The sequence below is a fragment of the Bolinopsis microptera genome, chromosome 9 (genome assembly GCF_026151205.1).
Source record: "Bolinopsis microptera isolate Bmic1 chromosome 9, MBARI_Bmic_1.0, whole genome shotgun sequence".
Lineage (NCBI taxonomy): Eukaryota > Metazoa > Ctenophora > Tentaculata > Lobata > Bolinopsidae > Bolinopsis > Bolinopsis microptera.
The window spans coordinates 6399905-6521800 of NC_087080.1; the positions used below are offsets into that span (position 1 = coordinate 6399905).

General features: G+C 38.3%; 4 protein-coding genes, 2 long non-coding RNA genes and 3 other non-coding genes across 11 annotated transcripts; 5 read left to right on the forward strand and 4 right to left on the reverse strand.

The window, feature by feature from the left end:
• The first annotated feature begins 35239 nt into the window (after positions 1-35239).
• Positions 35240-81305, forward strand: LOC134820576 (titin-like). Of its 2 annotated transcripts, none has more exons than XM_063831031.1 (81): positions 35240-35358; positions 35546-35642; positions 35798-35876; positions 36038-36123; positions 36877-37062; positions 37299-37592; positions 39169-39323; positions 39437-39533; positions 39813-39981; positions 40448-40635; positions 40886-41093; positions 41390-41493; positions 42071-42237; positions 42347-42497; positions 42598-42793; positions 42925-43052; positions 43434-43545; positions 43693-44780; positions 44965-45276; positions 45499-45642; positions 45805-45954; positions 46065-46376; positions 46565-46885; positions 47012-47308; positions 47475-47765; positions 47924-48034; positions 48264-48449; positions 48590-48741; positions 48913-49081; positions 49474-49752; positions 49932-50035; positions 51083-51251; positions 51463-51762; positions 52028-52189; positions 52338-52466; positions 52878-53033; positions 53172-53336; positions 53547-53846; positions 54030-54323; positions 54522-54677; positions 54796-54942; positions 60585-60890; positions 61005-61118; positions 61266-61442; positions 64004-64279; positions 64403-64506; positions 64813-64978; positions 65146-65424; positions 65527-65675; positions 65933-66092; positions 66224-66538; positions 66733-66888; positions 67012-67155; positions 67340-67645; positions 67846-67959; positions 68199-68372; positions 69207-69482; positions 69643-69746; positions 69960-70122; positions 70306-70584; positions 70714-70850; positions 71103-71247; positions 71401-71703; positions 71911-72021; positions 72196-72374; positions 72627-72782; positions 72972-73125; positions 73271-73395; positions 73511-73712; positions 73864-74654; positions 75646-75760; positions 75955-76060; positions 76205-77218; positions 77472-77913; positions 78069-78171; positions 78302-78406; positions 78759-78922; positions 79130-79250; positions 79511-79798; positions 80015-80126; positions 80329-81305. In XM_063831031.1, the coding sequence occupies exons 1-81, from the start codon at positions 35317-35319 to the stop codon at positions 80399-80401; spliced, it is 17061 nt and encodes a 5686-aa protein (XP_063687101.1). In that variant the 5' UTR covers positions 35240-35316; the 3' UTR covers positions 80402-81305. The 2 variants fall into 2 exon arrangements, with proteins under 2 accessions (XP_063687101.1, XP_063687102.1); XM_063831032.1 differs by having other exon boundaries at positions 65539-65675.
• Positions 81306-88061: 6756 nt separating this feature from the next.
• LOC134820577 (uncharacterized) lies at positions 88062-101847 on the forward strand. 2 transcript variants are annotated; one of them, XM_063831034.1, is made up of 16 exons: positions 88062-88195; positions 95063-95138; positions 96087-96187; positions 96425-96598; positions 96773-96913; positions 97504-97554; positions 97840-97950; positions 98127-98267; positions 98463-98660; positions 98859-99100; positions 99283-100277; positions 100432-100526; positions 100713-100844; positions 101065-101223; positions 101507-101597; positions 101737-101847. In XM_063831034.1, exons 1-16 carry the CDS (start codon positions 88157-88159, stop codon positions 101751-101753), a joined length of 2763 nt encoding a protein of 920 aa, XP_063687104.1. In that variant the 5' UTR covers positions 88062-88156; the 3' UTR covers positions 101754-101847. The 2 variants fall into 2 exon arrangements, with proteins under 2 accessions (XP_063687104.1, XP_063687103.1); XM_063831033.1 differs by lacking the exon at positions 101737-101847 and having other exon boundaries at positions 101507-101730.
• On the reverse strand, positions 88382-91370 carry LOC134820580 (uncharacterized). Its single transcript, XM_063831036.1, has 5 exons — positions 91201-91370; positions 89663-89783; positions 88976-89071; positions 88768-88867; positions 88382-88598 (listed from the first exon to the last, which is right to left on the reverse strand). The coding sequence occupies exons 1-5, from the start codon at positions 91271-91273 to the stop codon at positions 88470-88472; spliced, it is 519 nt and encodes a 172-aa protein (XP_063687106.1). The 5' UTR covers positions 91274-91370; the 3' UTR covers positions 88382-88469.
• Positions 96976-97049, forward strand: Trnan-guu (transfer RNA asparagine (anticodon GUU)). Its single transcript has one exon. It is a non-coding gene; the product is annotated as a tRNA-Asn (tRNA).
• Trnan-guu (transfer RNA asparagine (anticodon GUU)) lies at positions 97126-97199 on the forward strand. The gene has a single exon. It is a non-coding gene; the product is annotated as a tRNA-Asn (tRNA).
• On the forward strand, positions 97283-97356 carry Trnan-guu (transfer RNA asparagine (anticodon GUU)). Its single transcript has one exon. It is a non-coding gene; the product is annotated as a tRNA-Asn (tRNA).
• An 881-nt stretch (positions 101848-102728) lies between the features above and the next one.
• Positions 102729-116337, reverse strand: LOC134820579 (multidrug resistance protein MdtL-like). Its single transcript, XM_063831035.1, has 3 exons — positions 116114-116337; positions 114768-114891; positions 102729-103959 (listed from the first exon to the last, which is right to left on the reverse strand). The coding sequence occupies exons 1-3, from the start codon at positions 116268-116270 to the stop codon at positions 102969-102971; spliced, it is 1272 nt and encodes a 423-aa protein (XP_063687105.1). The 5' UTR covers positions 116271-116337; the 3' UTR covers positions 102729-102968.
• LOC134820581 (uncharacterized) lies at positions 107644-108190 on the reverse strand. Its single transcript, XR_010160904.1, has 3 exons — positions 108114-108190; positions 107899-107968; positions 107644-107746 (listed from the first exon to the last, which is right to left on the reverse strand). It is a non-coding gene; the product is annotated as an uncharacterized LOC134820581 (long non-coding RNA).
• Positions 112936-113482, reverse strand: LOC134820582 (uncharacterized). The gene is made up of 3 exons (XR_010160905.1): positions 113406-113482; positions 113191-113260; positions 112936-113038 (listed from the first exon to the last, which is right to left on the reverse strand). It is a non-coding gene; the product is annotated as an uncharacterized LOC134820582 (long non-coding RNA).
• Positions 116338-121896: the final 5559 nt, after the last annotated feature.

The window sequence follows — 121896 nt, forward strand, 5'->3', positions numbered from 1 at the left end:
GCCACCTACCCCTGACCATAAATTGCATACGGGGGTAAAGATTCTCAGTCTGAATTTGTATGGGATTTGACCAGGATTTCAGCTATTTTGTGATGGGCGTGGCCCCTGGGAGTGGCCTGAGTGGTTTGAGAGGTTGAAACTTCGTTTTTATGATGGTTTGGGATAGGCAATACCCATTTTTATACTAAAACATGGGCCACCTACCCCGGAACATAAATCGCATACGGGGGTAAAGATTTTCAGTTTGAATTTGTATGGGATTTCAGCTGGATTTCAGCTATTTTGGGATGGGTGTGGCTCCTGGGAGTGGCCTGAGTGGTTTGAGAGGTTGAAACTTCGTTTTTATGATGGTTTGGAATAGGCAGTACCCATTTTTATACTAAAACATGGGCCACCTACCCCGGAACATAAATCGCATACGGGGGTAAAGATTTTAAAATCTGGATTTTAGCTGGATTTCAGTCCTTTTGGGATGGGCGTGGCTCCTCGGAGTGGCCTGAGTGGGTTTTGAGGTCGAAACTTGGTTTTTATGATGGTTTGGGATAGGCAGTACCCATTTTTATACCAAAATATGGGCCACCTACCCCGGAACATAAATTGCATACGGGGGTAAAGATTCTCAGTCTGAATTTGTATGGGATTTTACCAGGATTTCAGCTATTTTGTGATGGGCGTGGCCCCTGGGAGTGGCGTGAGTGGTTTTAAAGGTCGAAACTTGGTTTTTATGATGGTTTGGGATAGGTTGTACCCATTTTTATACCAAAATATGGGCCACCTACCCCGGAACATAAATTGCATACGGGGGTAAAGATTCTCAGTCTGAATTTGTATGGGGTTTGACCAGGATTTCAGCTATTTTGTGATGGGCGTGGCCTCTGGGAGTGGCCTGAGTGGTTTGAGAGGTTGAAACTTCGTTTTTATGATGGTTTGGGATAGGCAGAACCCATTTTTATACTAAAACATGGGCCACCTACCCCGGAACATAAATCGCATACGGGGGTAAAGATTCTCAGTTTGAATTTGTATGGGATTTCAGCTGGATTTCAGCTATTTTGGGATGGGCGTGGCCCCTGGGAGTGGCCTGAGTGGTTTGAGAGGTCGAAACTTGGTTTTCATGATGGTTTGGGATAGGTAGTACCCATTTTTATACTAAAACATGGGCCACCTACCCTGGAACATAAATCGCATACGGGGGTAAAGATTCTTAGTCTGGATTTTTATGTATGGGATTTGACCTGGATTTCAGCTATTTTGGGTTATGTGTGGCCCCTGGGAGTGGCCTGAGTGTGTTGAGAGAATATAACTTGGTTTTTATGATGGTTTGGGATAGGTACTAGCTATTCAACCACTAAAACATCTGTCCACTACCCCGGAACACAAATCACATACAGGGCCGAGTAAAGATTTTTGACTTGAATTATAGCTTTTCTGGGGTCGATGCGTCCCTTGGATGTGGTTCCAAGTTGGGGTCAAGGTGTTATTTAGTTATTGATATCATAGTGTCTATAAATATACGAGCAGTTTATTCTGACTTTTGAAGGGTTACCGTCATAAATTCTACAAATATAAATATTTTAACGTACGTGCGGCGCGCAAATCGCATACAAAATCGCATACACATTTCAGGGAAACGTCTTCTGATAATGTACAGCGAAAAGGCCATCGACAATTTTAAACTAGAATTCCGACGCGCGCGCGCCGCGCAGCATGCAGCGCATGGCACACAGTACACGCGCGTTCTGCATGTCACGCGATCGAATCGATCAAAGTATGAGAGCGATCGACTGTATATAGTCAATAGTTGATAGTAGAGTGATTTAGTACGCTCGTCAAAGTATCGTTCCATTCGGCGGCCAATGAAGTCCAAAAAGCCAAAAATTTGACTAGTATCTTACTTCTTAGTATGAAAAAGCTACTCAAATTCAGAAATGAATAATAAAAACCAAACCTCTGTGTTCGGATATCAGGATATGTTTGCCAAGTTAAGAATGCTGTTGAGCATCTGAAATCCCTCCCAACTCAGTTCGTTCTCAAATCTCCGATACCATAAGTGCAATCTGCGGTCACAATAATAATATGGCATCTTTGATCTTTCATCAACCAACTTGTAGCCAACATTAAACCAATGTTTACATCATCCAATATTGGTTACACAACGAGATCCACAGTAACGGTGAACGGGGGAGGGCCAAGGGGGGTTCAGCTCTGAAATGGCAAAAAATGGCTTTAAAAATGTGTGAACGATCCCTTGCTGTTCTCTGTATTCAAACCAACATAATATATAAAGGATCAGTGTTGTAGCGCGATGCACTACTGGGTCGCGCGCGCATTAAATAATGCTTCTCGCAAATCTTCGGTAGATCGGCGAGATGCACCACTGTGCCTCACCGAGCTGCGAAGGATTGACATCGTGAATCAAGGATCAGTGTTATCAAATAAAATTGTTACGTTGTGACTTACAAATACAATGTAGCCACAAATTAGCGGGTAATATAAGCCCAGACTGAACATCCCCGTATGGTACTATACGTATAAACCTTTCGTTTCCTCATCCGGAAGAAGGTACTTTCAAGTTTTAATGAATGTCTTATGTATCCTTCCGAATGTAAAATTGACATTTGATATGCGATCTGTCGCAAAATACCAAACTGAACGCCGCGCGCACGTGCAAATTTGTGTGTAAGAGGGCAGTGTGTATTATAATATTGACAAGAAGTTCTTCTTGACTAATAACGTTTGTACATATTTGCATACTGTTCCCGTGTTTCGTAGTTCAATCCCTTTCCCAAAATTCGTAATTAAATACTTTAAAAGTGTTTTATTTAAACACTTTAAAAGTGTTTTATTTATTTTGTACAGTCCAAATTCCAAAATGCATGAGAATTATACAATTATTATGGTCAAAACAATAAACATATTACATACGTAGTACATAGGCATAATTTGCGGTCATAAAAGCATCTAACAAACGGAAAAATAATGCAACGTAATATAAATTTAATCAGCATTAAAGTTTTAAAATAACTATTCTTGCAAAAATCCTGGAAATAACAACAATGTGGGGTCCTTAACAATTCACATATTACGTACCTTACTCGGGATTATTATGACCGGGATAAAGTGGCGGGTTTAGGGTAATTTCGCCATATTTTTCCCGAACCACATTTTCACCGGTCGTTAATAAACCCGCCGACTCAGCTTTTAGGGTTCCCAAGGGGTATGGGTGCTCATATTTTAATGGTTGTCTTATATTCACTAAAGAAGACTATTGGGACACTTGTTGTAGGTTTTTCGACTTCATTTGGCTAAAATTGCAAAAAATTCACCTTTTTGCCCAATTCTTGTCATATATCCTTATTGTCAAAGTTGATTTAAATAGGCCAATTTTTAATTTCTTATGTATTGACTATCTCTACATAATGAAATTGGACTCAAAGTAAAAGTAACAGTTAAATTAAAACTCGAATTAATTAAAACGGTCAATAACATGAATCAGTTTCATCAGTCATTTATTCATAATTCTAAACAATGTGAACGATGCATTCTTTCGAAGATTTTCTACAAATTGAGTCATAATGGTTATTTGATACACGTAAACATGTAATGCTAATTCAAAACAACGAATTTGCTAGAGTCTACTTTCAACAATTATTGATATTTCGACTTGTTTCACAAGTTTTAGCAATGCGAAAATTTCTGAACCTGCTTATCTCTAATAAGGAAATTTACATCTGAGACAAAATTTTTGAATCTAAAATTGAAAGGTTGGACACCGGTAAAATGGCGACCGGGAAAATGTGGTGGGTTTTGAGCAATTTCGCCATATTTTTCCCGAACCATATTTTAACCGGTCGTTAATAAACCCGTCGTAATAATCCCGAGTAAGGTAATCAGCCGAGGGGCGAGGGAGGGTTTTTAAATGATTACGCTTATAGTGTAAAGTGTAATTTTGACACTGTGTCTATAGCTATGCGTAAAACTGATTACGGAGGGGTAGAAGGTCAAAACCATGGGCCAAAAGTGATTACTTAATATGCGAACCACCCCAATTATTGTTCCTATATAATAACTTACACAACGACTGTTCGGTATCTTTTTTTATTTTATTTAATTTATTTTTGAATATGCTACTTATTGCTACCTTCCAAAAACCGTCGTCTTGGCCGATAGAATTTAAGAGTGTTTTCACAAAAGAAAGCAGTCTAAATTACTAAGAAATAAGTGAAAACGTCCGCAACCAAAGTCCAAACCTCCTCGTGATACTGTTATTGACCTCTTTTATCACGTACTCCTCAAAAAGTTGGAAAGACAGGTTAGAAACACCAACAATTCCACGGTCACATAACTGTTAGAGCTACTCGAATCAAGCTGTACTGTACTGGAGCAATTCTGTGCCCTTGGCAAACCTGCATCTTCTGGCATTGCTGAGCACACTACCGGGATCCTGGACGCAGAGCAAGTTATGGTGAATTCCTGACGAAATACACCCTGGGTGACTTGCATTCCAAAATCTTTGTTACAAGAAACTGTGATGGTTTCTCCGGGTAGGAAAAATGGTACCGTCTCCTCAAGCAGAATCCTCCCATCTCTTACACTGATATTTTTGCATGGGATATCTTGTAGCAGTTTGAGCTTGTTGCCAGTCACAAGAGTAAGGAGGGACAGTGATAGTCTTTTGATCTTGTGGGAGGAATTATCGACTGGAATAATGATAGGGCGAAAGATAGGAGTATGCTGGTAGAGTGACCAAGTACCATTATCAGGGCACAGCAGAAGATTGTAATTTTCATGACAAGGGGATAAGTAGGCTATAGGGGAGGCAAAATCGCTCCCAGACATGGCCCAGACACACATGTTTCCAAACTTTTCCTTCACTGTAACCAGGTTACATCCGTAAACCCTGTCCAGATGCGAGGGGACAATTTCCCATTGCGAAGCTCTCTCACAGGCTGAACTAAAAAACAACTTATATTGCAGGGACGAGGAACTTGTGGTTTCTGTGTAATCCACCTCGGCACACATCTTCGAATCAGTCCTCAGAAAAATAACGGCATCCTTCTGGCCCATCTTGAAGGATTGTGTTGGGTTATACTGGCCCTGCGTGTTTATAGCGAGCCGTTCAACATTACAGTCTTTCATTCCGAAAATAAAACGTGATGCATTACTGACTTCGTAAACCAGAGTGCTCCCATTTTCTCGGTACAAAAAACATTCGGACAGCCAATCTAGGTTGAAGGAGAACGTCTCACATTCGGCTTCATAATTGCAGTATTCCCGGCATTCGTTTCCGGGAGTTACAATAAACTGCAGAAAGGGCTCCGACTTTATGACAACGTCGTGTTTATAACAGCTGTGGTTTCCCGCGAATACGATCAAGAGCCAAGAGGATTATAAATGCTGTTGCAATCATTGTTAGTTTCTTAAAAGACATTTTCAATCCGCAATCATAAAGCTAATCTTGAACTGAAAAATGCGCACTGAAAAGGCACAATTGTCGTTGCCCCTTTTATTATGTGCCTGGCCTTATATTATGCCCATATATTACTATCATGTCTTCATGTTATATCATGTGCGCTTTGTTAATTTCCACGTGACATAGCCTGTTCCATTATTTTATGATTTTATCTGTCACCGAGTTGTTTTTTGTTTAACATTCTAAAAATATGCGCTATTGTTCATCACACACAACACCAACACGCACGCAGGGATTATATTTCGAAATTCGTAAGGCATAAATGGAGAATTACTCTAGGGTTTTTCCATAAAAAAGTCTTCATTTTATGCCATTTAAAAACTTAAACATTTTAAAAACGCCATTTTTTACAAAATTTTGACCTTAAAGGACGAAATAATTTAAATACAATTCATTTCAAACACCAAAAAGACAATTTTTGCCCATTTATCGTATTTCGACCTTCAACAATTTTCCAGCTCGAATTAATTTCCAGCTGCATAAATTTTGTAAAAATTGTAAAATAATTTGTTTTTCAAATATTATAATTTTGGTACTAAACGTTTTGCCTTTCCAAGCTGAAAACAATCCTGTAAAAATATTTCCGAGATTTATATGTTAACATTTTTTCTATATCCCGATTTCGAAGTCCCCACATCACCCTCGATATACGATTTTGGAGTCGAGGCTTCCCTTTGAAATACGATCTCGAAGGGCAGGTCTCCCCTTTGCAATACGAGCTCGGAAGCGGGGAGTCTGCCTTTAGAGGTACGTATCGAGGATGTTCACGATTCATGCTACCCTGATCATTATTAGCCGAAAATATTTTTTCGATTTTCGAAGTCCAGACCTACTCTAAGTAAACAATTTTATAAGTTTTGAGGTCATAAAAGCATCTTACAGACGAAAAATTAATGCAACCTTAGGGCCAATAAATTTGGTTCACAATAAATTTGGTTACCATATTTTTGGTTACCATAATTTTAGTCACAAATTTCGCAAATTTTTAGTCTACAACTATTTTAGTCACATTTTTCGACTTTTCGAGACCATTTTCCATTCCATTTATTGATTTTTCCATTATTTAGCTAGTTTTTTTCCCCCGATTTCGTATATAAAGTCATACTTCATAGTTGAACGTTAGGCATGTTGATTTAAAAATGATTAGTTACATTAAAGAAATAAAACATAATTTGTAATAATTTATAAAATAAAATGCTATCTATCAATTCGGCAATGATCACCCTGCACCCGTCTGAGCATTAAAGTCAGTACCCATACGTTGGCTTAATAGCTCAGTCACTGAGTGCCCAATTGAAATAATTCTTTCTGGTATGACTTACTACTACCACTGGTTCGAGAAATTTTTCAAATCGAAAAATATTCGTGTTCATTTTTTAAATGAAGGTTCATTTTCAGATTTATCTGATAGTTTGGATAGTCGGATCGGACCAAATTTTATTGAATTGTGTTGGGTCATTTAAATTACGTTTGTCCTGAAACAATGAGAGTTGTAGCTTCTCAGATGACCGAGATATGAAGCATAACGAGTTTGTTCATTGCGTGTGATCAGGTGATTGGGTTGATGCTAGATCCGCATTATGGGAATCTTGCAGACAGCCCAATTACGGTGTCGTAATTAGGTAATCATTGATTACCCAATCAGTTTTGATAATGAGATAAACAAATTGCTTGATAACTTCGTCATTTTAAATCCGTTTCGCATCATCTTTTCAGATTATATTCCGGATTAAATGACCTATTGCAATATGTTACAACGGAGTCTCTAACATGTTCACAAACACATGTATAAGCAATTCAATGTTGATTGGGTGTGGCCCCCAAAAATCTAATAAAAAAAATTTTGGTGACGAAATCCTCGAACAAGTAGGTACAGTATTCCATCTGCAAAGCAACAACTCTCAAATATAAAACACGGCGGTGGTATAAGACCAAACGTATGGGTACCGACTTTTGGCCAGTGTATATAATGTAATCAGCCGAGGGGGCCGGACGGAGGGTTTTTAAATGATTACGGTAGTGTAATTTTATAGCTATTTGTAAAACTGATTACGGAGGGGGGGGGGGGGGGGGGACTGGGGAGGGGGTTCAAGCTGGGCCAAAAAGTGATTACTTAATATGTGAACGACCTCAATTATTGTTCCTATATAATAGCCTACACAACGACTGTTCGGTATCTTTTTTAATTTAATTTACTTTTTTTGCATATGCTACCAAACCTCCTCGTGATACTGTTATTGACCTCTTTTATCACGTACTCCTCAAAAAGTTGGAAAGACAGGTTAGAAACACCAACAATTCCACGGTCACATAACTGTTAGAGCTACTCGAATCAAGCTGTACTGTACTGGAGCAATTCTGTGCCCTTGGCAAACCTGCATCTTCTGGCATTGCTGAGCACACTACCGGGATCCTGGACGCAGAGCAAGTTATGGTGAATTCCTGACGAAATACACCCTGGGTGACTTGCATTCCAAAATCTTTGTTACAAGAAACTGTGATGGTTTCTCCGGGTAGGAAAAATGGTACCGTCTCCTCAAGCAGAATCCTCCCATCTCTTACACTGATATTTTTGCATGGGATATCTTGTAGCAGTTTGAGCTTGTTGCCAGTCACAAGAGTAAGGAGGGACAGTGATAGTCTTTTGATCTTGTGGGAGGAATTATCGACTGGAATAATGATAGGGCGAAAGATAGGAGTATGCTGGTAGAGTGACCAAGTACCACTCTCAGGGCACAGCAGAAGATTGTAATTTTCATGACAAGGGGATAAGTAGGCTTCAGGGGAGGCAAAATCGGTCCCAAAATCGTTCTCAGACATGGCCAAGACACACATCTTTCCAAACTTTTCCTTCACTGTAACCAGGTTACATCCGTAAACCCTGTCCAGATGCGAGGGGACAATTTCCCATTGCGGAGCTCTCTCACAGGCTGAACTAAAAAACAACTTATATTGCAGGAACGAGGAACTTGGGGTTTCTGTGTAATCCACCTCGGCACACATCTTCGAATCAGTCCTCAGAAAAATAACGGCATCCTTCTGGCCCATCTTGAAGGATTTATACTGGTCCTGCATGTTTATAGCGAGCCGTTCAACATTACAGTCTTTCATTCCGAAAATAAAACGTGATGCATTACTGACTTCGTAAACCAGAGTGCTCCCATTTTCTCGGTACAAAAAACATTCGGACAGCCAATTTATGTTGAAGGAGAACGTCTCACATTCGGCTTCATAATTGCAATATTCCCGGCATTCGTTTCCAGGAGTTACAATAAACTGCAGAAAGGGCTCCGACTTTATGACAACGTCATGTTTATAACAGCTGTGGTTTCCCGCGAATACGACCAAGAGGATTATAAATGCTGTTACAATCATTGTTAGTTTCTTAAAAGACATTTTCAATCCGCAATCATAAAGCTAATCTTGAACTGAAAAATGTGCACTGAAAAGGCACAATCGTTGTTGCCCCTTTTATTATGTGCCCGGCCTTGTAGTTGTATTATACCTCAAATGTTATATCATGTGCGCTTTGTTACTTTCCACGTGACATAGCCTGTTCCATTGTTTTATGATATCAAGATTTTCTGTCACACTAGCCCCTATTCTGTGACTCGCCGAGCTGTTTTTTGTTTCAAATTCTTGATATAGGGGCTATTTTTATCATACACATAACGCCAACACTCATGCAGGGATTATATTTTGAAATTCGTAAGCATCATAAATATTAGCACCTAATTCATATAATAACATGGTTACTGCTATGATTTTGTAAGTTCGATAAATCAACACAATTCATACAGCACCCTGGATATACAAGGTAAATTGATTTTGCTTGATATTAATATCATTAAAACTCGAACTTGCATAATGAGATGCACATTATTAATGAACTAAGGGGAATATTATTACTGACGCTTCATCGTGATCACAGTGATCATCAAACATTCTTTAGTAGTTTAGTGTAACTAGCAGGAACCCGTCTAAAGTGGTTTCAAGACTCAAGAGACTAAAATAATTATTACCTATTTAAATCGCGTTTTTGACACCACTTGGGGGTCCAAATTTTGGGCACTAAAATTATTATTCCTTGGCCAATTTTTTATTTTTTCATTCTGATTTGAAGGCCATCAGAGCATTTGAACCAGTCAACAAAGTTTAAGTTGTATATTTTTTACGGTTTTTGCGGAAAGTCGTGTGAAAGTTGATGTCAGTAATGAGTAAAATGGTACGGATATATTTAACGCTACTTTCCGCAAAAACCGTAAAAGATATACAACTGAAACTTTTTTGACTGGGCCAAATGCTTTAATGGCCTCCAAATCAGCGTGAAAAAATAAAAAATTTGCCAAGAAATAGAAGTTTTAGAGCCTCAAATTTGGACCCCCAAGTGGTGTCAAAAACGCGAATTAAATAGATAATAATTATTTTAGTCTCTTGAGTCTTGACACCATTTTAGGGTTATACGGGTTCCTGCTAGTATATATAAGATATAAGATATCAGATGATAAAGTTATCCCCTGAGACCGGATATATTTTTGCCAATTCAGATATAAGCACAAATTAAGAGAAATTCGTTACATTACTGAATTATGCCTTTATTTGATACGTTTATGCCTCGATCACTAGGCTGTTGAATCAAAAGAATCTGGCGAACCGTGATTTAATGAATCGATACGCAACTTGTAGGGACCAGCCAGGAAGCGATCATTGGGCCATTTGCTGCTCTATTTTGATACAGACGATTTTTTTGCCAATATTCCAAATTCCGGAGATATTAGTATTCATTAATTGACTATGAAAAAATATATATTACTTTCATGAAAATATGCCTCAACACGCAAGATCATTGGTTGTTTCGGTTTTCGATATGCATCAGTAGTTATCTCCAGTATCGTTATTTTTCTGCCATTTCAAGATTCTTCGTACCAATGCTTGTTTACAAAAACTGGCACGTGAAGCTACAAAATTCAAATGTGTCTAACTGTCTATGTTCTTCCGTTCATATTAACATTCTTCCACGGTCGAGTTATGTATCTAGTAACTAGTATAACAAAGATTCTGGGCAAGTTTCCATAAACGATATTTTATGATCGTCGCCGATAATCGCTTATTGAGCGCTTTTTCGGCGCTTTTAAAAAAAAACCGTTTACAATCGCTTTTTTTACGATTATAAACGGTTCAAAAAAAATCGCTTATAATCGACTATAATTTATAAATTGGTGTCATAATTCAAAAAAGCGCTTTTTTGAATTTAAAAGCGCTTATAAGCGCTTTTAAGCGCTTACTAGCGTCGCTGAGCGATTTGAAAGCGGTTTTCCAGTAGGATTAGCGCCAAAAACGGGTGGATAAGCGGTTGGCCGGATAAGCGATTCGTAGGCGCTTTTTTGAACCATTTATAAGCGATTATAAGCGCTTATAATTGGGGTGCAATTTAGCTGTTTGTAAAGCGCAAATAAAGCGCTTATAAGCGCTTTTAAAATTGAGTCAGGAAAACGCTATATTACATCTTATAACCGCTTATAATCGATTATAAGCGTTTTTTAGAAATCGCTTATAACGGCTAATTCATCGCTATTTCACCGCTTTTACCGCTTTTCCTATCATCCATGACCAGGTGAGCAGGAATTAAAAAGCGCTTATAAGCGCTTTTTCGATGCTGCCCCTAGCCTGGTCGGAACGGGGTAGTGCCCGGAATTTAAAAGCGCTTATAAGCGATTTCTCAATTCCCCTTAACCTGGTTGGAACTTTCATGTGCTTTTCTGAGCAACCTGGGGTGCACCGGCAGAGTCAGGATTTAAAAGCGCTTATAGGCGCTTATGATCGCTTTTCTACCACTTTTCCTATCACCCATGGCATGGGTTGGCAAGAATTATAAAGCGCTTATAAGCGTTTTTCAATGCTGCCCCTTACCTGGTCGGAACGGGGGAGTGCCCGGAATAAAAAAGCGCTTTTTAAATGCTGCCCCTAACCTGGTCGGAACTGGAAATCAGAGTGCCCGCTTATAAGTGCTTTTCTGAGCAACCTGGGGTGCACCGGCAGAGTCAGGATTAAAAAGCATTATGATCGCTTTTCTACCGCTTTTTCTATCACCCATGGCCTGGTTGGCAAGAATTATAAAGCGCTTATAAGCGTTTTTTCAATGCTGCCCCTAACCTGTTTGGAACGGGGGTGTGCCCGGAATTAAAAAGCGCTTATAAACGATTTCTCAATTCTCTTCAACCTGGTCGGAACTGGAGAGTGCCCACTTGCATGTGCTTTTTTGAGCAACCTGGGGTGCACCGGCAGAGTCAGGATTTAAAAGCGCTTATAGGCGCTTATGATTGCTTTTCTACCGCTTTTCCCATCACCCAAGGCCTGGTTGGCAAGAATTATAAAGCGCTTATAAGCTTTTTTTCAATGCTGCCCCTAACCTGGTCGGAACGGGGGAGTGCCTGGAATTAATAAGCGCTTATAAGCGATTTCTCAATTCCCCTTAACCTGGTCGGAACTAGAAATCAGAGTGCCCGCTTATAAGTGCTTTTCTGTGCAACCTGGGGTGCACCGGCAGAGTCAGGATTTAAAAGCGCTTATAGGCGCTTATGATCGCTTTTCTACCGCTTTTCCCATTACCTAACCATGTGCTTTCGCGCCACTTCGGGCGCGCTTGTTTCACAAGTACCTCAAGAAGTGAGTGGGCGCGCGCTACTGCAAGCGCAAGGGCTCTGGATAGAGCAAATGGCACCCAGCTAGTGAGGCGAAACTCACTGATCTTTCCAAAAAGGTATGACAAATTTGGTATTGTGAAAATTCTCACAGTCTCTAGAAAACAGTGTTACAAAAAAATTTTAAAATCTGAGCAAGTTTATTTTATCGTCCACCCCTAATCCAAAGCCGTTGAGCTTTGATCTAGCCGCCAACCCTCCATCGATTTTGGCAACCATATATTGGTTCCCAAAATTTCCCGCACTTTGCAGTTTCTGCAGTAGGGGTAATTAGGTATAAACTACAGTACAGCTGTACTTACAATCACATTCACAAGCATGCAAGCTCACCTGGTCCAATGAGCCTAGCGGGAAACAAAAAACGTTTTAATTAGTTTGTTAAACGAAGTGTCGTACGTCACCTTAAGATCGGGTGACAGGGTGCTTACAATTCGCGTTACTGGGCGGCGCTCAGCCTGTCATTATCTGCATTCCGCCAAATCTTTATTCGGGCTGAGTGAATTACGACTTTCATCGCCCTAAAAAAGTGCGAATGCTCATTGGACTAGCATTCACGTGATCGTTCAGAACCAATTAGAGCCGCGCAAAAGATCACGTGCACGCCAACTACCAATAAAAAAGAAGTGACGTATGCACTACAAGAGCCGCGCGCTGAGTTAGATTGTAAAATCTGATTATTTGATTGTAAAATCGCATAAACACGCCTATTTGCGCGTTTTAGAGGGTTTAATTACGCCAGGCTATGCTTATGAACATACTAGCTTGGGGTCACCTGGTAAAATTCGCGCCATTTGTTTCACAAGTAAAGAAAAGCATCAACTCGCCTTCGTGCGCGCGCCCGCAGTATTCATGTTGCCACGCGCGACGTCAGATTGCAGATATGAGGACAAAATTTTGACACCCAATATAAAATTGCTTAGATCCGTGCCCAGGCTGCAAGCATTTTTTCGCACAAGTACCGCCTCTGTGTCACCGGGAGGTGGGGCGCCACTGCAAGCGTAAAAACCCGGGTACTTAAACATTAAAGCAATCCGATTATTTTAAGAGTCAATGTTAGCGCGCGCCGTATTTGTGCGAAGCGCAATGTTGAACGTGATTGCGAGAATTGACGGGTGACACTCGTAAAATATTTGTTCCATATATTGGAGTCCAACTCGGCTTTTACTAATTCGCTCGCCCAAAAATTTCACGTGACTTTGGTTTTTATGGTTTTGCAGCCGTACAAAACGGTTTTACATAAATCCTAATCCCAACCCTAACCCTAACCATAACCCCGAAGTTAACCATAACCCGTTCCACAAGCCTAACCCTAACCCGGGCCCTAAACAATCGAATTCGTATTTTACTAGCCTAGCCTGTCACGTGACCAAAACGGATTTTTGCCCATAACTCTCCAGGGAAGCATTTTAACCCTACGTCATGGGGGGTGATTCGGAATCAGCGTCCAAAAATACACATATATAGATCATTTTCATGCCCCAAAGGGCCTTTTCACAAGAATTTCCTTAAAATTTGGGCAAGCGATTTAGTAGAAGCGGTAGAAAAGCGATCATAAGCGCCTATAAGCGCTTTTAAATCCTGATTCTGCCGGTGACCCCAGGTTGCACAGAAAAGCACTTATAACTATAAGCGGGCACACTGATTTCCAGTTCTGACCAGGTTAAGGGGAATTGAGAAATCGCTTATAAGCGCAGCATTAAAAAAGCGCTAATGAGCGCTTTTTAATTCCGGGCACTCCCCCGTTCCGACCAGGTTAGTGGCAGCATTGAAAAAGCGCTTATAAGCGCTTTCTAATTCTTGCCAACCAGGCCATGGGTGATAGGAAAAGCGGTAGAAAAGCGATCATATGCGCTTTCAATTCCGGGCACACCCCTGTTCCGAACAGGTTAGGGGCAGCATTGAAAAAACGCTTATAAGCGCTTTATAATTCTTGCCAACCAGGCCATGGGTGATAGAAAAAGCGGTAGAAAAGCGATCATAAGCGCCTATAAGCGCTTTTAAATCCTGACTCTGCCGGTGCACCCCAGGTTGCTCAGAAAATCACATGCAAGTTCCGACCAGGTTAAGGGGAATTGAGAAATCGCTTATAAGCGCTTTTTAATTCCGGGCACTCCCCCGTTCCGACCAGGTTAGTGGCAGCATTGAAAAAGCGCTTATAAGCGCTTTTTAATTCCGGGCACACTCCTGTTCCGAACAGGTTAGGGGCAGCATTGAAAAAACGCTTATAAGCGCTTTATAATTCTTGCCAACCAGGCCATGGGTGATAGAAAAAGCGGTAGAAAAGCGATCATAAGCGCCTATAAGCGCTTTTAAATCCTGACTCTGCCGGTGCACCCCAGGTTGCTCATAAAAGCACATGAAAGTTCCAACCAGGTTAAGGGGAATTGAGAAATCGCTTATAAGCGCTTTTAAATTCCGGGCACTACCCCGTTCCGACCAGGCTAGGGGCAGCATCGAAAAAGCGCTTATAAGCGCTTTTTAATTCCTGCTCACCTGGCCATGGATGATAGGAAAAGCGGTAAAAGCGGTGAAATAGCGATGAATTAGCTGTTATAAGCGATTTCTGAAAAAACGCTTATAATCGATTATAAGCGGTTGTAAGATGTAATATAGCGTTTTCCTGACTCAATTTTAAAAGCGCTTATAAGCGCTTTATTTGCGCTTTACAAACAGCTAAATTGCACCCCAATTATAAGCGCTTATAATCGCTTATAAATGGTTCAAAAAAGCGCCTACGAATCGCTTATCCGGCCAACCGCTTATCCACCCGTTTTTGGCGCTAATCCTACTGGAAAACCGCTTTCAAATCGCTCAGCGACGCTAGTAAGCGCTTAAAAGCGCTTATAAGCGCTTTTAAATTCAAAAAAGCGCTTTTTTGAATTATGACACCAATTATAGTCGATTATAAGCGATTTTTTTTGAACCGTTTATAATCGTAAAAAAAGCGATTGTAAACGGTTTTTTTTTTAAAAAAGCGCCGAAAAAGCGCTCAATAAGCGATTATCGGCGACGATCATAAAATATCGTTTATGGAAACTTGCCAGATTCTGATCCGATATTGTTCACGACCTCATTAAGTCGAGAGCTGATAGACGATCAATCGGTGTTTGTGGATGATCCTTTGCCCGCTAAAGCTTATTCGGATTTAATAAAAATTTGTTCGGACTTAATCGTATTTACAAATAGTTTTCATTTTTCAACATAGTATGAACTGTTAATTGTGCATTATAAACGCGTCAGTACTCAGTTTGTAATTTCCCTAATCTTACAACCTTTTATCAGATTTTCACTGATACCCTTGATCTGATTTTCATTGACATTTTGCTTGCTATTCATTACAGAAAACGTGCCCTAATCCTCTTTCGTTCTCCTCATCGTATTACTGATTATAAATACAATTAGATAAATCGAATCTTTGTTCCGTGGTAACGAGAGTATTTACGAAATAGTCTATTATAATATAATCATTGACTGCACGGGTGCACGTGTTCGAAATGTGGATGCAAAATGCAGATGATAACGTCTCGTGCATATCTCCCAGAGTCAATATTTAGAAACCTCTGTCTCCCTTGACCCTTTAAATGCCACCAATCAGAAGGCATACCCACGAAGTTTTCTATTATTAATCCTGGCTCTACTCTGTGCGGGTTGAACAATCGTCAATCCGGGCGTATTCTAACTCCGGATCGGACAAACGAGGTTCGGACAAACGAGCTGATACTCCCGTTCAGTTGAACATCATACCCCGCTAATCTTAAAATAGAATCAACTAAACTCTTTCGATATGTTTCCTTGTACTGTTCTACCGGGAGTTAAAAGTATCATATCAGTGATCCTTGTCACTAGTCTGGTTTAGTTTACGGTATTCATGGGACGTTCGTTCATCGTTGTTCAGGATTTCATGAGTGTAGTTAGACTAACTCACTGTGTTCACGTTTACATTTCAAATTGGAATGATCACATCTACATCCAGAACATTCTTCAAAAATTTCACAAAATCCAACGTTTAACTACTTTATCCCTGGTTTATGATCATCTGATTTCTGATCATTAGTATCAATTTCAGGCAACATTCAGCAGGTATTTTCTGCATTCCAAGACCGTGATCCGATTCCGGATTCCCGGAAAGACGGAGAAAGAAAGCTCCTTGATTCGATCTCGCATATAATATCGAGTACTAGACTTGAAGGAAGTACTTTGTGTGTCTGCACTAGCTTCACTAGCTTACATTCCCGGACTAGCTTACATTCCCGGACCCTTACTACGAGATCCTGTTATCTCTGATCTCATGCATCCAGTGTGTTGGAGGGTGTGATCGCGTAAGCAAGTGTGATTTAGTGTGATTGTGAGTGTAATCACAGCTACATTCCAGCTCATTCGGTACGAGCCAGCGTTCTGTGCGAGCCAGGCCCTCCTCTACAGCCGATTTCACATTTTTTGCAGCTCCTTGTAATCCTCTATACTTTACTTTTCGCATGCTTCCGTTTTCTCTTTTTATCAGTGATTTAATCGCACACGTACACTCCGGAGTACTGTGTTTTCTATCAACATTCAGAGGACGCCCTTATTTACGCAACTTTTCAGATTTTAGTGTGCACTGTGGTGTTATGCTATTTCAGGAATAAAATATCCGTATTTTAAACTTAAAGCGAATGACTAAGGACATGGATTAGCAGAATTTATATTTGGTACAGTTATAAATAATAGTTATGCTAAAATAGTTTGTAACATTTTGGAATTTTATACTTGCTGAATATTCCACCGTTTTTATTTAATTTGTTAGTAAATAGTTATAATACTAGCAACAACAGTCAACATCCCTCTACCCATGCAATCATATGCTATGATGTGATGATGCGTTTAAACTTCTTAGTAATGTTGTTTTTCTCTATATTTTCCGAATATGAAATCATTTGCCAGGAACAATCATAAACGGTTTTGGTGTATATCCCCTTATTAATGACAATAACCTAAACATATAATTATACGAAAGTATCTCACTTTCTAGTTTATATCGGCATTAAACCGTTCAACACGTATTGTATGTGAGTCTATGTATGATACCGTAACTTTAATTACACTGCAACTGTTGAGCTTGTTTCTATAGAAACATATCTAAATAGTGGCATTCAGGAGCCATCTTACGGTTACATTTGTTTATCCATGCTTTATTTGTTTACTTGGTTTTGATCTCAATTAAATTATTTGCTATTTCCAACTATGATCGGTCAGTTCATAAAGTGAAAATGTTAACCGGTTTTCAATGTTTGTTAACCTGTAAATTACCTGCAACTGCATTTACAGTATAAAGCTATTCTTACGAGAATTTACAGAAAATATTTTATCAAAGTTTGAGTTCAGTTGAATCTGTACGAGTTTATTCAACTGTGGCGATATTTAAGAAACATTATATGCCCTTTTAAAACGTAATGACTAAGGACATATATATCACAGTGCTGGCAAGCACGAGCGGTGTCTTTATTGGGGGAATACTATGTACCCCCTTTACTATTGTACCCCCTTTACTATTACATCCCCTTTGGTACACGTCGGAAGCCTCTTTCGTGCACGCGAAGCGTGCACTCCGGCCGAAGGCCGACGCCTCCGGCAGGAGTTTTTCAGGCATTAAGACTCATCGGAAGTCGTTCAGCAGATTTATTTTTAGTTCAAAACATTCTAATTTGATGTCAAAGATGACAGAAATAAGAAATAGTTATGTTGAGATTTTTAAGAAATTTGCATAAAATACGCGCCAGCACTGTTATACGAAATTCGGTAAAAAACCCAAAATCGCCATATTCAGGTGCCTTAAAAACCATGTTAAGATTGAGTTAGAGATCTGAAACTTTGCAGGGCGTCTAGACGTTGACCTAATTGACTGTAAAAAAAGTTTCAAGTTTCAGGAGCACCGGGAAATGGGTTTTCTAGAACCCCTGTTTTACGACAGATTGTCGTGATATATACATACATCACAATGCTGGCAAGCATTACCGTCGCCCTTATATTCACAATACTATTTACCCCCTATACTATTATATCCCCTTTATTGATTTCCAGGCATTAAGACTCATCGAAAGTAGATCAGCAGGTACATTTACGTTCAAAACATTCTAATTCAATGTTAAAGATGACAGGAATAAGAAATAGTTATATGGAGGTTTTTAAGAAATTTGCGCAAAATACGCGCCAGCATGTTATACGAAATTAGGTAAAAAACCCAAAATCGCCATATTCAGGTGCCTTAAAAACCATGTTAAAATTAAGTTAGAGATCTGAAACTTTGCAGGGCGTCTAGACCTTGTCCAAATCGACTGTAAAAAAAATTTCATGTTTCAGGAGTATCGTGAAGTGGGTTTTCTGGAACCCCTGTTTTACAACAGATTGTCGTGAAGATATATAATATATAATATAGACGCTTTTTGCAGTCAATTGTAGCCTACATTTAAGTGTCCGTAGATTCGAAAGTATAAACGATACAGTCATCTCGAACCACAGGTTTTAAAGATAATCGTTTAAGCTTTAGTTTACATTGTATTGAAAAATAATTTAACGTCATCATCATCACTTGATGACGTCATCAAATTAAGTGTTTTAAAAACTTGATTTTTGACAAAGTAACAACTTTTCAAATCGATTTTACGCTATTAAGGAGTAATTTTATTCAAAATCTGAGGACATTTTCACCTTAGATAATTGTTCAAGCATTCCGAAAATCTACCGGAATAGTTTCCTACCTTGCTCCTTCATAAAGATATTTGCTATTGAAGTTAGTGCTTTTTTGAAGAATAATTTTATAAAAACACAAAAGTTGTGAATTAGTATTCTCTGGTGTTGGGTCATCCCTTGGGTTGTGGAGCTCAATTTTGCTTCTTAAAGGTGTAAATTGTGTTATAGGCTAGTTTTAAAGTTAAAAATCGAAAAGTTGCACACGTGGGGACACGCCCAAATTTATTTAAAATAGCTAAAATCACTAAAAATTTTGATTTTCACGATTTTTATCAACTTTGGAGTCCCGTTGTGATTTAAGTTCTTTTTGAAATCTTCTGAAACTTTGCATGCTTATCAAACTATATATTAAATACCACTATGCAAAAATTTACGGTGATTCAATATTGTATGCGCACGCAACGTCCGCTCAAAGTTTGCACGTGCGAAAGGTGAGAATTTTGCTCATTCGTGATTTCGAATATATTCTGCTTTCCACGATATTTAAATGGCATTATATATGAATTTAATGCCAACTTGAATGAGTAAAAAGTGCCATATTCAGTCGGTTATCGACAGATATACCTAACTAAACACAAGGAAACGTTTTCAAAGGCAGAATTTCGAAATCGTCGGAATTACCTCCTTGTTAATGAAGTTTCGATTGTGTAAATTATCCTGACATTATAATCAAAAAGAGATGATATTTGACCAAAACCCATAATCATGGGTAGAGTGTACCGCTGCCAGTGTCTCTCTTTTCCAAACAAAAGGAAATGATATTAATTTGAGGAACCGTCCGCTAATGCAAATTGATACCGAGAATGAAATCGGTCGCTCGCTTTTTCCATTCGATCACGGCTTACGAATTGTAATAAAGCTTATTGATTTGAAAAAGCGAGCGACCGATTTCATTCTCGGTATCAATTTGCATTAGCGGACGGTTCCTCAAATTAATATCATTTCCTTTTGTTTGGAAAAGAGAGACACTGGCAGCGGTACACTCTACCCATGATTATGGGTTTTGGTCAAATATATATATACATACATATATATTCAGGGATAGACGCTTTGCCAGTCAATTCTAGGCTATATTTAGGTGTCCGTAGATTCAGAAGCTTTAAAGATACAGCCATTTCGGACCTCAGGTCTTGAAGATAATTGTTTAGACTTTAGTTTACATTATGTTAAAAAGTAATTCAACGTCATCATCACCACTTGATGACGTCATCAAGTTAACCATTTTTAAAACTTGATTTTTCACAAAGTAATCATTTTTTAAATCGATTTTACGCCATTAAGGAGTAATTTTATTCAAAATTTGAGGGCATATTGAAGTTAGATAATTGTTTAAGCATTCTGAAAATCTACCGGAAAGTTTTTCTAGCTTGCTCCTTCATAAAGATATTCGCTATTGAAGTTAGTGCTTTTTTAAAGAATAATTTTATAAAAACGCTAATTTTACGTTCTAGTATTCTCTGGTGTTGCACCATCCCTTGGGTTGTGGAGCTCAATTTTGCTTCCTAAAGGTCTAAATTGTGTCATAGGCTAGTTTTAAAGTTGAAAATTGAAAAGTTGCACACGTGGGGCCACGCCCAAATTGATAGAAAATTGCTAAAATCACTGAAAATTGCTGTTTTCACCAATTTCCGTCAACTTTGGAGTGCCGTTGTGATTATAGTTCTTCTTGAAATACTTTGAAACTTTTCATGCTTATCAAACTATATACAATACACCATCATGCAAAAATTTACGGTGATTCAATATTGGATGCACACGCAACTTCCGCTCAAGGTTTGCACGTGCGAAAGGTTCAAATTTTGCTTATTCGTGATTTTGAACAAATTCTGCTTTGCCACGACAGTTCAATGTCATTATATATGAATGTAATGCCAACTTGAATGAGTATAAAGTGGCATATTCAGTCAGTGATCGACCGATATGCTTACCTAAACACAAGGAAATGTTTTTAAAGGAAAAATTTCGAAATCGTTGAAATCACCTCCTTATTAATATTATTATTAATGAAGTTATGAGTTTACATTTTAGCTTTGTAAAGTACCCTGACATTATAATCAAAAAGAGATGATATTTGACCAAAACCCATAATCATGGGTAGAGTGGACCGCTGCCAGTGTCTCTCTTTCCCAAACAAAAGGCAATGATATCAATTTGAATGACCGTTATCAAATGCAAAATGATACCGAGAATGAAATCGGTCGCTCGCTTTTCCCATTCATTTACAATTGAAATAGATTACATGTTATAAATCGAAACTTATTACAATTCGTAAGCCATGAATGAGTGGGAAAAGCGAGCGACCGATTTCATTCTCGGTATCATTTTGCATTTGATAACGGTCATTCAAATTGATATCATTGCCTTTTGTTTGGGAAAGAGAGACACTGGCAGCGGTCCACTCTACCCATGATTATGGGTTTTGGTCAAATATATATAATACTAAAATACATTGGCTGTTGAATGCTACGGGCGTTAATAATAAGTCCGGCACGATAACTAAGCCAAGGTATTATTTGTTATAATGTCTTCCGGTTCTGGATGAAACAATGTGTAATCAGTAATGTGATACGTGCGCTGATACAATATAGTGTGTAATATATCTGACCAAAACCCATAATCATGGGTAGAGTGGACCGCTGCCAGTGTCTCTCTTTCCCAAACAAAAGGAAATGATATTAATTTGATTGACCGTTCTCAAATGCAAAATGATACCGAGAATGAAATCGGTCGCTCGCTTTTCCCATTCATTCACGGCTTTCGAATTGTAATAAGTTTCGATTGATTACATCAATCAGATGCTGTAAAAATCTCTTTGGGTTGCGTTCGGGTCGATACCTAGTATTTCGGGGTAAGGGTGGTAGTTACTACTGCTGAAGTTTATTGAATCTTTATTGCCGAGTACAGCTGCCTTTGGGTAGTTTTTCATAGTCTATTACAATTGTAAATGAATGGGAAAAGCGAGCGACCGATTTCATTCTCGGTATCATTTTGCATTTGAGAACGGTCAATCAAATTAATATCATTTCCTTTTGTTTGGGAAAGAGAGACACTGGCAGCGGTCCACTCTACCCATGATTATGGGTTTTGGTCAAATATCATCTATTTTTGATTATAATGTCAGGGTACTTTATAAAGTCGAAATATAAACTGATATCTTCATTAATAAGGAGGAAGTTTCAACGATTTCGAAATTTTTCCTTTAAAAACATTTCCTTGTGTTTAGGTAAGCATATCGGTCGATCACTGACTGAATATGCCACTTAATACTCATTCAAGTTGGCATTAAATTCATATATAATGACATTAAACTGTCGTGGCAAAGCAGAATTTGTTGGAAATCACGAATGAGCAAAATTCTCACCTTTCGCGCGTGCAAACTTTGAGCGGACGTTGCGTGCGCATTCAATATTGAATCGCCGTAAATTTTTGCATGTAATTGTTTTATATATAGTTTGATAAGCATGCAAAGTTTCAAAGTATTTCAAGAAGAATTGTAATCACAACGGCACTCTAAAGTTGACAGAAAATGACGAAAACAGCAATTTTCAGTGATTTTAGCAATTTTCTATCAATTTGGGCGTGTCCCCACGTGTGCAACTTTTCTATTTTCAACTTTAAAACTAGCCTAATGCACAATTTAGACCTATAGGAAGCAGAACTGAGCTCCACATCCCAAGGCATGGCCCAACACCAGAGAATACTAAATCGCAAAATTGACGTTTTTATAAAATAATTCTTCAAAAAAGCACAAACTTCAATGACGAATATCTTTATGAAGGAGCAAGCTAGAAAAACTTTCCGGTAGATTTTCAGAATGCTTGAACAATTATCTAAGCTGAAAATTTCCTCAGATTTTGAATACAATTACTTTTTAATGGTGTAAAATCATTTTTAAAAGTTATTACTTTGTCAAAAATCAAGTTTTAAAAACGGTTAACTTGATGACGTCATCAAAGGGTGTTCATGACGTCAAATAATTTGTTTGTACAATGTAAACTAAAGTGTAAACAATTATTTTCAAGACCTGTGGTCGGAAATGGCTGTATCTTTTATACTTTTGAATCTATGGACAATTAAATACAGGCTACAATTGACTGGCAAAGCGTCTATCCCTGAATACCTATGTATATAATATGTATATATCACGACAATCTGTCATAAAACAGGGGTTCTAGAAAACCCACTTCCCGATGTTCCTGAAACCTGAAACTTTTTTTGCAGTCGATTTGGTCAACGTCTAGACGCCCTGAAAAATTTCAGATCTCTAACTTAATTTTAACATGGTTTTTAAGGCACCTGAATATGGCGATTTTGGGTTTTTTACCGAATTTCGTATAACAGTGCTGGCGAGTATTTTATGCAAATTTCTTAAAAATCTCAACATAACTATTTTTTATTCCTGTCATCTTTGACATCAAATTAGAATGTTTTGAACTAAAATAAATCTGCTGAACGACTTCCGATGAGTCTTAATGTCTGAAAAACTCCTGCCGGAGGCGGCGGCCTTCGGCCGCCGCCTCCGGCCGGAGTGCACGCTTCGCGTGCACGAAAGAGGCTTGTAAAACGTGTAACAAAGAGGGTATAATAGTAAAGGGGGTATAATAGTAAAGGGGGTATAATAGTAAAGGGGGTATAATAGTAAAGGGGGTATAATAGTAAATGGGGTACATAGTATACCCACAATAAATGCAACGGTCGTGCTTGCCAGCACTGTGATAGTGCGCGACTGTTAGTTGTCTATGCAAATTTTCGTTAATCACCTAAGCACATAATTGCCCGACCCTATCTTACTCTATTGGAATGACGTGTAACCGTTATACGGTCTATATGATAACATTAGCGTACAGTAGTAGAGTTTGTTTCTATAGCAACTTAGCTACCTGTAGCGTCGTTTAGCAGTTATTTCATCCCCCTTATAGTTTGTTAGCACATGTTGTTTATTTGTCACATGTTGTAGAGCTCAATTACAGTTTTGGCAGTTTCCCACTAATTTGCAGTTTATAGTAAACATTATAACTAGTTCACTCTTTACAGTGTTAGTTTAGCAAGTGTTCAGTCACTTTTCTTTAGCTTTAGTGATTGATATTCAATAATATTGTATTATCAGAAAAATAATAATAATACGTTGAAGTTCTTTGTTACATAACTAGCCCATAATTTCGGTTCCTGTCTGTTTAGGGCAGTGTAAAGATGTGGATACTGGTAGGGAATTGAACCGTATTTGTTTTGACACGTGACCGTGACTCTATATTTTAATTGGCCAATGCTGATTGGTGATACAATGTCACGTGATACGTGCGTGTCCCTCAGTCCCTCCCCAGTCCCAACCAGTCCCCACCAGTATTATTATTATTATTATCAAACTGTACACAAATCTGAAGTAATCCTAAAGATCTGATAAGTCTACAAAGAAGATCGGTAAAAACATATTAAATGGCAATAAACTTAAGAACTAAAACATAAAACGTGTTTGAACATATCTTTGATGCCTGCCAATTCTACCCTTCTTATTCATCATACTACTACTAACAGCCAAGGCAGTATACTGACTTAAAGTTTAATAGAACGGTGAGCACAGTGTGTGAAGTTCTGTTGAGTAGCTCCTACTCTGTTACTAGACTAGGTTAACTTGTTCTTATCTTACCAATTGTATTGTGTACTGTGTAGTGTTTTATATCTTTTATAAGCTGTGTCCCAACTGTGCTTTATGTTGCAAAGTCAGAAAACTACATTCTGTGCCTTACGCACGCCATGTCTTGACACAGACTGCAGGAATGAGGAATGCTGAATTTTAGCGTGCACTATGTAATGATTTAATGATTCAATTCGTCAAATTATCGTCTATATTATCGTCTATATATCAGTCATATCAGTCATACTTCCGACTAAGTACTAGCACACTTCCATCACTGAATTGATAATGATAAATTTCCAACATTGTTCACTAAAGTCGGCTCCCGTCTTTCAAAGGATAGTAGCTTACTTTCGTTAAATAAACAAATATATTACCCTGAACCCTGTACCCTGTACCCTGTACCCTGTACCCTGTACCCTGTACCGTGTACCCTGTACCCTGTACCCTGTACCCTGTACCCTGTACCCTGTACCCTGTACCCTGTACCGTGTACCCTGTACCCTGTACCCTGTACCCTGTACCCTGTACCCTGTACCCTGTACCCTGTACCCTGTACCGTGTACCCTGTACCCTGTACCCTGTACCCTGTACCCTGTACCCTGTACCCTGTACCCTGTACCGTGTACCGTGTACCCTGTACCCTGTACCCTGTACCCTGTACCCTGTACCCTGTACTACTGTAGAATATACCATGTGATATATAAAGATCTGCTGTTAACGTTTTAATAGAGAATTGAGGTCATTAAGTTGTTAGCCAGTTCATAGTTTAGTGTAGTGTTGTCATAACAATGTCAAACCACACAGCCGGGGTTTGAACACTATATTTTGCGCCCTCCACAAAGTTGTCTTAACCTTCGCTTCATCTATCAAGTTGAATGCAGATATAGCCATCTATATTGAAGCTTGGGTTTAATACATCGTATTATTTTTTATGTGACATTTTCCTTGTGTCCACTTCTCACATCTTAATTTTGTTTGTCAAAGTAATATTCCAAGTCAAACTTCTTCGTTTTTTCCGGAATTTCTACAAATGAGGAAGTAGTATACACTCAAATGTTTAAAACATGTGTCCACCACCGGTCAGTAAGCATTGTTAATGTCGTGTAATCATGCACGACAATCTTAGTTCGTTTCCAACTACATGTTTTGTCATGGTTTTTCTAGACTCTAAACTCACGGCCATATACAAAAATATCCAAGTTCCAAAAAAACATTTTCACTTTCTTTCGTCATGCAGCAAAACCGTAGCGTTGAAAATTGATAGCGTTGAAAATTGATGACCTAACCTATCAAATTCCCGATAAATCAGCCACATTATCGATCTGGCAAGCAGCATCTACCAGACAAATGCGATACTTACACGAAAAGAAAAGCATTTCTGATAGAAAGTGTAGTCTGGCAAGCACTCCTTATACTCCACTTACAATTGCATGGCGTTTTAACTCCGATACATGGTGTTTTGACTCCGGTACATGGCCGACGCTCTTAGCTCTGGTGGTTTTTGTTGAGCTATTATTTAATTTCACAACTTTAATTTGTCTTGTTTTGTTTGTTTCGATGGATTTTTAGTGTGACTTTCAGCCGTACCTGGATAAAGTTGTTGTGAAGTTTGTTAGATTAGGCTCGATATCAAGCTGAGTAACTGGATCTAATTTAATGAAGTTGTCAGCCAAATACCGGTGATCACCATTCACTAGACGTGTCCTATACTTTTTGTTAAAGTTGTTGCATACTTGATCTCATCATTTATCTTTATGAGTCTCGATCAGTGACGAGAAAGAAATTAATAATTATCAACAATGTCCTCACACCTGCTGAGTGTACTTGCCTGGAAACTAATATTTTATCTTGGAACTACAACCCACGTTGTAATAACAATGTTTACAGAGCCACTTAGTGTAGTAGATAGTGTGTTTGATATTGTGACTTGGTCGTAACCTAGAGACTAGACAAACAGAGAACATCAAAAGAAACTGCAGTGTCTCGCAGGACCACTCCGAGTAGCTAACACTAACAGTTTCGTCTCCTCACTAATCTTTAGATGACATTATTATCATCTCCTTCTTCATTGCTCCTCTGTTCGTGCAGTTAACGGAGCTGCTTTATACTTCTCATAGAATATTAGCAACTATATTTAATCTTCACTTCCGATGTGAGATGTTGCTGTCCTTCTTTTTGCTTGTTAGGATTAGTGTCAGAGACAAGAGCGTTTATCTCTATTTTCTGATCAGGTCATTTGTTTTGAAATTTTGGGTCTTTCCGTGTTCGGAATCGTCAATCATCGATTACGAACTTGATTGCAGCCATGAATGTCCTTTGTTAGTTTCTGTTTGCAAGCAAGAGCAATTGACCAATTTACCTGCATCAAGTTATACTTTTAACATGTATCACACCCTTTTGCTCGTAGTTGTTACGTACGTGATCCTAATACAAGCCATTAGTGACGCCACAAAGTTTACACCATCTGCCATTCTACACAATTTTCAGGTTGAAGCAACAATAGCTCAAAGCAGAAGTGTGCCACCCACTATTCTTTTCTTTTCAGCTGCTCATCACGTTATTTCGGCAATCATTTCAACGCTTTACTTCCTGACGACTATTATATAGCACAGCTTGTATTTATTCGTCTATTCTAGATTTTGGGCTTTTGACATAATCTTATCGCAATATTAAGCTTTTACCGGCCACCTTTTCGGGACCGTCCTATGTTGAGGTTTATGTTTGGGAGTTGGCAGAAATAAACTGGAACAATAACCTGCCGTGTACGTGTTTGTACATAAAGAGAACTTCTTAAGAATGCCTCAAGCACACGTACTGCTAACAGTTTAATGTTACACTTAGTGATTATATGATCCACCTCTTGTGTTTCCTCGGAACTGCTGTACCGGCCTGTACCGGCCAATTAGAGCCTTCTTTATTCTTCTCATGGAATATTAGCAATCATTCTCATTTTGTGAGATATTCATAGTTATCCATCACTTTTTAGTTGTTAGAATAGAGTTGCAGCCATGTATAATACAATTTATATCTGTTTTCTCATCAGGTCATTTACTAAATCTTCGGTGTTTACCAGTTTAAATTCAGTTTCCACACAGATAACAGGGAACCAAATCTGCTTGAGAGGGCTCCCAATTGTTCCGATTATTTTCAAATTTACCTTGTTAAGAAAAAATGTTTACTGGGGGAAGAAGTCTGTCGGCAAATCTTCATATTTTCCAAGAACTTGGTTGTTTACTCGCCTTTGGGCCGTGCTGCAGATTGTCTGCTGAAGTCAATCAAAATCGAATTTCACTTGCCTATCAATTAGACGGAAGCTAGGGACGTTAATATGCTTCACAGTGTACAGAGAACGTGAATCGAAGGTTTGATCACAAAAATATTCAGCTCAACTCTTAAGATTAATTCGAACGATAGGGTTTACCGGTTTGTCGAACTAGAGTACGTGTCGAACTTCTTGATATTGATCCCGGATATTTGTTATTTATAGACAAAGCAGTAAACATAAAACTCATATATCTGCACCTTCATTAAAAGCTGAGATCATCCTTTAAACCTCAAACGCGATATCAGAAAGCCATACGTATATTACGTATATACGTATCAATGCTTTTCAAACAATTATGATAAATATATCGGACAAAACTGAACGGTAATAAAATCATTCCCCGGATTTATAGCTTCAGGAATGTTAGATCTAATCAAGCTTACACGACAACACGGGGCCCGGGGAACACAAGTGCAGCCTCTAAAAACTCATTGTATTTACGTGTAAATAACTCGTCTTGCGCCACAGTTCTTGGAGTTATTATAACGTTATATGTAATATATTTAAATTGAATTTATCACATCAGATCCAGATTTGTCCAGGTCCTTAGTAATCCGTAGTCCTTTCGTTGCTTAGCTGAGTTACTGTAAGGACAAAGATATATTAAGATGATAAGACTATATCAAATTTAAGTAGGTAATAAGTCTATGTTATAATTGTTTTTTTACATAAATTGTTGCTACAAACGCGTACTATATAGTTGTCTACATGAAAGATTCAAGTTCCGAAGTAAACTTTCCATTGTTTATATTATATTACACAGAAAGACTGGACCTACTCGTTTGTGCGTCTAAGTCTTTTGTGGGTCCAGTTTTCACGTACCGTTGATCCCCTCACATTCCTTCTTAGCTAAACTAATTTCAAGGTACCTGTAATTCTGTACGTGGAGGGAGAGAGTTATTTTCTTTGGAGGGCCTGTCTGAATTGGTATTGTTTACATCCCCGCGCGTTGTGTGTGTGTGTGTGTGTGGATCTTGTTTGATGATATGGGTACCTTTTTTCGAGGGAGATCTTTTATATTGGCCATGGTCGTTTGTCTTACACTTATTCGTCTGTTAACTTTTACTTGGTTCATCTTTGCTTGTTTTTGTCCCTATTTCCTTCGCTTGATCTGTGATGATGTAGTGGTAGACAAAGTGTATAAGTATTAATGTTCAGCCATTTGCACTCAGTCATTTGTAGAAACTAAATACTAGGTCATCCCACGAGACTTCGTCTAATGCGCTTCTATTCCCTTTCCTCCCTTCTGCTTTAGACACACAATCCTGGTTTATGCTACCTTGACCTTCCCTCTGTCATCTACAGGTTCTGTTTCCTGACCCAGTTTATAGTTACATGTTCCGTGTTTAACTTCGAGATATTACCTTCAGACTGAGTCCGCTAGGCGTACGTGCTTGGTTAGAGCGGCGTGTAGCCACGTTTATATCACTAGTAAACGAATCACTAGTAAACGAATGAGTTATCGTGTTAGCTAAACAGAACTTGTTCGGAACTGTTCTACTGTAAGTGGGGTGGATGTTTACTTAGTTGACAGGTTTAAGTTAAGTTTACTATTTCGGTGCATTTGGTTAACTTAGTAAATTACCAATCACAGTTCATATTATTACATTGAAGTCACCAAGTTGAGCGATTGATTGTTGGCCACATGGAATACTATAAACGCCGGAAAAATTAATGAACGGTCATCACATCATGATATTACAGTTGTATTTAGTTAAAAATATCACAGTTGTATTTAGTTAATAATATTACAGGTACACATTATAATGTATTAATATTTGTTAGTGTAACATCAACTCACATGTACGGAATTATCAGAAATTTTGAACTCTAAGCAATACTTGTTGGCGTTTAAATCAAAACTGCTTTCTTCGAGTTTCAACAGCACTGCATCTTGCACTCTCGGTCCTATTCTGTTTTGCTTGTCTTCGGTATCTTTTCATAGTTACATTTTTTGGCAACGCCTTCTAAAGATTTTCTAACAATATTTCTCCATGTTACTATGACTATTAATGAGTACTGCCTTTGAAAAGAGCTTTACTAATGGACCAGACCCTTGAAAAGGATTAAAGACACTACACGCTTGTAACTCCCCCGAATGTCATATATGTGGCGTATAATGTTGAATATTATACACATATTAATCAATCGTATTGGTCACCCCTTAGTGGCTGGGCTGGTCACAGTTGGCTCCTTACTCAAGCATCTTGGTTATCATTATGCCTTAAACGTCCCTCCTGACAATGACTTTATAAGAGCTACTTCTCCCAGAGAGAGAGAGAGAGAGAGAGTTGTTGTAAGCCGTGTCCCAGTTGTAATGGTATTGGTCATGTGTGTTCTGGTGATCATGTGTCTTCAGGTTATACTGAGAGGTTATATCCATAAAACTGTGTCCTGTTTTTGGGGCTGTTAATTGGGGGTAAACGTTTGGATAATTTAAAACTATTTTAGCTACACCATCAATGCCTCCCCCCCCCCCCCCCCCCCCCCCCCCCCCCCAGTATCATAATGATGTGTAAGTGTGTTGACTGTGACTCTCAACAGTTAACTAAATTAGTTGCTAGATTTACTAGTGGAATATTAGCTTTTTCTTCGATACAAATTCGTTCATCAGTCAATATGTCGTTCCTTAAGTAGATCGGGTAGTGACGGTCTTGTTTTTCTTATTTACAATAATACAATAATATAACTGTAATCAGTCGCTGGGGCGGCAAAGTTATGTCTTTCTCAAAAATAGGGGCCAAATTGCGGGGAGTCAAAAACATGTGATTATAGCTCCACCTTCAATTTGTGCACAGTCTACACCTATCATGATCCTTGTATCACCAGAACTGCTTCTCAACCAATGTATACACATTTAACTAAACTAGTAGCAGCAGTACAGTTACACTTAGTCATACAGTTACACTTAGTCTCAATATTGAGTTTACTGTTCATATTTATTTGTGTTGCAAAATTTTATTATTAATGTTAGACCCCTTTGTTTTTAGTTTTGACTTTTGGATCCCGCACTTGACGATATGATAATATCATGGATTAATATTCAGAGTGTAATTACGAGTTACCTCTTCTAAGCGTGGGACAATGGCGCTTGTTGCAGGATGGAATTCGGGTTGACGAATTAGTCCGTTACTTTATTAATCGCGGCTTTTGGATGATAAAACTGGTAGTTTACTCAGTCTTATATTTTCTGTGAATCTTAATTTTGGGTTCTTTATATACCTTAAGAACGACAAATTTAGTCGACAAATTTAGTCTTATCTACCATTAATTTATTCAAAATTTTGACTAAAATTGTTGTAAACAACATTTTTTTTATTGAGACAACATTTTTCGGCGACTAATTTAAAAGCAGACCAAAATTTCAGTAGAGCATATAATTATATGACATGAATATTATTTAGCTTACATTGTTTATAATTAATATAATGACATCACCGTTCCTACTTCTGAACTACTTTGACTATTACACGTGTAATCTACTGCTTTTATGCTTTGAGCTTTCACATTCTCTTACTTCCTTTTCCCATCAGGCAGTATCTGCATCTAGTTTAACTCATTACAAAATCATTTAATCAACATGCCTGACGTTAAACCTTAAAGTATGACTAAAGTGAGAAATCGGGGGGGGGGGGGGGGGGGGGGGATTGGGGGGGGGGGGGGGGGGGAACTAGCTAACTAATGAAAAAATCAAATAAATGGAACGGAAAATGGTCTCGAAAAGTCAAAAAATGTGACTAAAACTGTTGTAGTAGACTAAAAATTTGCGAAATTTGTGACTAAAATTATGGTAACCAAAATTGTTGTAACCAAATTTATTGTGAATTTATTGGCCTTAAGATAGTTCTTTTAACACTACTGAGTATAAGTTTCACCTAATAGCAGTGAAATAAACACCATTCACTATTATCATTCTTAAGCAATAGTTGGTTAGTGATAGTGTGTTATGCTTTGCACTTTGCCCCTGTTTTTGAACCCGTGCCCAATGATTGAAGAGTACACTGTGGAGTATAGAAAGGAGCAGGTACATTTACTATAGGGGAAAGTGGGACAGGGCGGAATGGAACTCTACAAATTGGTCGGTTCTTTTATTGATATTATTGGAATCGTGTTTCAGTTTAGAGGCTAAGGACCCGGGATGTTTCGCTATTTCAGGTCCGTTCACTTTAATACGAAAACATTCTGAGAGAGAACAAAATGTATATTCTTCATCCGACTTAAAATCTCCGCAACTTCAATTTAATCACCCAGCGGTGATTCTCAAAGCCTCTGCTGCTTTCTATTCATCTAGGACTATAATTGTTAGGTATACGGGTGGTAGAGCGCACTGCGCAATGCTATGGTGACCTTGTGGGTGTAGACTGTACACCACCACATTCAGTCTGACAGTGGCTATTGTCTTTCCAAACATTGAACGTTATTGAATATTGTGCTAATTTTGTTGCTATCTTCATAGGCTTGTTATTATTTCCCAGGTTATAGCGTATAGTGTAAGTGTATGGAATAAAGATAGTGTCAACTTGAGGTATCTGGCTAGGAATGCTGCTACCGGATTATGCTCATATCCTTATTCATTTCAGCTTGATAGTCTATTTTCTGAAATGAGTTATTTATAAGATTAACTATACGAGTAATGTTCACGCAGATATAGTTAAGTCTTCAATCGTGATGCATCAATCATTCAAAACTGCTTTATTCATATTTTCTCTGATATATATAGTGGTTTTCGTTCACAAGCATTACAATTCCGTTTTAAAATAATGTGACATGATATGTATAGTAGTTGCTTTAGAGCAAGATTAAATTGTTGCTCTAATCTCTATCATTTAATTTTATAGCTGCTTAGAGATGCTTCATCGTTATAATAAGCTTAAACTTTCAGATCCAATGATTAATTTCATCAATAACACGTTTATTGTTACAATTTATAATATCTAATTGTCAATTAATTACATCTTGACATATATGCCCAATTGACGTTATACAACATACGTGATGTCCCTGTAGTCTGCGTACTTGAGAAGTTAACCACAATCTCCCCACTTCCGACTTGAGAGTACTAAAAGATATACTTCGATCAGGAGAACAAAATCAACTATTAACTTGATAATGGCATCATTAACTTGATAATGACATCATAATTATAGTCAAGACTCCTAGCTGGCCGGCTTGTATCAGCAAATGTTTGAAGTGCTTTTAAGTTTTATTATAACAGTCTCGTGTGGTTAGATCATTTGCTTAGCTTGTGTAAATTCACATATAACCTGATAATGCGAATACTTAGTTATTGTTTAGCCCTTTTTTGTTAGCCCCTTGCTTCTTCTCGAAATTGATATCGTTCAACCTGTTTTATTCCTGCTTAATCGTCATTTTGACCACATTCTACAGCTGTGACAATATTACTGTGACAATATTACTGTGACAATATTACTGTGACAATATTACTGTGACAATATTACTGTGACAATATTACTGTGACAATATTACTGTGACAATATTACTGTGACAATATTATTGTAACAATATTACTGTGACAATATTACTGTGACAATACAACTGCAACAATATTATTGCCTTTCAAAGTTACTTGACAGAACAAGAACAAATTTACCCATTATCATAAATTATAAGTCCTGTCTAATGACTAATGAGTCATAATGACCCATACGGTACATTGTACGACTATCCTGTCCTGTATTCGTGTTCAATATTTATTTTTTAAAGGCTCTAACTCTGCCTTGTGAACAGAACAAAGCTAGAGAGAGAACCCTTCTCTGATACATCTAATTGTTAACCAGCACGGTGTGTATATATATACTGTTACCTAGACGACGGATTCTTGGCTACATCTTTACTACTGTTTACTCGCCAATAAATGAGAAGAAAGCATGTATTTTTAAGTTTGGTTGCTTAGCATCCTCGATATTATGCACTAAGCAGAGGGATGGAGTCTATTGACATTGTCCGATAACCATTATAGCTTGATCTCTTCTTTGTTTACCATGTTATGAAACATAATTGTGTATCATAGTTTATGTGACCGATTGTTTTCAGTTATGTTTCATATACTATGCGGTTGATTTGTGTTATGTCCTATATGAAAGGATAGTTATTATTGATAGACGCTCTGCTAAAATCATTAAATTACAACCTAACTGATAGTCTCGTTATTACATTATTACATAGCTTTCTAATGTTGATACTTTATCATTAGATACTACATACAAAAAAAACAATTGAATATCGTCCAAGGACTCCTTCAAACTTCAAATTATAGTTCAACATCTTAAATGGATACATTATCATAGAGATACGTTATCGTGATGGACTGACGGACCATAACCCCCATCTCCTTATTTGGGCATCACGTGGTTATCTGGGTTATTGTCTAATTACACGCCCGCCAACTTTATTACCCCAACTCTTTTTTTGATCTAAGGACCCCATGTACCTTTTACATTGTTAACATTCCAGCTGAACAAGAGTTGCTCTTTGTTACATCTAATTGTATTCATATGTTGGAGTAGACAAGGAGTCGCGTCTTTGTTTTTTATTTTACATGAGGTAAAATATATAATAGGATGTACTTTAACTTAGTGCTAGTAACTAGAGGTTGTATGTTTTTACGTTGCCGCCCCGCCTGAAATGATTTATCATCCAGCTTTATTTTGTCAGAATTTTTGATATTTCAAGTTTTAAATCTTTCATCCCCTTACATCTTCATCTGCAAAAACCGAAGTTGATCTGCAAATTCAGAAACCCACGACAACTTAAAGTTAAGTGCTGACTCACTGATCAAATATGTTGCAAAATTCTAATCGCTTGTACTCTAGCTATTAATAAGTATTATCGTATACACACAGCACGGAAAGCTTGTCTTTTCCAATGTGATTGTCTGACTATAAGTCCGCATGTAGCAGCGTCGGTTATAGTCATTGCTACACTCCACAACTCACACACTCGCGAAACTATTGAATTGTTGCCAATTTACCGTCAATTCACTGGGGTTTTACTGGGGTTTTACTCGGGTTTTACTGAGGTTTTACTGGGGTTTTACTAGGGTTTTACTGGGGTTTTACTGGGGTTTCACTGGGGTTTTACTGGGGTTTTATTTTTAACCAGTTCGCGGTTATCGCACTCATAATATACAATATACATATTGTGTAATAGAGGTATTTGCTTTGTGTCAAGTTCACCGTTACTAACTTGTGGTTGAGTAGCATAGTCGAGAGTTACAAGAGTTAACCTTGATTGTTGTACTCAGCAAGAAGAACCTTGTACTCCGCAATAATATTTATTCGTTGCCCGTTTATCATTTTGTTGATTGATATTTATTTAGTTACTTGAAATGATCAGACTTTTTACCCGGTAACATTCTGTCATGCCAGTTTAAGACAAGGAAAGTAAGAGAAAGTGAAAGAGAAAGTGACCAAGTAAGCGAGTTGGAGTTTCTTTCATGATACTGAGGAGTTTCTTTCAACTGCTTGCTCTTGTCACGGTACGTGTTTTAGATTATTTCAATCATGGGTTTGGGGTTGGGGGATTGCAACTTTTGATATACAACTACAAAGCATGGACGTACATAAAACTAAACTTGTTCGACAAATTTTAATTTTTTGGGAATTTTACATCACTATCCTCTCACCATAACCATGATATTGATAATAATGAACGCTTTTTCTCAGGTTATTGGAGCAAATTTAGACGGTTTTGCAGATGCTGACTCGTCAGGACAAGCAGCAACCTGTGAACAAGGGTCCGTTATACTTACAGATGGCACGGGTAAGTTGAATTAGCCGATATTTTGTCCCTGTTTATTCACCAAAATGTAATTGAAATATACGAGATTGTTTGGTTACTCGTTGCAGTCATAAGTGTAATTCAATATTTCTATAACTTTACTAACCAGCTTAATTAACTAAACTGTGTGTTATCAGGTTGTCAAGGTTGTCCCGCCGGTACCAAAGCTAAGTCTGATCAAACAGGTTGTGAAACGTGTCCTCTAGACTCATACAGGTGAGTTCACTGCCCTACTGGTGGGGAGGTATTAGGTAAACCATGTTCTGACACGTGACAGTGTTTAACCCCAATAACGACCCTGTCAATCGAATTGTTAAGGTAGTTTGAAAGTTACGAACAGTGTGCTTAACATTTCATATTCTGACACTTACTTTCAGCTTGGCGGAGGCTACAGCGTGTATAGAATGTGCTAGCCCGTTAGGAACTGTAAGTGATGGAAGCACCAAGGCTGAGGATTGCGTCAGTAAGTTTAACTTCTAATATTTAATCTACCTTAAGCTGCAGTCACTCCAGTTATTTTTAATGGTTGGTATGGCCTGCTTAGGTTTGGTTTATCGGTTCTACAGCGACATGAACGCTTTGGCGTCGTTGGAATTGTGATTTAATATAATATCATAGTCTAAACGATTTGAGGTTACCAATGAGTTCATGTTCAATTGTAGGAATTGAAATATTTCGTTACAGGCAGTAAGTTACAGGCTGCATCGTAAGGAATGATTGAGATAATGATTTGAACAGCCCATTTTAATTTTTTATTATTTACCGTGGCACACAGAACCGTGCACCTGCTACTTCCAGATAATTTGAAAATATAAATAAATAAACTATCATATCCGGACGATTTTGATTCCCCGAAAATAATCGCACGTTCTTTTTGGAACTGTGGTGCGATTGAGATTTCTCTTTTGAATTTGATTCTTAAATTGCCCTATCTGTGTCACTGATTCGTTAATTTGGGATATCATATCAGTACAGTATAATCATCATGTACTATGTAGAGTTTTTCATTCAGAACCAAAGATTATTCAAAAGAATCATAGGTAACTAAAACTGCCGTTCGACTGTCATGTAAACTTGATTAGTGCACTTGCTACTAATTTTTTTTGGTTTGGTAATTTGGTCGTAAATTATCAAACTAAAGAAATTATACCACGTTGCATAATGGACATTGGACATCGATAAAATATTCTTCATATAACGAAATTAACCTTTTTAGAGGTGTGTACGGTCCCGAGCGTGACGAATACGATAACCGGAACGACACCTTCTGGTACCAGGTTGGCAACTGGCGAGGATTCCACCATCGTGTGTGATAGTGGCTACCAGTACGGAGATCAGGAAACACAAATTATAAAATGTGACGTTTCCCTCGAGAACAACGGGTACCCTGCCGGTTGTAGAAGTAAGCGTGATATCTGTTTTATCCATTATTTTGGAAGTATTATATATTTGTTTAAATTTATAATTATATATTTGTTAAAATGATCATGAGATGCCCAATGCTCCGGTTTTAGAATAAGGCAGAAATGAACCATCTTATCGATTATCAATAAAAACTGTGAGTATGCATGCTTTGGTTGTTATTCAAATACTTGTCAAAAATTTTTTTATAAGTTATTGAAAAAATTATTTTTTCAGAAATAACGCTGAAATTACCGGGTAATCCCTCCTTAAAAATGGGTAGCGAAGCGTCACTTATATGTATCGTCGAAAATGAGTCGGATAACTCAGATATAACTTGGTTCAAGGGCGACTCCCAACTCCTTAGTTCAGATGACAACTACGGATTTGATATCGGTACAGATGCACTAACTTCTATTTTGACTATCAAAGTGCTGGATGATACTCACACTGCATCCTACTCATGTAAATTGAACTATGCATCTCCACTTCTCAGTGAACAGTCCATAACTGGTGACCTCACTGTCCTAGGTCAGGATAAGTTTTATTAAATGATACCTTTTTAAATTAAAAAATTATTTAGTTTTAAAATATTTTTGTTTGGAACTAACCCGATAATATTACCTCAAGATTTTAAGCGAAGATACCATGCTACATTTTCAGTACTTTTAATAGAAGAATTAAAAGTACAAAAACAAGTAAACGAATACTTATATTCTAGTTTATTACTTATTCTAGCATCATTCTAACCAAAAATAACATTGTGCACGATTATCCTAGTTCGATGATCCATGGCCATCTTACGAAAACAAATTTGTCTATTTCAAATTATCTTGGTGTCTGGTAGAACTGCATCAAGGATCTGGAATATTAAATTAAAGGATTATTCTGTTGGAAATGCTCGATCACTACTAATAGGATCAATATGGAAATGAAGCGTGTAAATTTACGAACTTTCAATTTGACTTATTAACAATTAATAATTAATATAATTGATGTGGATTCTCGTGGGGAGGTGAGGTACATTTGTTTACTTTAACATGGAGGTTCTTCTCAGCAGGAGACAGAGGTGATGCACATTTGTTTACTTTTAAGGTGGAGGTTCTGCTCAGCAGGAGAAAGAGGTGATGCACATTTCGTATTATGGAACGCTTGTAACGCTTATAACTCCTTCTTGTTACCCCCCTTTGAAGGTCCCGAATTATTTTATGAACGAAAGCTTAAAAATAACCGAGAAATCGACCTTGTTATCAACTCATTTTGATGACTGTTTCTGACCTAAAATTGAACGTGAAATCGATTTGTTAAGGAGACGATCTCCTTGTTCTTGTGTTGCAGGATCAAAATGTTCTTCGTTTGAGTAAAACATGAATTTTGAGGGATAAGGAAGTGTTGTTGGGTTGTAAAACCAACTTAAATCGATTTCTAGTGCAATGTTAGGTGAGGAACAGACACCAAAATGAGTTGCATACCTGATGTGTGTTTTCTTACTCTGCTCTTCGCTCAAGCTGCAAAGCTGCAATAAACATATTGCAATAAACATTTCTCTCTGAAAATTGTGTTAGTACCTGTTCGATCAGTTAAGGTGATGATTGCCTCAATCTTTCAGGTTTCAGCTTTACCGCCTAGGCCCTAGGTCATGAGTAGAACCTAAGGATCAAAATATATGTTGCTTGTTGCTCGTATTAAGTATAAAACATCAATTTTGAGGGATAAGGAAGTGTTTATAGGTTCTGAAACCTAGTTAAATCGATTTTACGTGCAATCTTAGGTCAGAAACAGTCATCAAAATGAGTTGATAACGAAGTCGATTTCTCGGTTATTTTTAAGCTTTCGTTCAGAAAATAATTCGGGAACTTCAAAGGGGGGGTAACAAGAAGGAGTTATAAGCGTTACAAGCGTTCCATAATACGAAATGTGCATCACCTCTTTCTCCTGCTGAGCAGAACCTCCACCTTAAAAGTAAACAAATGTGCATCACCTCTGTCTCCTGCTGAGAAGAACCTCCATGTTAAAGTAAACAAATGTACCTCACCTCCCCACGAGAATCCACATCTATAACTCATCGTTTTATTTCCTCTTTACCTACAAAACATATATTTTTCAGACATTCAGATTTTTGTTTCTGACGTCGAGGTCGATCCTGCTGACGCCAAAACCCTAATTGTAGCTGGGGAAAGCCTTTCTCTCATGTGCCAAATGAAGGCTGATAGCAAATATGTGGACAGAGAGATAGAATGGTTTTATGATGGTGACGAAACAGTATGTAAAATTCTAAATTATCTTTTCGTAGGAAGACAGAAGGTTAATTACAAATTTTCTCGAGGAACACTAAATGAATACGATCAAGAATAACATAAATGAAAACACTTCAGCCAACAGGCCTATTGGATGGTGAAACGTCGCCGTACAAACACAAAACTATGACCAAAACTGCTGAACTGACAGACACGGCAGATTATACTTGTACAGGTAGGAAAGGGGATAATGGTAGCGGACCACCTCCAAAACCCTGACATTCCTTTTCATACCAGGCTCTTTTTCAATTATTGTTAAAGAAATGTTCATTCAAGCGCATATCAATGTTGATGGCCAATGGGATAATGGTTGGAATCTTCTGCTCAATCCAACAGTCCCTAACGGCCATCATGGGATTGGTTTAACAAAATATGTTCCTAATAAATGGAGGCTTTTACTGAATTATCACCGGAAGTAACTAACGATCGATTTCTCTAATCATCCAACACTTAGGCACGTACGGTAACGATGGAGCACCATTACAGCCCTTGCCTATAACTAAAGAGGTAAAGGTGTACGTGCTGGGATACAGTGAACAACCGGAGAACACGTTTAGTGAAGTCGGAGTGGCCCTCGCCCTCAGCTGTACTGCACAGGGAGATGCTTCCACCACAATCACGTGGTATGTGTTGTTAAAATAAATCCAGTTAAAATAGAGTCAGTTAAAATAGATTCAGTTAAAATAGATTCAGTTAAAATAGATTCAGTTAAAATAGATTCAGTTACAATAGATTCAGTTGAAATGAATTCAGTTTTTTCTTTCTTTAATTTGTTGTTTCCTTAGTTGTATAACTTTTTCACTCTTTTGCTGCCTAAAATGTACAGCACACTCACCTCGAAAATGTTTACAAATTATCTGATTGATTACATCAATACATTTGAAGTCAATTAAAATAGGTTTATTGTTTCACCAAATTGTACATACCAAAAAATCAATTTGGATAGCTGGATCACGTGGAATGTTTCCAGAATCTTGCACTGTCACCTTTGTTCCATCAACTATGGAGACTGGAGATGGCTATGCGATTTACTAAATTAGATAAGTAAGATTATGTAGACAGCTGCGAAGTCAACCACCTTTATAACAGGACTAAAACCGTTGAGGGGGTTGAATCAAACCCAACTCCTGAAACTCCAACATTCCCTACATCATTGGAAACCTCGAGTGAACTTAGAATTAGCAGTGCTCAACTAAGCGACTCAGGATCTTATAAGTGCAGTGCCACCTTCGGGGCAACAACTGTGGAAAGTACTGTCGCTACAGTCACCGTTCTTGGTAGGTACCAGTTCTCTGATCGGTTTAGGCTTCTTAAGAGCCCAACTGTTATGTCCAGTATTTTACCTTTTTAGTTTTCACTGATAATTGGTAATTGCTAACTGCTAAAATACAAATTTGATGAATTACTGGATTTACAAAATTTTATTTTTATTCCATGACGGTTAATATAATCAGCGTGCCGAAAAGCTGAAGTTCAAAATCCTCAAAAGTTAATTTGCATCTCTGAAAATACTCTCCCTATTCCCAGACATCGGTATCAGCGAGGACCCAGTAAAGATAGGGTTCCTAGCAGGAGAGGACGCTAGTTTGTCGTGCAAGGTAAAGAACCCGACGGATAACCCGGCCACTGTTTCCTGGATACTGGCGACAGCAAATGGAGATGAAGTGGTTGAAGATCAGTACATCCAGTGGGCTAACGAGAGCCCTGTCGGAACCTCCACTCTGGTATACGACAGGTTAGAACATGATGATATATTTTTGTATGTTATTTTCTTTTGTTTGGGTTTTAACCATTCAGAATAGTCAATTAAAGCCAATTCACGTGACACAAGAAACAAAAAATCGATTGAAGGCCAAGGTATGATAAAATTTGGACAGGTGATGCAAGTGGATGGAAATTTAGCGTCCGCCGACAGTCGAACAAACGGGCGCAATTCTTGTTGTATGTTATTTTCTTTTGTTTTAATGATCATCAGATGAAAGTTTTTCGCCGAAACAATAACATCAAACTGATCCGATATGCGTGTTTCAGTGCCACCCATGATAATGCTGGTGTTTACAAGTGTAAAGCAGACTACACTGTAGATGGTAAAACATACTCTCGGGAAAGCACACCTGTTGATCTCTTTATTAGAGGTAGGACAGTTATTCCTGGCAACTTGCCACATTCCTGGCCTGTTTCACTTCAATTTCTATTTTCCTGATCATGTTATTATAGTTTATAAAATTATGTCAATAAAATTTTGTGTGAAGCTTCATTTTTTAGTTTAAGGCCTTTTCTATTTTTTATTGTTGATAGTATGAACTATGAATCAATTCCTATTCAATAATCTCTACTATAATTCAGAGAATTATTTCTGATGTTGTTGTCTGTACGACCGCCCACGTGCAAATTCGGCAAAAAGCAAAAGGTTGCAAAGGAACCATGGTAACGGTTTCGTTACACGCACGTGCACGTGCAAAGATTGTTAAAACGGCATTTTTATCGGTTTTGTTGATATTATGTTGTGTTTAATGCGAGCAACATTTTAATCGGCTGTATGTTCGGTTGTGTAGGATATTTTGACGCGATTTAAACTCACTAACAAAAAATACTATTAGCTTCCTCCCTGTGACCACGGGTTTTCTAGTATTCAATAATATCATAAGTTCGAAATAAGATAAATCAAACACATGATTGTCATAACCTGAAACCCACAACTCAAATCTTCAGAGCTCCAACAAAAACTGGACGAGATCGCTCTGGTGAAACTGCCAGCCGATACTACCAAGGTATTTACCTGCACTTACAAGGGAGATGACGGTATTGAGAACATCAAATGGAATTTAAACGGAGATGGGTACGACGCGACATTTCATACCGAGTGGTCAGAAGTTGCGGTAAGGAATTCATAAAAAATGTCGGTTATGTAATGAATTTGTGTGACAGTTAAATCATTTATTAGTATCATTCGGGGGGAAACAAATGATGTAATTCCGTTATCTACAGGGATCTTACCTTGCCGATGGCACATGGGAGAGCACGTTAACAGTAACCAGTCTCACGAAAACCAGCGGAAAGCTAGTAAAATGTATCGTGGACTTCAAGGCAGACTCTTACAACAATGCATTGTCCTCCGAAAGCAACTTTGTTGTCCGCTGTAAGATGTTGTTAAAATGTTTCCTCCATTTTCTTTATCGACTCACTTCATTGTCCTCAGGCCATTTTTTACAATATTTCTCCTAACTGATTATTTTCAGCAATCTCTGAGGCGCCCGATGCGCAAACAATTTCTGATCAGGCCTCAGTGGATATCAGCTGTATTTACGCCGGTACCAACGACCCGGATACCGTTCAGTGGAGAGTTGACGGTTCAGTGAAGACATCAGCCGATACTGCTGATACCGGTTTTACTGTCACCACAGGGGTGTTCCATGGTTCTACAAATAACGAAAGGTTTTAAATACATTTTTTTACTTTTTGGACTATTTATATTTGCTGTTTATGTATCCATGTTTTATGTTCTTCCCTGACAACCAATACCAGGTAAAATGTTTAAGTTTTTTTTCTCACAAAAAAAACCTCAGAAAAACCACCTTGACAATAACCGGACGAGAATACACGGACGCAGAAAAAATTATCAAGTGTGAGTTTATCTTCTCCACAAATCTCCCGCAAGAAACCATGGAATCTTCCACAACTCTACTCTTCCGAGGTATTTGTAGTATAATTTGGCCACAAAAGTTATGAGTAAAATGGCTTACAAAGAGGCGGGGGTCTAATCCCGAAACTGCTACATAAACCGGAATTTCTTCGAGTATAAAATATAAATATGTCTCGTAAGGTATGTAGAAAAACAGAATCCATATGTCAAAGTGTCCCATCGCGTACAGAATATTTTATTTAATATTTGATTGACTCGTGTTTTATAATTATCTTTATATAATAAAGATACTATATTCGAGTAAACATTGGCTGGCTAACAAACCAGTCCTTCAATAATTGATAAATTTAAAAAAATACAATAAGATGCATCATAAAATCGGTATCGCCTATATTCCTGCTTCTGTTGTTCGATTCAATTCATATCTCCTAGGAATTATTACGCCACTGGATGCGAACTACTACTCGATTGGGACGGATTCTGTTTCCTTTACTTGTGAACTAGGAGTAGGAGCTGATGGGGATGTCCCTGCTTATACTGAGTGGTAAGTCTGCATTCCTTTGTTGCTGATATTATGCTAGTTAGGTCTTTCAATTTTTACTTATTTACAACTTTACTTTGGCTGTGGAATGTATCTGGACTGTATCCTACAAATCATCAAATCAGTGTTCAGTATACATCACAATTTCAGGTTCCTCAACTACAATGAAGCAGATAGAACGCAAAACGAGGCACTAAAAAACGAGGGTGACTACGCCATAGTAACTGACTCTCAGATCAATAGCGGCAAAATGGAAACTACTCTGACTATCTCTAGTGCCAATATCGCGGTCGCCCTTGCTGGGAAATACACGTGTGAATTCTCATATGACAACGGAGATTTCTATAAGTCTGAAGGAAACCTTGTTGTACGGCTGGTCACGATAGTACCTTCCGATGCCCAAATCTACAGCTACCGAAATGACGGGGTACAATTGTCATGTACACTTGAGTCGAGCGACATTACTACCGGTATAACATGGTCTGGGCCAACAGGGTTTGATCCGTCCGGTTTAACCAGCAAAGATCCAAACAATGTTCACACTTACATTCTGACCCTTCCAACCGATGCTGCTGCAGCCCAGTACAGCTGCGAATTTGCTTTCACTGATGGACCTACTTTCAAGCCGGTTGGCACCTTTCTCGATGTTAACTTGAACCTGATCGAGATGACGAACCCGACCAAGATGTACAGTACCTATGGGGTTGGTGTTACCGTTACTTTCTCCTGTTCGGCTGGGTCTCGCTCCGAGATGAGTGACCTTAACTTCTACGACGGAACCCAGGAAGTTACAGCAACTAGGAGGAGCTATGAGAACGGCAAGACGAATGCTGAGTACGATTACGTGGTTGATACTAAAGATAAGGATGCGGAGTTTAAATGCTACAAAAGTGCAGATGAAACTTCCGATTCTACTACTCTTGATGTGATGACCTGGACACAAGAGCTTGCAGAGTCAACTGAAGGTTCTGCTGGAGATAGTGTAGTCTTGCTTTGTAAGGCAGAGTGGAACACAGTCGACCAGAACAAACCAGCCTTCACGTGGTTAAAGGGAGCTTCAGCCGCTGAGGAGACCAAATCAGACACAGAAGACACGTCAGGAAAAACGTGGGTTCAAAGTGAGCTGACGATCACTCTTGCCCCTGACATGGACGGCAGCGAGTACACTTGTACTGCTACATATACCGGACTTACAGCCGGCCTGACACTTACCAGTACAACCGACATCAAAGTCGCCAGTAAGTAAAATATTTATTTTAAATTACATTATTTTAAATAAGTCATAACTGCCGATTAATGAGAACAGAAATTGCATGTCATATTATATGCTATTTTACCCGTACCTTTTTTGATTTTTATAAGTTTTGAAGTGATTATATTTTTTAAATGTAACTTATTGATCTCATATGCTCCTTATTCCAGGTATCGAGATTACTCCAGCGAAGTACGCCATCGTACCGACCGGAGAATCAGCGATGTTCACCTGTGTTGTGATAGCGAAGGACGGAGTCAACCTGAAGTGGAGAAAACATGCTGACGACTACACTGAGAACGACAAGAAATACGTTGATCTGACGACCTCAGCTCAGCAGGATAACTACGATCCAGACAACAATTCAAGGAAATCCACTTTGACGTTGTCATCCTTGACAAATGCTGACAGTACTGACACTATTGAGTGTTACGAAGAAAATACTCCCGCTCTCACTGCAACCATGGAACTCAATGTTGTCGGTAAGATCACCAAACCTATAATCGTGTGTTCCTCGTTTATGTTCCTGCTACTAAGCATGCTGCGTATAAGTTGTTTGGAAAAACTCCTGTCAGATATTACTTTTACAACGCTACTTTTAGATTGTAGGTATAGCAACTTCACTCTGACTCATGTAAATCATGACTCATCAGTACCGTTACATATGCATAAATAATAAATATACTTAATTATCTTCAATTCAGAGTTCGCCGACCTCGTTTCAAAGGGTTTGGTGGTAGGGGAAGAGGTTATTTTCACCTGTACTGTTTCAACCTTTACTAACGCTGCTCTAGTCATCGAATGGTTCCAAAAATCCAGTAGTGGTTCAGATACTTCCAAAGGAGCAGGTAAAAATTCTTTTATCAATATTATAAAAAACCATTTATCTGTCGAATGCAATATTTATATAATGGTTATAACCATTAAATAAATGGTTATAATCATTTATTTAAAATTGTTTGATCTTCCATGAAATGTCGGCCATCTGATTTTTCTATTCCTCCCTTCAGGAGCACAAACTGGAAATGAGTACACGTACACTATTGACGCGGTTGCTCAGATTGACAATGGTGTTTACTATTGCCTAGCTACATACACTCAACCACTCAACCTTGGAGATGCAGTCTTCAAGTCAGAAGAAGTTAACCTTCACGTTAGACGTAAGTTGTATTAGGATATTTAGGAGTCTGTCTCAAAGATGTCATCAGCAAACCCATCATGGGACCCAAATATTCTCATCAAGCTTTATCGTTCATAATTTTCATTTCAGAGATCAACCCAACACCAACCACACCTGTCTTTATCCACACTGGAGAGACAATAAGTTTGGACTGTACTCTGAGCATTATAGCGAAATCAGCTGGAACATCTGACATTAAATGGTACAAGGACGGAGTAGAGGTTGTGCAACAAGTGGGCGTATTAGAAGTGGAAAACGGAATTTATGATGGTACAAATGAGCTTCAGAAGTCAACGTACACTGACACTGATGTTGATAAAGATGATGGAGGTATTTACAAATGCGAATTCACATTCGCTGTCGGAGAAAAGATTTCTTTCGAGACTACCGTCCACGTTCATCGTAAGTACCGTATTGAAGTAGAATTAGGTACCGTAGAAGTACCGTATTGAAAAAAAGGGATAAGATTTTGAATTGGCAGTTTTGTTAAAGTACCTATCTAAATCTGGGTGTGGTTTCTGTATTTTTTATGAGGTTTTTATCAAATCACGCCAACAACCTATAAATATAATCATCCAACATCATTTCAGTGCTCACTCCCCTGGACAGCGATTACATAAATCCTTCTGTTCTGAACTGTGATTTCCAGGGTTCTAACGAACCTACAATTTCATGGTGGAAGGTCACCCAAGCATCGGGACAATCCCAGCCAACAATGACAAAAATCGATCCTACCCAAAGTGAATTTTCTGCTTACACACTCGACCCTGGGTCCTGGGTCGCAAATGCTGTGTCCGCTAAACTGAACATCGATTTAGTTAAGGTAACAGACGCTACCTCGGTCACGTGTAAACTTGAGTTTACAGGATTGGACGACCCACTGGAGACTAATACGATGATCCACAAGCGAGGTTTGTCCCTGAAACTCTGTAGTAATACACACTCACATATGATACGCGAATAATGACATGAAATTTTGACTCGAAATGTTGACTAAACTTCCCAATTTAGAAGTTTTCACTTTTCCATCTCCCCAGAAATTTCTTCCATAAACGATAAAACCTATACAATGGGAGAGGAGGTCATCTTGGAATGTGTCCTCTTCTTCGGAGTATCTGGTACCGGTCCTGCCTCGGTCGAATGGAAAGGAATTGACGCCTCGATAACGGACGCCGAGAAGAAGATCGACGAGAATACCAACATAGACGGTACTCGTACCACTACACTAACCTTCCCTAGTACTGATAATGCCAAGTTTGATGGTACCTACACCTGCTCGTTTGTGTATGACGACTCGGAGAAATACGATGGTGAAATAGTGATAGTAACACGATGTGAGTTGCTCTTTTGTAATTTAAGATAAGGTTTCTAGTTGATAGATGAGTGTGTACCAGACAAGCAGATTGTGAAAAACCAATTATCCAATTTTATGTTTATTTCAATATATGATGTAACATGAAATAAATGGTCAAATCAAATCTCTATATTCCAACATTTCAGTGACAACCATAGTGCCCGACACCAAAGCTTACATCCACACGAACGACGGATTTTCTGTCACGTGCACATTCGCGGGTCAGGAGACACCAAGTGATGTAACATGGACCCTCGGAGACAAACCCCTGGTTACAGCCACGGACGACTACACTCTTGTGTACACGATTGGAGAAAAGAAGGCCGAGCTGACTAAGACCAACCCCAATTCGGCTGACGATGGAGTTTACACGTGCAAGTTCACGATGGAGGTTGCAGGAGATCCTCCATTTGCTTCCACTACCATCACTGTAGGATGTAAGTTATCGAAGATACCCCTGCTGATTTGCTGATATAAATTTCTATTTAAAAAGAAAAATATTGAGCGTAGTGTTTTCAAACTTTTACCATGGATAAGGAAGGTTTTGTGATTATCTTTATAAGTTTAACTCTAGTTATGAAAATAATCCCTCCAGTGCTGACCATGACGCAACCGGAGAATTACTTCGGAGCTGTAGGTGGAGCCCTATCTTTAGAGTGCACCATGAAAACTGATGTTCCCAATGCAAAGATGTACTGGTTCAAAGGTAAACTTTAACGTAACAATTTTTTAAAAAGTCGTCGATATGGTTTCTATTCATATTTTTGTGGTCAATGGTCATCCATATAAGAATCTAATCCGTAAACTGAATTCGATAAAGATGAAATTTTTCGGTTTTGTCAATAACCCAAAGTCAAAGTTAACGGTAAATAACTCAAAATCCATACACCATACTAACCCACATCCCACAAAGACAATAACACATCCCTCCTCAGATGGTGTTCTCAAACAGAACGTGGCTAGTCCCTCCCTGGTCGACGGTGTGTTGAAGTCGACTTACACCATCGCAGCACTAGTAGCTGCTGACCATGATGGGGCCTGGTCCTGCTCTTCTTCTGATGACGCTGATGTTTCTACCCACAAGGAGATCTCCTCCACATCTGTCACCCTCAAAACTCTTGGTGTGTAAATTACACTGTAGTAAGACTGATCCCCTCATCGAGTTACTTTATTGACCTACATGCTCGTTACGTTTTTATGATGATATCTTCACTAAGGCCATAAGCCTGTCACGTGCTCACATAACTGATGGCATTCCCAGATTTTGTCCTGCAACCACCCGCCAAGACCTTTGGAGCAGATGGTATGGATGTGAGGTTAACCTGCAAATCTAGCTACGGTCAACCGGGAGTTAACGTTGCTGTAGTGTGGTTGGTTAACGATGGTGGTGAACCTGATGTTAGCGGTGACAAGGTAATATTAACTGTAATGATAGGACTATAACAAGAGGTGAAATTAACAAAAATTGATAATTTCACTATCATATTTATTACTTCCCTCTCTCGACACAGACTGTGAAATGTGAAATGATCATGAAATCTGTTTTTATCGCTGTATGTAAGAGCCTCACAGGAAATTACCCAGTTTTTCAACGGGGCAACTAACGCTGCAGACGTGTACGTGAGCTCCTTGAGTATATCCTTTACTGACGATATGCTGGAGAAGAGCTACTCTTGTAAGTTTACTTTCTCCGGAGATGGAGTGGGAACAGACAACTCCATCACTTCTTCTGCAACTACCGTCACTCAAATGGGTAAGATGTGTGACATTATCTGGTTTACACGTGCAGCAATTTTTGTACCGTTAACTGTGGAGCAATGGAAGTGTTATAATAATATTGTTTTGTACTGAGTATTTATTTTAAATGTGTCAGTAAAAAGTATCGGTTCAGGTGCCAATACGACAAAGAGTTGAGTACCGAGAGCTTTTTGACTATTTAACAAAAATATTTTTACGATGATGCAAGCCTTTTTAATTGTGTGAGAGTTGACTTGGGCGATCATTACTTGAGCATTTTTGTTTTTTTTGTATAATATTTTTACAATAGTATTTTTGCAATAAGACTGATCGTTTAACCAACCTCTTATGGAAGATATGATAGCTTCAATCAATTAAACTACATCTAAACCACCATTCATATTTCAGCAATATCTGGCCTGGAGGACGTATTGTACATTGAAAAGGGAAAGGAGCTGTCCATCTCGTGTACAGCTATCGGAGATAGTGCCACGGAGATCGAGTGGACCTACAACGGATTAGCGTACACCACAGGGGTGGTGGCAGGTGCTACTTGGGACAAAGACACCCACTCTATAACCAGCACCATCACCATAGAGACGGTGGATACTGCTAATGATGGCAACTATGTTTGCGAGCACTCCGGTGATGACTCTCTTCAGGATACCATCACTGTTGATGTTTACGGTTAGTTTGGGTTTGTTTATATTAGGTTTTGTGGTGGTTTATGTCTTAGATTTTATAAAGAACTGAGGATCAGAGGATTAAGTGTGTAGATTAAGTTTAAAAATTTGTTCGTGCATTTATGATCACGTCAAAAACCTAAAAAAGTGAAGAAATCCTAAATTTGAAATTCCGCATTTCAGAGGTGGAGGTTGTTAGCAAAGAAGTAAAGACTGATACGACAACAGTTCTTACTTGCATGGTGAAAGCAGTCACAAAACCATTCACCTTCGCTTGGATTGATGCAGTAAGTTTATATTCTTGGCTGTTTAGCTTAGCGTAACGCTGACCGTGATTTAGTGTTAAACTTCGTTTGAATTATGTCGAAGCTACTGATCCTAACACAAATATTCAATTGATTCCAGATTATTTTAACTTGGTGTTAACTTTCAGTCAGTAAGTTCATTTTAGAACGTGAAAAGGTGAAAGTGTGAAAGTGATGCTAAATAATCGCTACCTTATTTTTTAGTCCAGATTGCTAATTCTGCATCTAAAAATTAAATCAAACGAACATTATATTGATTGCTAATTTTGCATCTAGAAATTAGATCACTTGTACACTTGTCTTGTAAATGACGACAATTTAAGTTAAGAACGTGTCCTGATTTTGTTCGGCTAGTTGCCAGCATCTGCTTATTATCCTATAAAGCTATAAGCGGTACTCACTCGATTACATACTGCGTATTCCAGTACATGCACCGTTAAGCTAGGGTATATAAGCGGTTATTGGTTTTAGTGATTAGCCGCACAATAGCATGTCTACTTCACATCTTAATAACTTGTTTATTTTATTGATCTGTGATTACTGATCTATTTGACTAAAAATGATACAGCTGCTTGATTTTTTATCTTTAAATATGTTTTAAATCATATTGAATGTATGTTTATTGTTCATGCCGTGATTAATGAACATATAACTAGTAAGAGATCTATATTGTTAATGTTGACTGACTAACACGCTATTGAAGACAACTGACCTAAAATTCTACATGACTGTGATATTAATATTTCAGCGAGTTTCCCAACCTCCTGGTTTACGTTAGAGTTCAGGTCAAGGTGACTGGCCATGCTTTCAACTAGCTAGCTTTAAAACTGGCTCACTGACAGGCCTTTTAACAAGTTAGCTTAACAGCTTCTTCAGCTAAAAACCGCTCCTCCGGCTAAAATGACAGCTTTTAGTTTTACGGCTAAATTGACCGTTGTTGTTTCTTGAGTATGATACCACACAAATATACGACAAACAGACGACAGTATAACTTAATTTATCAAATCCCTGACTCCTACCCCATTACAGTCAAGCCAACCAGTGACAGCTCAATCTGAGAGCGTGGTAGACGGGAGTAATAACCAGAAGAGTGAGCTAACATTGTCAGCTCCGCAAGCTGATACAACTTACACTTGTACCCTGACTGATCCTCTCGGAGTCAAATCTGATCCGGTGATTGTCAAGCTTAATGTGTTTGGTGAGAAACCTTTTCATAATTTGTTTTAGGATCTTTGCTGCTTATCATTTATCAATATATCCGTTACTTTACTGGTTGATTATAACAGTATGAGTATAAATGTAATATGGTAAGTTACGCAATTGAACGTAACACAGAATTTAAGTTAAACACTGTTTTGGAGAGCTATAGGTAGTTTCATTGCGTCTTAATTGACACCTCACCTCCGCAGAGATAACACCGACAAACGCTAAAGGCAAGGTGGGAGAAGACGCTGTCGTTACTTGCGAAATCAGTGACATCACTCAAGCTGTCACCGTCGTGTTCAACGACGGAACCGACGACCTGGCATCAGAAGCTAACGTCCGTCTTATTGAAACAGGAGCTCCGATAGCTGCGGATGCTACCACCCAGACCGCTAAGATGACCCTGTACAACGTACAGGATGATGCTACTTTTACCTGCAAGGTGACCTCTGGAGAGTACCCCCTCTCTCCGGTTCAGAGCGAGGAGGTCACGGTTTCTGTGTCTGGTGAGTTCTCATTCTTACCTGGGTACCTTTGTTGTTGATAGACTTTTTGTTTTTAAGCAGATGAAAATTTGATATTCCATCTCCATGTAGATTGTAGCAATGTACTTGTATGGAACAACTGGATTAAAAACATTGTACATTAAGTACAGTGTACATTAAGTACATTGTACATTAAGTACATTTTACATTGATGTCGTAAACAGTCTGTTTACACTTTACAAGTCTTACCATTAGATTGAATATAAATAACTTCAACCTCCAACAGGTGTTACAATCGACGTCAAATACGCGATTAATAAAGTAGGAGAATCCCAAAACCTGGTGTGTACTGGTGATGGAGATGCTAGCATGACGATAGAATGGTTTGCTGCTGAAGCTCCTGACACTGCTCTCACTGCTGTGCTTGGAGACTTTGACAACAAAGCCGGTACTTTCACTTTCTGCGATTTAAGTGTTTTCTGCCAAAATGACGATAGATTAAGTACATGTTTTTATAACAAAGATCATGTAAAACAATTATTCCAGTTTAGAATAAAATGTTTCAGTAGCAACTCCAGACTAATCAACAACATCAGGTACCAGAACCAGCACTCTCTCGTTCGCAAGCCTCACAATTGAGGACAGTAAGGAGTATACCTGCACAGTGAAGTACGGAGAGGGTGAAGGTAACAAAGTCAGTGGGAAGGCCAGGATTGACGTTGTCGGTAAGTGAACACTTCCAGCAAGTGTATTAATCACAAAACAAATGATTTTTAATGTTACCCGGGAAACCCCTAATATTCTACAATCTACATGACTGTGATATTAATATTTCAGCGAGTTTCCCAACCTCCTGGTTTACGTTACAGTTCAGGTCAAGGTGACTGGCCATGCTTTCAACTAGCTAGTTTTATAACTGGCTCACTGACAGGCCTTCTAACCAACTGGCTTAACAGCTTCTCCAGCTAAAATAACAGCTTCTCCGGCTACAATAAAACTTCTCCAGTTAAAATAATAGGTTTTCCGGCTAAAATATTAGCTTCTCCAGCTAAAATAACAGCTTTTACGGGAAAAATCACGCAAAATAATCGGTTTTCCTATTATTCTATTTACTGTTAGCTAATTGATGTCTTCAGGTGTGACCATATCTCCTGATGTCGGAAAGAAATCCGGGGAAACTGCGGTATTGTCATGTGACTACAACACATTCTCCGATGCTGCTGTGCTGGCTAAGTGGTTCAAGAAGAACCCAACTAACGGACAGGCTGATACCGAGCAGACACAATCATCAGGTACAAATTAGTAGTTATTAGAAATGCTTCTCAATCATTCCAGTTCATTCAAATCTATCACCTTATGAAGTAAATTGAAAATGATACCTTCAAACCTAACAATATTTTCTCTACTTAACAACAACCCCTCACATCCAGATATAGACAACAGCCAGAAGGGCAAGTCCACCTTCACTCTGACGAACGTACTGTTTGCTCAGAGTGGTGATCAGTACTACTGCCAGCTTCAGTACCAGGAGACCGCATCTGGTGCGACTGAGGCCAGCACCTTTGAATCAGAGATCAGGACTTTATTCGTCAGAGGTTAGAATTGTATGAGTTGAAGTTAAGATGGTTTATTTTTTGTCGGATCTATTAAACTGCGATATTGTACTTTCTGATGGATATTTGGTTAGTGCTACATAATAATACTTGCAAGTTTCGGTTTTTTACCTTTCATCCTTGGGGCGATATTTGTTTTGTGCACCATAACAGTCAGTAATTCTCAGAATAATAGCAAAGCCTCTTTTTCAGAACTTGTAACCTCTGCCTACCCTACACAATACATCCATGTGGGAGACACCGTCAGTCTGGTCTGTGATCTCAAAGTCAAGACAGAAGACGAACTGGAATCAATGAAGTGGTTCATTGGATCGGAGGAAGTAGACGACAGCAAATTGTTTGATAATGCTAACTTTGACACGACCAACACGTTACAGAAGACTACTTATACTGATCCTGTGCCTGATAAGACGGAGGGAGGCATTTACAAGTGTGAATATAGTTTTAAAGTTGGTGATCCCATCAGCTTGGAGACCACTGTCGCCGTACACTGTAAGTACCTGTTTTTCCAGTTGTTGTGAATATTTTGAATTTACTTCTTCATTCTTTCGTGAAAATCTCGATTTGCCATTTTATAATTAATGAATAAATATCTCCTTATTCACGGTTTTACGAATAATAATGATTTGACTACACAGAACTGTTTACCATGAACTAAAGTCTAAATCCTTTCAGTCCTGACCGCTTGGCCTGCTTTGACTCTCAACGAGAACTCTCTTATATGCGAGTTCGAAGGAACAAACCAACCGACAATCAAATGGCACAGTGCAGATGGCCAGGAGTTAGTAGTAGGAGGGAGCTCTCCCTACAGTGTGACCCCCGGAGGCTGGACTGTCAACTCAATGATCTCCACTCTTAACATTGACAAGTCCAAGTACCTGGAACTGGCCAGTATAACTTGTAAGATCACATTTGATGATGCTGCCGTTACTGATCCCCTGGAAACCACCACTGCTCTTCACTTCCGAGGTGGGATGTTGGTTAGGTTTTTAGATGGGGTGGAATCTTTTTCCATGGAAGATATGGGATTGAATTTTCGGTCATCGTGATGAGTGGAATTTGCAGTGTTTTCCTAAAATCCCAATTTTGGTAAACGATGAAACTGTCGCAATATTGATGACTTGTTATCGAGATTTAAAAATCATCTGAATACATTTACTTCATCAGAAATCAAGGAGAAGAGTACAACAACATATACAACTGGAGAGGACATTGTCCTTTCATGTGTATTCGATTTCATCAAGGGTGGTACAGGACCTACAACTGTGAAATGGTCTGATCTAAGCGATCTAACTGAGAATGACGAATATACCGTCGATTTAGGTGAGGATTGTAAATCAATAGATCATTACGTATCTGAACTTTTAGTTTTGACTTTTACCCAATAAATAATACACAAAGTCTTGTTAAAAGTAGAAAAGTAACCCGTCTGCTATCCAAGGAACGAATGAAGCTGACGGTAAGCGAACGACGACTTTGACACTGAAAGCTATCGACGATATCAAATATGCCCAGATGTACACTTGTCATTTCGAATATTCTGACACTGAAAAGTACGAGTCAGAGGGTATAGAAGTCGCAGTTAGAGGTAAGTCAGTTGTTAATAGTTGTTAATAGTTGATAATAGTTATTAATAGAATGTTGATAGTTGTTAATAGTTGTTAATAGATTGTTGATAGTTGTTGATAGTTGTTGATAGTTGTTGATAGTTGCTGATAGTTGTTAATAGTTGTCCATAGTTGTTAATAGTTGTTAATAGTTGTTAATAGTTGTTAATAGTTGTTAATAGTTGTTAATAGTTGTTAATAGTTGTTAATAGTTGTTAATAGTTGTTAATAGTTGTCGATAGTTGTTAATAGTTGTTAATAGTTGTGAATAGTTGTTAATAGTTGTTAATAGTTGTTAATAGTTTTTAATACTTGTTAATAGTTGTTAAAAGTTGTTAATAGTTGTTATAGATTGTAGGGATATTCAGCAACAGACAGATCTGAAATCAGGGTATATAGTACAGGGAAATCCGTCTGAAAAAATCGATCTGCTGACACACGAAGCTTACAAAGGATTTTTGACGTTTTTGAGTCCTAGTAGGTGCCCTCTATGGCTGACCAACTTTTCCAAACTTTTCCACGTGGCTTAAGGCCACTTTTTGCCACTTTACCACTTTTTACCACCTTTCTTATTTGTCGAATATCTTTAGTTGTGAACATCGTAAAAGGTTGCGAATCAATCGAGTGTGTTTATATTATCAGGAAGAAAAACTTTTGTTCTAACAATTTTTACGTCAGATAATAATTTAATTGGATAATTATCAATTAACCAATTAGCAAAATTCTAAAAATTTTTTATTGGCTAAAAATGATCGGAATAGCTTAAAACACGGAGAAAAGTAGTTTTTAGAAAAAATTTGAAAATTTTTCACTTACATTTTTTTTTCGAGACTTAAAAAAATTTCGAAAATTCAAAATATTTTTTTCCGCCAAAAGTGACCAAATTGCAAGAAACGCGGAGAAAAATGATTTTCAAAAAAAACTTAGTCAATTTTTCGTTTCAAGAATACTTAAATCACCAATATTTGTAGTTGGAGTTCAGTAAATCTCGGCAGATTTTAGTAATAATCAGGAATTACTAACTCTAAGTGGAAAGGTCTGAAACTGAAAAACGTTAAGTTTAACCATACGATCGCGATATAAGAGTTTCATAACTAATAACAATACAGCCTTATCGATTTTCACAGAAACTGCACCAATGGCACAGTCAAGATCGAAACGATAGCCTGCTGTACTGTCATTTTATTGATTTCAATGATGAATCAGTGGGGTTAAGATAATCACATTTGTAATAAATAAAACCTCTCTGTACCGTCAATTGTGCTGTCTAAACCGGCCTACCTGTATTACCAGACCTCTTCTTTTCCTCAACAATCAAACCGAGTTGTTCATATCGCATTTGGTGGGTGATGTAAACTAAGTAGTAATACATATCGAGCTATTTTCAATCACAATACGACACAATGCAACACGTGTATATTATATTATGGCCCTTAATGAGGTATATGAAACGTTCTATACCGTACACTTCTCGTTTCTCCAGTGAGAGGCCCGATATGGAGAGGTTTTACAGTTTATCACGAAAATGTCTACTTGGTCTCATGGCTCTTTGACAGCTCAAAGAAGGCAAGAAAAGACCAGAAAGCTTAGAATGTCAACTCGCAAGAGCGGGCTACCGGACAACTGAACTCAATTTAGACATTTAGATTAACCCTAACCCTAACCCTAACCCTAACCCTAACCCTAACCCTAACCCTAACCCTAACCCTAACCCTAACCCTAACCCTAACCCTAACCCTAACCCTAACCCTAACCCTAACCCTAACCAATTAAGCTGATTGGTTAGTGGGAACTAGGTTCAATTGGGTTCAGTTGTCAGTCTTCGATCTGTCCCACATTAATCCCGAGCTGATCATCATGGGCCCCGAATATCCTGCGGGAAGAACCTGTATTTTTACTTCACGACGTCCGGATTTCAAATCAACATCCTCAATAACATTAACAATCCTTCCTGATCAGGATCTGTCTCTATTATTTTCCAAAATATCCTAACTCTCGTGGAACATTTCACTGAATTAATTATAACTGGTTCTTTACTACCCCTTGCCCGACACTGTACTCGTATCTAAATCTTACCCTTTCCCGTATGTTACCCTTGTTGATTTTACTTTTAGCCGACCCTGACATATGGGGGTGATTTGAGGTATCCCGCAAATGAAGCGGTATGCAGTACAATACAAAACAGTCACAGTAGATGTTGGAAGGTGTATTTACACTTGCTTCCTGGACCTGGCTGTTCCTCAGTTTCCCTGATCTGTTCTTGCCCTTCTTCGAACTGTAAATGAGCCATGAGACCAAGTAGACGTTTTCGTGATAAACTGTAAAACCTCTCTATACCGGGTTTCTCACGGTATAAAGCGTTTCATAAACCTCATTAAGAGCCATATAATATACACGTACTGTGTCGTATTGTGATTGAATATAGCTCGATATGTATTACTACTTAGTTTACATCACCCACCAAATGCGATATGAACAACTCGGTTTGATTGTTGAGGAAAAGAAGAGGTCTGGTAATACAGGTAGGCCGGTTTAGACAGCACAATTGACGGTACAGAGAGGTTTTATTTATTACAAATGTGATTATCTTAACCCCACTGATTCATCATTGAAATCAATAAAATGACAGTACAGCAGGCTATCGTTTCGATCTTGACTGTGCCATTGGTGCAGTTTCTGTGAAAATCGATAAGGCTGTATTGTAATTAGTTATGAAACTCTTATATCGCGATCGTATGGTTAAACTTAACGTTTTTCAGTTTCAGACCTTTCCACTTAGAGTTAGTAATTCCTGATTATTACTAAAATCTGCCGAGATTTACTGAACTCCAACTACAAATATTGGTGATTTAAGTATCACAGTGCTGGCAAGCACGACCGGTGCATTTATTGTGGGTATACTATGTACCCCCTTTACTATTATACCCCCTTTACTATTATACCCCCTTTACTATTATACCCCCTTTGGTACACGTTACAAGCCTCTTTCGTGCACGCGAAGCGTGCACTCCGGCCGGAGGCGGCGGCCGAAGGCCGCCGCCTCCGGCAGGAGTTTTTCAGGCATTAAGACTCATCGGAAGTCGTTCAGCAGATTTATTTTTAGTTCAAAACATTCTAATTTGATGTCAAAGATGACAGGAATAAAAAATAGTTATGTTGAGATTTTTAAGAAATTTGCATAAAATACTCGCCAGCACTGTTATACGAAATTCGGTAAAAAACCCAAAATCGCCATATTCAGGTGCCTTAAAAACCATGTTAAAATCGAGTTAGAGATCTGAAACTTTGCAGGGTGTCTAGATGTTGACCAAATCGACTGCAAAAAAAGTTTCAAGTTTCAGGGGCATCGGGAAATAGGTTTTCTAGAACCCCTGTTTTACGACAGATTGTCGTGACATAGATACATATATATTCAGGGATAGACGCTTTGCCAGTCAATTATAGGCTATATTCAGGTGTCTGTAGATTCAGAAGCTTTAAAGATACAGCCATCTCGGACCACAGGTCTTGAAGATAATTGTTTAGACTTCAGTTTACATTATATTAAAATTTAAATTAACGTCATCATCACCACTTGATGACGTCATCAAGTTAACCATTTTAAAAACTTGATTTTTGACAAAGTAGTCACTTTTAAAATCGATTTTACACCATTAAGGAGTAATTTTATTCAAAATCTGAGGACATTTTCATCGTAGATAATTGTTCAAGTATTCTGAAAATCTACCGGAAAGTTTTTCTAGCTTGCTCCTTCATAAAGATATTCGTCATTGAAGTTTGTGCTTTTTTGAAGAATTATTTTATAAAAACGTCAATTTTGCGATTTAGTATTCTCTGGTGTTGGGCCATGCCTTGGGTTGTGGAGCTCAGTTCTGCTTCCTATAGATATAAATTGTGCATTAGGCTAGTTTTAAAGTTAAAAATCGAAAAGTTGCACACGTGGGGACACGCCCAAATTGATAGAAAATTGCTAAAATCACTGAAAATTGCTGTTTTCGTCATTTTCTGTCAACTTTAGAGTGCCGTTGTGATTACAGTTCTTCTTGAAATACTTTGAAACTTTGCATGTTTATCAAGCTATATATACAACAATTACATGCAAAATTTTACGGCGATTCAATATTGGATGCGCACGCAACGTCCGCTCAAAGTTTGCACGTGCGAAAGGTGAGAATTTTGCTCATTTGTGATTTCCAACAAATTCTGCTTTGCCACGACAGTTTAATGTCATTATAAATGAATTTAATGCCAACTTGAATGAGTATTAAGTGGCATATTCAGTCAGTGATCGACCGATATGCTTACCTAAACACAAGGAAATGTTTTTAAAGGAAAAATTTCAAAATTGTTGAAACTTCCTCCTTATTAATGAAGATATCAGTTTATATTTCGACTTTATAAAGTACCCTGACAGTGACATTATAATCAAAAAGAGATGATATTTGACCAAAACCAATAATCATGGGTAGAGTGGACCGCTGCCAGTGTCTCTCTTTCCCAAACAAAAGGAAATGATATTAATTTGATTGACCGTTCTCAAATGCAAAATGATACCGAGAATGAAATCGGTCGCTCGCTTTTCCCATTCATTTACAATTGTAATAGATTAAGAAGAACTACCCAAAGGCAGCTGTACTCAGCAATAAAGATTCAATAAACTTCAGCTAATTCAATAAGTAATAACTACCACCCTTACCCCGAAATACTAGGTATCGACCCGAACGCAACCCAAAGAGATTTTTACAGCATCTGATTGATGTACCTAATCAATCGAAACCTATTACAATTCGTAAGCCGTGAATGAATGGGAAAAGCGAGCGACCGATTTCATTCTCGGTATCATTTTGCATTTGAGAACGGTCAATCAAATTAATATCATTTCCTTTTGTTTGGGAAAGAGAGACACTGGCAGCGGTCCACTCTACCCATGATTATGGGTTTTGGTCAAAATTCTTGAAACGAAAAATTGACTAAGTTTTTTTGAAAATCATTTTTCTCCGCGTTTCATGCAATTTGGTCACTTTTGGCGGAAAACAATATTTTGAATTTTCGAAATTTTTCCAAGTCTCGAAAAAAAAATGTAAGTTAAAAATTTTCAAATTTTTTCTAAAAACTACCTTTCTCCGTGTTTTAAGCTATTCCGATCATTTTTAGCCAATAAAAAATTTTTAGAATTTTGCTAATTGGTTAATTGATAATTATCCAATTAAATTATTATCTGACGTAAAAATTGTTAGAACAAAAGTTTTTCTTCCTGATAATATAAACACACTCGATTGATTCGCAACCTTTTACGATGTTCACAACTAAAGATATTCGACAAATAAGAAAGGTGGTAAAAAGTGGTAAAGTGGCAAAAAGTGGCCTTAAGCCACGTGGAAAAGTTTGGAAAAGTTGGTCAGCCATAGAGGGCACCTATTAGGACTCAAAAACGTCAAAAATCCTTTGTAAGCTTCGTGTGTCAGCAGATCGATTTTTTTCAGACGGATTTCCCTGTACTAATAACCTGGAGGCCCCTTCGACATTTTATGGCATTCGTATTTCTTAAGTTTTAGTTATGTTCTGCAGTAATGGATGAAAAAAATTGTTAAATCCTGCAGGGTTAATAACGCTATCTTTTCAGTGGTGAACGTGGACCCAATCAAATACTACCACACCAACGCCAACTTCAAGATAATCTGTTCATTCGTTGGAGCTGAGAAACCTACTGGTGTGAAGTGGTCCTACAAAGGACCCAACGACTCCGGGTACTCTCCAATAACCTCAGGATCTGATAACTTTGACCTGGCTTTGGTTAAAGATAATACAGAGGCTGTGCTCACTAAAGGCCCGCATACAACTGATGACAATGGCGAATATGATTGCGAATGGGAGTTTGCTACTAACCCCTCTTTGAAGCCAACCGGAACGCAAAATGTCATCGTTGCTCGTAAGTTCCAGTCAAAAAGACTATTTTAAATAATTTGACGTCAATTTGAATTATTTGTTTGAAATGGTGAACTTTGTATAAAGATTAATTTTATCTAAAACCACACCGTTTCAGTGTTACAGATGCCACAAAAGGACTTGTCACCGATAAACGAACCACCTGGAATTAAGGTCGACTTGACTTGTACTGTTGTCAACGATGTAACTATAGATATTTACTGGTACCAAGGTCAGTCACATTAACTTACTGTATAATAGATGTATAACTAAAATGGTTTCAGATAAATCAGCAAAAAGTTCTACAACACAGTGATCAATAAGTTAATTTAATTGATCTCTATAGAGAAAAAAAAGTTAACCATCGACCCTCTCGCAGGTGATACATATTTGAAAAACCTTCTCGAGGAGTTTGACGAGTCTACGAAGATTGTCAAGACAACTCTGACAATAGATAGCTTCGCTAACTCTGACGCTGGCGAATACAGCTGTAGACTAGACAAGGATGGGTCCACCAGCCAGGTCACCCAGGACAGCGTTATTCTCAAGATCCAAGGTTAGTTTGTTTGTTGGTCCATTCATTATTAGGTAATTTTTGGAGAGTAAGTACATTTGGGTTTTCTACTTTTAGTTACAATCTCGATAAAACAAAGAAGCAGCTCTCGCAACTTTGTCCTATACAAAGTTTAACTTACTTGAATGGTTTCATTAATGGTTTTGTCCCCAATTTGATACTAAAGTTTCTCGCTTTACCTGCACTTGGATATCACGCTAATTAAGTTTGACTGTCAACTTATACTCAACTAGGTAAGTTTCGCATTTTCTCTCTCCCTCCCTTTTTCTCTCTCCCTCTCTTACATAACATAAGAATGTAGTGGTCGCAACATTCCGTAATTGTTAATTGAGATTAAGTGTTTTCTATTCATCCACATAGTTAAAGTTTCATAAGTTTGTTTTGGATATGTTCTACTATACTGTCACATGAAATTTTTCAAATTTATCTTGATTGCTTGATGCGTGTTTACGACTAAGCAAGTTTATACTTTTTAATTTCAACTGCGATAGTGACGTCCCGGCCGTAGGCCTGAGTTACACTAGAAACGAAACGAAACACTGTATTTACTACCCCGCTACTACGAGACAAAGATATTATATAACATATAACTAAATAATTTACACAATACGGTGCCCATGTCTGAGCAGCTCTCCTCAAAAAACTTTCTCTCCTCATCGGAGCAGAAAGTTAAAAACAAAACACGGGTCTCATAAAATCAAAAAATACTAAATAATGCTAAAGAGATAATATTACTTTAACTATCGCAAAAAATGGTAATAGTATACATAAAATTGCCCATATAGATAATATAATAGAACAAGTTTTTTTTTCTAAAAATATTCCCACTAAAGTTCTTTATTATATATATTTGATTAAACGAAACAAAAGAGGGCATATCTTGGCAAACGAATAAATTGTCAAGCTGGATCGCAATCACACAACAGATTGAAATTGAGTCACGTTAGTCGGAACAAGCAGGCCGTGACTCGAGTCACGAAGTATGTTTAGAGGTCATAAAAGTTTTAATAGAAGTCAATTATGTGAGTTGTCACCTTATGTGTTTAGGTGATAAGAATCCGCGAAAATTCCGAAATTCACGCGTTAATTATAACAGTTGGAAAATAATGATTGTAAAATAATGATAATTGGAAAATATAGATCGTAAATTAATAATACTTGGAAAATAATAGTCGTAAATTGATAATATAAATAACAAAAATTGTAAAACTTTCTATGTATGAAGATGATTAATGATTATATAGGTATTACTATTGCATTGGCAATAATGGAACTTATTCCAGTTATCATTACTAAGACGTGTTATTTGTCACGTACCTCTTTTCTCGTTATCACTTCCATATTTGGTATGATTACGTCACACACTCCTAATATGGTCACGAACTGTTCGACAGGTGTTTGGGTTCCATTATTGCACCAGCTCTTAGCTCATTAGTCTGTTATGTTCAATTTCAAGGGAACTTTAGGTATCGTCTATCAATATTGCAACACGTAGTTATAGTTACGGGCTAATTTATAGCAAGTTTCGGGATTGATCTGGCGAACTTTTGAGTTTTGACTCCATACTCGTTTAAAATGTGTTGGGCAACGTATATGACTTATCCTCATTTTCCGATGACTTATACTCCGCAGCGCTCCCTTCCATAATACTTTTGGAATTGGTATAGTAGCACTTGCGGAGTCAAAGTTATCAGAGCCTTGTTTGGCAAGGGACTCTGCGTTTTCATGGCTGTACCATCACTACCACATGAAGCTCGCTTAAAAACCTTTGTACATTTTGCACCAGTTGGTCTTCTAGTGAACTTATCGTGTTTTGTGATTAATTGGTAACACCCCAGACAGATATATACCTTTTTATATGTAATATGTAAATGGTCCCACACCCTCAAAAGGATACAAATTCTCATAGAAGATGCTGGTGTGCATATTGCATAATTTGTCACCACGCATGATCCTTGCTTTTGTTTAAAGAAACTCAAATGTATACTTTTAGTACTGCAATATCGCAATTCTTTCGAATATTATCTTGATAAAAGGGGAAACTACACTCTACTGACCCGTTTAAACTTGATTTCAAGGTCTTGCAATTTTAAGATTGTGCCATTTCAAGTGTAGTAGATCCCTGAAACAGGGAATCGTGAGAACAGCTTGATTTCCTGTTTACAGTTTTCCTTCGCCAAACTCACTGTAAAAATTCAGTGTTTAGTTTTTGAAATTGATCAACTCCTCAAAATTTACATCCTGAATCGTCATTTTAGTTTTATGCGTGGATAAAGATCAGAACCCGGATGAATTTCTGTCTGAGTCTATCCCTATTGCTCATCTACCAAGCCTACTCCGTTCTGTCAAGTTAATACAAAATGCTGTTTTATTTTAAGTACATTTTTCAAGACGCACAATCTGATGACACACACTTGAATTCATAACTTGCTATAAACACACATTCTAACTTCACTCTTAGTCTTACAATCTACGTAGATTATAACACACATCATATCTTCACTCTTACAATCTATGTAGATTATAATACACATTCTATTCAGGTCTGGACACAACTCCAGAAGCTGCTGGAAGTATCTACATTGAGGAAACTAAAAGTACAACTATCGCCTGTAAGATCGACAACGAAGGCACCGTCACGTGGACTAAAGATGGCGCAGCTTTTGATGATGCTGCTATCTATAGCGCAGGAACATACAACTCACAAGATGATTCCACAACCAGCACTCTCACTTTCTCAAGTGTAACTGTTGCAAATGAGGGTGTTTATGTATGTACCTTCAAGACTTTGACCGCCACCTTCACTTTGGACGCTTTCGGTAAGTCTTACATTATTATCAAGTTAACGACTGTGAATGATCATATGATGGAACAGTTTTAAGCTATCCTTTTAATGAAAATTCTTCGACTGATTTATATTAATCCCACACATTTTTTCCCAGGTTTTGAAGTACAAAACAAAGAGGTGAAGTCAGGAGAAGCGACTGAGTTGATCTGCAGTGTAACTGGCAGCAATAAAGTGTTTTCGTTCGCATGGACTGATTCGGTAAGGAATAATATAAATTGTATAAATATCCTTCAACCTGAAAAATGCCAACTTATGTAGCGCGCACTGAACGAAGAGGACTTTAATATGACACAATACTCAATAAATCAAAAAGAGGACTGTACAAAATTACCACAACTGTATTTGTCTATAACTTCGTAACTATTTATTCTTGCAATGAGCTTATAAAGTCATAGATACCACGAGTCCCGACTGCCGTATTAGTTATAAAGTTATAACGAGTCATTTTTTGTCCGATCCATTAATTTCTCCCAAATTTATTAAAATAATAATACCTGTTGACAGGCTGACGGTGCGGTAAACTCTGTTACAGACTCACAACCGGACTCAAATAACGTCCAAAACAGCAAGATCACAGTTACCCCGACCCAAGATACTACCTATAAGTGCACCGCTACCGATCCCCTAGGAAAGGGAACAATTGAGGATACCATTATTCTGAATGTCTTTGGTTTGTACTTTTGACATTTAGTGAACTCAGTTGTTTTCGATCTGCGTTACATCAATTTCAAACCAAGTCAATATAAAGAAATTTATCAAAATTATTCAAGAAACAAATAGTTTGGTCTAGACTCTAGTTTGGTTTTACCCGTTTTTCTAACATCGTAATTTCTACAGAAATAACGGATCCTACAGAAGTTATGGCTCAAGTTGGAGTAGCAACATCCCTGACATGTGGAGTAACTGGTAATACTGGAACACCCAACTATATTTGGTACAAGGTCGGATCAGACACACCTGTCTACACGGATACTGGAAATGCAGCCACTTCCACCTACGACATAGCCGATCCTCAATTTTCTGACGACGGGGCCTATAAATGTACAGTTGCCATGAAAGTTGGCGACTTTACAAACGATGTGTTTGAATCAGCCACAACTGAGCTGATCATGAAGCGTAAGTTATTAAATCTATCTTGACTACCCCTCACGAAAACATAACTCTTCAGCCTTCCACAATTTGGACATAACAATTTTCTTTGTTCCTAACGTCTAATAGTATACCCAAAAGAGCTGACGACCTCGTTCGGAGACGAGACGACGGTAAAGACAGCTACTGATACCCTGGTATGTACGTATAAGGGAGATAACGATGTTTCTAGCGTAGTCTGGACTGGTCAAGGTGGTGCTTCTGTCGATGCTTCCAAGGTATGATTTTGTGATATTTTGAATTTTATGGTATTTGAAAAAATGACATTATGTTGAGGTCATTTTCGCGCAGCAACTTTCCAATCGATCTGAGAAATGCATAATCGTCGTCGAGAATTACATAACTGTTTTTGTATTAATAAGGGAATAAGGGAGTCATACTATAATACATACTATGATACTCTTAGTTTTCATAGCTTGAATATTATTTAAGTATTATAATAGACTTTATTTACTATTAACCTCTCAACTATTAGGTGGAAACGGGTGACTATAACGAAAACGACCAAACCAAAGTGAGCACATACACGTTCACTGGGGTAGAAGGGAAGGACGGAGGTGACTACACCTGTACTTTCAACTTCGACAAAAACACCATCACTCCTCTGTCTAAGAAAACTAAGGTCACCATCGCTGGTAAGTGCTCAATGCTCATGACGTTGAACCTCGTTATTTTAAATAATATTTCATTTTTGATGGTCGAAATTTTTGGCTAACATCCCGGTATACTATCTCGCTGCTCTCATATTAAATGGTAAACTTTTCAGTTTTGGGAATGTTTGATGCCATAACGATCAACGAAGAATCACTCGACTGTACCTTCTTCGGCACCTTCGAACCAGCCTCAGTAAAATGGTACACAGCTGCGAACCAAGAAGTGGACACAACAGCCGGATCTGCTTACTCTATCCCCGCCTCCTCCTGGGATAGTAACACCAACTCCATAACCTCCACTCTGAGTGTCGACAAGTCCAAATACACTGATGTGGTTACGTTTACATGTGCTGTTCAGTTCGACGCAGGAGACACCTTCCCCGACAGTGTTGCTGGACTGGAGACTGTCACCTCTCTACACTTCAGGGGTAATCTCTCGTTCTATTTTAAGTATCTTTCTTTTTTGTATATCTTTGTTTTATCTTGTTTTAAAAAAATGTATGTTGATTTGAGTTTAATTTGTGCGCGCGTGACGCGTCGCTAAAACTTTATTCAACCATCGCTGCAGCAGTCAGCACAATGCAGGGTTTCATGTTGACTTCTCTAACAATACCTATCCCAGAAATTGAAACACAGAGTTCAACTACCTACTCAACCGGGCAAGATGTCACTTTATCCTGCGTATTCGACTTCACGAAGGGAGGCACTGGTCCAACATCAGTTGAATGGACTCAGATAGATGGTCTCACCATGGCCACTGATTACCTCGTGGAATTAGGTAATGAGAAGTAATTTTATACACCCCACTATCTGGCCTGTAATATATGGGATGACCAATTTATGAGTTCATTTCTATCCACATTTTCTGAATGAATAATGTAATCATTAAATTGTTCGACAGGAGAAAATGGAGCTGACGGGAAACGAACAACAACTCTTTCCTTGAAAGGAATAGACGATCCAAAGTTTGCCGAATTGTATACCTGCGGTTTCAAATATTCTGATACGGAAAAATACATTGAGAGTATCCAGGTTCATGTCAGAGGTAATTATACAGCTTTTCTAACTATTGACACCCTTTCTTACTATAACAGTTATTACAGCTATACATTCAAGTTGTATTTTGATGAGTTTTCTGTTAAAATACATTTTTGGTGATTAAAGCTTATGCTATTTTCGACCAAACCAATCTGTTTCCAATTAAATGTACCACTGTAATGTACTTTCAGTGTCAACTGTTGACCAAGCCTCGCAATACGTTCACACCAACGCAAACTTCAAGATAACATGTGACTTCGTGGGAAAGGAAACCCCGTCATCTGTAACATGGTCGCACAAAGCAACAGCTGATGCTGCGGCAACTACCGTCACTGATCAAATTACTGACTTCGGTTTGGAGCTGATTGATAGCAAGCAAGCTATACTCACCAAGTCGAATCCTTCTTCTGCTGACGATGGCGAATATACTTGTGAATTTGATTTTGCTGAGATGCCATCCGAAAAAGGAACCGCGAAAGCCGATATCGTTGCAGCTTGTAAGTCTAGTAGAACACAGGGAAATGGAAAAATGTACCTCATCTTTACCGTTAAAAAGTTGTGAAACCATTTTGCATTTTTAAATAACCAAATAATGATTTACCACGTTTGTCTATCATATTCTCGTACATATCACAAATCAAGACCATGCTAACGTTCTACCCTCCGTACCGATCAGTTAATTAAACCAATATTTCAGTGCTCCAGATGCCGCAACACACTTCATCTCCTATAACAGAAGCTCCCGCCCAGAAAATTATCCTTACTTGTACAGTTAAAAGTGATACTTCACTGGACATTTTCTGGTACAAAGGTAAATATTCACCTTGATAAAGTGACCAGTCACAATAAATGATACACCATTCTTGTTTATTTGTTGGATTTAGATTGTGTGATGCAGGATTGAAATGGATATCCGTAAAATAAACAGTCGCAATCGGTTCTCACTTTTAAAAGATACTGCACCTAATTTAAACGAACCTCCAAGTCACATTCTTATCATTGTAACGCTAACTTGAACTCCTTTCCCTGTACCTAATCTCTTATTTCCAGGAGCAACTGAACTGACCAACACATTTGAAGAAGTTTTGAGGGCTAACGTAATTTCATCAGAACTTACTATTGCCAGCTTCACATCCGCGGATATCGGGGAATACTCGTGTAGACTGGATAATGATGGTAGCATCCTCCGAGTCTCCGAACACAGGATCATTCTCAAGATCCAAGGTTTGTTTGTGGTCTACTTAGGACTACTTAGAACTACTGAGGACTAATTGGGATCACTTAGGATTACTTAGGATCACTTAGGATTACTTAGGATTACGTAGGATCACTTAGGATCACTTAGGATCACTTAGGATTACTTAGGATTACTTAGGATCACTTAGGATCACTTAGGATTACTTAGGATTACTTAGGATCACTTAGGATTACTTAGGATTACGTAGGATCACTTAGGATCACTTAGGATTACTTAGGATTACTTAGGATTACTTAGGATTACTTAGGATTACTTAGGATCACTTAGGATTACTTAGGATTACTTAGGATCACTTAGGATTACTTAGGATTATTTAGGATTACTTAAGATTACTTAGGATTACTTAGGATTACTTAGGATTACTTAAAACTACTCAAGACTACTTAGGACTACTTTAGCTTAGGGAGAAATGCAGGCTGTGGCAGTCCTTTTCAGTAAACATTATATAAACACCAGAACAGACAACTTGAAGCATTTTAACCATCTAATAATATAACTCGATATACAATACAATATAACTCAACTCACTGGGTTTACAAGGTTGCATATCTAGATAAATAAAATAAAATTAGATATATAAATAAAACTGTGATTACGTGATATTAATGATCTTTATGATCTTAGGGCTACTACCTCTAACAGAGTTTTGTGGAGAAATTTATTTACCTCATAATTAACCTTTATTTTTTAGAGAACTGTTATGTTTTTTTGGGCACTTATCAGTCTCTTAAGATGTTTCTTTACTATTTTGAGATTGTTTTAAAATTTAGATAATAATAAAATAAAACTGTGTCCACCAGGACTGGAGCCGACCCCTCTGGCTGCCGGAGCTGTTTACGCGGAAGTAGGAAAGAGTGCAAGCATTGCTTGTAAGATCGACAGCGAAGGAACAGTAACTTGGACTAAGGATGGAGAGTCGTTCACTGACGCAGCCTTCTATAGTGCGGGAACGTTCGACTCCGATAAAGATGAGCAAACGAGCACTTTGTCATTCGCTAGCGTCTCGAAGGACAATGAAGGAGTGTACGTGTGTACATTCAAGTCATTGTCTGCTACGTTTACTTTAGATGCTTATGGTATGTACACAACACAGCACATTATATTCATGTGTAGTTACAGGGCGTGCACTGTGCAGCTAGCAAGCTGATTTATAAAATTCGAAATTATTAGCTTCGTGAATTCGACTGTTTTCGTGGCGGAGATATGAGTTTTCCGTGACCTAAACTTTAATCTCAGGTCTGTCCGTGACAAACAAAGAGGTGAAGTCTGGAGTAGAATCAGTCCTTACATGCAAAGTTACTGACGTCACTTCTGCCTTCAGCTTTACATGGACTGATAAGGTACTGAAAAATAAAACATTGTCCTGGATTTTAATAATTAAGTCCAATCATAAGTATTGACGACATGGTTGCAGGATACGATAGCTATAATATTAAATACTACTTATTCACCAAGATATGACTTGCTTACAACAGATAATAGTATATATCCTCAATACTATCAAACCAACGACAAGATTAGTCACCTAACTAAGTAACCATCCTCCCTTCCAGGACTCGAAGGTGGTGAACGCTCTTTCCGAAGCAGTGAGGGACGAGAACGACGAACAGGAAAGTGAACTGACCGTAACCCCAACAGAGGATACCACATACACATGTACTGCCACAGATGCGACCCAGGGCCAATCAGCCATCACCGCTACCCTCGACGTGTTTGGTGAGACAAATAGAAAATTAGATCTTGTCTGTTTATTTAAGAGCTGGTATTCTGTAATAACTATGGAGATTAAGATTTTTCCGTTCTTAAACGGGCTTAGTTTTCATAATGCTGTTTGTCCACATTTCTGTTTACTTTATCAGTGATGATGGTTTTTAGAATATAATGGTGGAATTCCCTCAGAAATCACGAACCCAACTGACGTTTACGCTGAAGTTGGAGTAGCAACTTCCCTGACATGTGGAGTAACTGGTAATACTGGGACACCCAACTATGTTTGGTACAAGGTCGGATCAGACACACCTGTCTACACGGATACTGGAAATGCAGCCACTTCCACCTACGACATAGCCGATCCTCAATTTTCTGAAGATGGAGCCTATCACTGTAAAGTATCCGCGAAGGTTGGCGACGTTACAAACGACGGCTTCGAATCTGAAGATGCAAAACTTGTTGTGAGACGTAAGTCCTTTATTTCAACTTATTGCCGGCCTATCTAAAAGCTTGATCAACTATAAACCTTGGTACCTTTTTTTACCATATCAAAATAAAGCTGCTAATATTTTTTGTTATAACCTTTTCTTTCTGAAGAGGTATCAACATCATTCGGTGACGAAACTGTTATGAAGACGGCTACAGAAGCCTTTGTTTGCACTTACAAGGGAGATAACGACGTTTCTTCTGTTCAGTGGACAGGACCTAACGGTGTAATCGATCCAGCAACTAAGGTTTATATATCTCAGTAATGAAATCTTGTACAACGTACATTGTACAATGTACTTTGTACAATGTACACGTGCTTACTGCCCAACTGGTTGGGTGACACATGACATTGATTCTGCTGTTTATGGTCAATTCTGGTAGATGATTTTTTTATAAGAATTTTCCCTCTATAGTACTTGAATAATATGGCTTTAAGCTGAAAGTTGGAGACTAACTTTTTATTCGCGAATTTTTCCATAAACTCTGGTTTTCCTTAGATCGTAACAAGCAATTACGAAGACGAACTAAGAACAGTTGTAAGCACCTATACATTAGATGGAACAGATGGTGGACAGTACACTTGTACCTTCAACTTCAACAGTGGACCCGCCATCGCTAAATCTACTAATCTTGTTATTTTCTGTGAGTAAAGTTTAATTTATTACAGTTTGTTCAACTCTGTAGTAAATATAATTTCGAATGCAGGTTCATGCATGTAATGGTATTTTTGCAAATAATGTCATCAACAAGTGGCAATTTTCTAAAAACCAATTATCACGAATTTCAACTCCTCAGCAATGACGCAGATTGAGACACGTTACTTCAGCCCTGAACACATCGAGGTGAAATTCGAGGGTACCTTCGAACCAACCATCACGTGGTACATTGCTGGTGCCGAGTACGACGCGGGTACCAACACCCAACTGACACCCTCTGTATCTTCCGCATGGAACAATAACGCTGTTACCTTCAAATTGTCGTTCAAAATGACTGCCTTCAGTTTCGGTATACAGCCGTTTACTGTTTCTGCAAAACTTGAGTTCGGAGATAAGTCCACTGAGGTGCTGACTACACAGGATGCTACTGTCTATAAACGAGGTATTTTTGTGAAAACCTTCTGAAATTAGAATAAGCAAGTGCCGTAATGCACTGACGATTTGATACGAAGTTTGAGAGTTGTAGGCTCTGAGATATCCAATCTAGGATTCTTCCAAAAGCCAGTTTCTTGCCACATAAAACAATGTTTAAACTTTTATACATTTGCATTACATTCTATAAGTTTTAGTTGACGATCGTTTCCCTCAGAGCTGATGGAGGGTCTAGCTTCGAAGGTCATAATAACGGATGAAAGTGAAAAGTTCCAATGTAAAGCTACTGGTGAAGACAACACAGTATTCGCTATCAAGTGGTACTTAGGTAAGTCATTTCATTGTTCTACAATATTGCGAAAAAGAGAGACGTTCCTTGTATTTCCTTCAAACTTGCAACTGACATCAACTCAATCTAACACACACATAAAAATGTACACAGAAACATAAAATATCTAAAAAATGTTCACTGACTTACAATAACCAAACCTCGTAACCACAGATGGCAAGCTGTTGGATGACTCTCAAGATTACATGACGATCACAGAGGAACCACAAGGAAGGTCTATCCGAGTGAGCGCTCTCACTGTTGACAACACCCGCTCTGACTTTAACGGACTGCTGAAATGTTCTGTTAGCTGGCCCGAACCTGCTCCTTACACTGCTGAGTCTACTGCAGAGGTATAGGAACCACCCAGTCTACCTTGACATTATATTTATGTTACTAAGATGCTTATTGTAGCCTGTAATGATTCTGTTTTCATCATCCTGCCATTATGTACGATTTCCCAAGAGAAAACCAACTGCAACGGACAATTTTATACTCAATTTTGTATTTTTGAAATATTACGGCTAGTACGGTTATAACTGACCGTTGTGACTCATATAGCCCCCCCCCCCCCTCACATCCTGGTTCTAACCCCCTTGCTCCAGGTTACAGCTAGAGGAGCTTACATGGAAGACTACAGCTACTCTGACAGTAATGGTGATGGTGTGATGGTCTGTAACGCTTGGAATCCGGAAACTGTCTCAGTCACTTTCGCCTGGAAGAGATCGGATGGAACCGCTTTAGTGGCAGAGGCAAATAAGGTTTGTAGAATTGTTCATCGAGAATAATGCATTAATTTGGATCTCTATCAAGGAACTCGAAATTTAAAAAACTTCAAATAACAACGGTGATGAATTCCAATGGTGTTAAATTAACTTTCATAGTCATCGTATCAAACATATATTGTATGATAGTTTTAAATGCTAAACTCAAATCCATTTCTCTTCCAGATCACGATAACACCCGTAACCGAGGGAAGACTTCACACTAGTACAGTAAAATTACTGGGCATGACAAGTGAACAGAGTGGAGATTACCAGTGCGAAGTGAAGTTTGATGTTGAAGCTAGTCCTAAAATTTTCACAACCAAACTCCAACTTCTCGGTTAGTAGATTCTGTTAGTTTGTTTTAGAACATAATAATCCGACTGTTTACTGGCCTTGGGTAACGAGATGGAATCCGAACATTTATTTAATGTTGTTTATTTACTGATTAAAGAAAAATAAGCTAACTTGAAATTGTTCTGTAGCTGCAAGGATCGAACACTCTGGTCCCGACCACGACGACACAGCCTATATTGATATCGGTGCTGAACTTCTGATTACTTGTACTTACTCCGGAGACGAGGAACCCTCCATGATTGAATGGCTCAAGGTTCGTCCCTTACATTCTTTTCTTACATTCCTCTCTTACATTCCTGGGATCTTACTTCCATTTTTTATAGCTTCCTGTTAATTTACACAAATATAAACATTCTCTTCCAAACCAGGGAACTGCTCTGAAGGGAGATCTGCTAACTGATCAAGATGTCACCTACGAAATCACAACCAGTGACTACGATTCAAGCTCCAAGAGCAGGAAGAGTGTTTTGAAGTTAAAAAACGGAAATGTCCTCGAGTCAGGACTCTACACCTGCAAGTGGACAGTAGCCTTGGGAGCTCCAACTGCTATACTTAACGTCCGTGTCATGGGTTAGTTCGTAGAAAATACTTGAACAGCCAATAGTTTGGTTTTTATCAACTTTAAATCTTTCTTGTGAAGTTTTTCTGATCCTTGTAATACAAATCAACTGCTTCGTATAGCACATACTGTCACACTACGTCATGATTTTATTAATCCTAGGTTTGGACGTTACTGATGATGTTAAGGGCAAGACTTACGGTTTGGATGGATCACTAGTGGTTGCCTGTAAGTACAGTGGAATCGAACCTGGTACAATCTCGTGGCACAAAGACGCAACCACATTTGAAGCAGGCGACAAAATAGCGATGAGCAACGGAGAACTGTCGAACAACCATGCGACTTACACGCTCACAATTTCCGACGCAATTCCGGGATCAACTGACGGTCAGTACACGTGTAAGATGACGTACGATGACGGGTTCGAGAAGAGCACGGTACTCGAGGCTGTGGTGAGGACTGCTGCTGTGGTTGAGGGAGTGGATGATACTGTCGTGTCTCACGCTCTCGTCCTGGATGGGACACTTTCAATGAAGTGTATCTACAAGGGCGTGGCCCTGCCCAATGGTATTAGTTGGTTCTACGGAAGTGACGAGATAGATTTCAATGACCCTAGTCTCTCTCTTTCTAACTCAATGAAGAGCAGAGTCTCGGACCCTGTCCATATCTACCAGAGCTCCGTAAACTTGGGAATTAAAACCGTGGCTGATGAAGGGAAGTACAGTTGTAGGTTCCATCTGGATGACAGCCAGGACCCGACAGCAGAAGCAGAGATCAAGGTAGTCTCAGTTACAACACCTGATGTGTGCGTGTTCGTTGACTACGGAGCAGAAACTACGACGACTCTTACTTGTAGTTACAGTGGTTCCGCTGCAGCGCTCTCCTTCAAGAAAAAGTTCCCTGGGGGAACGGAGGTAGATGGAGAGTTGGGCGAGTTCAGTTCTAACAAACAGGTAGGATTCTGCAACAAGTTGCAAGTTTTAAAGCAGCAGAACCTTTTGTACTATTTACCTTACTCGGGATTATTATGACCGGGATAAAGTGGTGGGTTTAGGGTAATTTCGCCATATTTTTCCCGAACCACATTTTCACCGGTCGTTAATAAACCCGCCTACTCAGCTTTTAGGGTTCCCAAGGGGTATGGGTGCTCATATTTTAATCGTTGTCTTATATTCACTAAAGAAGACTATTGGGACACTTGTTGTAGGTTTTTCGACTTCATTTGGCTAAAATTGCAATAAATTCACCTTTTTGCCCAATTCTTGTCATATATCCTTATTGTCAAATTTGATTTAAATAGGCCAATTTTTAATTTCTTAGGTATTGACTATCTCTACATAATGAAATAGGACTCAAAGTAAAAGTAACAGTTAAATTAAAACTTGAATTAATTAAAACTGATGAAAGGGATGATCCAGATGAAGATAACGAAGATGATTACAACTTATTGGAAGACTAAACAGCTCTCCCTTTATCTTAATATCGATCTGGTTGTTACACTTCAAATGTTAAAAATTATTTTCCATCTAGTTTGATTAACCACGAGTCATTATTTCTGTCTACTTTCAACAATTATTGATAATTCGACTTGTTTCAGAAGTTTTAGCAATGCGAAAATTTCTAAACTTGCTTATCTCTAATAAGGAAATTTACATCTGAGACAAAATTTTTGAATCTAAAATTGAAAGGTTGGACACCGGTAAAATGGCGACCGGGAAAATGTGGTGGGTTTTGAGCAATTTCGCCATATTTTCCCCGAACCATATTTTAACCGGTCGTTAATAAACCCGTCGTAATAATCCCGAGTAAGGTAGATCATTTTATTCGTCCCGAGTTCGTTTTGAGCTTGCAAAATGAGCATTGATTAGTACTAGTAGTGAACATCTTTTCAAAGTCACGTTTGGTAACATACCTGAAATAAATCATTAACATATCAAATTTCAGACCGGAACATTTGAACTGATCGACATCACGGACGCTAAGGCGGGGACTTATGAGTGTGTCTTTGGTTTAGCTGATGATTTGAAGGCATCAACTGAGATTAAACTCTCAGCTCGAAGTACGTTTGGTCGAACTAATTTTAATATGGGCGAGCGCTTTATATTAGATAAACACTCAATTCACCACTGTAAAAAAACACAAAAATATAGCATTTCTTTGAACGACCAGTTTACTTAATTTTTTCCTTGGACATTTTACAAATAGCTTCATATTGATTTTGACATAATCTCACTAAAAGATGTATTACTTCAGAGGCAGAAGTATCAACATCGGTCGGAACTTCTAATCCGCGTCTTCTGGCAACATCCTCAGTAACAATAACGTGCACTGTCGCATCTGGTGCTAAAACAATCACATGGTGGGTTGAACAAACCGTCAGTGGTTGTTAAAATTACATGTTTGCGTGGTTGTATAATGTGCTCATAATTAATGCTCATAATTAAGTGCTCATAATTAATGCTCATAATTGATTCCGTGGATATGAATGGAGTAATCCCCTCAGGTACAAAGATGACTCTGAGTTTACCAACTACGAAGTCGTTGAAGAAAATAATGAGAAATCTGCGGTATCTTTCGACATAGAAGACAACAGCGGTGGTTCTTACACTTGCAAAGGTGTTTACTACAACGATGATTGTCCAACCCAGCACACCTTCACATCCCAGGAAATAAACCTGGAAGTGATCACAGACGTAGCCACAACCCAACCTAAGGACACCACGGTTACTGTGGGCGAGAAAGGTACCTTCGAGTGCGTGTTCCCAGATCCGTACGGAGAATCCAACGCACCAACTATCGAGTGGAGAGTGGGGAAACGGTTCTTGTTGGGTGATGATTTGTATAACGATGACGGAGAGGTTGTTATGGATGGATCTATTGAAAATGTTCGTAACCCTGGCACTTATTCAACTATTCTTACTATCGAAAAAGTCACCATTGAGTCTGCTGGAAAATACACCTGTTCTATCAAATGGGGCGGACTTTTCATTCACTCGGAACCAGCTACGCTAATTGTCCGAGCCATCACAACAGAACCGTCCACCGTTAATGTTCCTGAGGGAACCGATGCTAAATTGTCTTGTGTTGCCATATCGGACGCGGTCGCCACGATCACGTTCCACAAAACATCTGACGATTCTTCTGTAACTACAGTAGTGAGTACGGAAGACAGTGCAACAACCTCAACCACAACCATCACAACCACCGGGGTGTTAACTTTATCCGGTGTCACACCAAGCCACGCGGTGGATTACTATTGCAAAGCTACTTGGGGTGATCACAATGTGAAATCCTCAAACGTGCACCTGTCTGTTCTGAGTGTGGTTCAGAGTAACATGGCTGATTCCTGGGGATTGGATGGGAACTCGGTGATGCAGTACTGTTACTACGAGGATAAGATCATGGCAAGTAACACCAAAGCTTTTGAAGACGAGGATGGAAGAAGTGTATTTGCTGTGACTAGTGTCGCTTGGGAGATATATGCTGGTTCTTGGTCTGATATATCTGACAACAGCTTGTGAGTAAAATTTTCATGTGAACATCATTGGGATTTTGCTTTTTGTGGGAGTCTATAAGAATTTTTGATAGAAATTATATAGACATAAGAAAGTATGTTGTTTGTATTTCCCAAACAACTCTTCCATTTCTTTTTATTTGACTTTCAACCGTCTTAACCAAGTTTAACTTCCTTTTCAAGTTCACCACAGACTTTATTTTCTTCCATTTCACGATCTCAGTCGCGTCGTCAAGTTCACTTCTGTTTTCACCAGGATAACAGCTGGAACCACTTTCCGAGAAAACGGTCTAAACGTAGCCGTGGTCAACATCGGACCTCTTGCTTCAGACGCGCCAGACCATTCAGTGAGGTGCAAAGTAACATACACCGCCGATCCGAACCACCATCTCGAAGGAGGTGTTATCACCTCCAGCTCCGTAAAAGTCAAAGTAATACACGTCACCTCGTTCGTGGTGCCCTCTAGCATTGCAGTGACAGGAGACACAGTCACTTTGTCGTGCAGTGCAACTGGAGAAACTCAACCAACCTTCAAGTTCACTGCGGAGGGTTCACCTTTCTCAGCGGAATACTACACGGAAGTAGCTGCCGCATCCTCTGTTGTTGATGGGGGAGATGGGAATGTGTGGAATTCTGAGTACAAGTTCTCAGTGAAGGCTCCTAACATGATTGTTAACGGAGAAACTGTCGCTTGTGAGGTAGAAACACCAACTATTTCGCTCAAAAGCCCTTTGCTATTATATTCCCGATATTTAATTTAAACGATTGGTTTGGTTCGCACCTTTCATTATTTTATTATACTAATATTATATGTTTGTAGGCGATGCCTCCCCTAAATAAATGTATTGTCCAGGCTGAGTTTACAGCAGGAACAGTTAATAGTGAGGACAAAGAACTGAAAACATATTACAGTTGTGGCGGTGCCGAATCTAAGGCTAAGATTACGTTACTGAAAGGTTAGGGTGATTTGTTTATCAAGATAAAACAATGAATTTAATATTGAACATGATTCGACGTATCGATATTTGCAAGTTTTGCTAGAATTGTCTGATGGTTTAGAGTCTTAACATTGGTAATTCTCCTCAGATACACTTGCAACAATATCTTACGGGTCGGTAGAAAGTGACGGCAGTTTGACGGCATCTACCGTATGTAATGCCAACACGGCGTCAGAGAAATACACCAAAGCAAGTATGTTGTATCTTTGTACTAGTTACCTGGCCAATTATGTTCGATTGTGCGACATCTGTCCGACAGCGACATCTGTCCGACAGCCGGACAGATCATATCTCAAATTGGAAATGTGTCGTATTGAAATCAGATGATAATTTGGGACAGAGGTCGTTTATTTCTGGTACCCTGTGTCGGACAGATGTCGCTGTCGGACAGGAGTCGTGTTACCATTATGTTCAGTGAAGAGTGATCTTTGAAGAGCGATTTTTTCTCGGCTATTCACTCCATCATTTAGTTGATCTGAATGATTTAATGATATTATATTCATTAAAGTGCCGATTAATCAAACTTATCGCACGTTCCTTCTCAGCTGAGACCGTTAACTCCGCATCTGAATCAAAATGCAGTAAAGACACAGGGTTCTGGACCCCTCCCTTTCTGTCCCCCTGTCTCCAAATAGTCGCCTTCTCAAAAGCTAAAGTTGAGCAGATCTACGATCTTAATACTTGGGTCGATAGCTCCGGGAAATACGAGGTATATTTCGGGGATGTTCTTGTTATTTGTATCGTAGATTCAGCAGGAGTTTTCTTTGAGTGAAATTTTTCCGTGAATTTTTTAGATGAAAACGATTGTTCTCGATGTTGTTAAAATAAATCAACTAATCACTTGTTCTTTTGTTAGTATTATCAATTGACGATCGTTTTGTCATAATCTCAAATTAAAACAAGTTTATTAACTCAGTTGTGTAATAACGATGCAGAAGCAGAGCTCACAGAAGCTAAGATAATAGAGTACATAACCAGTACTACTAACGCTGACTGCGGGGCCCGACATGTTATTCCTTGCCTCAAGGCAGCTGATGGTATTTTTACTGTTCATCGTGCATTTTTACTGACCAAATCCTTAATCTATACCTGTTATTTTCGTCCAAACGATATTTCATGGCCTTTGCCGAGGATCATACCGCAGTTGCGGTAAACAGACCTGGTATCCCTTGCCAGTGTACTCTAATTAAACCACAGCGTATTAGCTCCCGCACTGTGGATTAGAACCACGTTTCTAGATTTATCATTAAAGTTTGTGCGATTTGACCACCCGTTCACATTTTCGTCTTATTTTCAGGAAGTTGTAGTGTTAAAACTGGAGCTGATTTAAACGGATGTGCTTGGGACAAAACTACTAAAATTCTATCTGTATTTGTAACAATTGAGTTTACCCCCGAAGTAGAGACAATTCAGGAAAAGACGGGCTCAGTCACTATACCGGCCGGCGATAAATTACGATTCTATGATTGTGTATCCAGTACAAACAAGCGCAGTGTGTTAATTGAGATTCTTGACCGGGGTCCAGTTGATACCACCCTCGTTATAACCAATACCACTGTCATTGATGAAGATTTTCCTGATTTCGGTATGCTTTATTCGATTATATTCGCCTTTTTTAAGTATTATTTTCTATACCAGAAGAAGAAGAAATAGATAGCTATAAAAGTTTCTCGACACTACTATATGATTGTTCTTATTATGACATTTTCGAATTTCTGATTTGATTAAAATCCCTTAATTCTAATAATTTTTAACATGACTTGATTGTAAATAATAACAATTTGATACGACTATTCTTCAGATATAATGGATAGGTCAAGCGATGAAACAGCCAAGTTAAGATTGCTACTCACCGTAGGGGGTGTATGCGTTGCAGCGCTTATTATAATAGCAGTCACTCTAATTGTCAGAAGGTAAAATTAATTGATTCTTAATAAATTACCAAATCAACTTTGAAATCATTATTAGACTAATTGAAAGTGATCAAGCAGAAAATTTGAGCGGTTGTACATCTCGTTTCAGTGGCTGAGTAATATAACTCAGCTCACTTGGATGGGGTGACGTTCTCAGAAAATGTTAGTCATACAAATTTTATAATTCACAATTAAATCTCAGGAGGACAGTAAATAAAAGAAAGACGTTGAAAGTCGAGGTCTTCCCCGGTAGATTGGTGATATCAGACGCATAATAAACAGTTATATTAGTAATAATTCTAATATTAGTTATTATATCAGAACGAGATTTACCTTTCTTAAAGTACTAATTTTTAAATGCTTTTGGTTATTTAAAGTGTACATCTTGTATCAAGTTAAGTTCTCGCATTGTGTACATACCAACATCGAATATCTGTTGTCATGGGAATGCGTCTACTAAGCGAGATTCTTTCATTTTAGAGATATTCACCTTAGGAGACATATTTTTACGGCCTGAAATTTGGGCCTTTTCGACCCTCGCTTCATACTTTTCTGATGTCATTTTCAAATCTTCACATATAATATCCCCCAAATTTCGTGACCCGCATTTCCAACATGATTATGTCTCCTGAGGTTTTATACATATGGTGATTGTCAATTCTTATTACTGCTGTCAGTGTCTGCTGGGATATTGATCACACGTGACCACAAAAACCCTGCTTTGACGCATTTTATCCTTAATTTTGAACGTTTTTAAAGTGTTTATGCTGCAGTCAGCAGTGAGATGTATGTTGATGAAAAATCGACTTTTTGATACGCGCCAGTAGTAATAGTATAGTTAGAAATCTATCTATGAGGTAAGTTCTTCATAGTTTCCTGTTCAAGGAATCCATCTTCTATTCACAGATCACGCATAATTGTAATACACTTGATATGAACAAGTGACGTCTTGTAAAATGCTTTATATTTTGTAATTAAAAGTAAAAATGAGAATTAAGACAAGTTAAACGACAAAATTATCTTTATCAATGAGTCTTCTGAATGGTAACATCTTCAGTGGCTTTATTAAATCTTTTTGAGACTAGTTTTTAGTGGTTCTACTAATGAAATTTTGTAAAACTAATAAATTGTGATAAATGTTTATTTAACTAATTGTCGTTTTGAATTTTGAAACACAAATACATGTTTTCTTTTGTCCGGTTTCAGGTCTGATGATGTATGATCCTGTTATATCAGTATGCCTGTGTGAAAATGTATCAGAAATGAGTAAATTAAATAGTTGTATCAGTATGTACTAATGTTAATTGACGATGTCAATTCATCGCAGCTCGGCTCGGCACAGTAACACTAACGCATCGCGCTACAAGTACTAATGTATTAATAGTACTATTTATAATATTATATAATCAGTGCAATGTACGTGTAAAATGGACGGAAAATGCCCCATTTCCGCTCAAAATGCTTATAACTTCAATTCCGAGCGTGCTAAATCAGTCGTTCAGGGCCAGCTGGAGAACGGTTGAAAAAGTCACGTGACAGTTGATTCACGATTTGATTGACGATGTCAATCCGTCGAGATCGTTGCTCTGCGAAGCAGAGCAACGATCGTCGAAGCAAGAATGCTAGTTCGCGCGGCGCGTCGAAGCGGCGAAGTCCTCCAAATTCACGATGTCAATCCTTCGCATCTCGCCAATCTGCATAGAGTGTTACCTGGGGACCTCAGGCTATCAAGTTCATTAACATTGCATTAAAGATTCGGCGGAATGACAGGCTGAGCGCGGCCCAGTAACATAAAGTGTATTACCTGGGGACCTCAGGCTATTATGTTCATAATAGAGATTAGGCGGCATGACAGGCTGAGCGCGGCCCAGTAAAGAGTGTAGAGTGATTAATCATCATCCTGTTTATGGACTAACTCGGAGCGTTTGCTATTTTTATTCTTTATATGCAGCATTTGCCTCAGGTCATTGATATTTTGAAAAATTGAAAGTGCGCGTTTCTTCGCAAAATTTATACGATAGAGTATCATCCGTTCACGCATGATTCATCGACGCTGTTATTTTGACGGATTTTTTTTTTTTTTAATGTTGGGGCACCCACTTTACCTCCCTATTGGGAGGCTACGTCCGTCATTAGTGACTAACGTCTATTGGGGTTCCTCTGGTTGTAGGTGTCAGTAGGTTTGGGTCACTTGGCATGGGCTAGTGATCCCGCCCCTCCAGAGGATAAAGCCTGGTGAGCGACGTTTCCCGTAAGGGAAACTGTCATAATGCTCGTTCACGGGAGAACACCACCCATGCCTAGATGTTCTCCCGGGTACTCGATAGAACAGGCTGCCCCCTGTCATTCTAGTGGGCTGACAGGAACCTACCAGGCATGCCTGAGCCTTTGATGGAATATACCCATCTCCTTTGTTATTTTGTATTAATTCTTTGTTTTTGCGCGGCTCAATTTCCGCGCTTATATACTAAAGTGCTGACTCACGAATTTGCATCCGATATTTGCATTTTGAGTAGACCCTTTTGCTGTCGCAATTTGGCAATTTCTTTGTTCACGTAATTATTGCTAATTTTACGTTTGCTGGAAATAATCTAGGTGCTATATCTCCAATAGCTGGCATTTTGTCTGATTGTTAGATCCCCTCTAACTGGTAGCGGCCCTAAGGCTGGCAGTTTGTCTGATTGTTAGATCCCCTCTAACTGGTAGCGGCCCTAAGGCGGCATGTGAGTGAATGAGTGAGTAAAAAAGTGAGGTGTAGGAGAAGTGGGGAAGAAAACATGATTATGAAGTATGGTACACTGTTGCCAGCTGACTCACCAGCAACAATGCAAATCCAAGAAGAAAGAAGGAGAGACACCGTCCGTTATCTGGGTGAGCCACCACAGACAGTGCTCCCACTTCTGTGGGGCTGAGGGTGTTGGCTCCAAGAACCAGCCGTGAGCGAACAGCGCCTGACCCCCTCTATGGTTAACTTGAGAATAACAGGACTATGCCTTTCTCCAGGCCAATCCGTTCAGTAACCAGCTGACCCTGCACCACCTCTGATGGAAGATGTGGTTCGGATTGGACTTCGCTAGGATTTGTCAGTTTTTCTGTAGACACTAATGCTCCCTCGAGGAAAGACATGAGCCCCGGCGAAGCTGACCAAAAACGTGGCAGGGATTCTCACCCTACTTCGAAGTAGCGCGCGCCGCCGCGCTTTCTTCTCGAAATGTTAGCCGACGGCACGAGCTTCGAAGTAGCGCGCGCCGGGCCAAATCATTAACAATGGTCAAGCTGTTATTATAATCATATCGCGATAATATTTTATAAAAATACTGTACGGGTACGGTATCATTTGTTGACTTTGGTTAAAAGTAAAAAGGTGCACGATAAAATTTAAGGGGTGATACTCGTAAAATATTTGTTTCAAATATTTCGTTGTAGGTTTACAATTTACCAAGACGCACGCCGAGAATTGGACTGATCGTCGATGGAACAAATATTTTACGAGTATCAACCGTTAAATATATCGGCGAGTCCAACTGTATAACTCAGCGCGCGTCCTGGTAGGTTATCACAATGCTGGCAAGCATTACCGTCGCCCTTATATTCACAATACTATTTACCCCCTATACTATAAACTATTATATCCCCTTTATTGATTTCCATGCATTAAGACTCATCGAAAGTAGATCAGCAGGTACATTTAAGTTCAAAACATTCTAATTCAATGTTAAAGATGACAGGAATACGAAATAGTTATATGGAGGTTTTTAAGAAATTTGCGCAAAATACGCGCCAGCATGTTATACGAAATTAGGTAAAAAACCCAAAATCGCCATATTCAGGTGCCTTAAAAACCATGTTAAAATTGAGTTAGAGATCTGAAACTTTGCAGGGCGTCTAGACCTTGTCTAGATCGACTGTAAAAAATTTCATGTTTCAGGAGTATCGTGAAGTGGGTTTTCTGGAACCCCTGTTTTACAACAGATTGTCGTGAAGATATATATATAATATAGACGCTTTTTGCAGTCAATTGTAGCCTACATTTAAGTGTCCGTAGATTCGAAAGTATAAACGATACAGTCATCTCGAACCACAGGTTTTAAAGATAATCGTTTAAGCTTTAGTTTACATTGTATTGAAAAATAATTTAACGTCATCATCATCACTTGATGACGTCATCAAATTAAGTGTTTTAAAAACTTGATTTTTGACAAAGTAACAACTTTTCAAATCGATTTTACGCTATTAAGGAGTAATTTTATTCAAAATCTGAGGACATTTTTACCTTAGATAATTGTTCAAGCATTCCGAAAATCTACCGGAATAGTTTCCTACCTTGCTCCTTCATAAAGATATTTGCAATTGAAGTTAGTGCTTTTTTGAAGAATAATTTTATAAAAACACAAAAGTTGTGAATTAGTATTCTCTGGTGTTGGGTCATCCCTTGGGTTGTGGAGCTCAATTTTGCTTCTTAAAGGTCTAAATTGTGTTATAGGCTAGTTTTAAAGTTAAAAATCGAAAAGTTGCACACGTGGGGACATGCCCAAATTTATTTAAAATAGCTAAAATCACTAAAATTTTTGATTTTCACGATTTTTATCAACTTTGGAGTCCTGTTGTGATCCAAGTTCTTCTTGAAATCTTCTGAAACTTTGCATGCTTATCAAACTATATATTAAATACCACTATGCAAAAATTTACGGTGATTCAATATTGTATGCGCACGCAACGTCCGCTCAAAGTTTGCACGTGCGAAAGGTGAGAATTTTGCTCATTCGTGATTTCGAATATATTCTGCTTTCCACGATATTTAAATGGCATTATATATGAATTTAATGCCAACTTGAATGAGTAAAAAGTGCCATATTCAGTCGGTTATCGACAGATATACCTAACTAAACACAAGGAAACGTTTTCAAAGGCAGAATTTCGAAATCGTCGGAATTACCTCCTTGTTAATGAAGTTTCGATTGTGTAAATTATCCTGACATTATAATCAAAAAGAGATGATATTTGACCAAAACCCATAATCATGGGTAGAGTGTACTGCTGCCAGTGTCTCTCTTTTCCAAACAAAAGGAAGTGATATTAATTTGAGGAACCGTCCGCTAATGCAAATTGATACCGAGAATGAAATCGGTCGCTCGCTTTTCCCATTTAATAAGCTTTATTACAATTCGTAAGCCGTGAATGAATGGGAAAAGCGAGCGACCGATTTCATTCTCGGTATCAATTTGCATTAGCGGACGGTTCCTCAAATTAATATCATTTCCTTTTGTTTGGAAAAGAGAGACACTGGCAGCGGTACACTCTACCCATGATTATGGGTTTTGGTCAAATAAACCTATAAAATTTTTGATACATAGTTACGTATCGGCGGCGTATCGGCCTTCGGCGGCGCGAAAAGTAGCATGCAACGTATGTCAACAAAATTTAATTTGCTTGCATTTTTAAAATTTTTGTGCCATTCATGTTTTTATCATGATCACAGATCAAAATATCAAATTTTTCACAAAACTGATTTGCTTCATACCTTTTGGGAATGATTATTGAGTTTCGCCTTGGTGCTTCACCTAACCATTTGCTTTTGTGCCACTGCGGGCGAGCTTGTATCACAAGCGCCACTGCAAACGCAAGGGCAACCTTGGTGCCATATTTAATGACGCGCGGCTTTTGTGTTTTGGAGCTACAGTTACCTGGGACGGGGACCTCAGGCTATTATATTTATGTTCATAATCATAAATGATAGAGATTCGGTGGAATGTCAGGCTGAGCGCGGCCCAGTAAAGCTATAGTAAATGTAAAAGTCACGTAGTTTGATGAAATTCATTAATTGTCGTCGTATTATTCCGTCATATCTGATATTTTCAGTTTTTGGAATGTGGTCGGTTTGAAAATTTATAAAAACCTTCCATTGGAATTTACGAAAAACTTGGTAGATTATAAATATTGGATTTTATTTAGCTGATATAATAAAATAATAGCTAGCGATGAAAATGCTGTCCATATTGTTAATGGAATAACCAGTAACCCGGCGTGCGCTACTTTCTTGCCGGTAGCACTTTACTTGCCTCGTAGCACTTAAACTTTTCTTTTGATCCTAATATGAGTCTTGTCTCTAAAAACTTAACTGAGCTAGCGTTTTGGTGTGTGCAAAAGCTTTCAGGCACGCACATTCCTTGCCCTGTTAGTTACCTGTCCCTTCAAAATCAAACGAACAGTCAAGGACAAAAAGTCATACACCAAATGAGCATTATATTTCTATGAATTGTTTTACTCAGAACCTGTATAATCTCTATCGGTGGTTACAGAGGTGCCAGTACTCTTCCACCCACAGCGATAAGTGATTTGGACCTTAACCAGATCAACACTCCTGCTTGTTGTTGTGATGTGAATTTGTGGATTTTTATTTTTAGTTGACCATTTATATATATATTACAAACGGTTTTATTTTTTACCCTGGTTTTTAGATTTTTACCATTTTTATAACATATAATTTATTAGTTATTAGAATATATATTCGCATATATCCACACTATTTACATTACACGTACAACGTGATATTATTATCAGTGCAGTGTGTACAACACCAACTACACCAATCAATTGCCAATCTGCGAAACATTTATTTATTATTATCACTTCGAGATGGCCTACTCTCATGCTGTCTATAGGTGAGCAAGGGACGCAAAATGTCGAGGTTCTGGGATCATTCCCCAGTTGTCCCCAGTTTTTCAGAGTTAATCATCTCCTATACACAGCATGAGAGCTACATGAACTTATAGCTAGACAATTACCATTGTTGAAATTATCTGTATATTTTTCGAAACATTTTCCATTAAGTGCAGTAGCTCATCTGCATAATATTTGCATAAATGCAAGGTCTTTCATTGCTGTAAAGCTTTTTGTGTTGTATGGTGCATTACTTGTTGGAACAGGCCTTTACTTATCACTTCAATCACTACCACTGAAGTAAACGCATGTCAAATGATGGTTAGTCTAGTGTGATACACTTGTTCTACTTGATGAATTGATATCAAAACTCACAGGTTGATTCACATGTAGTCTGGAACAATTTTAAAAATATATTTAGAATATTCTGATCGTGTTAAATTATATTAAAATATATCCCCAGGGTCAAATCGCCAAATTATACAACACACAGTCACAATTTCTTATCAGATTTGATATTTTAAGCATTAATTGTTTCACACTAAGTGATTTCATTAAAATTGAAATAAATCATAGATTTTCATTATTTTTCCATGAAATTTTGCATTTTAACCTTATTGTGGAAGTAATTTTTGATTTAGACCTCCAACAAATCAAGATATAGGTATATTAAATAATATTAAAGTATATCTCTGGGGTCGAAGACACAAAATATACATACACTTTAATATACTTTAATATGGTCACCCCAAATTTGGCAGCATTACTTATATCATCATTTCTTTAAGATGGTAATATAAATATTCAAACTTACAATGACAATCGACAATGTACTGATGATGGGTATAAAGTATATACCTTGGTAGTAAATATCACACTTTTGCTTGTCATGAGGAGGGTCAATTCAATGAATTGGGCTCCTTTTCATTGCTCAATGAATGCTCACAGTTGTTTAGTCTTTTCAAAACTTGGATAATTATTGTTCGTGTTGGAATTTCTGAATATCAATAAAAAATTTGACACTTATACCATTAAATTAATTTTGCATTCCATGTGCCAAGAATCCAAAGAATTTGTCAGCATTTATTCCTTATGCATTTGACTATCATATGTATATTGCATCAAACAATTTCTACGAAATGTTTTTGAAATATTTATAATGATGTGTGATACTGATGGTGTTTTGTGTCATTATTATTTGATTTGATTTGATTTTGTGTTATGTAAATTCTATTGACCTATTGGTTTTTCTGTATCCGCTGTTTTCTAATTATGAATACTTTAGCTGAGAAGTGAAAGATCATGTATATTAGAAGTTGAAAGTAGAAAGTTGTTGATGATCAAGCTCTACTTAGATAGCTCTACTATTGATGTTTGAAAAACTAACGACCTTATTCACCACCAATGAGGTAAAATGATATTTATGGTAAAAAAGATTTCATTCTTCAAACTCCAACCAATTAAAACACTTTCTTTTGATTGCATTGAATATAAACAAGTACTCAACAAAGAGGTACAGTATATTTGTAAAAGTGTGTCTTACATTATTTTACATTAAATGTTGAAAAGAAAATACATGTCCAAATGTAAAGCAGTTGTTTAATAATTGTTCTCCCTTATTATTTAAATGCTAAATCGGTATAGTATCAAAAATCTGCATCAAATTGTAGTAACAGTTTGTTTTCACTTGTCCCAACGAACAACAGGCACATAACCATCAATCTTTGTCCTGTACAAACACAAGACTGTCACAGAGTTACCACTGAGTTTCATTCCACATCCTGTCTCCGCTGCACCGTCTCGGACAGAGATCTGGGAATTATCACTTGGTTATCAAGCTGACAAGTCGACCCACAATATAATAATGCATTTTACGGTAAAATTTTTACCTCAATTGCTTCTTGAACTTAACTCTGGATTTTTTCTAGCCTCGTTTGGTGTATTCGATTTTATGCTCATTGACAAAGTGCTTGCAACTTACCTCTCGTATTTTATCGTATTTCAGATATCTGAAATCCTTGCAGACATAGGAAGAAGGCTGGTTATTTGTCCCATGAACTTTGTATACAACTGCTTCTAATCTGGTGTATTATTAATTATGTTATTGTGACAATTTGCCACATCATAGGTTCAATAATTTCAAGTTTTACTTTTTGAGTTGTTTAAAAACCCGTGTAAGTGTAACGTACCCGTCAAACTTCCCTTTCCAGTTCTTGCTGTAGTAACTAACATGAATCCATTTGTTCAAGTTCTGCTGTACCTTAGCAGCTAGTTCATCACTCCATCTGGGTAGAGACTAGTTAACTTGTTGTTTTGTATTTTTGCCAAATCGTACAAATTCCTCGTTGGTGTGAAATTTCTCTTCTAGAACTGCACTTAATGCTTTGTAACCCTTAGCCTCCCCACTCCTAGCAACATATTATATGACCTCAACCTTTCAACATCTCACGTCAAATAAGCTCCCTCTGAAAAACCTCCCTCCCTGCCCGTGTCAAAACATGAGTTCACCACTACAATAATTAGTGCTTCGTAATCATAGTTGTCAATGATATTTGGAATGTAAGAGTAAGACTTAGTAAGAGACAGTTCAGACTTCCGGAAGATTTCTCCTAAAAATTAAGATGTACCATTTGCAATTCTATAATTCGGAATCCTATTTTTAGGAATTTCTGAAGTGCAATTTCCAAAGCAATGATATTCCTGGAAGGGGTTATCACACAATGAACCTTCCAAACAGCCTTATCTCCCTGCACGTGTCATACACGTGTCACGCACGTGTCATGTTCCCTGCACGTGTCATGGGTTCACCGGTACACTGTACCAGAATCAGGTACAATGTACCAGTGAACTCACAGTTATGATAGTTAATAGTGTACCTGATGTGCCATGTTCCCTTGTGCTCTGTACGTAGGCACTCCTGGATGTCAGCTGCACTAACAGCACCGTCTCCTTCCTCGTAAGTGTCCAGCTCGTCGTAACTGTCTAACTCGTCTTGTCCTGGGAGTGGTATTTCGTAGAGTTATTTATTAGAGTTATTAGAGTTTTCTGAGGAAATTTCAAATTGAAATTTTGAATTCGATTGTTTCGGGAGTATAGCTACCAATGTAATAATAGTGCTGAAGACTAGATGATATCAAACATAATGAAACCATCATCCTCATGATAGGTTGGTGACAATATTAGCAGTGAACTGTGACTACAGGACTTTACCATAGTCTACCATTTCCAATCACTATCCATTGTTCTCCAATAATGAGCTACCTTCATCTCCAATAAACGATTAATTACACCTTCAATTATACCATCACGTCAACCTAAGAACTGTGTATATAACACTGGTACGTTACATTGGAGATGGCTCTCTCGTGTTACATGGCACTATGTCACATTGTAATATTCAGCTATGTGGTGTCTCAGTGTGTGAGTGTGTGATATTGTGTGATATTGTGTGAGTGTGTCACGTGATAAAGGTGTCGATGAGCTAAAATTCACACTCTTGTATCACTAAGCACAAATACTCCTGTGTAAATCATATATAGTAAGGTATGTTGATTTGTAACAGGAAAAACGTGTGCTTTGGTATACCTGAAGAATCAGTAAAAATGTCAGGTATTTACGTTATGCCTACTCTGTTAGTAGCTCGGTCGGTGGTTTGGAGATTAGTTTATATATATATAATGATACACAGTGTAGAGCCTAACAAATTAGTTGAGATATATAGAGCCTAACTATGTGAAAATGAGGGAACAACTGTGTTACTAACTTTAACTGAGTCCTACCTACTTTTACTGTGTAATATGAGAATTAAAGATGTCTAAGTATGATATTAGTGATAATAGCACTGCATTTAACACTACAGCAAGTTCTGAATAGCAACAGATTATTGACTTGAGACTTCTAGATTTGGACTGACCAAGTAAAATATCTTCTCGTGATATAACCCAAATAATTAGCGTTATAATTAGCGCTATAATTATTTGGATGATATCATGAAAAGGCAGAAGGACAATACGTTACGAGTTACAGCCTGTCTTTCAAAACTATCTGACCATGACGATTATCGTATTACTTAATACCCCAGCTCCTTAGATAGTTTACATCAGAACGCATTTCTGGGCACTACTAGTTACTACTATGGTTTTGTATTACTTATGAGTTGTTTAATATCTCCTGACTATAGTTAGTTAATTAGTACTACAGTGGGACGCTATGCTAATTACGAGCTCGAGCGGAAATTCCAGTAACTGTAGTCTACAGACTGTAGACACAAGATACTCTTGACATCTGAATTTAGAAGTTGACGGAACTATTCTAATTTATTAGGGTTAGCAGCTATGAAGGTGTATTATGAATGACATTATAATAGATATGATGATAATGATTGATAATTTAAATTTTCTTTAAAATCTCAAACCTTGAGCAGAAGTAGCGAGTAGTAGGCAACACTCAGAGAAGAGTAAAACCAAGATCAGATCTCTCGAGAACATGTTACTCCAAGTCTCCAACCCCAATATCGAGTCAACAGAAAAGAGAGAGAGAGAGGGAAAGAGAGGGACGCTGTACTTCTAAATGCACCTGCTAAACTGAAGCAATGAGAGATCCATCTGTCCCCTTTTTCTTGTAAATCTTATAATCGCTGACACGTGTTTTTGAGGTAATTGTGCCTGGTATTTGATATAGAGACAAAAAGCTAACTCAGTAAAGTAACTACCTCTCCAGTCTACCATCCACAGCTGAAGACCATTAACACTATTTGAAAGTTTCTAAAACAGCACCCTGCCGAGTGCCGTATGACGTATCAATATAACTCCAGCCCCCCCCCCCCCCCCCCACCCCCACTCCCCTTTAGTTGCAAAGGTTTTCTAGTTTAGGTTATTACAGGTTTACCGGTGTTTGGCTCGACTCATTTGTTATAATAGCTTACCTTCGGTCTTTGATTTCATGGTCATGTACGTCACCAAAGATACCGTAATTTTAATTTAAGTAAACGTTAGTGCGATTCTGTAATAAGTGGGTCTGTTAATTTTATGGTCTCTGCACTTGTAAGTAATGCAATTAATTTTTGACATCAGCTATTCGTTAAGAAGTAATTCTCGCTTCACTGATTTTTTTCATAATCTGAATCTGGAAGATTTACTTCGTTGACAGAAAAAAGAAGGGTTTTTTGGCATTTACAATTTGAAAAATGTATCTACTGCATACTATAGGAGCTCCCTCCGGAGAGGGTGAGGGTGGTAGGTAAACATAAGGTCACAATTCTCTAAACATCGTGTAAACGAATGCACGTGAACATTATCAGGTGGCAGACATTTGAAGTAAAGCCAAACCGAGCTTTCTGAACATTAGCTGAGTATGATACAGGAAGTTAATTTGGTTTTATTCACCGCAACTCCATAAACTTACTTCTACTTTTTGACCCTCAATACTTGCGGATTTATACTTTTGCAGTCTCTAATGTTTCCCAATATTTGCAGATGTTTAATTGGTTTGGGAGAGTATGTTTAAACTTTTGGGGTTTTAAACACTGCGCCACTATGTTAACCAGTCATATACTGGAGACTTATGTACAATATAAATCCTACTAGAAATCCCAGAATAAAGGGCTGCTCACCTGGTCAGAAAATAGAATAGCACAAGTCATATTTAATAGCAACAGTCATATCATGTTAAATACTTATATTAAATCAAAAGGTTATTGGTGTATTAGTTTTACTTGACAATTATTCCCCAATAATTGGCAAGTAAGCTACTACCCGTTTACAATATCTGTAAAAGCTGGAATGTCTTAAGAGTGACCGCTCACCTCGTTTGCAATGAACTGAAACATGATAACTATTCACGTTGTGTGGACTATTCACGTTCTGTTGTCCTTTTTTACATCTGACGGTAACCACGATATTGCAAGGAGAAGAGCTTGGAAGACTTTTGATTCTGCAAACTTTAACTGTCGTATAACCATCTAAAACAAATAATTAAATAATTAAGTGTCAACAAACATATTATAGACGAAGTTGAGGAATTCGAAACTAAATCTTTTGGAAAAGAACACAACTTGCAAATTGAGGCTGGTTCTGTGTCGAATTCCATGAATATAACGTGCGTGACACATATTTCACTGAATGCTTGATTTTTGGTTATTCAGCAAGAAATATTCTTGGAATTATCCTTTCCATTGTAATAAAACTAAATATGTTATGTCGACCCTGTTTTGTTTTGTGTAAGTGTGTAGCTACATTATACTTGTATTTGTTTGTATTCTCTTGAAAGTCACACTGTGAGCTGATGTCTATTATATACGTCCTAAGTAATTTAAACAGGAATGATGCCCAATGTAGTTCTGAAGCTAACAATGCCCGCCTTGCTAAGCGTGCAACTTATACTCCTATCGACAGTCTAGAGGTAAAGAGATAATCTAGTAGTATCTAGAGTTTGTTAATTGTTCATTACTAATACCTACCTTCAGGAGGTGAAGAGAATGTAGTAATTGCAGATGACCTCCTGTTAAAACTGATCCTAGATAATTCCTCCTCACTTCTATATGTAATTATAGTCACTCCTTCACAATCTTCTACTATTTCCTTTAACTGCTTACATACGCCTCCTCTCCAGCAGCCTGGTGTCGCATCGTGCATAGGTCGTATCGTGCAAGAGGTTTCTTCAGAGGTCCAAAATTCTGATGTACACATATCGTTTAGATAATATTAATACGAAGTGGTACTGTGAACCTTGTTGGTTCACAATTTATGATTGTACATTGAAATGTAAAGCGTTTGAGAGGCATATCAGAGCAAACAATCAAGATAAACTTTGAATGTATTTGTATATAATTTGGCTCATCTGACAAAGTGGTGATCAGTGATTGGAACATTAAATTAATTTCTAACCTGGATCAGCTATTATCGTTACTATCAGAATGGTCAGATACAACAGCACCATCATTTGTAAGACTGGCTGTTGAAACTGGAAACAACTTATGGTCGTTTTTATATTTTACGTCAGTAAACAAGCGAGGAACTGCGAATGGGATTATTCACAACAAGAAATAAAGTCTTAGATTTTTTTACTGGTACGTTTTTTATAAAATTATAGTGCTCAGTCGTTCGTATGTTTGACGAGGTAATTTTGTAATTTTGTCTGGTAAAATAGTTTAATCGATCCTTGACCTCTGCAAGGTGACAATCTCCGTAATCATTAGTATTGAACTTTTGCACTATGTGTTAGTAAAAGCCGGGAATGAGATTTACGATCGTAACTTGTCATTGGCCATCTTGCTGTTCTTCGGTATTTTTACTTTAATCATAGTATATATTATATACATGATATAAGAAGAGAAAAGAAAAATATATATAAGCTCTCAATGATGCCTGAAAGATAGCTGTTCTGACCAGACAAATCGGCCGTTTTTGCTCGAATTTATCCTCCATAACTTATAATGTCATTGGTAAAAGTGGCCCATCCAAATAATCGAGAGGAAAATTAGAACTTTCGTTCACTGCTGCAGGTGGGGTACCTATGGTTAAAATCTTAAAAGTGGGTCATGAAGATTCTTAAATTGTGGGCCACATCTGGCACACCACCATAATTTCTTAACCACATACCAACTATATTATAAAGTTTAAATTGTGAGGTATGTATGCTGCAGTATTGAAACGCTAGCTAATAAAAAGAAATTTATCAAGATCATGAAACAATCCACATACCACACATTCTTCATCATTTCATAAAATCAACACTCAAATGGCCAGCTTCAGCTTAATTAAATTACAAGAAACATCTAAATATCACAGTGCTTTGTTCTGCTCCTCTGTACTTAGCTCTACATTAGAGTCTCTCCAGAAAGTACACATTTCTTTTGTTAAGACCATCCCTTTTGTGTAGTTACATAGTTCAGAATATAAACAACAAAAACAATACATTGTACATACTAATAGTGTGTTTGAGTGTAAACTGTGTGTATGTTGAGGCATAAGAGAGAGAGAGCAAAGCAATCCCACTCTCTGTGTATATTGTTCATATTTACAATGTTTGTATCCGGAACTTGTTATAATGCTTGTTTTAATTACAATTAATTTGTTCCTTGTTTGTTTTGTAGTAAACTATGAAAATAAAGCTATGGAATGTGCGTACTTGGCATCCATTCAAAAATAGATAATCAGTTTGACAATACATTAAAAAGCGATACAATATTAATTCCCAGGGGTCAAGCATATAATCAAATTAAAGATGCAGTGCTCCCAAAATTAGTATTCTACATATTTACAGTACTTTATTTTCAGGATCAATTTACCAGAACGCAGAACCAGTTCGTAGAGCAATGGAACAACGTTGTGGAATGTCTGTCTTCGCGCACAGGTTACTAATTGTCAGGGGCGATGCACTTGTCTTCAACAACCCTGCTGTTTTCTGACAAATGTACTACTACTAAGGGTCATTTTCTGTAAATCAACTTTAAATATTTCAATTCTGTAATCGCCCTGGGTAAGCTGCTGTCCAATATAAACTGGTTTTCTAGGGGTTTTTTTTTGTTTACTTTCGAAAATAATAATAATAAATGGTGTTTAAGACACTACTACTATGAAGTTACATAATACATATATATACATGTACATTGTACATATGTACTTAGTGTGAAAAGAACTATATTTAAAAGCCCAAATACTAAGATTCAAATTAAATACAAGACCGACAAAACTCACTTACTAGTTTTTAACTCTAAAAACTGCACTAGACATACTCTTTATCAGTAAATATACCCATTAAACTGATTACATCCTAGGAATAGAGCGTCTCCAAATCATATTGTGACAAATTGAATAAGTATGTCTTTAAACCAATTTTAAACGTATCCACTGTATAACACATTTTAACTGATGGTGGTAGAGTGTTGTAAATTTTGGGTCCAATAACACTGAAAGATCCTTGTCCAGCATGGAATACTGCACGAGGAATAATGAGTTTGAGAGAGTGTCCAAACATTTCCTATAGATAGTCAGGCGCCATTCCAAAATCATTTTCCAAACATATGACGGGGTTTCAGCAATTGCCTCAAAATCACAAATAATAATTCTGTACATATCTCGTATACTTTTTTAAACGAATTGTCAATATTTAATTAAGAGACAGAATACTGTACCTGTACGTGTTTCTGTTGTATCTGATAACTCGCATAATCATTAATTCTCAGCTATGTTGGTTAATTTAATGATCATATTACATACCAATTAACACATAATATATACATTATTATGTTTCCGACGTTCGGGTATAGATGAATGTAATCTCAACTTCTCACTCCCTCAGCGATGCTGGCTCCCAACATTTACGACACAAAAGCGTCAGTTCACATTGCAGACATGATTTACATGATTGAACACGACAAGATTCCAGATGATTCTGACTATGTAAGGAATGCGATCGAATTAGTCTATGTTCACTTATCGACACATTGTTTTCTAGTTTGGCTCATGACGCGACAGACATGATATTAGAGTTTGTCGCGCGCACGACATTATATTGGACCGCGCGGCTTTGTAGAATTCACGAACGGGCTTGTTTGGATTGCGTCACCTTTGATGCCACCTTTCTTACTGTCAACAAAATTATATCATTTGTCAACACTATGTTAAATTATACTTCAGGGTCCATGCGTGGAATTTATTCTACAGAACGAAGTGTTATCAACACTCCAGCTCCATGCTCAAAATGACATCCCGGTCGGTCTGCGAAGAATCGTCCTCGCCTTCTTCTCCCAGCTGGTTCAGAAACTCCAAAGATCTGTTATCCCTCATCTCCACATTCACAAACCGCTTCAGGTTAGCTACAAGTTTTCGGATCATTTAAACATCGGTAATTCCGTTTCCGGTTTAGCAACTTATAGCACAGTTTTGTATTCTATTTTCTAATACGGTAGCATGACCGCCTTGAGTTAAACTAGCAGTAATTCTCCTTCTTATTAAATCACTGAATTCACAAATAATTCGTTGCAGAACATGATTTGTGTCTGCGGTGGAGGGAAATACCCGATTGATGAAATCAACTTCCTCACCTCTGTCCTAGGAAAATTTCACGAAGATCCCTCTCTTGTGAATCTGTTCATGGGTGAGACCCGGTCAAAGAACGGAACAGTGGTAAGTTCATGAACAATTTTGTCTCTGTGGTATATTGTGTCTTAGATAAATAATAGGTCAGAGCTTCTATGGCGCAATCGGTTAGCGCGTTCGACTGTTAATCGAAAGGTTGCTGGTTCAAGTCCAGCTAGGAGCGATTCTTTTACAGTCCATGAAAACATCTTATGGTAACCCCGTTGAAATTACGTTCATTGCTTAGAATTAAGCAACAAGCTTCTATGGCGCAATCGGTTAGCGCGTTCGACTGTTAATCGAAAGGTTGCTGGTTCAAGTCCAGCTAGGAGCGAATCTTTTGTAGTCCATGAAAACATCTTATGCTAACCGCATTCAAGTTTCATTGATATACCTTTACTTGGATTTCAGCATCAAGCTTCTATGGCGCAATCGGTTAGCGCGTTCGACTGTTAATCGAAAGGTTGCTGGTTCAAGTCCAGCTAGGAGCGAGTCTTTTATACATCGCCTAGAATACAGTAGAATGACTATTTTATTAAGTAGTAAAAGGAAGTAAGCATACAGCAGATTATGTAGTTACAAAATTGTCTTATATTGTCTTATAATAGTGTCCAGTTTAATAAAGTAAGCGATTTCAGAACTACGAGTTGAGGATTGTCGATGCTCTCATATCACTATCACACAGCAAGGTAAATTAAGGAGGGTTTCGAACACAATATCTGTGCTCTTCATTTAGTTGCGAGATGCAGCCATTTTGGAATTGACTTCCACCAACATATGCTTTATACATGACGTGTGCGATAATCAGCAATTGCACTTGTACAGTACATACAAATTTACAAATGTACAAATGTATGTACAAATTTTGACGTTTCATTTTTCAATGAGGGCAATTTGGAATGAGCTATCAATACGTAATCCCTTGTTTATGAGTATTTGCACAACTAATTAACACTAATCTCGTAATTACTCAGGAAGATAGAGTCGTTAAGAAGAGTTGTGAAAGTTTACTAATGTGTGTATCTGCTGATAGCGAGTACATTATTGACAGTGTTCTGTCTTACACCATTCTGGTTCAAGATCTGGTTAGTAAAAGGGACATTTTCAGAGTTTCTGTTTTTATAAATAGTGCTAAAAACCTGTTGTCCTTATGCTAAATTCTTAATGACCTAAACGAAATAATAATCATCACCAATTTAACCTTTCTTAATCTTATGCAAATCACCATCACATGAAAAACGATAAACCTGACGTACCCCAGGTATCGAGGCTGTGCCAGAGATACAACTCATTCCAATCCGACCCAGACTTACTGCTGACCACGACCATATCATGGAACACCCAGTTGGAGGCCGTCATGGCTGGGAGCCTTGATAAAGCCACTGTCAGACTGCTTCTTTGGGTGAGTAATTTTTACACTTTTACAGACAATTGTTGCTGCTATTTGGACACTATTTAGCTGAACAATAAGTATAATAACCTACGTACGTCATGCTGCTGATGACAGGTGATGGTCGTACCGCTTATAAGCACATGTCATGATTGCATTGAAAATAAGGATCTAATAAAAACTTAAATCCAATTTAACATATCTCAGTTGGATTACCTGAACAGTGTAGCAACGTCCTCGCACCCTAATTTTGTTAACAAGTTGCTACGTCACCTGGCTAAAGTCTTCCTACACACTCACATACTCAATGATTTCAAGTCCTCTCAGCCACTTGACGTTGTCAAAGCCCTGGCCATGTGCCAGAAAATGTTGGGTGTTGTGACTTCTGAACTACTATTGGTTGAGGTTCGAAATTATATTTTTGTTTTGATAAATGTTGTTAAGTCAGTTCTCAGTACTTGTAATTCTTTAATTTTGTGGGGGAGTTAGGATTAAACTGGCTTTTAAAATTGAATAATTTCACATTATTCTTCCAAATAGTAGAGTGCTAAAATCTAACACATATAAGCACTCCATTTATCTTAATTCCAAAACCCCCACCAGGTACTGAAGTTCCTAACAGATGACCCAGTAATAACCACGCTCTGTTCGCTCTTGAACAACGAGGATACCCGAGTACTGACCAGTGTCCTCACGCTCCTGTGCGAGTTGTTCGAGACCCGACACTCGCTGGTTGTGGAGACACTCGTCCTGCGGTATACTCGTAAGAATGTGAGCGTGAGAAGCAAGTTGTTGTTGGAGAGGGAGGAGGAGTACAGACCCATACTCATCAGGGCTAACAGCAGGTAATTAATTAGAGGTTTAAAGAGTTAATCAATTATTAGGTGATTGGTGATCGGTCGTTTTTATTGAGTTTTTAGGCTTGAGATTGAGAGAAAGAACTTGTGGTATCGATTTTGGCAATGCCCGAGAATCAACGTGTAGCTAATCAAGCTATAATTGTTTGAACTCGAGTTCTATATTTCAGTGACAGTGGAGTTGATGAGATGTACAGCGACGAGGAGACTAGTTTCATCCACATGGACACATCCATGGTAAATCACTTCGAGGCGGACCAACAATCACCATCCCTCGCCAGAAAACTACAGGAATTAGAGATCTCTGAGAATACTGTATCGTCAGAGGGCAGGGATACTCAGCAGCATGACTGTGTGACGTCATTAAACATTGATGTGACGTCATCAAATGATAACGTTACGTCATCACAGAATGCGACCGTTTCATTACATGAACATGTAACATCATCAGAAAACAATGTGGATTCATCAGAAAATAACACAACGTCGTTAGAAAATAACGCAAATCTATCTGAACATAATGTGATGTCATCAGAAAATAACGTGAATCTATCTGAAAATAATGTGACGTCATCAGAAAATAACGCAAATTTATCTGAAAATAACGCAAATCTATCAGAAACTAACGCGGTATCAACAGAAAATAATGTGACGTCATCAGAAAACTGTTCCACATCATCAGTTCCTCAGGAAGCAGAAACATCGTCTCAGGACGGGTTTGTAATTGATGCAACATCGTCAGCTGGAGGTTCAATACCGTCTGAACAGTCCAACTGTAAATCAGTCTCAACTGATAGTGTTATGGGGGAATTAGATTCTAGCTCCTCGACATCATTATCAATTAGTGAAATTAACTACGAGCCTTTAGACTCCGGGAACCCTGAAACATATGGTAAAAGTTGCGAAGAAAATTCAGTGGCCGATAAAGTTACCAGCGATAGTCCAGAATCAATTGTAATATCTGAGACTCCCCAAGAGGAACCAAACTTTCCAGAAAACATTAAACCGATAAATCCTGCCAAGGAAGCTTTGAAGAGTTCATCTATAACTCTGGAGCACAACCGTGTTGGATCACCTAACCACTTCAAGACAGTTATTGTTTCTCATGACCAAGCAGAAGACAGCAGAAAGGGAGATAAGAATGGAAAGATTACACTAAAACTAGGTATGATCCGGAAATTTGAATTTTGTGAAACAAATTACCCTCCCCCTCATAAATAATGGATTTATTTTACAAACTGTTTAAATATCTTCTCTCTCAACGATCATCTGCAAGATTTTCTGCTGATCATATTTATATCGAAATAAAATCACTTCAGAGGCATCAGTAGCAAAATTTGTGGAACTAATGCCAGTTCTGGATCAACCCAAAATGGCGGGATTTAACGAGTATCTTTATGATGCTCATCTCAAGGTACACATCAGTTCATATTAAATTGTTAATTTCTTTAAATCGTGTGCAACTTCAGACAACTTTGTTTTGCATTATTCTAACAACTGGTAGATCATGTGAGCATATTATGCATTTTTCAATGTAAACTATCTATTATTACTAACAAAGTTTAGTAAAATTTAATATAAATTCACGACACATTTTCAGGCTGAAGAGGTTATGTATGCATACAGCTGGATCCCCGCCCATTACAGCTCAATTGAGGATGACGACCTAATCTCAGATATTGGAGTTTTCCTGGAGAAAGTTTTCTCCATGGTTCAGAGCATACCTTATCAGGTAATTCTTATCTTTATAATTTGAGGAGACAAAGCACACTTCACTACCAACCTTTTTCAAACCTTGCATATGTAATTTTCTGGTTCTCGATTTTATGATAAAATTACTGGTCAGCTACCCATACATGTACATTGTACAGCTGATATTTAATTTTTATGTGTAATTTAAGTATGTGTTTAACTCAATTTCTATAACTAACTTATTAACCACCCACCTTCAGAGTTACATGGTGAACATGTTGCTGATGTCGTTGGTTTCAGAGATAGTTCACATACCTCACGACAGCGTTACCTTGTTGCTCCTTGACACTTCTCTTCCATCTCCCCCTTTGTACAACGCTTTACTTGACATCTCGCGGGAGTTCCGTGATATTTTCGAGGTGAGTTGTCTGAAAATTAGGAGACCACGAATTCTCCTGCATCATGAATACTTGAAAAAATGTGCACTGAAACGTGGATCAGGATCTTCAAGTTAATTGAATAACACTTCGTATAATTGTCTAATACTTATGATTGATGAATGATTAGGCAATATTCTTTCATCCTCGGTGGTTCACTGGTTCTGTTAATATTAATCTAAATTGTAATTATAAAATGAACCTACTAATTAATTAATTGATTAATTAATTAGTAATTATAACATGAGCCTATTAATTTCCCCAGGCTAGCCCCACTCTAAAAGATCTTCTCCGGACGGAACTGGACTATGAGATGCCAGATGTTTGTAGAGCTGCATTCCTTACAGAGGAATTCTGTAAGGAACTAGCTGCTACAGCTCTTGTTAAGTCCACCACGTGACAGATGCACATTGCACGTGACAGATGCACGTGACAAACCTACAACATGATAGTTTATCTAAACTGACAGAGTAATAATGAAGTTTTTATTTTCAGTACGTTTTACAGGCTGATATAATTAAAGGATTGGATTTGGATAGCTATTTTAATTTGGCGTGGTTTTGTAAATTTTGAAACGAGTTATTCTTATTTCAGTGAACTACTTTAAGATTGATATGATATTTGGCAAGGTACTCATTTTGATTTCGAATTGAGCGTATTTATTGAGAATCAAGCTCATTTAAGAACATCCCCTACAAATTGTACGAAGGCTGCAAATTGGTGAATTCGTTAAATATGTCTTATGTTGTGAGTTTTTATATTTGTCAATTACATTTGTTATGCCTTCTGGGAGTTATTTCAGTCCAGTTAATATTTGATAGAATTTAAAATCATGTTTAATTCTGATAACTTTTCTTATTGTCTGCTAAATTCTCAATTATTTCCAATCTACTCAATCGACTGGTTGAGCAACATTACCGAAAATTAAATTATTTAAATATGTGTAATGTATGATACTGCTTAACAATTGCATTCAGCTTCGAAATTATAAATACTTAATTACAATATATTTTCTGTCGACAAGTGATTAGCACCATTTCACGATTAGAACTTTCATCTTAATCTGATTTTTTGTTGTTGGTGGTCATTATTCTTTTTAGGAATATAAAATCTTTAAAAATCTGTACCCATACGACGAATTCTTGGATTTCAATGAAATCCATATACCATTTGAAAAGGTAGTACAATGAAATTTTCATTGTACTACCTTTTCAAATGGTATATGTTTACCACTCCCAGTGGTAGTGGTAGTGGTAGTACCACCGCAGTTTAGAAGGTGCTTATCTCTGACACTGTAATTGCACGAGAACTTTTTGTGTTCTGAGGGGAAGAATCTTTGAACTTTTTAATTGAATTAATTACATTCTGGAATGCTTTTTATCTCAAAATTATCGTTTCATTTTCTACGTTTCATGATCCAAATATTTTAGACATAAAAGTGCGATCACACTGAGACATTTGATTCTCCTGAAATAAAACCATCTTATGCCTTGTCGAAAAATTGTGCAAAAGTAAAATTCTACCACATACCATAACCAATAACAATCTAATAATTGAATGTTAGAATAATACTGAAGAAAAAGAACTTTAATTGATAGGTTCTGCAGTATATTTTTGTCCATGTCATTAGCGTTAAAATTTCAGCGTATGGGCACCCGGCACTCAATCACAATGAATCTGTCCGAATAAATGTTTCACTTTTGAGTTTGTTTTCTGCAGCATGTGATCTATCGTACCTCAGTCATCGAGAGCACGATCAGTATCTGTAGAGAACTGACCACAATCGCTGTAACTTTAACAGATAATAGTGGTGCAAATGAAACCATAACAGTTCCGTTCAGTCCGATACCGTAAGCGATACTAGAACCTGAAGCCAATCCCGAAGCTCCGAAGTAATCCGCGTCGTATAAAATGTAGGTCGCGGCCATTGCAGTGATTCCAAACAAGAATTTTACGATGAAGTTGGTGAGGATAACCACAACAAGGTTATCTTGCGCAAGCATCCCAGCAAAACATCCCACATTCACGACAGCAACGATCAGCTGCAATGTTCTAAAACAAACGAGGTGTCTGACATGGTGAACAAATAATCGGCCAGCTACCGCTGCAAAGGTAACCAGAGCCAAAAGTAAAAAATCTAGTCCCTGAATAACGGTAGTAGAACAGTCACTATTTGATCCGACCTCATCAATCTTTAGTGCCTGGATCAAATATGGAACTAGAAGAATTGTAAGCCAGCCCTGAAACGAGTTCACTGCACAGTATAATCCGAGTTTTGTTGTCCTGGCAACAAAGTTAGGTATTTTTTCCTCCGTGTCTGAGTCCGAATTCGTCGTCAGATCTTGTGCTTGCTGGGCATCCGTCTTGTTCAAACAGAAATGAAGCATAAAAATAGGTGGCACGAAGATGGGCAATGAAGTAAAAAGGATGAAGGTTCTCCAGCCCAATACTTCTAGAAGCAAATATGCCAGGAATGCACACCAAATACCTCCAGCAGTGTATACTAGTGAAGCTATCAGCATGATATCAGCTAGTATTAACTTGCTGGAGACGAGCTCTGCGATCAGAACGGTGTGTATGGAGAGGTTGAGACCAACACAGAATCCTATCAGAGCTCTAGAGAGGAGGAGGGTGGCATAGTTAGCCACAACAGCACATACAACCGTGCTCACTATACTGAGGTAGAGAGATAACAGACTCAACTCTCTTCTTCCAAACCTACCGAAGTTAGATTATAGGGTGGTTCTCAGGCGTAAATTAAAATTAGGGGTCGTTCACATATTACGTTATCATTTTTTGGAACATTTTTACCCCCCCCCCCCCCCCCCCCCCCCCCTCCGTAATCAGTTGTACACATAGCTATTGTGTCAAAATTGCACTAGCATAATCATTCGGAAACCCCCCCCCCCCCCTCAGCTGATTACGTAATATCAGTAGTCAATGACTAGACAGGGTTATTGAAAATTACAAAGAATGCAATGGCGTCTGGACTCTGGACTTGAAACCAGCTAATAGTACATTTCATTAATGCCCTCTGAAAACCATAATATGTGAACGACCCCTTAGTAGAGACGAAATAGAGTAGTAAGACTAATAAACAGTTAAACTTAAACATTAATTGCGATATTAAAATTAAATGGGGTCTTCAGCCCGGCTATGAGTAATATTGGCACTATCCGTCGCGGAGTCGAGTCCGCGGCGGAGCCGCCGGACTCCGAGCGGACTCCAGCGGAGCCACCGGACTCCGAGCGGACTCCGGCGGTGCTCCGCCAAAATGTATTTACAGTGGACTCGAGTACATTTTGGCGGACTCCGAGCGGAGCCGAGCGGACTCCGAGCGGACTTTAAAGTCCGCCGCGGACTCCGAGCGGCTCCGCGGCGGCTCGGTGGAGTGTCCGCCGCGGACTAAGCCACTAGGCGGACTCCGGTCCGCCGCGGACTCCGGCGGAGTGCTTGGCGGACTCCGCCGGACCTCTCCGCCAGACTTGAGTCCGGCGGAGTCCGGCGGAGCTTGGCGGAGTCCACCAGCTCGGCGGACTCCGCTCGGAGTCCGCCGGACTCCAACAGAGTCCACTGACTTCCGACCTCCGTCTTCCGACCCTCGGCTAAATTTGTCACGTGACATACAACATAGCATTTTGCAATATTGTGGTCAGATGAAAAGGTCGCTGCGCTAGTGATAAACCTTAACCATTACCCTCACAATGTCAATAGTGTACAACTCTAGTCCTAACTTTGACCCTATAATGTATAAACGTTGACCCTAACCCTCCACCAAACCGTCCGCAGCGAAATATCAATGTCATTGACTGGTCACGTGACCAAAACAATTTTTGTCATATTATCTCATATGGGGAAGCGTTTTTAGCAAGCAAAAATACGTCGACCATCACAGGACGACGCCAGCCAGCACTCTCTACGCTCTTCGAGCTCCGATCGTCCTGTGACGAAGTAAGGACGAAGCCTGAGGTCCTCAGGTAACGTCGACCACCGATTGAAAATTCAAAGATTTTTTGACATAAAGGTCAAATGTAAAACTAAAATCTTGATGTTGATTGATTGACGACGTCAATTTTTGAGCACAGCGCGAGCGCATGCGGAAAAGGACCGCGTAGCTAGTCAAGATGTTGATAAATATTTGGCTTGTGGCGTGATGTGTTGCTCTAACTATAGCCCTCTCGCTTGCAGTAGCGCGCGACCGCTGGAGGCGGAAATGACCTGGTTAGCTAGGTAAACGCGATGTGCCTTGTAGGATGAAATCCTACTAGCTGACGCCACTCGCAGCTGTGCTGCTCGCTGTACGTCAGCGATCGAAATTTATACGCGTATCCCCCGTTAAGATGTGCCACTCGACGCGCCACACAATTTTTCTTGTTGCTCGTTGCACGTCGACGAACAACGAAGCTCGTTGCGACGCGACGCGCAATGAGCTGCCAGGCTAGGACATCCTGGTCCAACAAATTTTGGCGAGCGATTTTCTCCAAAAATTTAATGAGGGCGCCGACTTCCACTCTGGCTAGGTTTCTTCTTACCCAGCGCGGCGGGTCGGGTACTCATGTACTTGATTATTGAGAGTACCCCATCTTATGAACGATAGTTACTGGGCCGCGCTCAGCCGGTCATTCCGCCTAATCTCTAACAACATTAAAGCCTGGGGTCCTCAGGTAAGAACGATAGATGAACTTACAGTTACATGTTACAATATATTTTGAAGTTTTTGAAGTATATTATATGTATTGATTATTCTGTGGCAAATAAAATTCTCTTTTTCTTAAATTCTCTTTTTCTTAATTCTTGTTCATTGAAATATTACCGCCAGCGAGGAGCTGCAGCTGCGACTGCAAGCCGTGTTACCCACTTCCCTGTACTGTATTGTGATCAGCATGAGTTTAATCAAAGTAATGTGTATCACTCGCTTCACTCGATCCGAAATTAAAGTATATAATCCTACAACGCCAAGCTAGTAATAGAGTTTTATGAAAGCACTCTGGCCAAGTCAGTGGATTCTTTTTACCTAATTTTACCTCATCCCATTAAGGAACGCGCGCTGGGTAACAAGAAACCTAGCCAGAGTGGAAGTCGGCGCCCTCATTAAATTTTTGGAGAAAATCGCTCGCCAAAATTTGTTGGACCAGGACGATGTCCTAGCCTGGCAGCTCATTGCGCGTCGCAACGAGCTTCGTTGTTCGTCGACGTGCGACGAGCAACAAGAAAAATTGTGTGGCACGTCGGGTGGCACATCTTAACGGGTGATACGCGTATAAATTTCGATCGCTGACGTACAGCGAGCAGCACAGCTGCGAGTGGCGTCAGCTAGTAGGATTTCATCCTACAAGGCACATGCATCGCGTTTACCTAGCTAACCAGGTCATTTCCGCATCCGGCGGTCGCGCGCTACTGCAAGCGAGAGGGCTATAGTTAGACTTAAAGCAACACATCGCGCCACAAGCCAAATATTTATCAACATCTTGACTAGCTACGCGGTCCTTTTCCGCATGCGCTCGCGCTGTGCTCAAAAATTGACGTCGTCAATCAATTAACATCAAGATTTTAGTTTTACATTTGACCTTTATGTCAAAAAATCTTTGAATTTTCAATCGGTGGTCGACGTTACCTGAGGACCTCAGGCTTCGTCCTTAATTCGTCACAGGACGATCGGAGCTCGACGAGCGTAGAGAGTGCTGACGTCGTCCTGTGATGGTCGACGTATTTTTGCTTGCTAAAAACGCTTCCCCATATGAGATAATATGACAAAAATTGTTTTGGTCACGTGACCAGTCAATGACATTGATATTTCGCTGCGGACGGTTTGGTGGAGGGTTAGGGTCAACGTTTATACATTATAGGGTCAAAGTTAGGACTAGAGTTGTACACTATTGACATTGTGAGGTGTTAAGAGGCGTACTCGGATTTTAGCACGACAACTTACTTAACGGCCTATTTACTGCTCCAATTTTCCATGACTTCTAGAGATTATTTATTTCTTATATTTCATTAAATTGTGATGGTATTAATTTAACTACGTATAATGGGCTCCTTTTAACTAGAGTATGGATATTCAGGTTCCGATATTATGGAATACCTCCCGGTTTGAGACTCACTCAGGGCATAGTTCAAACCCAAACTCTCAGTGTACAATGGTAGATTTATGACAGGAATTTATGTTATAATTATGGACTTCGAACTTTCAGGTTAATTTATGTCTAGAGTTTTAACTTCGAACTTTTAGATGAATTTATATCTGGAAGATAACCAATTAAAACAAGGGAATATGGATTGTAAAATAATGCAAGACCAATCCAATAGTACATAAAATAAGTGTTCAATCTCATGGTAAAGTCCGTTACCCTAAATCAGTTGGGTAGCTGGGTGATCAATGGAAACTGGTGTGTATTGTAACGGGCTGGCTGACTCTCTCTCTGGACGATGGACAGGTAGCTGCTATATCATGGCTACGTTCCTTCAATGCTGCCAACGAGGGCAGAATCCGTGGGAGGGGAATGTCCTAGAAAGGGACAAATTATTAGCAAATGACGGATTAATTAAAGACAATAATATACTAACTAGGATAAAATTAAACAAGATAAAGTTAAATTAGAATGAACTGTAGAATACTAAATATGTAAGAACTTATCAATAAATGCTCAAATGACTTACGAGGTAATAATGTAGGTGCTGCTAAGGTTAGGACAAGCAACCAGGTAGGATAGGCTCACCACAATATTACCTAGGAAGGTATAAACCTATTAGAATTTAATTACTAACCAATCGGGAATGACTTTAGTATTACGAACAATGTGAATCAATAAATTGGGAATAACATTGCTATGAACAACATCTAATGAATGGGTTACATAATAATAGAACAATACCTCGAGCAACAAACTTCCTAGCTCAGCGGGAATTTACGGAAGTGACGGGAACCAATTGCAATGTTCTGGTGACTTCTGGCGGGGAAGAAAGGATAAGTATTTTAGTCGCATAATATACTAAGACTTTTGAACTCATGGGATTAATCTTAACCTAATTATGCATGATACTGATACAGTCTTTAGGAACAAAATACTAAGGTCAATCATTTAAAATAAAAGATTACAAACCTATTTATGAAACTAGTGACGTGGGAGAGAGCGCAGCATACTAACACCCGGGCCGTGTAGGGAAAACCAATCATAGGAGAGGCGTTCGGGAAAAGGCTAAAGGCAGACGGCCCTGAGAATCTTGTGTGTTCATCTTTTGTAGTCTAGGTGTTCTGTGGAAGAGGAGCTCCAGTGGAAGAGGCGGTCCACGCGTTATCCAGGAGAGTTGCAAACAAACAGGTTATTGCAAACAGGTTATTGCAAACAAACAGGTTTAATAATACAAATACAGGTTTTTTAAAACTGGTTAAAATATTGTTCCACTAATTGATGAATTCAATAACTCTATTACCCCAATAATTTCTTTGTAAATAATTCTAATAACACTAAATGTCCTTTCTGACCAATGGCTGCAGTGTTCTGCAAACCTCTCGAATCAGATCTTAATCATATAAGTGATCACTTAATTCATCTTTATGAAACCTAATGCCAAGGAATTAAACTGGAATTAAACGCAGCATACTGGGGTTCAACTTAACTTCTAGTTCTGAGGTACTACACACGTCCCTAACATGTCCCCGATCGATTTTAGGACGTCCCCGTCATAACAACCCCATCTATAATTTAAGAACTTTATAAAATGATGCCCTTTCCTTTAATCGTTTTTTAAAAAAAATCGTACATTTAAAAAACTACTCGAAAAGCTAACTATCTTTTCTTCAAAACAAACTCTAAATTCTTGGGCATAAGGTTTGATAAAATTTAATATAACGGGTGGATCTGGATTTCTAGGAATATCCGGACTAATTAAATTTGCACAGAGAATTTCGGAATTTCTAAGAAATTTAGAGCCACTAATGCCATTATCAGGAATTAAAGGATTTCCAGGAATCTGGTATAAATGTTGGTGTGTCATGATTAATATATACAGACTTGTTGCCACAAGCTTCAATAAATTAATTTTTTAATAAAAGAAAAAAAAAAGAAAAGAAATATACATGCCCACAACTTAATACCTATAATTAAAGTCATTGTCCTCGTGGTCATTGTAGTGGTCATTGTAGCGTGCATCTTGGCTGCTGAAAGCCATGTTGTCAAAGTTGTTGGACTGTTGTCCATAGTAATTTATGTTAGGTAGTCCGATGCTCACACGTGATCCTTGGTAATTGTATGGGAGGTTGAGGCCATTATTGTAAGCGGGAGTATCGGTATTTGGGTTTACAGGCTGAACTTCACGTGGTACGACTTGGCTGATTGCATTAACAGATAGTAAATCAATAATAGTGTTTAACTTATTGGTCGTGTCATTAATGTCCGGTGTAACGACTGTATCCACAGCGTTGACAGCTTGGGTCCTAGATAGGGAAGCGTTTTTGCAGTTGATGAGAAGGTCTGCCCTCTCTAAAAGTTGTTCATTTTGTAGCTCAGGTGTTTCTCTAAGTCGGGCACTGATATTGGCATCCTGTATGTTATTTATGAAGCTATCTCTTAGTGCATTGTCCCTCACAAGTACTAACTCGTCTCCGGGGTAGGCCTTCTTAGCAATGTTGTACAATTTAATATAGAAAGCTCTCACAGACTCATTACGTTGGCGCAGGGTCTTCCTCAGTGAAGACTTCGACTCTTCCCTATTTCCTCCTCCGATCCCTAATTCTCTCCTCAGCACTATCAACAATTCCTCAAAGGTGATCTCTGGTCTTATATGCCTCTCCACCGCGAGTAGACACTCATCAGATAAGCAATTTATGAGAATGTGGGGTATCTCGTTATCTCTAGCTCCGATACTATCGACATAGCTCTGGAAACGCCGGATGTATAACTCTAAGTCATTGTCCATTCTTAACAAAGGAGGTGCTCGGAGAAATTGAAGTGGGGCTCCTTGATTAACACGATTTTGCCTAGGAGGTATCGGAGGTTGAACTTCACCCTGTCCAATATCGAGGATGTCATTATCACGTTCGGCCATTCCTATTTATGAATATTAGAGGTAATTACTTAAGCTAATGTGTTCAAATAATGTATAAGAGCATTGCAAAAAAATTTTTAACTATTTGTAAGCATCATGTGTACTATATGTGAAAAGAATGCTAGAGAGATGCAGGATTTTGGTAAGAATAGGCAGTTAACTTAAATTCGCGCAACTCCGGAAGTTTTGGAATCTTACTCGGTGAAACTTATTCCACAAGGTTGCAAACTTAACGCGAGTTGAGGAACATTCACACAATGGTCACCAGAGACCTAATTGCGGAGTTACCCCAACAAGGCCTTTCATGGCAGTCTACTTCCAGACTGGAACTTCGAAACACCTAACTTCTTAACTTAAAGGCGCAAAATTCCAAGCTTCAACAAACAAATAATTTAGAATAATCAAATAGCAATAACTACGGCTGATGATCAATAACTCCATTTTCGTTTCTTGCTATTATGATACTTTATAGTAATGACACGTTCATGACCGATCAAATTTTTATAGTGCATTTTCTCACAAAAGCATGGCCTCAAAATATCTGCAAATAATTATCTATTGAAATGATTAAATAGTGTATGTGGAGCTATTGAACATCACCGGACAATGTTAAAACTTGTGTTGTGCGAATTTCCCGGTCTACATTTCTAAAAATAACTATAAGCTTCCAACTACACGTAAAAATAATCTTGACTAAAATTTAAGAACAATAAACTAATTTGGCTATTCTTCGATCAGCCGAATCTACTTATAGTTACACAATTCAAAACACAGCACAAAAGGGTTTGCTGCTTAAAAAAAACAATATTCTAACTTATTTATTTTCGCTACAACATCTGACCTTGCAAGTTCTCTCAACTTTGTTCGTAACTAAAAGACAGGCGTTATCCTTCTTCACACTCTGTATAATACTTGAATTACTGCAGCTGCTGACCTGTCTCAGTATTCTGCGGAAACTTCAAGATAAAAAATAATAATACTGCCTAATGCAGTAAACAATCAATATGCATTAATAACTGTGCAGCCACCAGCCAACACTCACAACTTAAAATACCCTGCATCCAATAAAATTTGTATCCCTTATCTCCCAACATATTTCCAACTATGCCAACTTTAACCAATATACCCTTTATCAAATCTTATATTACTCGTATCATCTCGTATCATCTCAATTCATCTTCCCCATCTTCACGTCCGCATACCCTATTATACTAAATCATCTTTATTTCTAAACAACAACCCCTTCATCAAATCTCCCTCTGTCTCATCATAATTCAAATATCTTCTCTTCCTCACGTCCGCATACCCTATAACGCTAAATCATCCTTATTTCTAAACAACAACCCCTTTATCAAATCTCCCTCTGTCTCATCATAATTCAAATATCTCCTCTTCTTCACGTCCGCATACCCTATAACGCTAAATCATGTTGCCAATCTTAGTTTCAAGGTTCGAAGGGTCGTACTGGATCTGAAGTGTTTCTAACCACCAAGCGCGCATTTGGCGGTATCACAACACCCAAATAACAGATAAGAAGCCCATCTACTAATTAAAACTAACGCCTTGTCAACAACCATTATAGCACCTCCTCCCAATAAACTTCACAACATCTTCTAAACCCCGTATCCCTTTAGCCGGCTAATAGTTTATACTGCAGTTTAATATATCTCCCCATAATATACTTGTCTCACATTTCAACATCTCATAATATTCCGTAATCTTCTCAACTTTATCATCTCCTCTCATCATTCCCATATTTACCCAATTATACGGCCGTATATTACCTATGGTATTTATCACCACTTTCCCTTTCACATCATCATCATATCTATGACTACTCAATATCATCACATCGTCATCTCATTTACCAAATCTCTTCCCAATTCTCATCATCATATCCCTCTTGCCCAAATATCCACTTCTACACTAAACCATTATCTCATCATCAAAACTTCTCTGTTGTGGCTTCATCATTCTATGGTGATGGCTGCAACAACTACTATCAATGTAAATAAACAAATTGCACTAACGGTGCACTAACAAAAAAAAACAAGTAAACTAAAGTTTGGCGTCTCTTCCAGATTTTTGAAATTTTGCTACCAAAATTTGTACAGAGAGAGCCGCATTAGGGCTACATTGTTAAGAGGCGTACTCGGATTTTAGCACGACAACTTACTTAACGGCCTATTTACTGCTCCAATTTTCCATGACTTCTAGAGATTATTTATTTCTTATATTTCATTAAATTGTGATGGTATTAATTTAACTACGTATAATGGGCTCCTTTTAACTAGAGTATGGATATTCAGGTTCCGATATTATGGAATACCTCCCGGTTTGAGACTCACTCAGGGCATAGTTCAAACCCAAACTCTCAGTGTACAATGGTAGATTTATGACAGGAATTTATGTTATAATTATGGACTTCGAACTTTCAGGTTAATTTATGTCTAGAGTTTTAACTTCGAACTTTTAGATGAATTTATATCTGGAAGATAACCAATTAAAACAAGGGAATATGGATTGTAAAATAATGCAAGACCAATCCAATAGTACATAAAATAAGTGTTCAATCTCATGGTAAAGTCCGTTACCCTAAATCAGTTGGGTAGCTGGGTGATCAATGGAAACTGGTGTGTATTGTAACGGGCTGGCTGACTCTCTCTCTGGACGATGGACAGGTAGCTGCTATATCATGGCTACGTTCCTTCAATGCTGCCAACGAGGGCAGAATCCGTGGGAGGGGAATGTCCTAGAAAGGGACAAATTATTAGCAAATGACGGATTAATTAAAGACAATAATATACTAACTAGGATAAAATTAAACAAGATAAAGTTAAATTAGAATGAACTGTAGAATACTAAATATGTAAGAACTTATCAATAAATGCTCAAATGACTTACGAGGTAATAATGTAGGTGCTGCTAAGGTTAGGACAAGCAACCAGGTAGGATAGGCTCACCACAATATTACCTAGGAAGGTATAAACCTATTAGAATTTAATTACTAACCAATCGGGAATGACTTTAGTATTACGAACAATGTGAATCAATAAATTGGGAATAACATTGCTATGAACAACATCTAATGAATGGGTTACATAATAATAGAACAATACCTCGAGCAACAAACTTCCTAGCTCAGCGGGAATTTACGGAAGTGACGGGAACCAATTGCAATGTTCTGGTGACTTCTGGCGGGGAAGAAAGGATAAGTATTTTAGTCGCATAATATACTAAGACTTTTGAACTCATGGGATTAATCTTAACCTAATTATGCATGATACTGATACAGTCTTTAGGAACAAAATACTAAGGTCAATCATTTAAAATAAAAGATTACAAACCTATTTATGAAACTAGTGACGTGGGAGAGAGCGCAGCATACTAACACCCGGGCCGTGTAGGGAAAACCAATCATAGGAGAGGCGTTCGGGAAAAGGCTAAAGGCAGACGGCCCTGAGAATCTTGTGTGTTCATCTTTTGTAGTCTAGGTGTTCTGTGGAAGAGGAGCTCCAGTGGAAGAGGCGGTCCACGCGTTATCCAGGAGAGTTGCAAACAAACAGGTTATTGCAAACAGGTTATTGCAAACAAACAGGTTTAATAATACAAATACAGGTTTTTTAAAACTGGTTAAAATATTGTTCCACTAATTGATGAATTCAATAACTCTATTACCCCAATAATTTCTTTGTAAATAATTCTAATAACACTAAATGTCCTTTCTGACCAATGGCTGCAGTGTTCTGCAAACCTCTCGAATCAGATCTTAATCATATAAGTGATCACTTAATTCATCTTTATGAAACCTAATGCCAAGGAATTAAACTGGAATTAAACGCAGCATACTGGGGTTCAACTTAACTTCTAGTTCTGAGGTACTACACACGTCCCTAACATGAGGGTAATGGTTAAGGTTTATCACTAGCGCAGCGACCTTTTCATCTGACCACAATATTGCAAAATGCTATGTTGTATGTCACGTGACAAATTTAGCCGAGGGTCGGAAGACGGAGGTCGGAAGTCAGTGGACTCTGTTGGAGTCCGGCGGACTCCGAGCGGAGTCCGCCGAGCTGGCGGAGTCCGCCAAGCTCCGCCGGACTCCGCCGGATTCAAGTCTGGCGGAGAGGTCCGGCGGAGTCCGCCAAGCACTCCGCCGGAGTCCGCGGCGGACCGGAGTCCGCCTAGTGGCTTAGTCCGCGGCGGACACTCCACCGAGCCGCCGCGGAGCCGCTCGGAGTCCGCGGCGGACTTTAAAGTCCGCTCGGAGTCCGCTCGGCTCCGCTCGGAGTCCGCCAAAATGTACTCGAGTCCACTGTAAATACATTTTGGCGGAGCACCGCCGGAGTCCGCTCGGAGTCCGGCGGCTCCGCCGGAGTCCGCTCGGAGTCCGCTCGGAGTCCGCTCGGAGTCCGGCGGCTCCGCCGCGGACTCGACTCCGCGACGGATAGTGCCGTAATATTAGTATCACCTTCACTGACCTGTCAGAGAGGTGTCCAGATATAGTAATAGATATTGTCAGTGTGAGGTAGAGGATACAATCTAGAAAATTCTTTTGGAGGTTTGTTAGTCCTAGGTCACATGACACCTCTTGTGTTATCACTCCTGGGGGAGGGAGAGAGTTGAATTGTTACTTCAGAAATCGATTAAAAATAACAAATCAAGTTTTTCTACTTATGAATATATTACATATTTGGAAATCAAGCGTAGGATATTGACAATTGAGAGATGAAGCATCTTACTATATATAAAGCGAGACGATATATATATATATATATATATAATAAATAGTTGTTGTTTGGTTTCCCAAAGAGAGTGCTCGACTGCAGTTAAGCAGGAGCATTATAATTCGAACAATTGAAACAAATCAAATTGGCGGGCACTGATGATTGGTATTGTTTTTATACATATCATGAAACGGATCGTTTGCCCGCCAATTTGATTTGTTTCAATTGTTCGAATTATATATATATATGGATATATGGATTCGTGCCATTTTACTGACACCAGGGCATCAACTTTAATGCGACCTTCCGCAAAAACCGTAAAAGATATACAAAAAATTAAAAATTGGCCAAGGAATAAGAATTTTAATGCCCAAAATTTGGACTCCCAAGTGGTGTCAAAAACGCAAATTAAATAGGTAATTCATATCCTGTCATCACTCCTGGAGTAATGGATATTATATGTTTATTTCAATAAATATGATAATCAATAAATTAGAATAGAATCTAGTCTTCTTTTCAGCTCACTCTTCAGCAACCTCTTCCTCTACATTCTCAACCTCATCATCAACTTCCTCATCTTCATCATCAACATCATCACCCCTGTCTTCATCGCTGGTGGTGTGTGCGAGATTTAGGTCCAGTTCGTCAACAGGTATTGCTTTCTCATAATACCGTCCTCTGTGTCCTCTCACTGCAATCAAAACTGTTTTAAGTAGCTCAAATCGCAAACGACGTCTAAGATTTGCCATGATGAGGCTTTTATCCTGGCTGGTCTTGGCTGCCAGAAGTGTTGCCACTCGATAAATAGGTAATAATTATTTTATTCTCTCGAGTCTTGACACCATTTTAGGGTAGACGGGTTCCTGCTAGTAAATCTAAAAAGAGGGCTATTTATTAATTAACTGCTGCTGCTTTTGATCGACCTCTTGATTTTGAGTAATAAGCAGTTTTTACTAAAAGCCTGATTAACTATCAAATATATTATATCAACTATAGTTGTCACTGATGATATCATACTTTCATGATTGAAACAATTGTTTGACTTAACCCATCGTTTCAATTTGTAATATCAACTATATATATTTATTTTAATAATTTACCGGGCAAGTATATTTCCACTCCATCCCCCAGATGAATTAACGAACCAAATACGAGAAGTAGTAAGTCTATTTTAGTCCATGATTTGCTTTCATTTTCTTTTTTCACCAAGCAGCTTTGCTCGTGCTCATCTTCTATTTGGAGCACGGATTTGGACATCTTGACTCTGTCAACTCACAACTGTCTTGCTTCCTTTATAGTTTAGTTTGATAGAAAACGATCAACTACGAATTTAATTTTTAAGTCACAATATGGTTGTCAATGTCATGCAGCTTATAGACCATAATAACTGTTTCATTCCGTAAATAGTTTAAAATTCTCGGAATGAAATCCCTAAACTATACATTTTTGGGGCCATTTTATTCTAAAAAGGCCAGGCAATAGCTGCCGTTTATAAAAATGCTGAAATCAATGAAAAGATTCACGTACTGTAGATCGATATGATCAATAATTGATCTTTAATACAAAACAAAAGAGGGAGAAACATGTCTCTCGAAAACAATTTTAGGAAATTTTTATATTTGGGATCGTAAAGGGAACAAAACCAATCTTATTAGACAGGGAAGAAGCAAGATTTTGTTCAATGTTTTTTAAAGACTTGTCGTTTATTTCGTACAGTCAGACTAACAAATTTTGAACCAATACTTTCTTGCTGTATAGTTGATGGATTTGATCGTAATTGTAAATAAAGCTGGTATTTGGTGGAGATATTGATAATATGTTTTCAGTGTTTATCGTCACAGTGTATGGTTGTCAGTTGACCATTGTTTGTAGGTTTACAACCTACCAGGACGCGCGCCGAGTTGGACTCGTCGCGTCGACGGTCCGGCCAATATATGGGACAGATATTTTACGAGTATCACCTTGCTCTAACCAGATTTATCATAAGGGTCAAAGGAAAAGTCCTGCAAATTAAAAAAAATATGCTTTCAGTAATAGGTCTCACTCTCAAAAAGGGTGCAACATGCAAAGAGGGAGAATCTGGAACAATTTTAGAAAAAATTTGTTTTAAGGAATGAATTCTAGCAATGAGGAATGTAAATTTGGACTACAAGGGGCAAACTGTGTCCTGCTAATCACAGTGCTGGCAAGCACGACCGGTGCATTTATTGTGGGTATACTATGTACCCCCTTTACTATTATACCCCCTTTACTATTATACCCCCTTTGGTACACGTTACAAGCCTCTTTCGTGCACGCGAAGCGTGCACTCCGGCCGGAGGCGGCGGCCGAAGGCCGCCGCCTCCGGCAGGAGTTTTTCAGGCATTAAGACTCATCGGAAGTCGTTCAGCAGATTTATTTTTAGTTCAAAACATTCTAATTTGATGTCAAAGATGACAGGAATAAAAAATAGTTATGTTGAGATTTTTAAGAAATTTGCATAAAATACTCGCCAGCACTGTTATACGAAATTCGGTAAAAAACCCAAAATCGCCATATTCAGGTGCCTTAAAAACCATGTTAAAATCGAGTTAGAGATCTGAAATTTTTCAAGGCGTCTAGACGTTGACCAAATCGACTGCAAAAAAAGTTTCAGGTTTCAGGAACATCGGGAAGTGGGTTTTCTAGAACCCCTGTTTTACAACAGATTGTCGTGATATCTATATATATACATATATATATATTTTACCAAAACCCATATTCATGGGTAGAGTGGACCGCTGCCAGTGTCTCTCTTTCCCAAACAAAAGGAAATGATATTAATTTGATTGACCGTTCTCAAATGCAAAATGATACCGAGAATGAAATCGGTCGCTCGCTTTTTCCATTCATTCACGGCTTACGAATTGTATAAATAAGTTTCGATTGATTACATCAATCAGATGCTGTAAAAATCTCTTTGGGTTGCGTTCGGGTCGATACCTAGTATTTCGGGGTAAGGGTAGTAGTTATTGCTTATTGAATTAGCTGAAGTTTATTGAATCTTTATTGCCGAGTACAGCTGCCTTTGGGTAGATCTTCTTAATCTATTACAATTGTAAATGAATGGGAAAAGCGAGCGACCGATTTCATTCTCGGTATCATTTTGCATTTGAGAACGGTCAATCAAATTAATATCATTTCCTTTTGTTTGGGAAAGAGAGACACTGGCAGCGGTCCACTCTACCCATGAATATGGGTTTTGGTAAAATATCATCTCTTTTTGATTATAATGTCAGGGTACTTTATAAAGTCGAAATATAAACTGATATCTTCATTAATTAATAAGGAGGAAGTTTCAACGATTTCGAAATTTTCCTTTAAAAACATTTCCTTGTGTTTAGGTAAGCATATCGGTCGATCACTGACTGAATATGCCACCTAATACTCATTCAAGTTGGCATTAAATTCATATATAATGACATTAAACTGTCGTGGCAAAGCAGAATTTGTTGGAAATCACGAATGAGCAAAATTCTCACCTTTCGCACGTGCAAACTTTGAGCGGACGTTGCGTGCGCATCCAATATTGAATCGCCGTAAATTTTTGCATGTAATTGTTTTATATATAGCTTGATAAGCATGCAAAGTTTCAAAGTATTTCAAGAAGAACTGTAATCACAACGGCACTCTAAAGTTGACAGAAAATGACGAAAACAGCAATTTTCAGTGATTTTAGCAATTTTCTATCAATTTGGGCGTGTCCCCACGTGTGCAACTTTTCGATTTTCAACTTCAAAACTAGCCTAATGCACAATTTATACCTATAGGAAGCAGAACTGAGCTCCTCAACTCAAGGCATGGCCCAACACCAGAGAATACTAAATCGCAAAATTGACGTTTTTATAAAATAATTCTTCAAAAAAGCACAAACTTCAATGACGAATATCTTTATGAAGGAGCAAGCTAGAAAAACTTTCCGGTAGATTTTCAGAATGCTTGAACAATTATCTAAGGTAAAAATCTCCTCAGATTTTGAATAAAATTACTCCTTAATGGTTTAAAATTAATTTTAAAAGTTATTACTTTGTCAAAAATCAAGTTTTAAAAACGGTTAACTTGATGACGTCATCAAGGGGTGTTTATGACGTCAAATAATTTTTTTATACAATGTAAACTAAAGTGTAAACAATTATTTGCAAGACCTGTGGTCGGAAATGGCTTTATCTTTTATACTTTTGAATCTATGGACAATTAAATACAGGCTACAATTGACTGGCAAAGCGTCTATCCCTGAATATGTATGTATATATTATATATATATACATACATTTTACCAAAACCCATAATCATGGGTAGAGTGGACCGCTGCCAGTGTCTCTCTTTCCCAAACAAAAGGAAATGATATTAATTTGATTGACCGTTCTCAAATGCAAAATGATACCGAGAATAAAATCGGTCGCTCGCTTTTCCCATTCATTCACGGCTTACGAATTGTATAAATAAGTTTCGATTGATTACATCAATCAGATGCTGTAAAAATCTCTTTGGGTTGCGTTCGGGTCGATACCTAGTATTTCGGGGTAAGGGACAAGGGTGGTAGTTATTACTTATTGAACAAGCTGGAGTGTATTGAATCTTCATTGCCGAGTACAGCTGCCTTTGGGTAGTTCTTCTTAATCTATTACAATTGTAAATGAATGGGAAAAGCGAGCGACCGATTTCATTCTCGGTATCATTTTGCATTTGAGAACGGTCAATCAAATTAATATCATTTCCTTTTGTTTGGGAAAGAGAGACACTGGCAGCGGTCCACTCTACCCATGATTATGGGTTTTGGTAAAATTTACTTGAAAATACTGAACACAGAACACGGCACAGAAGAGTAATCAGTAATGTTATCTGAATTTTATAATCGCTACCTACAATACAAGTGAATTAGTAGATAGCTCCATGAGGATCGAGGCTTATTTTGCTTATAAGCATTAAGACAATAGTGTTTAGGCGTCGTGAACAGTATTTAACAGGAGATATACTCAATCTACTGCAGACTCAATAGCTCTCTTCAAAACGTGTCACTCCTCCAAATGAATAGTTCTCAATGTCAGCTTATATGAACGAATATTAATAATCATTGAGAAAGAATGATGTTTAAGATCATCAGTTGAGTTTCACTAAATTATCATCCAAGCTTGTAAAGGTCTGAGGAGGTAATAACCTGTGTTGATCTGCTATTACCTGGGGACCTCAGGCTATCATGTTCATAAATTCACATAGCCATGTGTATACGCGTACTGTGTGACGCGCTACTGCGTGACGCGCTACTGCAAGCGAGAGGGCTCTGGTTAGAGCAATTCATAAACATAGAAAATAGAGATTCGGCGGAATGACAGGCTGAGCGCGGCCCAGTAAGATCTGCTAATAATGGCTAAAAGCAAAGAGCTGACATTGAGGACCATTCATCTGGAGGAGTGATACTTTTTGAATAGAGCTCTTAAGTCTGCAGTAGAGGAGGTATTTACTATTTAGCTCCCATGGAAGAAATAGTCCAGAAGAGGAGCGTTTGGACTGGTGAGTTAAATACAGAGGCATTCTAGATTTAAAAACTTTTCTGCGCCAAAAATATGTCAAATATTAGAACATAAGATGGATGGTTATGAAATAAATGATAAAGGGTCGGGCAAAGGATGACAATCTTATGCGTTAACAGAAAACAAAATAATGTGGGTACAGAGATAAAGAGATCTGCAAATGAAAAAATAAAACAAAGTCTGACGTTCAAAACGAAATGATCAGTATTTATACTTATAGTCTCCAGCCCGCTGCCTTAATAGCACACAAATAATTTAGATCTGCTGTGTGCTGGGTGTTTCCTCGTTGGAGCCAGCCATGAGGTGATCATGATCGTGAGATGATAGCCTGGAATAGTAGAGGCTCTTACGGGCATTGTCTGCTCGATACGTTAGGGACCCCAGATACACCTTACTAGACGTATTTTTGACCGTAGAATCGATTGAAAGTGGTTTCAAGATGATTGGACTGATTGTTCTGGGGTAAAATCGCAAAAAACCGATTTTTGGGCCAAAAATAGGCCAAAAAACCATGTTTTTTGATATTTTGAGCAAGTTAATTTTGTTGGCATGTCGGCAAAACTTGCATAAAGATAGCTAAAAGACAGCCGCACAAGATTGTATAAAAATAAAACAAATCCCTCTATTTGTTCTGAGGTAAAAATCCAAAAAAGTGGTAAAAATTTTGACTTTTTTGCTTTAAGTTTGAATAATTTTTTGCAGTTGTATTAAATCAACCCAAAAATAGTCACATCGTGTTTGCCTAAATTTTTCCTTTCCGAGAAGTACCCACTTCATATACTTAATCGAAGTTTGAATATTGTCACTCCGCAAGCGTTTTTGCCAAATTTTCGACGCGCACTACGCGCAAAAGCATTTAGTTGTTATCAATTGGCACCCGCGCGTTCATCATAAATTTCAAACAGCTATAACTCAGCGAGATTATGTCCGTTCTAGCTCATATTTTCACACTAAATAGAAAATAATGTGATCTTATTGCTGACAAAATATGGATATAATTACTTTATTTGCCTTAGAGTAATAGACTGTCAAAGTTTAAAACGCGCATTGGTATAGCACGTGACTAATAAGGCCAAATTTATACTTCTTAACATATTATCGATCCTTAGACATCATACTATTGTGTCCAATTAGCGGTTAGGTCTCTAAACTCGTAGCAGAAAACACGTCTTTTTGCCCGTAAGAGCCTCTACTAGAATGCTTTTGTTTGTTAGAATTTTAGCTTGTACCCACAGTGTGTTAAAATTCTTTAACACAACACAATGCAAATATTTTGAGTTAATTGTTCTCAATGTTAACTCAAACACGGCTTCAGTCGTTTTGCCCCACGAGAT

Excerpts from the sequence above, each read along its gene's own strand:
- LOC134820576 (XM_063831031.1), top strand. The coding sequence starts at position 35,317 with ATGATACTGAGGAGTTTCTTTCAACTGCTTGCTCTTGTCACG. Across the intron at positions 41,094-41,389 it reads TCCACTCTGGTATACGACAG|TGCCACCCATGATAATGCTG; the intron begins GTTAGAACATGA and ends TGCGTGTTTCAG. Across the intron at positions 43,053-43,433 it reads CACAACTCTACTCTTCCGAG|GAATTATTACGCCACTGGAT; the intron begins GTATTTGTAGTA and ends CATATCTCCTAG.
- LOC134820577 (XM_063831033.1), top strand. The coding sequence starts at position 88,157 with ATGTTTGAAAAACTAACGACCTTATTCACCACCAATGAG. Across the intron at positions 95,139-96,086 it reads ATGTCTGTCTTCGCGCACAG|CGATGCTGGCTCCCAACATT; the intron begins GTTACTAATTGT and ends TCACTCCCTCAG. Across the intron at positions 98,268-98,462 it reads CTGTCAGACTGCTTCTTTGG|TTGGATTACCTGAACAGTGT; the intron begins GTGAGTAATTTT and ends AACATATCTCAG.
- LOC134820579 (XM_063831035.1), bottom strand. The coding sequence starts at position 116,270 with ATGTCCAAATCCGTGCTCCAAATAGAAGATGAGCACGAGCAAAGCTGC. Across the intron at positions 114,892-116,113 it reads AGTGGAAATATACTTGCCCG|GAGTGATAACACAAGAGGTG; the intron begins GTAAATTATTAA and ends TCCCTCCCCCAG. Across the intron at positions 103,960-114,767 it reads TCTGGACACCTCTCTGACAG|GTTTGGAAGAAGAGAGTTGA; the intron begins GTCAGTGAAGGT and ends TAACTTCGGTAG.
- LOC134820580 (XM_063831036.1), bottom strand. The coding sequence starts at position 91,273 with ATGTTCTCGAGAGATCTGATCTTGGTTTTACTCTTCTCTGAGTGTTGC. Across the intron at positions 89,784-91,200 it reads ACTCGCTACTTCTGCTCAAG|GACAAGACGAGTTAGACAGT; the intron begins GTTTGAGATTTT and ends TACCACTCCCAG. Across the intron at positions 88,599-88,767 it reads AATACGATAAAATACGAGAG|ATCTCTGTCCGAGACGGTGC; the intron begins GTAAGTTGCAAG and ends GATAATTCCCAG.